Source organism: Akebia trifoliata, chromosome 4, assembly GCF_017979445.1.
Source record: "Akebia trifoliata isolate Shusen 1 chromosome 4, ASM1797944v1, whole genome shotgun sequence".
In the NCBI taxonomy this organism is placed as follows: domain Eukaryota; kingdom Viridiplantae; phylum Streptophyta; class Magnoliopsida; order Ranunculales; family Lardizabalaceae; genus Akebia; species Akebia trifoliata.
Genome location: NC_141378.1, coordinates 40990995 through 41105955, shown reverse-complemented (window position 1 = coordinate 41105955; position 114961 = coordinate 40990995). Strand labels below are relative to the sequence as shown.

Below are 114961 nucleotides of genomic sequence, written 5' to 3'. Positions count from 1 at the left end.
TGTATGTGCGTGTGCGTGATAGAAATGATTAAGAATTAACGTGTTCTTGAAGTTACACAAATATCAAAGTAAAGAAGATAATTGTAATCGTCCAATCGTATGATTTTAACTTTAATTGTGATGCAAAATTTACACCACCTTGAGATTCACAGTGCCCTTCAATCCAAATCTGTAAGAAAACCTTGTCTAAGCACTGGTGTGGTTCCTATAAACCTTTATTTACCTTTAAGTTGACTTGTGTTTTTGGCATCATTCTGACCTGTTATTTTGATTTCTTCGTGATTGCAATCACAATGTTTGCTGAAGAACTTGTTACGGACTTAGGGCTTGAAACATCCTAATAATTTCTATTCTACATAAAACTAAAGTTGGATGTGAGCGTCACATGGTATAGTAAGCTTAGCAGCGATAGGTGGAAGCCAGTAAGGATGTACATTTTACTTAGAACCTGAAACCTGAATCGAACCCAAAAAAAAAATCAGTCCGAATCTGGTTTTAGCGCTCTTAGACCGGACTGAAATCGAACTGAACCTGGATCGATAAACTCGAAATTTTGACCAAATTAAAAAGAAAAATTGAATTTTTTTAATTCCTTCCCCCCCCCCCCCCCCCCCCCCCCCTTATATATGGGAACAGATCAAGGGACATGAAAAAATAATTTAACATTAATAAATTTTCAAAATATGAGTTAGAAATTTCAGATTGAGCTGATTATTTGTGAGAATGATCTCTATGATGGGAAAGATCATCTGAAAAAAAAATCAGTCCAATCTGAAACCTTTAACCCCATTAAAAGTGATTTAGAATGTGGACCATCAACTTTTTTGCCAATAATTTGTAAATCACTTTTGATGGATTTAGAAGTTTTAGATTGAACTGATTTTTTGTGAGGATGATCTTCTCATCATAGTGACCATCCTCACAAAAAATCAGCTCAATCCAAAACCTCAAACCCATATTTTTGAAAAATCATTGTTTTGACATATATCCCATGAACCGCCCCATGGTAGGGTGTCGAACATTTCCCATGGGGACATATGTAAAAGCAATGTAATAATAAAAAAAATTCAAAATATGAGTTAGAAGTTTTGCATTGATCTGATTTTTTGTGAGGATGATCTTTATGATAAGATCATCCTAAAAAAAAAAATCAGTCCAATCTGAAACTTTTAACCCCATCAAAAGTGATTTGGAATGTGGACTGTCGATTTTTTATCAATAATTTGTAAATCACTTTTGATGGACTTACAAGTTTCAGATTGAGATGATTTTTTGTGAGGAGGATCTCATCATAAAGAAAATCCTCACAAAAAATCAACTCAAGCCAAAACCTTTAATCCATATTTTGAACAACCATTGTTTTTACACGTCCCTTGATCCGCCTCTATATATATCTATATGGGAAATGTTCGGCACCCTATGCTTTAACCCTACATGTTTTTTCCTACATAGGTTAGAAGTTTTGTAATGGGTTGATTTTTGGTGAGAATGATCTTTACGGTTAGAAGATCCTCCTCACCAAAAATCAGCCCATTCCAAAATTTCTAGTCCCATGTTTACAAGTTGAAAAATCGTGGACCGTTCATATTTTGTAAACCATTTTTGATGGGGTTAGAGTTTTGGAATGGGCTGATTTTTGGTGAGAATGATCTTTACGGTTAGAAGATCCTCCTCACCAAAAATCAGCCCATTCCAAAATTTCTAATCCCATGTTTACAAGTTGAAAAATCGTGGACCGTTCATATTTTGTAAACCATTTTTTATGGGGTTAGAAGTTTTGGAATGGGCTAGTTTTTTGTGAGGATCATCCTCAACAAAAATAAGTCTATTCCAAAACTTAACCTACGTAGGACAAAACACGTAGGGTAAAGCGTAGGGTGCCGAATGGGACCTTTTATATATATATATATATATATATATATATATATATATATATAACCCACCCCTAATGGATTTGTGACTGTTTTAAATTTGTTGGGAGGGGGTAAGAGGAAAATTTCAATTTTTTATTATTTATAAATACCCTAAACCATTTTACATAATTTACTATAAAAAATCACTCAAGTCTCTCTAATTTCTTTTCATAATTTTTAAGTAAATTCTCTTAGGTCTCTATTAAATTGACATTTGTTCTCAATTAATTTGATTATTAGGTGATCAATATTCTTCTACGTGGCAACATCAATATCAAGTCATTATCAAAGTGATCAAGATCAAATTCTCATCAAGTGATCAAGATCCAAGTCATCAAGAATTTTTTCTATGTGACAAGATCAATTAATAAAATCGACACGTGACACAATCAACCAATTAAAATAAAAAATTTTAACATTAAGGTGTAGTTATTCTAATTTTTTTTTTTTTTTTTTCATATTATTAGTAATATCTTCTTCTCCCTTTTTTTATTTTAAAATTGTCATAATCTTTCAAAAAGATTTTGACCCGACACATTGTAACATTAATAGATGTTGTAAAATTGGACGGAACTAAAACGGAAAGGGTAAATGCAATTATTGTAGTAAAATGTTAGCTTATTATAGTACATCTACTATAACGAGTATAATGAATAAATATATATATAAAAAAAAAATACGTGTTCAAGAAAAGAACAACTTGATATTACTCAAAATTTATTTAGTCAATCAACCATTGGCAAAATGAGCATATGGTCATATGATGCTGAAAGAGCGTGATGGAAAATCGTTAATTTTTTTATTATAGCAGAAATACCATTTTTAGTAATTGAACATATATATTATAAATAATTTATTTAAAAAATTTATTTTCCTAATTTTGAAAGTATTTCTAGAAATACATTAAAAAGAGATATAATAATAATGTTTTAAAAAATAGAATTATGAATTTATTACAAAATACACCTAACTTTTGCCTAACTTCCGATTTATAGACTTCAAATTAAGGTATGTCATATATGTGTGTTACGTCATATTTTATAAATGAAAAATGGAATTTACATAAAAAAATTATATCTTTTTATTTATTAAATGCAAAACATATTGGCTTAATAATTTGTGAAGTTTTACAAAATATTTTATTAGATTATGAAATTATTAATAAAATATTTACAGTTACATTAGATAATGTTAATAGTAACAACAGCGTCGTAACTTATCTTTAAGATGTTTTATTTGACATACAAATTTTAAAAGAATTATTACATTTTCGTTGTGTGACACAAATTTTAAATTTAATAGTGTAATATGATATTCAATGTATAAATAATGTTTTTGAAACTATTAGAAAAATTATTAGTATTACAAGAGTATCACATATTAAACAAAAATGTTTTGATGAATATTATGTATTATTTGACTTATCACCCACTAGATTATCATTGGATGTACCACATTGATGGAATTCTATCTATTATATGTTACAACATGCGGTTCGTTATAAAAATTCAATAAAAAGATTTTTAGAAAGCACACGTAGTGTGACACAACTAGAATAAATGATTGGAATAATGCATCTAATATTTGTGATTATTTTATAAATTTTGTTGAAATTACAAAAACTTTTTTGAAACAAAAATATGTTACAATCACCAATTTTTTTGTGTAATTAACTCAAATTAAAGAACTTTAAAATTTGAATTTGAATAATAATAATGTTACACAAATAAATTACAAACGTAATAAATATTGAAAAATTATTTCACATAACTTAGCATTTTCTTTAATTATGGATCCTCTATTTAAAACTAAGGTTTTAGTTTAAGTAGTGATCTTGATATTTGTATTAAAATGCAAAATTTAAAAAAAATATTTAAACTTTTTAACATTTATGAAATTAAATATAGTTTAAATAATACTACTAATAATAAGTCTCATAATGTAACATCATCATCTTCTGGTTCCAAAATTATTTTTCTTGGACTTTTATCAAAAATACCTACAAACTTTTAACAATAATAATTCAACATCCGAATTATAGAGTTATTTAGATTCTAATCTCATAGAAATTCGGGATGTGAGTCATTATAATATTTTGGAATTGTGAGAAAGTTATAGTATACAATATCGTGTGCTATTTATAATGGCTCGTGATCTATTAACGATTCATGTCTATTGTGATTTCAGAATCATCATTTAGTACAGATAAAAAAATCTTATCTCAATATAAAAGTCATTTAATTTCGGATACATTAGAAACTTTTATTTGTTTGAAGGATTATTGGTTAGGTGAAAGAGGATAACAACAACAACAAGAAATACGATTAAAACAATCATTAGATGAATTGAAAATTTTATTTTATTTTTTGTTATTTATTTAGTTTGAGTTATGCATAGGATAGATAGAATAAGTGAGTACCAACCTAATTAGGATGTATTCAAACTATTGTGATGCAATGCTTTCCCATTTTTGTAATCGTAAGAAGTTGAATTTTACAATTTACTTTTAAATTCAATGTAATGCACTCAATGTTTAAATGTAATTTTAGAATTTCATCAATAAAAGAGTTATGTTTCATTTTTAATTTATTTAATTTATAATATATTTATAAGTGTAAGTTATCTAATTATTTATAAGTAATATAATTGATATAATTGCAAAAAGTATTTATATAAGTATATACTATAAAATTATTTGTAGCTTATAAATTATGTAATTTATATTTTATATAATTACCAGAATAAAGTATTTATATAAATATATATTATTTAGTTATTTGTAGCTTATAAGTTATGTAGGTGTATATTTATAAGTTATATAGTTTATATTTTATAAAATTATAAAAATAAATTATTTATATAAATATATCTAAGCTATATAAATATATGTTATATAATTATTTGTAACTTATAAGTTATGTAGGTGTGTATTTATAACTTATATAGTTTATATTTTATGGTTGACGTTCGGAGGCCTTAAAGAGAGAAACATTTTTTCAATGTATGGTTTAGATGTTTCAGAATGAGCTGACTTTTTGTGAGGATGATCTTTATGACGAGGAGATCATCCTCACTAAAAATCATCTCATTCCAAAATTTCTAATCCCAACAAAAGTGGTTTACAAAAGTTGGATTATCCACGATTCTTCAACTTGTAAACTAGGGTTAGAAGTTTTGGAATGAGCTGATTTTTGGTGAGGATGATCTCTTCACATAGAGATCATCCTTACGAAAAATAAGCCTATTCTGAAACTTCTAACCCCTATTTTGAAAATGTTTGGCACAATGTTTGGTTCTCTTTAGGACCTCTGAACGCTTCCCATATTTTATATAATTACAAAAATAAAATATTCATATAAATGTATCCAAGTCATATAAATAGATGAGTTGGGGTGCCTAACATTTTCCCCGAGTCATAATTGAACCCCTGAAGTTGAATTTTTTTATTCGTAGATTATTCCCAGAGGCAACTCACCAAAAAACAAAATAATTTAAATAAAAAATCAAACCAAGTGCCCATTCACACCCAACTCAATGAATAATGGTCACTCTGTATCAAGTGGCAATCGATTCCATCATCGAGAATTCGGTCACTACATATGGTATCCCTTAGATACAGTGTATATAGGTTTAAAATCTTGTGTGAGCCCTATAGTTGTGTTTTATTTAAAATCCCACATTCCTCTATGAGTTAGTAAAAATATGGGGTATCTCAAATATCCAGTAAAACTTAAGGGGAAATCCTTCCATTGTTTTCTTCACCTCCTTTCTTTCTCTCCTCAACAATGAAGAGAAAAAAAAAAAAAAAAAACTTACTACTTGACGAAGAGGAGAGTGAGCACTACAAGAAAATTGCCATTTAGGAACGACAGATTAAAACGATAATTGGTCGTTTTTGAATAAATACGATTTTAAGCCGTTTTATATCAAAAATAATTTCTAAAAGACTATTTTACATGAACTTTGATAGGAAAGATTCAAGTCTCATGTTATGATGGGGAGAACGAAATCATACATTGAAACGAAAAGCTCGACAACTATGTGTAGATTTCTGCAACTCCTTTTCTTTTTTCTTTTTTCTTTTCTCACTCAAAACTCTAACTCTATTTCAACCAATTCGAATCTTTTACGATCGAATTTCAAACCCTACCTATTCTACCTAGAAATTAGCTAAGGTCTAGATTTCGAATGTAATTTATTTCAATCTCTGATCTTAGGTAATTTGTTTTATTTGCATTTTCTCTTTGTTTTTGTTTATATTCTGTTAAGAGAGCCCTCGATTTCAAGTTTTTTTTTACTCCCTTTATTTCCAAACCTATATTTGAATTATTAGATTTTATTGATTTTTTCTTGAATTTCGTAACTCAGAGGTTTTTTCGATGAGAAACAATTTTTAATCTTCGACAACAGAGTGAAGAAACGGTTTCTCATCATCAAACCCTAAAAATCGAAGGTTGTTCACTTATCATCTCTATCTGTCATTGATTCTGGATCTAAGTACATCTTCAATCACTTACTCCATTCCATTAATGGTGTTTGCAAGTTCGTTCTTCGATCTCTGAAATTGTCGTTTTGTTTATTTTTTTTGCTTTTTCAACCCATTGAAGGTAAATTGCTTTTGGAATTTTTTTTTTTGAATGTTGAACTTGTTTTTCTTTAGCCATTTGTATTTCAATGCATTTTATTCTCGATTCTTTATTATAGATTGGCATGATATCACTATAGCTCATCTAATTGTTTCCAACTGCTAAAGAACTTTTTTTTTTTTTACAAGAACACATTTGGTTACATTTATTATTCTAAATTGTAAACGACTTGTCCTGTAGGCACGAGCATCCACTAGTATTATTACAAAACACGGATGAACCACCCGCTCTCGATCGAATTATTAAAACATTGATCGATTTCATGAATGGGCTACACTTTTGTGATCGTTGAGGTACTGAACAAAATCATCCATGTATCGATCGTGTCGGTTTGTGTCCCCAAAGATCTCTTTCATTTCCTTTGCTTTCAACCTAAATGACTCACCTTCGTCCTTCACCATAACAAATATCAAGGACTCAACCACTGAGTCTCTACTAAACGATCCGTCTTGCTCGTTCCTCAATATCTCCAAACCAATTTTCTTCCATTCTAAAACCCTAGCATTCAATGCTTGGGGTGGTGAGAGGGGCAACATGACCAAACTGAGTCCAAATGTGAGTCCCTCCACAATCGAACTCCAACCACAATGAGTCAAGAAACCTCCAACCGATTCATGTGCTAAGATTCGAAGTTGTGGGGCCCAACTCATACAAACCACACCACGATCCTTGACTCGATCCTCGAACCCGGTTGGCAAACATATCGAGCCATCGGCAGGCATTCTTAGCACCCAAAAGAAGGGCAACTCGGATAACTCTAACCCAAGTGCCAACTCAGTAAATCCGTCTTGACTCAGATTTGACTCACTACCGAGTGCAATGTACACTACAGATCCTTTCTTCTGTTTATCTAACCAATCTCTGATTGGGACCCACTTCTCGTCTTCTCCTCCGCTATCTTGCGCCGTTGGAGGAGGAAGAAGGCCTACCGGAACAACCGGTTTCAAGCAAAGCTCCTCACGTAGGAGATTCAACCACTCTGATTCAAACTCGGGACAACTTCGCACAGCCACGAAATCGCAACCTTGGATCGCGGATCCCAACCGGTAAACGTTTGACTTTGAGTCACTAGATCCGTCGCCACGTGGCGCTTCGTGGAAACGAAGTGCTAGATTTGAAGGAAAAGGGATCCATTTGGGAGGAACCATGAAATCCTCTCGTTTCAGTCTGGATCCTCCATCTTCCCTCAACATCTCATCAAACGGTCCATAAAACGCCACCATCGAAGCATTAAAGATGTCGAAGTAAGCGCAGGGAAGACCAAGTTTAGCAGCGATGGGTGGAAGCCAGTAAGGGGCAAAATCGTAAATAAGCCAATCAAGATGAGGAGATTGTTCTAGAAAGATCGTCAAAGGGTCTTTGAGACCATCGTAGGCCTTCTTCAAGAACTTGAATTGGTTGGGTGAAATGTCGACAGTGGCCTCGGCGTGTTGGGGTAAGTTGTTATTGGGGTCTTGAGGTAAAGGAAGGGAAATTAAATTTATGAGAGGGGCTAAATCGGAAGGAATTTGTGGGAGTCTTTGTAGGTTTCTTGGGGTGGAGATGAAGGAGATGCGATGACCTCTTTGAGCTAAGGATTTGGAAAGATCGAGAAAAGGTAGAATGTGACCGAAAGCTAACCATGGAAACATTACTATGTGAAGGGTATTTTCTTCGGCCATTAATGGAAGACTTCAACTTCAAGATCTGTAAGTATGTCTGTGTGTGTCAGACTCTGTAGTTGTATTAGTCTCTCTAAGACAGAGAGAGGAGAGAGAGAGAGAGGGATTTAAAAAGAGAGATTTATTACAAAAACTCCCTTGGAGTTTCAAAACTCCAAGGTACCCTTGCTTTATGAAGTTTGTCTCTCCTTTATACTCTCTTACCTCATGACATCCCCACTCGTAAAATCTAGAGAGTGGCTATTGGCACTCCAACTATTACTTATCACACGCACATTTATTAAATTATTTATCCCACTCCAATGAACTCTTAAAAATACACCAATCAAACATTACAAAAGTTTGGTTCTTATTATTATTTCAAAATTACACATTATATATAACACATTGAAACAAATTTAACATTTGTTTACAATTAGGATCAAGCCCATATAAAATTCTAAATTTAAGTCATAGAAGTCCTAAAAAAAATATATAGAGAGTTTTTATTGGCACCCCAACTTTTACTTATTCTCAATCATTGAATTTTTATTTATTTTAATTGGGGTGCAATAAGTAGTAGTTGGGTACTCTATTTCAACACAAATGATAAGACATGAAAGGAAGTCTAAAATCAGAAATTGGAAGTACACATAAAATTACTTAAAGCCTTCATAAGCATTAATCATTAGATGTAAATAGAAATTTGAACAAAAAAACCATTTAGGAAAAGTACATCTTCCCCATTTTTTTACACCCAAAAAATGCATCTTTCCCCATCTATATTTATCAAGAAAAAAACATCCTTCTCCATTTGTCTACCAAAAAAAAAAAAATTACAAAACAAAAGAAGGATAAATCTCCATCATATCCATGTACTAGCACAAGACCTATTTGTATGCCCCGACTCTTTGCAAATCGAACAATGCAAAACTTGCTTGTCCTTTGATGCCTCAGATCACTTTCTCTTCACTTTAGGACGAGCAAGTCTGCGTCTTTTCTTGGATGGAATTATGTCATTTGAAATGACAAAGTCCAAAGGAGAACATGGCAACACAGATTCAATATAATCTTGATAAGTGAGATGATAAAGATGTGCACTATAATAAAAGTCGCAAAACTCATGTATTTTCCCTCCTTGAGCTTTCTAATTAACAGTAAAAGCATGAGAACAAGGAAGATGAATCACTTGCCAACCTAAGCAACTACAAGTCTTGATTGAAATATCTACTCGAAATCCCAAGTTGTTATTATCTTTGACCTCGTAAACAACTTCACTCGTAGGGGTTACATTATAATATTGGGTAGCTTTCGCAACATCCTCAAGAAGCTTCTTAGCATGTGGCATGAATAAATCAGTTAAACTTGATGTAACACATTTTCTATCATAAAAAAGAACCATCAACTGCATTTGTAATTCCTCTAGCATTGCAAAAATGGGTAAATGTTGGTGACATAAGTTTTAAAATTTTAGTCTACTAACATTAAATTTAACTATTTTTAACAATAAAGATAAGTGTAGTATTTCATTTGTTACCTCGCTGATTTAATCCATTTGTTAAAAATCTCAGCCATATTCGAAGTTGTGAGGTCATATGTATCACCTTTGAACTATGAAGAAGCCCAATTTTCAGGTTGATTATCCTTTATCCATTTTTCTGGTGGCCATATTCATCTCTAGTAAACGCCCTTGCAATAAGCCAAAAATAGGATTGCACTGACTTTTGCCCAAATTTCTCCTGCATATTTTGTGCCAAATGGATGCACCAACTTTTACTAGAATTTCTTCTGCATATTTTGTGCCAAATGCCAAGTACAACGTCCATGCACAACCTCTGGAAAGTAATTTTTAACCGCATTAGGTAATCCACGTAATCGATCTAATATTATTATTTATCAATTATAACCTGGATGATGAAGAATACAACCTCTTAGTTGATGAAAGAACCATTCCCATGTAGTTCTCGACTCAATCTCCACACTAGGAAATGCAATAGGAAACATGCCATTGTTTTTGTCCACCCCTATGGCCGAAGGGATTATGCCCCAAAACCCTTGTTTTATTTGTTGCTAACAGCATGCCTTCTTCCTCTTGTTCTTTTTTTTAAATTTTTTAAATTTTTTAAATTTTTTTAATTTTACTACCAGAGGACGGCTGCACGTACCAAAATATATATATATATATGTAAGGAAATGTTCAGCACCAAACATTTTAGCAAAACATTTTTCAAAACATGGGTTAAAAGTTTTGGAATGGGCTGATTTTTGGTGAGGATGATCTCTACAGTGAGGAGATCATCATCACCAAAAATCAGCCCATTCCAAAACTTCTAACCCCATCAAAAATGGTTTACAAAAATTGGATGGTCCACGATTTTTCAACTTGTAAACATGGGGATAGAAGTTTTGGAATTGGCTGATTTTTGGTGAGGATGATCTCTATGGTGAGGAGATCATCCTCACCAAAAACCAGCCCATTCCAAAACTTCTAACCCATGTAGGACAAAAATGATTGGCTAAAATGTTGGCCAAAATGTTTGGTGCTGAACGGGATATATATATATATATATATATATATATATATATGGGTCCCGTTCCCCACCCTAAGCTTTACCCTACACTTTAACAAACGTGTTTTGTCTTACATGGGTTAGAAGTTTTGGAATGGACTGATTTTTGGTGAGGATGATCTCTATGGTGAGGAGATCATCCTCACCAAAAATCAGCTCATTCCAAAACTTCTAACCCCGTCAAAAATGGTTTACAAAAAATGGACGGTCCACGATTTTTCAACTTGTAAACATGGGGCTAAAAAATTTCGGAATGGGCTAATTTTTTGTGAGGATGATCTTCTAATCATAGAGATCATCCTCACCAAAAATCAGCTCATTCCAAAACTTCTAACGAATGTAAGATAAAATACGTTTGTTAAAGTGTAGAGTAAAGCTTAGGGTGTTGAACATTTCCTATATATATATATATATATATAATATATATATATATATTCAACAACAGTCATTCCATTTTCAATGAAATCCTAAAAGTTTGTTTGAAAATTTGAAATTATTATGGGTCACCAAACGTGACTTTGATTAAGACCCTAGAAAAATCATTGAAAAAGGAAATTTCTACAAACAAAAGCAATCAAATAATTTACAACTATGCAAAAGAATTAAAAAAAAATTAAAAAAACAAAATAAAATACAAAGAAAAGAAGAATTATATGGGTCATCAAACATGACCACGTGACCCTTGATTAAGACCCTAGAAAAATCATTGAAAAAAAATGTCTACAAACAAAAAGTATCAAATAATTTACAACTATGTCAAAAGAATTAAAAAATAAATAAATAAATAAAATAAAATACAAAGAAAATAAAAATTAGGCCAATTTTTCAATGCACCCATATTTGAGATTTTTTAAGTTTGATACTCAAATATTCCCCAGTTGAAAGCGCTCTCGATCCGTGCGAGTGTAGATCCGTTTTTTATTTTTTGAGTCACCACCTAGTTTTACAGTTTAGGAACCGAAACATTGACTCTAAACGGATATGTGGTACTAAATCACAAAAAAAAAAAAACTATGGACCCGGGGATCACGCTGCGGGATCGAAAGGTGTTAGGCACCAATCTTGCCCGACGAACACTGGTGTCTCTACTTTTTTCAAAAATTTTACATTACAAAAAAAATAGCCTAAAAAATGAAATAAAAAATTACCTTCTTTACCTAGGTAATTGCAACTGTCGATTCACTCAGAATTGACGGATAACGTTCATCGCGTGAATCTTCCCGCTTTTGTCTTCATCGTTAGATCTGCTTCTGATTTTCGAGATTAGATTTTCTCTTCCTAGATCTGAATATTTCTTACTTTTTCAAGGTATTTTGAGAATTTCTAGGTGTTTTTTAGGTAAAAAAAAATGGGATTTGGGTGTTAGGTATGGACTTGGGACTTCAAATTTAGGGTTTTGAGAAGTTTTAGGAGAGTTTTTGGCATCTCTTTCTTAGGATTTTTCTTGACCTATGAATTTAGATGATGGAGGCTCTTTTTTATAGAGTTTTTTAGGAGATTAAGGTTTTGATTAGATTTCTTAAAGATAAAGTTAAGTTGTTTTAATTAAGGTTTAATTAGGGTTTTGAATTTTGACTTACATAGAATAAAGATTTTTTAATTTTTGGAGAACCCCCCCTCCAATAAAGGATTCTTTATTAAATTATATTTTTAATATTTTGGAACCCCCGGTGAAGGGTCTTTTCCATAAACGAGAGTCACTATAATGCTATAAAAAATGATTTTCCTGAAAAATTAATACAAGTGTTCATTCACACTCATTTTCAAAAAAGAATGGTGACTATTCCAAACAATGTAGCATTGAGGTTTAATGATGAACATCTCATATCTACAAGTATGTTATTATCGAGTTTTGCGAACAGCGCAATCTTAGTGTCAGTAGAGTAAACATCCATCATTGCGCAATTTGGATTTCCAAAGATGTATTAGCATAATAATTAATGTGTACGTGCAAATAAGAAAAAGCAACGTTCTATCAATGGGGTTTTAATTCTCACATAAAAGTATTGTTTATAGTGAGATAAGGATTTTCTTCCAATAAATCGATATTCGAAATTCCTTGTAGATTATAAGAAATTTTCATTTATCAAGATACTTCAGATTTTTCATAATGATTATATGTGGAGAAGAACATTTTACATTCTAACTGTACTCCAACTCTCCCTTCAAGAACGATAAAGAACCAAAGTTGCCAACTATGGTAGTTAGTATTCATGAATTTAATTGTCAATCGAAGCATTAAGACCATCATTGTTTGATTAGTTGCAACTTACCATATCCGTGTATTTCAATTGATGCTTGTGATAATTTCTAAACAAAAACAAATCTTTGAAAAATATTGCTCCCATCGTTCTCGTCTTATATCATACCAAAGAAAAATGGAGCATTGCCAATCAATAAATGTTTGATTTAATAAAAAAATATCTCTATTATTTTTCGAAATGTAATAATTAGAAGAGCTACTGATAATAATGATCACACGGATAATCCCTTTGACATATTGCACCATGTGTTGCTCAGGACTGATGATTTGATAAGGGTCGTCTCTTTTTTTTTTTTTTTTAATAAAAATTAAATAAAAGAAAATTTTAAAATCCTATGAAAAACAAAAATTCGAAGGACAAAAACATATTAATAAAGACATGATAGAACTTTCTTAAAATTTTACATTTTTTTTTTTAATTTTATTCAAAAAAATAGATCCGACATGGTCCCAACATGAAATCTTACTTAGGGTAGGTTGTGGGTCAGGTCAACCCGATTTACACTCCTAAAATGCCAAAAAGAGAGACAAGACCTCAAAAAACAAAAACAAAATTGTTTTAGTGTCTTGTTTTATTGATGTTTGTTTTTTTAACTGGTGTTTTGTAATAATATATTATTACCAAAACTAAAAAAATAGGAACGACAAATATGAAATAACACGGCATCAAAGCTCAGTTCTTAGTCACAAAGCCACATTAAAAAAAAAAAAAGCGTAAACGAGCCGCACGTGCATGGTAAATAATTTAAAAACATTCCAATCAAAATATAAGGGTTCTACCACAATTTGGCCAACATTTAGCCACCATTTTTGTCCCGTTCAGCACCAAACATTTTGGCCAACATTTTAGCCAACCATTTTTGTCCTACATGGGTTAGAAGTTTTGGAATTGGCTGATTTTTGGTGAGGATGATCTCTACGGTGAGGAGATCATCCTCACCAAAAATCAGCCCATTCCAAAACTTCTAGCCACATGTTTACAAGTTGAAAATCGTGAACCGTCTATTTTTTTAAAACCATTTTTGACGGGGTTAGAAGTTTTGGAATGGACTGATTTTTGGTGATGATGATCTCCTCACCGTAGAGATCATCCTCACCAAAAATCAGCCCATTCCAAAACCTCTAACCCATGTTTTGAAAAATGTTTTGCCAAAATGTTTGTTGCTGAACATTTCCCATATATATATTTACATATAGGGTCCCGTTCAATGGCTAACTTTTTGGCAAAACATTTTTCAAACACATGAGTTAAAGGTTTTGGAATTGGCTGATTTTTGGTGAGGAGATCATCATCATCAAAAATCAGCTCATTCCAAAACTTCTAACCCCATCAAAAATAGTTTACAAAAACTGGACGGTCCACGATTTTTCAACTTGTAAACATGGGTTAGAAGTTTTGGAATGGGCTGATTTTTAGTGAAGATGATCTCCTCACCGTAGATATCATCCTCATCAAAAATCAGCCCATTCCAAAACTTCTAACTCATGTTTTGAAAAATGTTTTGCCAAAAAGTTAGCCATTGAACGCTACCCATATCCATATATATATGGGTAGGGGACGGTTCAGCAGCCTTAAAGTTTGCCAAGTTTGGTGCCAAACATTTTTCAAAATATGGGTTAGAAGCTTTGGAATGAGCTGATTTTTTGTGAGGATGATCTCTATGATGAGGAGATCATCCTCACCAAAACTCAGCCTATTCCAAAACTTCTAACCCCATCAAAAGTGATTTACAAAAATTGGACGGTCCACGATTCTTCAACTTGTAAACTAGGGTTAGAAGTTTCAAAATGAGCTGATTTTTTGTGATGATGATCTCTTCACCGTAGAGATCATCCTCACAAAAAATCAGTTTATTCCAAAACTTCTAGCCCCATCAAAAGTGATTTACAAAAAAAGTTTGGCATCAAACTTGGCAAACTTTAGGGCTGCCGAACCGCTCCCATATATATATATATATATGAGAAATGTTCAACACCCTAAGCTTTACCCTACACTTTAACAAACATGTTTTGTCCTACATGGGTTAGAAGTTTTGGAATGGGCTGATTTTTGGTGAGGATGATCTCTATGATTAGAAGATCATTTTAACCAAAAATCAGCTCATTCCAAAACTTTTAGCCCCATGTTTACAAGTTGAAAAATCGTGGACTGTCCTTTTTTTGTAAACCATTTTTGATGTGTTTAAAATTTTGGAATGAGCTGATTTTTGGTGAGGATGATCTCCTCACCATAGAGATCATCCTCACCAAAAATCAGCCCATTCCAAAACTTCTAACCCATGTAGGACAAAACACATTTGTTAAAGTGTAGGGTAAAGCTTAGGGTGGGGAACGAGACCCTATATATATATATATATATATATATATATATATATATATTATATATATATATATATGGAAATGTTCAGCACCAAACATTTTGGCAAAACATTTTTCAAAATATGGGTTAGAAGTTTTGGAATGGGCTGATTTTTGGTGAGGAAGATCTCTACGGTGAGGAGATCATCATCACCAAAAATCAGTCCATTCCAAAACTTCTAACCCCATCAAAAATGGTTTACAATAAATGGACGGTCCACCATTTTTCAACTTGTAAACATGGGGCTAGAAGTTTTGGAATGGGCTGATTTTTGGTGAGGATGATCTCTACGGTGAGGAGATCATCCTCACCAAAAATAAGCCCATTCCAAAACTTCTAGCCCATGTTTACAAGTTGAAAAATCGTGGACCGTCCATTTATTGTAAACCATTTTTGATGGGGTTAGAAGTTTTGGAATGGGCTGATTTTTGGTGATGATGATCTCCTCACCGTAGAGATCATCCTCACCAAAAATCAGCCCATTCCAAAATTTCTAACCCATGTTTTGCCAAAATGTTTGGTGCTAAACATTTCCTTATAAATATATATATATATATATATATATATATATATATATATATATATATAGGAACAGTTCAACAGCCCTAAAGTTTGCCAAACATTGTGCCAACATTTTTCAAAACATGAGTTAGAAGTTTTGGAATGAGCTGATTTTTTGTGAGGATGATCTCTATGATGAGGAGATTATCCTCGCCAAAAATCAGCCTATTCCAAAACTTCAAACCCCATCAAAAGTGATATATATATATATATATGGGGAAGGTCAACCCTATAGTTTGCCAAGTTTGGTGGCAAACATTTTTCAAAATATGGGAGAAGCTTGGGAATGAGCTGATTTTTTGTGAGGATGATCTCTATGATGAGGAGATCATCCTCACCAAAAGTCAGCCTATTCCAAAACTTCTAATTCCATCAAAAGTGATTTACAAAAATTGGACGGTCCACGATTCTTCAACTTGTAAACTCGGGTTAGAAGTTTCAAAATGAGTTGATTTTTTGTGAGGATGATCTATACGGTGAAGAGATCATCCTCACAAAAAATTAGCTTATTCCAAAACTTCTAACCTCATCAAAAGTGATTTACAAAAAATGTTTGGCACAAAACTTGGCAAACTTTAGGGTTGCCGAACCGTTCCCTATATATATATAGGGAAAATTATGAAAAAAATTATTTATAAAAAACAATCTAATTTTTTAAAAAATTAGAAAAAAGATACAAATTCGGTCATTCAAAGACCGATTTTTCTCTCTCTCTTCACTTTTCTATCATCTTTCTCTCTCCTCAAGATTTAAAAAAAATTGAATTTTTTTTAAATACTGGTTTTTCTCTCTCTTCACTTTTCTATCATCTTTCTCTCTCCTCAACATTTAAAAAAAATCAATTTTTTTTTAAATACCGGTCATTCAAAGACCGGTTTTTCTCTTTTTTCACTTTTCTATCCTCTTTCTCTCTCTTCAACATTTAAAAAAAATCGAATTTTTTTTAAATACCGGTCATTCAAAGACCGGTTTTTCTCTCTCTTCACTTTTCTATCTTCTTTCTCTCTCCTCAACATTTAAAAAAAATCAAATTTTTTTTAAATACCGATTATTCAAAGACTGATTTTTCTCTCTTTTCACTTCTCTCTTCCTCCTCGATTTCAATAATGAAATTTACTTCATTTCAACAACAAAATTTACTCCATTTCAACAACACAAATGTATTCTCTCATCTAATTTTTACTCTATTTCAACAACTCTATTTACTCCCTCATCCACTTTTTACCCTTCATTTCTCTCTCTTCTCTTCTCTCCAAAAGAATAATTTTTTTTTTACTTCTTCATCTTCATCTTCTTCTTCAACTTCTTCATTTACTAAGGTAAATCAAATTTTTTTATTTATTATTTAACATCTCAAGATAAGATCAAGATCATCTTGATCTTATTGGGTCCACATGAATGTCATGTTTGATGATCCTATGTTAGAATAAATCTTCTTATCATCACTCATAAAAAAATATTAATGCATCATTGTAATATTAACCTCGCATAGTTTAGTAATTTTGGCAAAACACATAGTTTTTTGTAATTTCTTGTACATGTAGTGTTGAGTTATAAAATTAATTGATTGTGTTTGCATGTTTGTGGACTTTAATCATATAATCTTGATCTCATGATAAGATGATCTTGATCTTATTGGGTCCACATGAATGTCATTTTTGATGATCATATGTTAGAATAAATCCTCCTATCATCACCCACAAAAAAATATTAATGCATCATTGTAATATTAACCTCACTTAGTTAGTAATTTTGGTAAAATACATAGTTTTTTGTAATTTCTTGCATATGTAGTGTTGAGTTATAAAATTAATTGATTGAGTTATAAAATATATTATAGATAATTAGATATATTATTAATGTTTATATACAAATGTGATTAGAGAAGTTAATGAAATCAATATAGAGCTAATTTTAGGTAAGGCATATGCAAATTATGAATTGAAGTGTTTGAGTCTTTATATGGAAGTTTTAAAACAGACAAAAAGAAAAGAAAGAAAGATAATCCAAGCACTCTTGTAATCATCTAATGTGAGACTATATTTTCAAAATCTTTCTTTAAAAAAAAAAACAGGATACTTTTTAAACCAATTAGTGGTGTAAAAAAATTATGTTGAGATTACAACACCACAAAAGTCAAGAGCAATAATAGCAAATTTGTCCTTAGAAAAGTATAGAAGTTTGGAAATATTTATGTATTATTTCATTTTCCTATCCCCCTTTGTACTCGTTGTTGGGTCCACATGAATTTCATGTTTGATGATCCTATGTTGGAATAAATCTTCTTATCATCACTCACAAAAAAATATTAATGCATCATTGTAATATTAACCTCACATAATTTAATAATTTTGGCAAAACACATAGTTTTTTGTAATTTCTTGCACATGTAGTGTTGAGTTATAAAATTAATTGATTGTGTTTGCATGTTGTGGACTTTGAAATGAAAATAGAATTTGAGTATAAATTTAATTTAAAAATTAACCTAAAAAATTTAACTAATTTGGAAAAAGAATATTAAAATTATTTTTTTTCTACAAAATTTAAATAAAAAAAAAACATTCTGAAAATATATGTGCAAACACATTTAAGTCATATTTTATTTTTCTTTTAAGTTAATTTCCTAGGTTAGAAACTATAAAAGGTAACTAAAATATTTACAAATTCAGTACTCTTAATTTAAATGTATCACGTGACCTTAATATCAATATCTTATAATCTTAACTTATTGTAATAGATGACAGTCAATGATGGACGTATTCCTCGAGGTCTGACTACAGATGTTGTTTTAACCGATTGGTAGGGTCATATATCGAGTGATATATGGATGAGACAGGTTAGAATTTTTATTTAAAAATTAATGATGTAAATTGGTTACAATTATATAATTATTTAATAATTAATTTTATAATTATATAGATTGATTACGACTCTCATTTACAATTGCGACATCATGGACAATTTTTTAGAAATTGGGACATTAGTTGTCCACGAGAGGCTGTTGCTGCAGCTGCTGATTTTGAGCATTACCAGCGCATCCGATGACTGCATCATGATGCTTGCCTTTGCTATGCATTAGCTGAGAGATTTTGACCAAAGACTTGCACGTTTCACCTTCCACTCGGAGAGATGACCATCACATTAGATGACACTTTTCATTGTTTGGGACTGAAGATCGATGGGTCCCCTATTGTTGTACTACGTATAAAGAGAGATGAGTATCCCAATCTTATCTATGAGTGTCTTGGAAGACTACCTCCTGCTGATGGAAGCTCTTCTTACAATTTTATTAGCCTTACATGGCTACGCGATACATTTGGGAGATTGCCAAATAGAGATATGTCAATAAATGAAGTAAATTTTAATTTTTTATTATTATAAAAATATTAAATTAAAATCAATATATTTGAATTATTTATTAATATTTTTCTTTATATTAGGTAAATAATTATACTCGTGAATATCTATTGGCACTATGTGGAGCCACACTATTTCCAGATACATCGAGTAATGTTGTCGATAGTAGTCTACTTTATTTATTTAGAGATCTATCTATTACGTCAAGTTATGCTTGGGGTGTCGTCGTTCTTGCATTTTTATATTATTCTCTTAGCAAATTTGTAAGAACCGAGGGGAAGAGACCATCGAGACTCATGGGATGTACACCATTATTACAAGTATGGGCATATGAACGATTATCAGTAGGTAGGCCCATACTTACGACTTACGATCTTTCATTCCTCGAGCGTGCAGATGGATGACGCAAAATAGGACATATATTGGTAATCCACATCATAGTGTCTTATCATATCGGACCGAGTTGGATTTTCTTCTTCCCTCTATGATAAATATAAACATTTTTAATTTATATGTCTAATTAAATTGTTATTATGATATTTCTTCTTATTTATTTATTTATTCTTTTTTAAGTTGTATGGACCCCATATCTTCATATTGCAGGTGGAGATATGGAGATTATACGTACAACTCGTGATCTGAGCTTGCACCGATCTTCTGTAATATTTTTACACACTGCATTCTATCATCCTGCGAACATATGTATGCGACAATTCGATTTACAACAGCTTATCCCGGGTCTTGTCCAACGATGGGCTACAGTTGGGAGGAGGGGAATAATAAATACCACATTAATGATAGACTGGGAACAAAAATTTATCAGATTTTTTGTACATGGTCAATTATGCAAGAACTTGCAAGGTAATTTTAAAGTGAAGTTCACTTGCAAGGTTTATGTCAATTATGTTAATTATGTTGAGACTTACATGATAATTTTAAAATATTTAGATAATTGAGTATCCGAAGAATTTCGGAGATGGTATGTTTGTCCTCGGATGCATAATCCGGTACTACATTTTCTTGAACCGCGATATATGCCTCGTGATTATACGGATGACTTGTGCGCATTATACAAAGACAGATGTTATAACGTGGTAAGTTATAACATTTATTTTAATAATTTAATTTTTTTTAATAAAAATTTATATATAACATAGTGTATTATTTTTCAGGCCGGTGTTCTTAATTCTTTGATTCCGCAGATCCGTGAAATGGATGTCTATGGACGAGTCATAAATCAGTTGGAAACTGCTATCTCAACTTTGACATTACTACCGCCTTTGCATCTTCAGATACCTAAATTGGGTGAGCCAATCTATACAGTTTCGCAACGTCGACGTTGTTGACCTGATCCTGAACCAGAGCCTGAGCCTGAACTTGAGCCTGAGCCTGAGAATGACATGCGCGATAAGAATGAGGAGGAGGAGGAGGAGGAGGGTGGTGATGAGGAGTCTCAAGAGCAACAATATGAGGAGTCTCGAGAACAGCAGGATGATGGGATTGGATATTACACGCAGATGAGTCAGGATGATTATATTCTAGTACATGCTGATCAGGATGAGGAAATGATGCGTGCAAATCTCGGGACATGTTATTTTTCATCTTTGTTGGATTCCCCTTATGACATGCATTCATCATTTTCTCCTTTAGAGCCATATCATACACAATACTCACAAACTCCAGAGGATGCACATCTTCAGTCATCTCAGCCTGCATATGAAAACTTGATGCAATACCCACAGACTCCACAAAGTACACAAGCTCTACATCTTCAGTCATCTCAGCCCCCATCTACTGAAGAATTAGGTATTATTTTACCTAGACGTAATCCATAAAGAAATGTATCTAAAAAATCTGCTCGAGAGTTATTAAAAGGTGATTGTAGTCGAGGCAAACACTGTCGCTATTAGTCATTTATTATGTTTGTTTACCACGTATTAAGTTTATATTTGATATTTATCTTTTAAGAATGTACCATCTAATCCTACAATTGGTAAACATCCATTTTTAAAACCATCTATACATGCTTTAAAAAATATAAAAATACGTTGAAAATGACTATTTGAACTAATTTTAAGAAAATAAAAGTTTTTTGGATTTGTTTCTAAAATAGCTTGACAATAATATTCAATATTTTTATATGCTTCAACTTCACAACCATGTATTTCACGATTAGCTTTTTCCCTTATTTTCCAAGCTTTTATATATGTGATAGATACATTATATTCATCTCTAATATCAGCCATTATAAATTGGGGAGAATTAAATTGATTATTTCTTACTCGATTTAATATTTTATCCTTTATCCAGTTACTACTGGCTTGAGGATGAGGTCGTGAGTCCATTGTACCCATACATATGTGGGTTGTGTTAAATTTACGTATAATAAATAAATCACCATTTATAATTTTTTTTGCATATATGCGTCAATTACAATTTGGAACATCGCATTTAATTATAACTTTTTCTTTATTATTAATAACATATTTTATTCTAAAATTATGAGTAATAGTTAAAGAAATTATATGTTTTCTTAATTCAATTACATTATTAAAAATTTTACCAATATAAATATCTAATATATTTTCATCATTGTCGGATGACGAACTCAAATTGTTATCAACAAATTCATCTACATCACTCCCAAAATCATTTTGTATTACAACATTACGTTGAATTGTATTGTATGTAATATTATGGTCAATATCAATATTTTGATACTGATTTGAAGAACTAGGCTCACCTTAACCATAATTTGATTTATACATTACAAAATTTTCATGTTGTATCACAAAAATAATTGTACTTTGGGAATTTTAATCATAATTTAATATATATTCCCAAGTTCCTTGATCAAAAATATCAATTAAAAAATTTTCATTATCTAAATTGATAATTGACCTTATTGAAAATTGTCGTTGAATATTGTAGATTGAAATAATAAGAGCTATTAACTCCGCATATGTAATTTCTGATGAAGTTGATAAAAGTCATGTATTTCCACCAATATACGTGATACCTTCAATAGAACCGTCATATTGACAAATAATTGCTCTTGAATTTCTATTCGATATAAATTATAAGAAAATAAAAATAAGGAGAATTATTAGATAATCAAAATAGTAAGAATTATGAGAGGATCAAAATAGCGAGAATTGTGAAAAAAAAAGTGTGTGAGATATATATATATATATATACATATAGTATAACGGTAAAAAAACGACTAAAAAACGGCTATATAACGGTCAAATTTGAAAAAGAGAGAGAGAAAAAAATTCGATTTTTTTTAAATATTAAGAAAAATCGATCTTTGAATGACCGGTATTTAAAAAAAATTCGATTTTTTTTTAAATGTTGAGGAGAGAGAAGTGAAGAGAGAGAAAAATCGGTCTTTGAATGACCGATATTTTAAAAAAATTCGATTTTTTTTTTAAATGTTGAGGAGAGAGAAAGAGGATAGAAAAGTGAAGAGAGAGAAAAATTGGTCTTTGAATGATCGGTATTTAAAAAAAATTCGATTTTTATTTTTAAATGGTGAGGAGATAGAAAGATGATAGAAAAGTGAAGTGAGAGAAAAATCGGTCTTTGAATGATCGGATTTGTATCTTTTTTCTAATTTTTTAAAAATTAGATTGTTTTTTATAAATAATTTTTTTTTTTATTTTTTTCATAATTTTCCCATATATATATATTGGGAGCGATTCAGCGGCCCTAAAGTTTGCCAAACATTATGCCAAACAATTTTCAAAACATGGGTTAGAAGCTTTGGAATGAGCTGATTTTTTGTGAGGATGATCTCTACGGTGAAGAGATCATCCTCTCCAAAAATCAGCTCATTTTGAAATTTCTAATCCTAGTTTACAAATTGAAGAATCGTGGACCGTCCAATTTTTGTAAATCAATTTTGATGGGGTTAGAAGTTTTGGAATAGGCGATTTTTGGTGAGGATGATCTCCTCATCATAGAGATCATCCTCACAAAAAATCAGCCCATTCCAAATCTTCAAACCCATGTTTTGAAAAATGTTTAGCACAATGTTTGGCAAACTTTAGGGCCAATGAACCGCTCCCATATATATATATATATATATATATATTGAAACGAAACCAAGAAATGATGATCACTCCTTAATCTTAAGAACCGAGTTTGTTTTACAGTGGCAAATAGGAAACTTGAATTAGAATCAAACGAACTAAGTAACTTAGGCTCAAGCTCACTGAGCCAAGTGTACTTGATCAAAATTGATGAGCACATTACGTGGAATCTCATGGTATATCCAAAGTTAGATATGCTCATTCACGTTTTAATCAATATTAGAGTGCCTTCTTGACCTAGATGTCTTCATCAAAACTTGTAGCCAAAACCTCTTAATTTTCTAAAAAAAAAATTGTGTCATCTCTTATCTTATAGCGTAAATAATTTTTAAGGGGCATATCATAAAATTTAAAACATAAGGGTATAAAACATGGATGACCATTTTGAGAAAAAGTCTTTAAAGGTGTTTTGTGTCAAAGGGCAATTTTGAAATTTCATTAAAGTAGTATTTAAAAATGTTCAATGAAGAGAATTTGACGTAATAGTGGTCATCATACCACCATTTTAAGTTTTCCGTTAAGATTTGTTTTTGCGATATATATTTTGGAGTTCAAATTTTATATAAAATGCAAATTTGAATTATTTATTGTATTAGAATAGACTTTCATTGATGTCAGACAAATAACATACAGACTAGTTCCATGTCAGCATTAATGTCTGACAAACAACATTGAAGTTTATCTATCGCTAAGTTTACTATAACAAGATTAAGGAAAATCCAATCCAAGATATATAAACTGAATTTTACAACCAAACAAGCCCTACAAGTTGTTAATCTCTATGACAAAGAATTTTTAATGTATCCAATCTTGTTTTCAATGTCTCGTAAAAATCCTTAATTTTTTGGTCCAGAAGTTTTCCATTTTTCTACAAAAATCCTATCTTTGTTATTAAGATTTGAAAATTTGAGTACATCAAAATAGATTCGTACCAGTGTCAAACAAACAATATGAATAGTAAACACATATCAAGATTAGTTTCAGACAAAAAAACATAAAAGCTAATCTGGCGCAAGATTTACCACCACAAGGTCAGAGAAAATCCAATTCAGGATATGTAAAATAATTTTTGTCGTGATCAATCAGGACCTAAAGAAACGGGGTTAGACTAGCCTTATACCCTTATCGGGCTTAAGTTGATTAAGTCCTAGCCCGATCCTAATGGGTTCGGGCTTTTCATGGGTTCGATTTAGGTTCAAAAATTAAATATTTTTAATGAAAAATGTATTTTTCAAATTATTATTTTTGTATGTTTGAAAATGCGAACAACTATTTGCACCCTAACTTTTACTTATTACACCCAATTAAAAATAAAGAAAATAAAAGAATGGTTGAGGATAATTAAAAGTTGGGATGTCATTTGAAGTGCTCTCTCCCTCTCTCTCTAAAGATTTCTATTTCTATTTATTGGGTTTATGATTGTATGTGAGTCCTAATCATAATAATTGTAAGCAACCACTTAAATTGTTTGACCCATTGTTATAATGTTTTATAATGTTGAGATTAGACTTTAAACGAAACCTTTGTAATGTTTGAAGAGTGTATTTTAATCTTTAATCGGGGCGGGATAAATAATTTAACAAATTGGGGTGTAATAAGTAAAAGTTGGGATACCAAAAATAGCTCTATTGAAGATTATCCAATCAAATTTAAAATTAATGTTTTATTAACCTATAATTATTATAAATTAAAGTTAAATTATAATTATACATTACATTTTACTTTAATTTATGTTTTATTATTATAAAAAAATTCATAAAAATATATATATTATTAATATTTCTATAAGATACAGTAGCGGACCAGGCTGGCTGGGTAATATAAGGTCCTAGCCCAACCCAGATTTGACAGGCTGAAAATTATGAGCCTGACTCTACCTTTGCAGGCTCTGAAGGCCCTATAACTGTCATTTTGTTGGGCGGGCTGGATAAGTGGGCTTGATGGGTATCTGGACGGCCCAACTTTGCAGGCTCAGTCGTATCTATTCGATGTAAGAGTCCGTTCGAAAAACAACTCGTTATTAATAACTCAGACTCACTGAGGCAACCCGTGAAACCCCGTCTTTCTTTTCCCGAGTCATCTCACTCGCCCAAAAGCAGTGGAGAAAGAGAAAAAAAGGGCTGGCTTTTCAGTTCTCGTCACTCTCCCTTCTCCCTCAGTGAACCAGTAGAGAGAGAAGACGAAGAACAAGGAAGAGAGAGATAGTTTGAGAGAGAGAGAGAGTCCAATGGAGGGTCCGTTTCTCTCTCCACCAGGAAAACGTCGGTTTCACAATCTCTCTACAATACAAGACATCAACACCACCACCACCACAACAGCCATTAATGGGGCATCGAAGCGTCGCAGCAAACCACCACCACCACCCATTGTTCTCTCCCCAGGACAAGTGTCATTCCGTCTCCTTTGCCACGTGTCAACCATAGGTGGCGTAATCGGTAAGTCAGGCAGCATAATCAAACTATTCCAACAAGAAACTGGTGCTAAAATACGCATAGAGGAACCAATCACCGCTTGTGAAGAAAGAATTGTTCTCATCGTGGCTTCTGAGAATCCCAAGAAGAAGATTAGATTAAAGGGTTTTAATGATGAGAGCGAAGAAGAGAGTAGTGGAGAAGAATACGAGGTTTCGCCTGCTCAAGAAACCCTAATTAGGGTTTTCGAGAGGGTTTTAGAGGTTGAAGCTGAGAGTGAAGGGGTTTTTCCTCCACTAAGTGGAATGGTTTCTTGTAGATTGCTTGCTGAGAGTAGTCAGGTTGGTTCGGTGATGGGGAAAGGAGGGAAGAAAATTGAAAAAATTAGGAAGGATAGTGGAGCTAAAATTAGGGTTTTGTCGGCGGAGCAACTCCCATCGTGTGCAGGTCCCGCTGATGAAGTTATACAGGTAAGAAATCTGAATATGTTTCGAATTATTGGCTGTTTATTATGAAGTTTTATTGGTTTTGAATTCTTAGTTTTGTATGGTTCAATTTGGTTATATTGTTTATGATGCTTGCCCATATCTATTGGTCTCTTAGACAATTTGTTTTTTATGGATGGGTCTTTTGTGGATGCTAAGAAAATCATTTGGTCCTGATGTAGCGGAAGTGTATGAATCAATAGATTCGATAGATTGTGTTTGATGGAACATTCAAAATCAATTTGAATTAATAGATTCAATTGATAAACAAGCAATAACTTGAAAGAAAATAAAGCATAAAGCTAAAAAGTAATAAAAGAGAAAAGTTAATTAAATTGATTGATTTATTCATTGATTTTCGGATTTGGAACTCCTTATATAAATAATTCCATTATAACAACTTATAATCCTATTAAAATATAAAAAATTAACATTCCTAACCTATTTATAACATAGTACTAACTTTCTAATCCTATTAGAACTCAAATTGGAGACTTCTAAGCACTTCTAATTATAGTCTAAATAATAAAAATGAATTTACAACAAATTAGAAACTAACAATGAATTAAACTCCTAACCTAACTATGAAATAGAAATCCTAGTAGAAGTAGAAATAGATATCCTACTAGAAGTAGAAATAGAAATAGAAATAAAACTTAATAGAATTAGAAAATTACTTAGAGTTGTAGATGTCTTACATCAGGTCCTAAGTCCCCTTAGCAACTAGCTGGGGTATCTGGAAGGAAAGAAACTCGTGGATCTTTGAAAATCAAGAGCATTTGAGCAGTAATATTGTTATTTCAGTTCTTGGGTTGATCACTATTTTTGGTGTAAAATCTTTAAAGAATTTAGGAGTGTGTTCTTTGAAGGTTTCATGAGCATGGTTTCAAAACTCGTTCGAGACCAAGATGTATCACTCGAGTCGTTTTGGTATTGAGCATGGACGAGACGGATGGACAAGTCAATTTTTCGAACGAACTTTAAAACCCCACATTCATTTTTCAAATTTTTGAACGAGAGGTCTTAAACGTATCGGAAAACTCGTTTGAGACGACTCGATATCTGGCATGGATGAGACAAGATGCGAAATCGAGTTTTAAAACCATGTTCATGAGTCGTTGGGATTGGATTTGTAATATTTCCAAGGATTAGTTTTTATGGTAGTTGTGGCTTTGTGGTTTGTATCATTGTTCTTGGTTTGTCTCCTTGACGGCGTCATAATGAAATTTTACTTATTTAAACAATAAGGGAAGGAAAATGATGACTAAAATTAATTGATTTCCTGAATTACAAGGTTGAAGTCCAATATTTCATGAAAGAGATTAATTTTGTCTATAAATTTAAAACAAACTCATTCTAGAGTGCACAACATATTTATGTTCATCATGTCAGCTGGTATTAAAAACATTGATGATTTTTTATTTGTTTAAGTTTTTTAGTTTGATGAGTAATGGTTCAACATTCAAATATTTATTACATATGATATTGTACTAATACTTGGCGTCCTTATCAAAACCTTCTTTGGTTGGATTTTCCTTTAGATGCTTGAGCCTATTGCTTTGTAAACTCCTTTAACATTAATGACTCCTGATAGTGAGCACTAATATTTTTTGATAAGTAGAATTTCATTAAAAAAAGGCAAGGTCGGACGAGATGACCAACTAAGCAAAAATAGTTACTCTTTTACAATACGTCAAACCCCCTCCCAATTGTTCACAAGGTCTTCAAACAAGACCCCCCTTAGCTCTTTAAAGACTTTAGATCACAAAAAAATCAAACCCAAAATGGAAAAGATAAAAGATCAGGATTCGAAACTTTTGTTCTCAAAAATCCTATTGTTATGCTCCCTCCAAATACCCCAACAAACCGCAAAATGGGTAATGCTTCAAAGTAACCTCTTTATGCTGTAGAAGGAATTCCCAAGCACGACCCAAGATTCAAACAACGATAGCACCAAGCTCGGGAGGCAAGAAGACACACCAAACAAGGAGAAAAAATGGATCCAAACCTCTAACGCAACTCTGCAATGTGGCAAAGCTGATTCCTCGTCTCTAAAGTACTACATACAACAATTAGCCCCGCAAAAACCTCTACGCATCAATAAATCCATCATTTGGAGCCAACCCAACATTGTAGTCTAACTAAAGAATGCCACTTTTGACGGTGCTTTTGAATCCCACACGGCCACCTTCAGGAACGAGGCTGGTCCTTCAGAGCTCAAAGATTGATAAAAGATACTAACCGAGAATAGCCCATCTTTGTTCACTCTCCAGATAAACAAATCCTCTTTCCTGGCATTAAGAGTAATAGAGTTTATAGAGCAGACCGACCTTCCAATTTCTTCCATCTCTCAATCATTAAAGCCCCATTGAAATCCAAAATCCCTTCTTAGTTGACACCAAATACAACAAGGGAAACTCTTCCATAAGTGGGCCATGCCCACGCCAACTATCCTCCCAAAATCTCACACTATTATCACGCCCCACCCTGAAAGAAGACCTCATCTTGAATGCCGGGAGCACCCTCATAATCCCTTTCCATAAACCACACCCTTGGGCTGCCCCTAGTCATCCCACTCTCCCAACCAAACTCGTATGTCCTGAATTTAGCTGCAATAACTCGCCATAAAAAAATATCAACCTGTAAACTGAAATGCCAATTCCATTTGCCTAAGAGAGCTAAATTAACCAACTCAAGCCTTCTAAACCCAAGCCCACCCTTGTCCCTTGCTTTACACACACATCTCCAACTCACTTGATGGTGCTTCCAATTCCCATCCTTATCATGCCAAAGAAAATCCCGAATCATCTTATCCAATCTCAACTCTACCATTCTAGGCATCGGAAACAAGGAAATGAGATAAACTAGAATACTATACAGAACACTCTTTATCAATGTCGGCTTGCCCCCTTTCGATAGATAGTTTGCTTGCCATGAACAATGAACACTGATATAAATGCATTTAACATACCCTTTAGTACTGTGATAGTCCATAGGCTAGACATTGAAGTGTAATAATGTTATTTCATAATATGTTAGAATGTGTTGTTAAAATGTTTTATAAACATTTCATTTCTGAAGAATTTTTGTTTGGTCCAAAACCCTTTGTCAAGAAACTTGAAATCCCTCAACTGGTATGACACATACCTTTTGTTCTGAACACACCCCTCTTCACTTTAACACGTGTTCCAAAAATGTTATAACTTATTTGAATGTGCTACAATACACAACTAAACACACCCTTTATTGTAGTGGTTTCTATAAGGTATTTTTCTTAACTCCATGAAGATGATGCTACCGAACTGGCCAACATACATATATATTTTTGTTGATACCTTGGGTATTCGGGTCTCTTAGAGCACTCAACTGGTCCCACATAGCACACATGTCTCCCTTTCCACATGTACTAGGTTTTGACTTAGAATGTCATTACTTTTCTATGAAGTTCAGCAAGCCATGAGTGACGCAAGGGAAGTCTATATGTGTACTAGAGTTTGCCCATGCTTACGGCATGAGCGTCTTCTTTGGGGTTAAAGGGGTAAAAAAGGAAAGATAGTAAAGTTAGAGGGATATTATTGGAAAAGGGAGGGAGGAGAGGAAAGACAATAAAATTGAAGGGGGGAGAAGAGGTAAGGCAATAAAGTGAGGTTGTGTGGACTCCACTCATTTGTCTCAATCTTTATACCCCACAAAATGGTAGCTAAGTGGGGTCCACCATTGTGTTTTATTATATAGATTCTGGTATCGAAACTTGATTACAACTTGAGATTACTTGCAACATTATTTACTTTCTTATGGACATATTCACAGATTTAAGAGCTGCTTGCACTTACAAGAGGTCACTCATAATCGTTTTGAACATGAACTCACCCCCCACTCCACAAATTAAGTGCCCCCCTCCCCTCCTCCTTGACTACTTATGATAAAGAGGACAAGTTGAAGTCAAAACATTCCTATTGTGTGTTTCAATCTTTTCACTACGCGGGTAAAGTGAATAGATATGCACAAAAGTCATGTGGATGCTGATATGCACTTAAACAAGTACTTATTTATGGAAATTATGTGTTGTATTTAATCCATTTGAAAATTGGTCAATATTGTCACAGGTAATGGGAGATATTTTGGCTGTAAAGAAAGCAGCTCTCGCAATTTCACAGTGCCTCCAAGATTGTCCACCATTAGACAAAGCACAGATGGTTGGAAGCAGGCCTGTCATGACAGTTCCCCATGTCAACTTCACTGATCCACGCGTTGAGCATTTGCCACCTCGAAATTCCTTGCTACCACCTACACAACTGCCTACTCTGGGAAGCTCTTTTGATTATGCTCCAAGAGGTCATCCCGTGTCATCAGAGATTGACAGGATTTCAACGCTAGATCCAAAGAAGACACAGCAAGAAGTTTCATTCAGATTGCTATGCTCCAATGACAAGATTGGTGGTGTAATTGGAAAGGGAGGGAGCATTGTTAGGGCACTACAGACTGAAACTGGTGCTTCTATAAGCGTTGGAGCCTCCGTAGCTGAGTCAGATGAGCGCGTAATTACTGTTTCTGCGTTGGAGGTTTTTCTTTTGCCACCACTTTTTGTTGCATTGATAGTGATATTTTCATACTTCAGCCCTGCTTGTTATGCTGCAAATCATTTGCAAATGCAAATAATTTTCCAAATCAATTTTATTGGTGCTTGGTTACACAACGCAAATGATTTGCATTGCAAAAGATTTGCATGAATCACCTAAATTCTTAAGAAATTTCAGCAAATGATTTGCGGTAGAAAAAGTACCACAAATCATTTGCAAAATTATTTGATTACAAGCATATCAAAATTACTAAAATACACATTGTCAAGGAAATTAATTAAATTATTAAAATACCCTTGATACTTGGTACAACAATATACCCATAAATTTATGAAAATACTTCTCCTCCAAAATATATTAAATTGTATATTGAAATTTCGAAGTCATCAAAGAAAATTTTAAATTATAAAATAGCCCTCAATACTAGGGGTCTCAATGGTAGAACCGGACCCATACTTTAACATCTGTTTTGTTCCAATCGATTTCGGTTTCGAGTACCTTGGAACCAGAACCGACGCAACAAATACCCAATACCCCACCCATTAAGATAATTTTTTATTTATTTAATTACTAAGGGTCTTTTGCTCAAATGGATTACCACATTAGCAATCCAACACCACAGCCCTCTAAATTTCATTAAAAAACTCAAATTAAAAATAAATTCAAAAAACATTTGTTTTTTGGGTTTGATCCAAGGTTTTGAGGATGGACGGCCATCGAACTTCCACCTAACTTTTTAAAAATTCACCGGTGAAAATAACTTCTTTTGAATGTTTTTTTTTCAAAGTTCATAGAGTTTTGTCCTCTACAACCCTGAATCATTGGATCGTGAGCCCAAGGATGAAATCCTTACTAACTTAGTAAGGCTAGTCGATCTCTTCTATTTGTTTGTACTATTTGAACTTTGAATGGTGTATTTTAATCTTTAAAAGGATTAAGACTTGAGAATTAAGTTACTTGTTTGAGAAGGTATTGAATATTGAAATCTCTCTCCATAATTAGTAATTACTATTAATTAATTATACTACTAAATAATAAATATAAATATCCTCTTAAATAATTTAAAAAATTAAAATACCCTATTTACCTGTTTACTTGAAATTCTTAATGGTCCTTAATTTTTTTTTTTTTTTGATAGGTAATGGGTCCTTAAAATGACTACCCATAACCGATCCGAAAATTAATCAGGCCTCTCATAGTGGACCCAAAACCAATTAATTGGTTTGGGGTACATCAGGTAATTGGGTACCCATTGACACCCCAATTCAATACTCACTACAATAACATCAGTATGAATTCTCACATCTCATCAAAACATTTACTTGCATATGAAAATTACTAAAATACCCCTTGTCAAATTTATTACGCAAATATTTCTCATCATGGAAGTTCTTTTGTAAATTCATATGTATGTATTGTAGCAAGTATTGGGGTCTTTTTGTAATTTGAATAATTACTTTGTGAGGTTGAATAAATTAAAATTGTTTTCACATTTTATTTTGCAAGCACTTGTAACAATTTTTTTTTATATTGCAAATACCGACCAACCACAAAAAAGGATTCGCAAGACATTTCCCAATGGTTACCAAGCAAGAGTAAATCTCTCCTTGCAAATCATTTGCAAATGGAAATGGTTTGGAGTGTACCAAGCAGGGCCTTAGAGTTGTTGTACATGATTTAATTATTTGTTATTGGTCTTTTTTTTTTTTGGATTATTATTGTCTAGAACCCAGAATCACAGTACTCCCCAGCGCAAAATGCCGTTGTTCATGTTTTCACTAGGTCCGTAGAGGCTGGTATTGAGAAGGGGCTAGAATCAGGCTCAAATACAGGTTCATCTGTTTCTGCACGTCTTTTAGTACCATCAAACCAAGTTGGTTGCTTGATTGGTAAAGGAGGCACAATAGTTTCAGAAATGAGGAAGGCTACTGGTGCTGGTATCCGGATAGTTGGTGGTGACCAGGTTCCCAAGTGTTCCTCAGAGAATGAAGATGTCGTTCAGGTGCGTGGTGCTTTGGTTTTTATTTGAAATACAAACAAGCAAATGATTTCAGGGATACTTATTATTCTTCAGCAAAGAATGGCCTTTAGAAGTTTCTCTAGTTATCCTGATAGTAATCTTGATTTTCAAACCTAACTTACTCTCTCAAACTAGCCCATTATATGTATATATGTATATTAGGAAAAATAAAATTAAAAATTGTCAATTATCTAACTCCCAAATTCATCAGAAAACTCTCTCTCTCTCTCTCTCTCTCACACACACACACACACACACACACACACCCCCCCTCACACACACACCCTCCAGTTATCTCTCTGGCAACCAGCGGAACTCCCCCGCTGTTGATTCCTCTGCACCGGAACCGAGCATGCATTCATAATGACGTAAATAGGCATCGCCACCTATTGGAACCAGGGCCACCGATCCATGTTTTGTTATCCCAGCCAATAAGGCGAATGAAATCAGTTCCCACCGAACCCTCATCACCTCCGTATTCGAATCTATCTCCGGGCCCGGAACCTATTAGAGTTTGTTTTCAGTGATTCCTCGGAGTCAGCACAGTCAGACACACACACACGTGCGTGCGCGTGCGCAAACACACACACAAACACGTGCGGAAATTTCTCCTGTCGTTTAACAAATCTCGACCTAATTCTTCTCCAATCTCCTTTCATAACTACCACATAGACAGTTGAGGAAATGAAATGTTGTTCCTCAATGGCTTTGGAGTTGCTCTAGATAGCTTTGAATGGAGAAATAAGATCCATGTTACCGATTCTAGTATTGAGGATAAAGCGTCTATAATAATGACAATTGGCTTTAGAGTTGCTGGAGTGAGTTGCGTTAGAAGAAATAAAAAAGAACAATTTTTTTCATAAAACAACTGTAGCAGCAGTGGGAGGGAGAAGTGTGAGACCTCTAGGAGTCCCAAAGAGCACTAGAAACCAAAGGCATCATCTTCTACTTGGTTGTACTAGGCAAACCACTAGAAGTTCATCTCCTAAGACGAGAAGAGAGATTTTTCATCATAAATTAAAGTTTGAAGAACCAAAGAACAGGACGGGAATAGTAAGAGACATAACATGGAGGAAAATTCTTTGTATGGTGTTTTCGGTTTTGGTTAAAAACAATGGTTTTTAATTGTTTCTGTTATTCATAAAGCTAGGGTTTCTATGTCTGGGGGGTGCTCAATAATTTAATTAGTTGTCAAGGACTGCTGACTTTTCTCTAATACCATATACACCCCTGTTTGGGGCATCTGTAAAGTTTTGCTGCAAATTCATGCAAGGTGAAACTTCACAAAGTTTTGCATTTTCTTCTCTGTCTAGCAAAATTCTTTGGGAATTCTTAAGGAAAAATGTGTGTGCACGAAAAAATATACGGCACTTTTTCTGTCTATTGAAGGAAACCACCAACCATTGACAAAAAATTATGGCAATTTGTGGAAAGGCAATCAAGAACTTAATGACTGCAATATTTGTTTTACCCTGATTTAAATTGATTATGATGTGTACCAAACAAGGTCTTCTATTGGTGTCCGGTTGTTACCAGTCCTAGTTTATTCCTCTTTGATTATGCACTTGAAATTGTGGGTATTTTGGACATGTTGGAGTAAAAAAGCCGTTTAAAAAAAAAAAATTAATACGAAAAGTTTTGGAAGCAGCAAAGTAGCAAAATTTATACTAAGAGGATTGGTTGTTTGCAGATTGTTGGTAAGGTTGGAAATGTTCAAGATGCTTTGTTTCATGTTACTTCTAGACTGCGGGATGCTCTTTTCCCAAGTAAGACGCTGAATGGTGCTGGAGCCGGGAGCTACTCTTCCTCCACAATCCCAGGGGTAAATCCCCAAGGAAGAGTGAGAGAACCAACCTCTCCTGGCTTGTACCCATCGGTAAGCCTTTCTCATAGTCTCGATCGACGGACTAGTCTAATGCATGGTATGGATCATTATGGATTTCCTCAGAGCTTAGATCGTCCACCTTCACCAAGGCTATGGCCATCACAGGTATCTTTCTTTCCTACTCTTATTATAGTGTCTAATGTGGGGTGTTCTCTTGATAGGTCTTTGGTTTTTGTACTCTTTTGGGTGGTCGTGTCGACCCCTTTTTTTAAAATGAAATTATCTTGATCTTTACCCATTAAAAAAAGAAAAAAAGAAAAAAAAAAAAACTAACTTTCGTTTTTTCATGAGTATGCATCAGTACTTATAGATGGTTTTGGATGCAGACGATGGGTGGGGGGAATTCGAGAGGCATCTCAGACATTGGAAGAGGATTGACAACTCTTAAAGGCGGCCTAGAACTTGGCAGGTTAGTGTAGAGTATGAAACAAAAATATGTTCTTTGCTTTAGTTATGGAATATCTGTTTAAAGAAAGATGAACACTTTGCATGAACATGGAAAGTTTGTTTACACCTCTCAACAAGTCAATGAGGCAGTAGTGCCATGCTACAGTATTTTCGGTTCAATAAACAAGCCAAAGTATATGGCAGGGGAAGCCCATTAAAACCTAGCCAATTCTAGGCCATATTTATGGGATTTTTGTGCAGTTCATACCACACAAAAAAATGGGGTTTATATGCTGGTTGTACAGTTCATTAGAGGGCCCCATTTAATGTTTGGTTGGGCAACTCAAATGTGATTCCCATATTAGGAAATTGTTTAGTATTTTAGAGAACTATTAGTTGTGGTTTCTATTTTATTCAAGTATCCAGATTTTAGAGTTTTAATAGTAGAGGGTTCTATTAACCAGGGGTCTTCCTTTATTTCAGTGGGTTGTTAATAGTAGGGACATCCCATGCCCCTCTATAAATATGATAACCTCTTGGTTTATGACATTCAATCGAATGCAGAATTTACTTTGGTCTTTCTAGATCCCTTCAAATATGAGAGTCCTTTCTCTTTGTGTGGTAAAGACTCCATACGAGTGCCCAAATTAAGTGGTGAGACTCTACTTAATATCTTCATCCCATCCCCTTATTTTCTCTACCAACCCAACCATCAAAACTTTTTTTATTTATTGGTAAAGATGATTTATTGATAAGAAACAGGAGGTCGAGGTGACCAACCGAAAACAAGAAGACCAACCAAATGATAAAAGAAAAGAAAAGCGAAACAAATAGAGCTCGACCAACGAGTTAGACTCGTTATAATGAGCACACCCTGTCCCAACGCACACCAAAGTCTTCAAAAAAGACCCCCTTGAATTCCTTAAAGAGTTTACTCCAAGAAAACATGATCTCCAAAACAGAAAGAATAATTCCTTCCATCGTGGAAACTTTCCCCTCAAAGATGCAACGATTACGAACTTTCCAGATACCCCAACAAATTGCGGATGTTGTCAAGAACCATCAAAACTTTAATAACCAAAATTCGTGCTGCCCCAAAAAAGCAATCCCCTAATTTATATCCTATGATCATCGTATTGTTAACATTCATCTCCCATAAAACTCTATTTCTGAGCCCTAATTTACGGTCCATAAAACCATAAAACCTTAATTTCAAGCAATCTAGACCTTTTAAATTGATGCAATTTCATCCTTGTCTCTTTTCAGTATACCATAGTTAAAATCTTAGGATGTCCTGCATCAATTTTGGTATTAGGGCAAGTTTTCAGACCTAGGGAAGACTGTCAACTCATAGTTGTCTATCTTGAGTCAACTCATTCAAGTACGTTAGAAATAATTGGAATTTGTTGGAGGGATAAATTCCATACTACAGAGTGTCCATCTCCACCTACTATTTGACCTTGAAGGATGCCGACTCAATCAAATCCTCATATTGAAGTCCAGATCTTATTAGAAGGTGACAGTGGAACTCGAGAATCGCCAAGGTAATCCTACTCGAATTTATATTTTCAAGTCAAAAGAAGAGTTACAAGGAATTGAATCAGGTTTAGGAGATCATTAAAATATATGATTACATTAGATGTACATGTTCAAGATCTGATTGCCGATCAATGATCCATAGAGAAACCTAGAGGTGAAAGTTCAATGGCACTTCCAATTGATCCATTAATCAAGGAAAAACCTGAATTTCAACATCAACCGCTGTTTCTTGAAAATGTCATCTAAAATGGACAGTACTAAGGCCAGTGCATCACCTTCTGAAGATAGTCAAGTAAAAGCTGTAGACATGCCTGAAGTTACGTCAGACAAGGACAAGCCATTCTTTTTCTGTACCTGAAATTATGCTGCAGTATAGCATACCCAACAAGAGTTATTTACTAAAGTATGTGCACTTATTTGTGAAGTATTAATTTAAATGATGTTCCTCTTCCAATAGCAAATGAATGGGGTGCTTGTTTATTTCAACAAATTGAGAATAATCTTGAACTGATGGCATATATCTTTGTAAATAGCTGATCTATTTATTATTTTCTGGAGAAAACATTGTTTTTTTTGTAATTGTCAAATTAGCCCTCCTTCCCTTTTTTCTTGAATTGGCTTCGCATTAGTTCTTGTTCTGTTTGCCGGTTTTGAAAGACTGCTGTTCTTGACATATGGATGCATTGGTACCATGGCTTATGTTAACAATTTTACTCTTATCAATCGTGTTTGCAGTGGAAGCAAAACTGCTATTGTGACGAATACAACTGTGGAGATTGTAGTTCCTGAGCATGTAATTGAATTTGTCTATGGAGAGAATGGAAGCAATCTTAGCCGTCTAAGACAGGTTGGTCCCTCCTTTGAGTAATTAGGCTATGCTCTTTTTCTTTTCTTTTTCAAACAAAGTTAGATTTGTGGGGTACAGGATCAGATGAGTAAAAATTTCTGACTTAGCATAGCTTCTCTAGTTTCTATTGAGCTCCCTAAAATCAAAAGTCTTTACTGTTAAGGGCCCTCGATGAAATTATATCAAATGAGTGTCAAAGAGGCCATTCGAACTAAATCGACTGAAAACACATTGATGAGCAGGCGATGAAAACCATTTTTACTTCAAAGTTGCCACTATTCCAGGGTTGTGTGAATGACACCAATTACAATGCACAAAGTATCCTAACACATGCATTTGGCACAAATTGAACGGGGGAAATGCCATTTGAATTTTGTGCTTCGTTCTTGTGGACGCAAGAGTATGCCTGGCCCCTTTAGAAGTACTGATAAAAAATAATCCACTGTTTTAGTAAGAGTAATGCATAAATTGTTGGCAGAAAAAAAGCTCAGATCACTTTGTGAGGTGGCTTGCTAGTTCAAGAACACCTGAAACCTATGATTAGCAGTGTTCCATACATGTTCATATTATCTCCTAAAGGTGGGGTATGATGTTAAACTGAACACAGTTAAAATGCCTTCGATGACCATGCATAATCAATTGGGTTTGGACTTCAGACCCAATTGGTCATTCAATCTCTGCTCCTAAAAGTAAGAAAAGGAGCCTGAGCCTGTTGCATATACGTGCGTCTATTGAGTTGGGATAGGTTGGCACATCTTTGACCCATGCTCATAGGGCCCACATGGAGTAGGGTCAAGGGCTTATATTTTTGTGAGAGATTATCCTTTTGAGAGAGAAAAAACTTTGAAACATAACATATCGATTAAAAAAAAAAAATTGAAACATTGAAGTGAGTGCCTTCCCATATCTTTCGGGGAAAAAACATGCAAGGATATCTCAACCTTATATATACACATCGGGATATTTGAAATCCATGAACAAATTATGTTTGTGAATCTGTGGGTTTCTATGGGTGAGTCGAAGGGCTAATATTTTATTGTTTTGATCAATTTTGAAACTTCTAAGCCTATCAAAGGTGGATTACAAGTTCGTATTCCAGGTATCCATTTTATAACTTTTGTGGTTTTTACATAAGGTTAATAGTTTCGAATGGGTTGATTTTTGTGAGGATGAAAATCGCACAAGCACACACATGATAGGTCTCTTACTAACTTTTCATGATGATGATTATATTGGAGATCGTATTGATAAAAAATTATATTGGAGATCGTCTCGGTTAATTTTTGAGACTTATAACCTATTAGATATATTGGTATTTTCTATGTGTGCTATAAGGGCATATGTGTAATTTCATTTGTTTTCTAGTTATATATATATCACGGTTCATAGTGAGAGACTCAAGTTCGATTCCTCCCACTTTTTCCATTCTTTTCTTCTCTAAACCTTAATCTGATCTTCTACATAGTATCAGAGCTTTTCTAGTGATCAAATTTTGGTTCTTTTTTACAATTTTTTTTTCTTCTTCTTTTCTCTCTTGGTATGAACTGGATTTTTTTAATTTGATTTGTACCTATTATTTTTGTGGTGGTTAAAATCCTCCAAACGGAGGATTTTATTTGTGTTTAGAAAATATCTCTAATGTGACTATAGATCAAGGGATTTTCGTTAGTTATTAGTGGTTGATTGTGATGCGGTGTGGTGGTTAGGTTTTAGATTGTTTTTCTAACCTTCAAGATACTCCGCGACTTCATCTTGAGGGCCATTGGAGATCAGTGATTTTATCTGGAAAGGATTTTGGAGTCTTGCAATTTTTTCTGGAGGAGTTTTAGAACCTTGCGACTTCACTAGGATAGATTTCTCTCTGTTTTTTTTATTATAGATTTTTCACAAATATTGGATATAAGGAATTCGTGTCGAGGAGATTTTTCGGCAGTAGAAAATTGTAGAGCAATTTTATTGATTATTGGAAAATTGTAGACTACTATCTTTGATATATCTACTGATTTGGTTCAAACTCAAATGACTTCTATTCGATTAAATGGAAGTAACTACATACAGTGATCGAAGGCCGTGGAGATTGTTTGAAGGTCAAGGGTTAGAAATCTCATCTAACTAAAGCGAAGTCTGATTCTCTTGATAATAAAGTCATGGAGGTAGTCAACAAGAAGATGCTTAGATTATTACTTGGTTGTGGAACAATATGGAGTCGCAGATCAATGTTAACGTTATGTTTTTGGATATTGCGAAGTAGATTTGGGAATGTGTGAGGCACATGTATTCAGTATCCAACAATATAACCCGAATTTATGAGATCACTCAGCAGTATTTCTCCTTACAGTGGGATGATAAAACTCTGAATTAGACATTCGCTTCATAAATGCGTATGCATGAGGAACTGAATCAATATCAACCTATTTCCAGTGATATCCTTCAAATACATAAGCAAAGAAACGATATTGACGTTATTCGTCTTCTTTCATTTCTTTGATCAGAGTATGATGCAATAAAGTCTCAGATTTTAGGAAGTTCTTATCTTCCTTCCTTGACAGATGTTTTCTCCAAGTTAAAGAGAGCCACTCTATCAGATAGTGGTCAATTACGAGTGATCGCTCTGCGTTAACTACTTTTGGAGATCGTGGTGGTTGTGATCACAGAGGTAGTCGTGGGGGGTGTGGTGGTGGTCGTGGAGGTAGAGGTGGTAGTAGAGATTCAAGGGGAGGCCGTGGAATCCGAAAGTGTACCCATTGTGGTAAGGCTTGGTATACCATTGACTTTTGTTGGGATCTTCATGGGAAACTAGTTCTCCTTTAACCAATCATTACCTTCAGCTTAGGATGTTGTGTAACCTACTATTTCATCTAATCACAATATTGAGAAGGAACCCATTGTCCTTTCTTGAGATGAGTACGACAAGGTAGTCTCTAACTCATCAGCTACTGTTACTTTAGCCCAGACAGGTAAGGTATCCATTTGTTTATTACCATCTACGAGTCCCTGGATCATTGATTCTAGTGCATAAAATCATATGACAGGTAATTCTCACCTATTATCATCTTTTTCTCCATCTTGTCAAAACGTTAAATTAGCTGATGGATCATTTTCAAAAGTTGTTTGGTTAGGAACTTCACAACCCAATCCTAGTCTTTCTTTGTCCTCGGTATTTTATATTCCTAAATTTCATTTAGTCTTCTTTTTATGAGTCAATTTACAAAGAAATTGGGTTCAGTGCCATTTTCCCCTTCTCATTGTGTGTTTCAAGATCTAAAGACGAAGAAGATGATTGGTGGCGGTTGTGAAGTAGATGGTTAGTATCTTCTTGACAGTGCTCTAATTGCAGCAACACTTCATTCATCTTCTAGTACCTTTTAGTGGTATTGTCGGTTTGGTCATCTTTCTCCTCAAGTTTTACGAAGGCTAGTTCATGCTTTAAATAGAGGTTTTACACTTAATTGTGAAGTGTGTTAGTTTAGCAAACACCATCGAATGTCTTTTCCACTTAGTGTGAGTCGTAGAGAGTAGTCTTTTTCGTTTAGTGCATTCTGATGTATGGGGTCCTTTTCCCACTATTTCTTATTTAGGTTTTAAATATTTTATTATTTTTGTAGATGATTATTCAAGGATGACTTGGTTATTTTTTATGAAGAATCGTTCTGAATTGTTTAATATATTTCAGCAGTTTCATATGGAAATTTGAACCCAATTTGGTATTTTATACATTTTATGTTTTGATAATGCGAAAGAATTTTTTCTTGGTCGTTATACTACTTATTTGTAGTCTTATGGTATCATTCATTAATCATTTGAACGTAAAAATCATCACCTTCTTGAGGTTGCTCGTGCCTTAATGGTTCAGATGAAGGTTCCCAAATATTATTGGATTGAGGTCCTGCTTACTGTTTGTTATCTCATCAACCGTATGCCTACTGTTGTCCTTGATAATATTTTTCCACATCAAATCTTATTTCCTTATCATTCTATTTTTCATCTTCTTCCTCGTGTTTTTGGGTGTGTCTGTTTTATTCATTATTTGGGTCTTGGTTGTGAGAAGTTCGATCCCAATAATTTGAAATGTGTGTTTATTGGGTACTCTCATACCCAAAAGGGTTATCGGTGTAATAGTCCCACATTATGCAAACTCTTTGTTTGTTTTGATGTTACATTTTTCGAGTCTACGCCATACTTCTTTACAGGGTCATATGTTGATGTTACATTAGAGAGTATTCCTTTACTTATTCTTATTTTTGAACCCAATTTTGCTCTACAACTTTGAGTTTATCATAGGGGGACCACTACTGCATTGTCAACACCAACTTCTTTGCCGTCTGTAGATCCATTTCCATCTCCATCTCTTGTACTTGTACCTCATTCCGTTCAGGTAATGGATGTTGCTTCATCTTCTAGTGAATTACTTATCACTATTTGTAAAGGTACCTATTCTTGTGTTACTAGATCCTATCTCTAATTTTGTTTCTTATTCTTCATTGTCTTCTTTTATCTCCACTGTCTCTTCTGTTTCTATTCGTAAGAGAATCTTCAGGATGCTTATCTCACCTGGGATGAAGGACAACTATGATTGATGAGATGCATGCTCTACATTATAATGATACTTGGTTTCTAGTTTCTCTTTCTTCTGGGAAGCATGTTGTTGGTTGGAGGTGAGTCTATGTTGTTAAATTTCATCCGGATGACACAACTGATAGATTGAAAGCTCGGTTAGTTTGTAAGGGATACACACAGACTTATGTAGTTGATTATGCAGTGAATTTCTCTCCAATTGCGAAACTTACTTCGGTTCGAGTGTTGATTGCATTAACCGTTATGTCTGACTGGTTTTTGTATCAGTTAGATGTTAAAAATGCCTTCCTCCATAGTAATTTAAATGAGGAAGTATATATGGAGCAATCACCTGGGTAAATTGCTTAGGAGGAGACAGGGAAAGTGTGTTAAGTTTCGTAAAACACTTTATGGTTTGTATCAATCTCTACGAGCATGGTTTGGTAATTTCAGTGATGTGGTTCTTACATTTAAGATGATTCGATATCAGACAAATCATTCAATTTTTCATCAGAAAATTGAAAAAATGGGTATGTGTTGTTGATAGTCTATGTTAATGAGATTGTTTTGACTGGTAGTGATGTTGATGCGATACAAAGGTTGAAGTCTTATTTTTAACAACAATTTCATACGAAAGACTTGGAAAAGTTGAGGAATTTTCTTGGTATTGAGGTGGTTCGTTCAAGTTGTGGTATTAATCTTTCTTAGAGGAAGTCTGTGTGTTAGATTTGTTAGAAGAGATATGTTTACTTGGGTCCAAACCAGTGAGTACCCCCATGGACTAGGTTGAAACTTACAATTGAATATGGAGATGTGTTTGATGATCCCAGGAGATACAAGAGGTTAGTTGGAAAGTTGAATTACCTCACCATCACAAGACCAGACATCTCATATGCTGTTAGCATTGTGAGTCAGTTTATGGAAGTACCTCGGATGTCAACGTATTACGAGGTACCTAAATGGATCTCTTGGACGTGGTTTGTTGTATAAGCCTAATGGTCATACTTTGATTGAGGGATATATTGATGTAAATTGGGTTGGTTCTGCCTCAGACAAGAGGTCTACCACAGGTTATTGTACCTTCATAGGAGGTAATATTGTATCATGGAAAACCAAGAAGCGAACAGTGGTGGCCAGATCAAGTGCAAAAGGTGAATATAGAGCTATGTCTCATAATTCTTGTGAACTTATTTGGTCAAGTCATTTTCTTTAGGAGATTGGTTTCATAGTAGAGACATCTGTGATAACCAAGCAACCATGCATATAGCTTTCAATCCGGTGTTTCATGAGTGGACGAAGCATATCTTGGTGGACTATCATTTTATTTGTGAGAAGTTTCTGAGTAGTGAAATAACCATAACGTATGTCAAGTCTGAAGTTTAACTTGCTGATTTGTTTAGTAAGTCGTTGGAAAGTAATAGGATTACTTTTCTGTGTAACAAGCTAAGATTATATAATATATATTCTTCAGTTTGAGGGGGAGTGTTAGATATATCAATATTTTATATGTATGCCATAAGGGCATATGTGTAATTTCATTTATTTTCTAGTTTTATATATGTACCACGATTCATAGTGAGAGAGTCAAGTTCTACTCCTCTCACTTTCTTGATTCATTTCTTCTCTAAACCCTAATATGATCTTCTACATAACCCTATGGAAGTTTGAGAATTGACAAACTTTTCATAGTTTTAAAAGACTCAGAATGGGTTGATTTTTGTTAGAATGAAGAGTAATGGATACCAATCACACCAAACACAGCTAATTTTGAAACTTTTCAAAAGTTGATTACATATAACTATTCTAGTTCATCCAACTGACTTTACATTTTGGGCCCATGGACGAATCATAGGGATGATTTTTGGCGATGAGTCATAGGGCTTATGTTTTGTAACGTTGATAGTGGATACATCAATACCAAACTTGACCAATTTTCATATTTCTAACCATCAAAATTGGATTACCAGTTCTTATTCTTATTTGTCCAATTGACCATAAACTTTGGGTTCATTTTATCATATAATTAAAAGTTTCAACATGGATTGATTTTTGGGTAATGTTTGTGAGATTCTTTATCATTGCAACTAACATCTATCCCGGGGCTCTTGCATCAGATTTCGGGTGCAAAAGTCATCGTGCATGAACCTCGTCCTGGCACAAGTGAGAGAATGGTCATCATATCTGGGACACCTGATCAGACACAAGCCGCTCAGAGCCTCCTCCATGCTTTCATCCTTAGTGGACAATCGTGACCATCAATCATCATTCTTGGTAGCTATGATCACAAATTGGGAGGAAGACATCTAGGATTCAATGAGCCATTTTCCTATTTTAACTGCCCCTGAGTTAAAAGGGAAGTCTTTGGGGTGGGGTTTTTTTTTTCTCCTAACATTGTGCAGAGATATTTAACAATATTTCTTTGAGTCTTCAACTTGTCGAATGCATCTTTGGAGCTCCTTTGGTAAATCAGTTTCTAATGGAGCATGTTTGCAAAATTGACACTTCTGAGTTAAGCACCATCTGCATTTATTATTTAGTTTTTGGATTAAAAAGGAGTAAAATGAGTCAAGTATTTATCCCATTATTGTACCAAGGTCTTATGTGCCACACCTTCTATCCAAAACCAATGGTTACTCATGGGTAATATAGGGGTGTGGGTTAATTGTAACCTATCATACTTGGGCATCATCGAACTGGTATGATCGGTTCCAATTCTAGTCGGAGCATGCACTGCAAGTTGGTAGGAAATTGTTAAATTTACAAAAAAAAAAAAAAAAAAAAAAAAAAAATCCAATGTTTGGTGTTCTATTGGGGTTTAAGGAGAGAAAATGTCTGCTTGTTGCGACGGGGGATCATGCAGCTTTCATTTATAGATTATAACCTGTAAGCTTATGTAAGCATGCAACATTAGAAAGAATTATTTGAACAGATCCTTTAAGTTAATTTTTAGTTTTGATAGATTAAGAGTAACAATTTTATTAATAGAAAAATGGCAACCTAAACCACCAAACAAAACAACATAAAAGAATATTTACAGAAGTTCCTGATAAAGTAGGGCAGGTACCCTACACTACTCTCGCATGCCCCGACACCATGGAAAAATTTTCAAATTTGTGAATTGGGGGCCTCGAGGTGAGGAGTTACAAACCAGAAGAGCGCAATCCGAAGGGCAACAAATTGGAGCTAAAACCACAAGAGGTGGAGCTTCATCTCCCTCCATTTCCATCTTTTAGATAGATCATAGGTTCGTATAGACCCAGAAAGATGATGTTTATGTCCACATAAGGCCATTAGGCCCATATAAAGACCACCCAATTGAATGTGACCTAAAGTAATAGTGAAAATGGATTGTTCTTAATTATTCTAACTTGTACATACGTTTTGTTTTTTTGTTTTTTTAAAATACCGTTTTAGTGTAAGAATGGGAATTGAATCAGTTCCATGGGGAATTTTGCCCGCTTGAACTAAATTTTTTTTATTTTGCTTTGTTTTAATTTTTTTTTTCTTTGAAAAACCCTTTTTTAATGAGATCTATAATTAAATGATGGCAAGAATTGAATTCAGGCCTATAATATCATCACTAGCATCTAAGATAATTGACATCTTCCCTCACTTAAAGAGTTCTCCTAAGCAATGGTAGTATAAAGGGCGGGCTCTATTTGCACACATCGAGATAGCTAATTATATCCACTTTAAGTGAAACATGTAAAAACATAATTTTTATTTTTTTAAACATTTTTACCCTTTGTGTTTATCTATTGCACCCATCACAACTTATCGAACAAAAACTCTACATTTTTCTTCTTCTTCTTCTTCTTCTCTCTCTTCACATTCATCTCCTTTTAAGTTTTGTGAGAGGTTGAATCAAATTATCTTTATTTATTTGTATTTAATCATTAAGGAAGATAGAAAAATCATTGCTAAAATCTCAAAAATGATAATTTTGAATTAAAGAACTTGAAGATTTTTTGACAAATTTAATTTAGTAGGTTTAGATTTAATTTGTTTTAACAAATTCGATAGATATATACTAAATATTATCAAACAGATTCGATAGATAGTTAGATACTTAACTAACATTACAAAATAGATTTGTTGGATATTTATCGGACAAAATTTTCTCATGTGAATGACTTTGATTCGATTGAAGATGTTGGGGAAAGAAAAACAAGTAAGATCAAAGTTTAAAACTTTCGTTGAAACCTTCTAAATGCAAGAAGAAGAAGAAAAAATGAGTTCGATATCTTTTAATGGGTGCAATGAGCAATACATGTAGGGACATTTATTAGGTGCGTGCAATGAGGCATTTTTACTTTTTGATGGGTAAAAAATGAAAGTGGGTACAATTAACCATCTGGGTGTTTAAATATAGCGACCCTACTACATAGTCTCCTGGTCCTAGATTTGCTTCTCACGCAATTACATGGTGACACGTCATAAATAAAAACATATACTCTACGTGTCGATATATAGTTGGATGAGAAGCAAGTGCAGCAACTAATGGAGGAAGCAAAACTTTTCTCAGCTCAATAGCACATTTACTGTACTACGTTGTAACCCAGGGGCATAATAAGTAAATTTCACTTCATTTGGGGTTATTTTCTGAACCCCTGTCGTCGTCTCCATATTAGGAAAGAAATCGATTATACCCCAATCCCAGTCAATCTAGGGTTTATTTTCTGTTCTCACAGGCGAGATTTTTATTTTGCAAAAATTAAATTACGATTGGGACTAGGTTTTGTGTTAGGGTTTCGGTTTTTTCTACGAAGATTGCTCCTTAAATGCTACGAAGATGCCTGAATCGAACCTCCAAACTCCGAATGCTAGGCGACCAAATCAATCGTACGGCCCTGGAAACAACAGCATTTTTGTAAACAACATCTCGAGGCAGATCGACGAAGAAGAAGAAGAAGAAGGAGTAGAAGCTGAGTTCGAAGACGAGGTAATGGATGGTGTTCAAGATGGTACTTCAGATTCTGCTTACGTGGCTGGTGCTAGTACAACGTTAGCGTTGCGAGAGGGTTCAGATCAGCTCACCCTTTCGTTTCATGGCCAAGTTTACGTGTTTGATTCTGTTTCAGCCGAAAAGGTCTGGCTTTGATGTTAATTTATTGGTTCATTCAGGGTTTTGTATTTGGTATTTTGGAAGATTTTGTTTTTAGGGTTAGGGTTTCTTGTTGTTGTTCATGGCCAACTTTATGTGTTTGATGTTATTTTAGTGGTTAATTAGGGTTTCGTATTTGGTATTTTGGGAAATTTTGTTTTTAGGGCTAGGGTTTCTTTTTTGTTGATCAAAGCAGGTTCAAGCGGTGCTTTTATTGTTGGGTGGATACGAAATTCCTTCTCCTGCGCCTGGTGTGGCGGTAACCTCTCAGAATCAAAGGGTATTGTTTCTTGAATCTTGATTTTTTGTCTTATATTCAGGTTGTGTGTGTGCTAATGGGTTGTTCTACATTTCATCTAGGGTTCAAGTGAATTGCCCGGTCGATTGAGTCTTCCACAGAGAGCCGCTTCTTTGAGTCGGTTTCGAGAAAAGCGAAAAGAACGTTGCTTTGACAAGAAAATCCGATATGCTGTTCGTAAAGAAGTTGCGCTCAGGTGTGCTAATGGGGTTTCTGTATTTCAATTAAATTTCATATTTATTGCAAAAACCCATATCACAAGGCATCATATATTTCCTTATTAAAGTTAGAACTTTGAACTGCTAACGCCCTTGAGGCAATTGTGTAAACTTTCCTAGGTTGTCACTTTTTTAAATATATTTATTACGTGCGTTATATTGTGGCTCTGAAGTCTAAAAGTCAAACCATGGTTTTTTATCTCGTTGTGCCACCCATTCTGAGATGATTCATTTTGGATGAGATATTTTTTTTGTTGGACATTGAATACCCTAAACTTATAAAATCTGAACTCAGAGTGAGGGAGAAAGAATGTAATAAATTCCATTCCCAATCAAGAAATATCTCATTTCCTCATCTAATCTCACTTATCTTTTTTGGTGACAGAGATTCGTAATGATTAGACATAACTTTATGGCAGGGTAGTTTTGGGTTTTATTTATTTATTTTAGGACTGAGATATTTGATTTAAATGATAGCCCCTTGAATTCTCCTTGACGAAGTTCGATTGGAACGAGATGTTGAGGTTCTTCAAGCATGCTGAACTGTAACTCCACCTTCAACAAGAAACTTGTAAGTTGGGGTTGCAACAGAAAAATACTTCTCGTGAACAAAAGAGTTGAAGCTGGTACCATCTGCGAGCTTCGTGAGGTGCAGATAAAAAATTGTTGCGTGACTCTAAGGTCCTGGTTTGCCAATGTAAATAGGTTGCATTCAAATTGGAGGGTTTTTGATATGTGGATAATGGTGATGGGGTTGCCGTTCCAAGGATTTTGCATTTTAGATGATTGGAAAACAATTGAGAAGGCTTTTATATGTTGATCCAAAAATAAGATGGTGGGGAGATTTTTCTTATGCTAGGTTAAAGGTGGTGTACCCACTGTGGAAGATTCGTAGGGACATGTAGTTGTTTTGTGGAGGGTTTCGTTTTAGAGTGGGAGTCAAACTCCATCCTCAATGCTTATCTATCTGAAATGTTTATCTGATAGAATTGGCAAGCTAAAGCTTATAGGAAAATCAATGTTACACTAACATCTTTGCATACAAATAAAAAGAAGTATATTATATTCTACTGTCAGGTATTCAAGCTATCTAGAATGATCAAATGCATGCAATGATAGCCAATTTACCCACCGGCTTGGCCACAATCATTATCATCAATTTTTCCAATAGTTCGGTCAAACTCTCTCTTCCAAAGTGTTGAAGGTTTTTGGGTTTTTCATTTAAGGACCTACATCTTGACTTGCTCATTTCATCATACCTAAACATGTATATGACCATGAAATATCACATCCCACACATAGAGTTGATCCCATGACCTAGGTTTAAATCCTGTTAAACCCTTCTTTACCTCCATTAACCACTAATCAAGCAAAAAAAAGAAAAAAAAGAATCAACATTCCATACATATTCAACTGAAACATCATCTTGCCAAAATGTTTTGACCAAAAACTATCAAATCTTCATTATCATGCACCATTTATAGATTGTCACATGTACAAATATATAGTCGTGTTATATACATAATTTTCTTTACTCGTAAATATGCATAGATATGTAGTTGAACCTGCCTTAATTAATACTGGAATCAACTAATGAAATCTAGTTTGTTCCTCTAGTTTCCCGTCTTTTAATTACTCAAAAAAGGCTTACGATACCTCTAATGGTGTCAAGCCACCTTAATTTTACCTTAGTCTCTCGTTCCTAACACAGATTTTTTTAAAGATAACAAAATTGGAAAAGAATACGATTCAGGAAACATTGGAAATCTGACGGGACAGTTTTGCATTGCAAACTGATTTCGATGTACAAAATTATTTTATTTCATTTTTCTGATATTTTCCAAGATAGAAGATTTTTAGGGCTTCCCAACTATATGGAGTGCCGCTAACGAACAAGTAATGAAATTTTGATGGATTTTACAATTCAGCACTGTTGTGCTGTCTCGAAAAACAAGAATCAATAGAACCATTGTGCATTGCAAGATTATTTTGCCACATACAAATATTTTACAATATTTGTGTATAGGGACTTCCTAGGATTTTTGACGATACATGGAACGTTGAAAATGGACTAGTAACGAGTCTTCGGTGAATTTTACAAGTTAGCCATATTGATTTGCCTCGACTGATGAGAGAATTATATTCTTCCTAAAAGTTGAGGTTTTCCTAGTACTATTTTCTCAAGATAAAATCTATCATTTTTATCATATAAAATAATGACTTAAAGCTACTAAATATTGAAACCAAAACTATTACATAATTAAAAAAAACTACGATTATAAACACGAATTAGGAGTATCTGAATAATTGATTTTTCTTGGGCTTTCTACCAAAATTGAAACCTATTTGAGAACAATTAAAAATAGCAATTGCTCTGAAACTTGATATTTAATCAAGGTATTTCAATAAGAAAAGGGTAAAATATTAAATCCCTAGATGTTGCTGTGGATCGATTTGACCTAGATCGATCCACCAAAATTGATTCTTGACTAAAAGAAAAGTTAATTGAAAGGGATCGATTTAATCAATTGTTTAAATAAAAAATCAATTTGGTTTGATCGATCCAAGGTGCAACATACCTAGATCTACCTTAAATGGATTCGAGAAAAATAATAGAAATAACAAAACAAGCTTAGGCCGATCAAGGAAGAAGAAAAAAACAGGGAATTTTTTTTTTGCTGGGTTCTATCGATCAAACATCTTACGGGTGAAATCTAAACTCGTTGAAATTTTCACAGTTTTACGTTTTCTCTTCTAAATCAGAAATCCCGGCTTTAGATAAAGTTCTTAGAAATCCAAGATATCTATACTCTTTTTCTCTTGTTGATACATACATACAGGTTTTTATTTTTTATTTTTTTCAAATTGTATTTTTTACTTAAGTACTAAAATTTAAGTGGGAGATTTTGTTAATCACGTTTTACTTTTCCCCCAAAATCTCCCATGTATCCCAACTCTCCTTTATATGGAGCTGGGATCTCTGATTTAGGAGAGAGAAAACGTAGAATTGTGAAAATGTTCAACGAGTTAAGACTTCTCCTATAGTAAATTTTCTTTCTTCTTTTTATCGACCTAAAGATAAGATTGTTTTGTTGTTATTATTTTTTTCTCTCTTTTCTTTTTCTTTGATCCATTTAAGCTCGACCTAGGCATGTTTCACCTTGGATCGATCAAATCACATCAGTGTTTTTTTAAGATTACATTGTTCCCTTTTAATTAAATTTTCTTTTATTCAAGAATCAATTTGGGTAGATCCAAATCCAGTGTTGTTAAATAGCATATGCGACCTATATAGGCTGTGCTCATATGCAAGTTCCTATTGGTCAGCAATTGTTTTTTAAAAAATTAGAAAAAAATCATAATAAATTATGTAAGAGTCATAAACATGAAATTTTATGAGTAATTTTATGAAATTCAAGTAAAAACTTTCAAATCTTTATTAAAATTTAAAAATTACTAAGTAGTCTTTAATATTAATAATTTGCTCATATTCCACAAAACTATCCCTAATTTTTGGGGAACAACATCTTCATTAGGACCTCCACCTTTGCCATCATCACGTCCATTCCCATCATCATCTGAATCGTCACCTTTTTCTACATACATTTCTTCCTCTTTTGTTTCATCACCACCTGTATCGTCACATTTTTTATAGACATAGCTCTCATATTTCATGGTTTGAAGGTGGTTTGAGGTTAGGTCCAAATTGACCAATCGCTTCCACCATTACTTTGAAGTTTTTTAGTTGAACGGTTTTGAAAGTTATACCGGCCTGGTATAACCATTTGTTTATGTATTGAATGGTAGTTTTCCTATCTTTAGTACTACATTCTATGGTTGTTTGAACTGGACCTTTACCGTTTACTCTTTGATCGACCACATCCTCTGGATGTGGTCTACACTACTTATCAAGTAGACCACGTACTCAAGATCTTTTCGTGGGGGAGGAATTGGTGTTCGACTACGTTTAGGCGACGTAGGAGTATCATGTGCGACGATGTAATCGTCATCCTCATCAAGCCCATCACCTTGCATGTAACTTTTTAAGTTTATTGCATCATCTTGTTTTTTCTTAGACATCTTATCCACGATTCCATGATTTCCCTTTGGATCTCGGGTGTAACCTCATCACATGCCCTTGCATTTGATCCCAGCATATGCATTAGACATTGTTTGTGGCGTGCAATTCCACCTTGGCTTATGTACCCATATAATTAAAACACAACTTGATTTTTTTTCCGGTTGCACTACTATATTGCTTGTATTTCCAAGCGGGATCATTAGACTTTGGCCTTAGGAAAGAGGTGGCTGACGAGGAAGACATGATGGTAGTAGTGATAGTGAATGTGTGAACGATAAAAAAAAAAAAAATAGTGAATGTGTGATGTTCTTCTAAATTCTAATGTAGTGATTAGTGAGGTGTTCTAACTTCTAACTTCTAACTAAGTGTAAGTGACAATGTGAGTATGTTAATTCGTTCTAACTTCTAAGCTCTAGGTAATCCAAATATGAGTATGTGACGTGTCTATATTTGTGTATTCAATCAAAGTCAAATTATTTTCTAAGTTTCTAACTTCTTAGTTCTAAGTTCTAACTTACAACTAGTTAACTAACTAACAATATCAAATTGACAATTAAAAAAAAAATGTATAAATACCTCAAGAGTTGAGATGAGATTTGATTTTGGAATGAAAAATAATGAGAAATAAAGCTGATGGTGAATTGATTTGAGACTTGAGACTTCAGACTTGAGAGTGACTTGAATTTGATTGAGTGTAGTGTAGAAAGACTTGGATTCTTAGAGTGATGAGTGTAATGTAGGAAGACTTGGATTCTTGGAGTGATGAAGATTTAGAATCTTGAGTAGTTGATTCTTGATTTTTAAAATCAAAGCTTGAATCTTGATCTTGTCCTTAGGAGTTGAGAGTCTTGATCTTGAATCTTGATTCTCAAGTCACTTGTGTTGATACTTGAGAGTCTTGAACTCTTGTTCTTGTCTCAAGAGTAGACAAAGAAGTAAAATAAAATGAAAGATAGAAGAATCGAAGAGGTATTGAGTGAAATTAAATAAAAAATGTGTTTGAATGCTAGAAAAGAGAGATCACAATGTGTTTGTTTTGTAAGGTGAGGGTAGAAGAGAGCATATGCCATCGCATATTGGACAAACAAGTAGATTTTCTCATATGCTGTGATAGCATACGCGAAAGTTTTTTGGGGACTCACATATGCGATCACATACACGCATATGCGGTCACATTTAACAACACTAGGTAGATCGATCTAGGTCAAATTGACCCACAACATATTTTAGGGCTTTATTGTTTTTCCCTTTTCATAATGAAATTCCTTGACTAAAGATCAATCATTATTTTTTAGTTCTCAAACTGGTTTCGATTTGATATGTAGGAGATCCTAGAAAAATCGATTTTTTCGAATGTTCCTAATTCGTGTTTATAATCATAGTTTATTTTGATTTTGATATTTAGTGGCCTTAAGTCCTTATTTTATATGATTTTATGTTGTGTAAATCGAAATAGGAAAACCCCAATTTTCAGGAATAATCTAATTTTCTTGTCTGTTGAAGCAAGGTCAATAGGGGCTTACTTGTAAAATCTTCCAAGGGACTCGCTAGTCCATTTTAGATGATCCATATATAGTCTAAAAGCCTTAGAATTCCTTTATACATGTAAAATATTTTTTGTGATGAAGTAGTCTTGCAATAAACAACTATTTTGTTGATTCTTGTTTTCAAGGCTGTTCAACAGTGTTGACTTGTAAAGTTCGCTAGAGTTTCATTAGTAGTCCGTTTGCGGCGATCCATACATGTTGGAAAGACCTAAAATCTTCCATCTTTAAAAATTATCAGAAAAATCAAATATATTTTAGAGAGTTTGTTTTGAAGGTCTTTTAACTTGGTTTTACCAAACTTAAATTGAGTGGACCGAGTCTTTCGAGAAGCTTCCTTTTTATTCAATTTTTTGAAAGTTAATCTTTTGGAAGGTTTTGAATGTTTTTGTGGGTTATATGTTGTAAGAAATGGGTTTAGGGTTGATTTTGTGAAATTTGAGGGTTTGTCTAAGAGTTAACTATTTTTTGAGGGATATTATCGTTTTTCCCTAAATGGGAATTTTCATCTGGAAAGTGTCTTCCTAATGTTTTAATGTCTTCTGGATTCAATTTTTTTTCATGATTTTCATTAAAAAATAAATTTTTTGGTTATTCTGGGAAAGTTGGCTCTTCAAATGAGGTGTGAGCCCACCGGGGGCACTTAAGTAATTTTTTGGAAAATGTGCAAAGAAATGTCAGAATTAACCATTTCTATGTCTACGATGTTTTGTATCTGGGAAGTGTTATTTAATTTTTATTATAAATTAAAGAAAGCAGTAAAATTCAATTTGTTTTGAATCTTCAGCATGATCCTTAGATTCAAAATAGGGCAAGAATTCAGTTGAATATATGTGTTTAGTGAGTATTCACTTTGAAGCGCGTATTTCTCTAGATAGATATGTCATGGTATCTTATTTCACGATTGATTTGATTTAAAAAAGACCTAGAGTTAAAAAATTTATAAATACGTAATGTTGCTCTAATACCCAACCAAATCATTACTATGGTACCAATCTGAAAGACAATTGTAGTTACTGGACGACGAAATGGGTTTTGGAATTTGTTAACATCAGTTTTGTCAAATGCATCGCATATGCGATTTCCAAGCATGTTTTCGCATATGCAACACTTGCATATATGAAAATATGTTGTTTGTTCAGTTTGCGATGGCATGCTTTTTTGCACAATAGAATATGTGATCGGATAATGTAGTAAGCGATGGCGTAATGTCCAATGGTAAAAAATATGACCGTTGGACACATAATTTTTTGTTTTTTGTTTTTTTGTTGTTGTTTTAAACTCTACTTTTCCTATAAATACCCCCTACCCCCCAATACTTGTACTTCAACATGGTATCTACTCTTCTCTCTAGTCTCAACTCTCTAATACTCTCTAGTCTCTACTCTACATTTTTAATAAAGATTTGGGGTTTTTTTTACTTGAATTTCATAAAGTTTTGTTGATTTTTTATATTATATACATGTTTATGAGTCTTATATAATTTATTAAGATTTTTTATAATTTTTTTCTTGATTTATTTCTTTTTTCTTATTTATTTCTAATTTTTCAAAAAAAAAAAAAATGGTGACCAATATGCGACTGCATATGTGCACAGCCTATGCTGGTCGCATATGGTATTTAACAACATTGGTTAACATTCTCCAAAAAGGGTACTAATAATTGCATTGGTATTGAATCCATTAAAAGAAACCCCCATTAACTTATTGGGTTATGCATAGTGCATTTGAAATACGGGGAAAAGTGCCATTCCTATAATATTTTCAAAGGAGTTGCAAATGAAATCCGTTGGTTCAGCAATCATTGATGGTTTTAGAACCGCTAAACCTGCGCTATGTGCCATAGTACCTAGAATTACTATTGAAAAAATATATAAAAGATCCTTGGGTCATTTAAGTTCTCCGTAATAATTATAACCCATCCCTTTCGTCAATTTAGTCGCATTTCTTTGTTATTGGGATAGGTGAATTATTATGGATCCATTTCCCGAAAGAATCAGACATGATGATTTTCTGGCTTAAGCAAGAATTAAACAAATTACATGATTCGTCCTCGCCTACAAATCAGATAACATTTTTCACAAGTTTTTCGAATTGAGCCCTTAGGTGTGCATAGATTGGGGTGGTATATGAATAAGGCTCTCTTGGGAAAATGGTTTTGGAGTTTTGGTGTGGGGCCTAATAACTTGTGGAGGAAGGTTGTGAGGCAATGTCTGGTGTGCGAAATTTTGGGTGGGAAAGTGGGTGAAACGGGGGACTTATGGGGATGGTGTGTGGAAAGGGAGTCTTTTGAAGTTAAATTGCCTCGTCTGTTCAAGTTGTCTACGAAGAAAGGACTTCCTATCTCCATTTTCCTAGTGAGCATGGAAGTCGTGGTTGGCACCACATTGGGAGGTGGAGGAGTTGGCTACCCTTAGTGATTGGCACCATATTATCTACTGGGGAGAGTAATAGGTGGTTGTGGAAGGGGTCAAAGGAGGGGTTGTTTTTGGTGAATTCCTTTTATAGATTGTTGCAGATAGAGATTGGGGAAGATTTTCCAGCGGTGGCCATTTGGGGGCCTAAAGTTTTGTCGAAGAATTTGGTTAGCCATTTTGCATTGCCCGGTGGCGCAAGATATTTGGATGTTCTTTATGGATCTCTTCCATATCATTGATTGCTTTCCTCAGATGGTCAAAAGGCCTTTTTGAATCTCAAATGGGATTGGGTTCTTCCTTCATGAAAGAGAATTTATAGGTCTCTATTAACCTTTTGCTGTGTGTTGGAGTCTTTGGAAAGAATGGCATCAACAGATCTTTGAAGGAAAAGTGGGTTCGTTGATAACATCATTGGGTCTATTAAAGGTTTTTATTTAATTGGTGTAAAGCCTTCAATGAATTCAAAGGATTTTTTTTTTAAGATACCATGGGGAGATGGGATAGGATTTGTAGATTGTCGTAGTTGTGTTTGGTTGTTCATGTTCTCTTGTCTCTTGTACTTCTTTGTTGGTCATCTCAACCACTTTTAATATGATTTGCATTTACTTATAAATAAAAGAAGAATCGTAACAAACTTAAGTTCAATTGTTAATTCCTATGATTATCGTGGTTTCTAAATGGTTTGTCTGGGTCATGGTGCAAAATCATTTGGAACTGAAGGAGACTACTCCTAATGGATATATTGGCATATAATGTCTCCTCAGCTATCTAGAAGAGATCCAAAAATATATGCAGAGGCTTTTATAGCGTTGCTCATCATTGGGAATCTACTGCAACAGGTGGATGAGTTGATAGCTCTAGCAACTATAAGTGGAGTGTCTACATACGGCAATCACAATCCCACAATACTAGACCTTCAAGTGTTTGAAGGAAGGAATGTCAATTGAAGATTGGTCCACCAATAACTTAGGTCCAATTACTAACCCAAGTGGGATCCCTTCATCCAATTAAGGATTTCAAGCTCGGTTTAGTCTCAAATGTTTAGTTCTAAATGAATACAACTATAAACTGATTCAAATTGAAGTTCAATGTTAAACAATGAAATTCCAGCTGCAATATTCTAAGTCAATCAACAAGGCTAAGAGTTTGAATTAGGACTGAAGCTTTCTTGCTTTTGCCCAGTTAGGTAATGATGTCGTGGCATAGGGCAAACCTTTTCAATTTAGTATTGAAACTTATTTTGAGATTTTTTTTACAAATCTTGCTAATTATTAAAAAATGATAAAATTTTATTTATGAAAATGTTTGTTGCATGTAGTTCAGTCTTTCCAATTCTTACCGAATTAGGTAATTATGTTGTGGTGCAGTTCAAACCTGTATAAATTAGTGGGACGCTTCTTCTGTTTCTTTTTTTTTGCTTACTCTTGAATATTTTTGTTAGTCATTTTCAGCTTTATTCCATTTCACGTATGATTCATGTATTTATGATTTTCAGGATGCAGCGTAAAAAAGGTCAGTTCACATCGTCTAGACCTAATCCCGAGGAGTTGGCAGGCTGGAATGCTACTGACAATTCAAGACCAGATGATTCTCTGCATGAAAGCCTGTGAGTTCCAAGCCATCTATTATGAGTATCATTAATTTCTTGAGATCTTCCATATATGAAGAACTTTATCAAGTTGTGCATTTTTACCTTTTCCATTTTTAGAGAGCTGCTATTGTCACCCCAACTTTTACTTACTACACCCCAATTAAAAATAAAACTAATAAGTGAATGATTGCAAATAAATAGAAGTTGGGGTGCCAATAGAAGCTCTCTCATTTTTTTGTTGCTAGATTTCTATTTTTCGGGTTTAGGATTTTATATGAGCCTAATCATAATTATAATCAACTATTGAAATTGTTTGAACGAGTGTTATAATGTTGAGATTATAATTTGAGCCAAACCTTTGTAATGTTTGAAGAGTGTTATGATCTTTAATTGGGTGTGATAAATAATCTAAGAAATTGGGGTGTACTAAGTAAAAATTGGGGTGCCAAAGTAGTTCTCCATTATTATTCTTCTCCCTTCGCCTTTGCCCTTCCTATATTCTTACTTTCCTTTTCAGTTGATATTATTATACTTGATTTCAATGGTACTTATCAAAAAAAAAAAAAATACTTGATTTCATTGGCTTTGGTTTACTTATTTTTATCTTTGCATGATCATCCAGGTGTCAACACTGTCGCATTAGTTCAAAGTTAACTCCCATGATGCGGCGTGGACCTTCTGGTCCTAGGACTCTATGCAATGCCTGTGGGCTTATGTGGGCAAACAAGGTTAGTATATGTGAGGGCAACCACTTTGGTTATTATGTTGTCATTCTTAGTTCACCTACATATGAAAAATGTACAGTTTCAATTTGTAGCTGGTTTTGGTGACTGTTAAGTATATTGCTGGCAAGATTCTAGTTGGATTGGATTATGATTAGAGTAGATTGGTGTGTGCAGTTCTACCTATTTGTTTTTATTTCCCAAGTTCTGATAATGTCTTCTATTTGAAAATGAAAACCCGACTGGGATCCTTCATTGTTCTATCTAGCGGATTCTAGTTGGAGAAGCATTCTCAAGGGTATTGGTGAATTCAAAAGTGATGTTCGGTTTAAGGTGGGGAGGAAAAGGAGGGGGGGGGGGGGGGGGGGGGGGGGTAGGATCAGATTTTGGGAGGATGGTGATGCGAAAATTTACTGCTAAGGCTTCATTTCCATCTCCTTTGTTTTTTTGATAGATAACCGTCTCCTTTTTTGTTTATCAAAATAAAAAGAATCATGTCGTGCAAAGCATGGTTGGTGAATCATGATGCAGTTCTTGGGATATGGGCCTTAGAAGGAAATTAAATGATAGAGATGGACTTGATCGCTAGTTTGGTGAAGAGTATTTTGTGGCCATCTGTACCTCCCCAAGAATGGAAAATAAAAGGAGATGGTAGATTATCAGTTTAATAATTTTATTCCTTGCCCTCTCTACCTCTGAAAATCTGGTTTCCCTATAAGTTTCATTCGGAAAGCAAAAGTGCTGTCAAAAGTAACATTAAGAATCTTAAACATAGAATTTGCTTCCTACAGGGATAATCATAGTTAATTCCTGCTTTGTGTAAGAAAAATGCTGAGATGTCAGCCATTTTTTTCTTCATTATTCTTTCTTCACACTTCATTTGACCACACTTTTCCTCTTATTTTATATTTTTTGGACTATTCATTCGTATGTGCCAGGCCATTTTTCTAGTTGGCATTGTTGCATCTTTAATGCTTGAGATAGAGCCCTATGGAGTCTCTTGCAACTCGCAATTTAGTGGTGCATTTAGAAAGAAAGAAATGCTAAAACATCTGAGGGCAAGGAAAAATATGGGAATGCTATACTTCTAGAGATCGAAACAACTTTAGTCGACTCATGTAGGATTCAAGAAGACTTCACGGGAGTGTTTGTCGATGAAAAATTTTATGATTTACCGTGAGATGTGCAAAACAAGATGGCGAACAATTTAATGAGTTTAATGAAAAATGGTAATATAGATCTTAGTATGTGCTCAATGGTGTTATCTCCTTTGATTAACAGTCAAATTCAAAAAATGATGTGTAGCTATCTATTAAAAAAAATGATATGTAGTTTTCTTCTTTTCAAGCTTTGTGCTTGATTAATTTAGAAGAATTTATTGGTTTCTTGAGAACACTCTGTTGCTTAAGCTTATGTAGTGGCTTTATATGAATTTTCTTCTCTATTGAGTTTCGCACTTGATAGGTTGAGAAAGATTTTTCATCTTCTGGAGAATGGCTTTAAGCTTGATATTCTTTGGAACTGGAGTCCAAGTTTGTGTTCAAAAACTTTTCTCTAGAAGATGACTTGTGAGTTTCTTCTTTGAAGAGAAAGTTTGTGTCTTCTGAGAGAAAATGATCAAGGATTGTTAGGGATATTGACTTTAGATTTGATCTTCTTTGGATGATGATTTATCTTTGGAGAACGGTTTATGACCTTGATATTCTTTGGATGTTAGAGTCAAGTCTTCTTGGGAGAAATGATTTAGTGATTCTCACAAATGGCATAGGTTTTGGTATTTGTAGGCCTAGGGTAAGAGTAACTTTTCAACTATACCTCTGACTTGATGAGATTTAGTTAATTTATCTACAGGTTAAATTAGGCCAAATTCAATTTTGGTGATTTTATGGACTTTTGGTGGGCCTCACTCATCTATTTTGGTATATGGTCCATTATCAAGTTATTCGATTATTAGACCCATTTTGGTGGGTTTATTGGCTTGATCATGGGCTAATTTATTTTATTGGGGATGTGGGCCCAATAACTAGTATGAATCACATGGACTTGTTTGGATCACATAGTTATCTACAATAATCCAAGTCCATGTCATAGGAGGCCTATTTCTTGTCAGTGGGCCCAAATAGAATGTGTGGGTTTATTTATAACTTCAGGGAGCATTTTGCAATTTTGATGTCTATAATATTCTTTGAGTTTTTTGGGTGGAAATTCTTGTTGATGTACAAGGTTGGGTGTTTTCTTTGTTGGTGGGGCCTTTGTAGTTTTATCTTGTTTGCTTGTTGGCACTCATTAGTTTCCATCAACCTCTTCATCAGTCACATCTCTCTATATATGTTTCTTTTCATAAATGAACCTTTTATTTATCTAAAAAAGGAGTAAAGAGAAATAAATATAAAAATGGTTTAGATCTAATAGTAGATAGATATTTGAAGAATTGGGGGGTCTTGTGTTCAGGAATTTGGGAAGATTGAATGGAGCTTTGTTGGGAAAGTGACTTTGGAGGTTTAGGGTGGACCGGGAAGGATTGTTGCGGAAAGTGATAACAGATAAGTTTGGGGAAGATCCATTCAGTTGGTAAAGTGGAGAAGCTAAAAATACTTATGCATGCGGAGTGTGGAAATGCATTTTAAAGATAATTCCTCAGTTGCAGAGGATGAGAGAGTTTGGGCTCCTAATAGTAGAGGTTTGTTTTTGATAAGAGAGTTCTATAAAGACTTGGATAGTAGCGGAGATCATAACTTCCCTATTGTTGCTGTGTGGGGGCAAAGGTTTCTTCGAAGGTGGCTTTTTTGTTTGATCAGCTATGTGGGAGAGGATTCTAATTTATGATCAACTGGGGAGAAGGGGATTGTGTGGCCTGAATATTTGTTGCATGTGCTTGTCAAAAGAGGAAGCAAGTAATCATTTGCATATGCATTGCATGCTGACAAAGGAGGTGTGGAACCACTTTTTATTGTTGATCGGGGTGGTTGTTTTCTGGGTTCGGTGAGTTAAATCTTTGTGGGATGACTTCAACTAGGCATGCGCTTTCGTAATTCAAAAGGTTAATTTGGAACCTAACCCCATTTGCTGTTGCGTGGAGTATTTGGAAAGATAGAAACTCAATAATTTTTTAAGGAAGGTTTCAATCAATCCAAGAGTTAATTATTTCAACTCTAGGGTTGCTCTTTCATTGGTGAAAATTTTTCAAAGAGTTCGAAGGGGTGTTCTTTGAAGACTTCTTAGTTCAGTGGGATTTTATTTGTAATGTTACCGAGTTTTAACTCTTCGTTTCTTTTTTTGGGTTGGTCATCTCAACCTTACCTTTCATTTGTGTCTTTTTTTTTTTATACTTTTATCTATAGAAAAAATATATTTGAAGAATAAAGTTTTAGGTGGTACAAGAATTGGTCATCGACTATTAACTATGAAATTAGCAACAGGGAAAGAGATTATTAACATAATTAGTTGGTATAGACGCTAAGTTGGATTTTGATAAAATGTTAAAAGATAATTCAGGGAAACTTATCCAAATGATTCTGGATGGAGAGGATATTTATAAGAGGAGACTTAAATGGTTATGTAGGTGAGGAAAGTGGAGTTATGAGAGAGTTCATGAGTACGTGGTTTTGTGAAGGAAACAAGATGAGAAATATTATACATGAGTTTACGATAGCATATGATCTTGCAATAGCAAACACATATTTAGAAAAAAGGAATAACATTTAATTACTTCTAAAAGTAGAACCAATAAAAGCCAAATATATCTATTTATATTTTGGAGAAAACAACGATCACTTTGAGAAGACCGTAAGGTTATCCTTGGAGTGAGTGAGTGTAACTACACGACATAGGCTAGTGGTTTTAGATATTTATATTCACTGATGGAGATGGGGTAAAATGAGTGATGTTGAAGAATAAGATGGTAGAACCTAAAAGGAGAAAAGGCATTTGGCTTTTGCAAACAAATTGATAAATGAATAAATGTGGAGCTTAGATACATAGCTAAATACACGTATAGAGCAGCAAAAGAATACCTTGGAAGTTTATGGGAAAAAATTGCACACATGAAAAAACTTGATAATGGCATGTTCATGTCCAAAAGGTGTTACTAAGGGGAAAAAAAAGATCCATGTTTAGACACTTCATTTTGGCATTCGTTTGATTCATCAACTTTTCAACCTGATTGCGGCGGTTCTCGATGATGGATGGATATTCAAGAGGTTTTTATTTGTCACTACATATATTTCCAAAGTTCGGATGAAATATTCCATGCAAAAAACAAACCTTAGAAACCATATTACGCTAGGCAAATGTGATCTAAAACAGAGATATCTTCATTTTAGAACTAAAAGAAACTTTATGATAAAAATTGTCAAAAATTGACCAAATTACCAAAATACTCGATGCTAGAACACCTTTGGAGGCTATATAACGCTTAGTAAAACCCTTTTGAACACATAAAATGACAATTTGGAATCAAATAAACTATTTTGCAAATTTTCACAAAATTGGTCAAAATTACCAAATTGCTCCTCTTGGGGCCCGCAATTTCATACTAAAATCCATAAATGACACAAATTAACATTTCCATTGAATTTCTCATGAAAAATCGATTTCAAAACATCGCAAAATGTCAAGAAGTTACCTCCCAAAGCAAAAGCCCTCTTTGAGGGCAAAACGGTAAGTTTCTAACTTTAAAAGTTGAAAATCTGAACTCAATAATTAAAGATCTTAATAAAAATAAATTGAAATCTTATTAAAAAATTTATACAAATAAATGCAATTAATTAAGAACCTTCCACAAGGGCTCTCAAAGAATTTCATATTTAAAAAAAATCAATAACTAGATCTTCATCAATCAAGATCTTGATTTTTTTTAAACATGTATCTAGTTCTTACCACTTGAAGTTTCGTCGCCGGAGGAGGTGGAAGAGGAGGAGGATGAGGAAGAAGGAGGAGGAGGAGAAGAGAAGTGAAGAGAAGAAGAAGAAAAAAAAAAAAAGAGGGAGAAAATTCGTAGGAAAAGGACAAAACAATTTCAGCACTTGAAGTATCGAATGTTGTTTTTTTTTTTTGTTTTTTTTTTTAAATTGGCCCTTAAACTACCTTTTTTTTTTTTAATTAAAAAAATGAAATCGACAGTCTAAGTGTTGAAAATTTTATTTAAAAAAATACAATTCAACACTTAAAAAGTGTAGATTTAGGTTGGTTTTGACAAATATCAAAAAATTGTTATTTTTTTGATAATTAATTTTTTAAACAGGTTTTTATTTTTATTTTTATTTTTGATTTTTGATTTTTTATAGTTTCCTCTGAAGACAAGGATGAGAGTGTTAATAAGAAACCAGGATAATAGGGAAAGGTGGAGGGATTATTTTTAGAAATGATCAAATTAGGATCATCAAAGAGACTTGGGACTAGCAAGAGATACAGGTCAACCTAACATGATTTGGATAAAAATGGTATAAAATCTTTATTAATATATATATATATATATATAAAATCTTAAACTAAAAATGAAAACTATAAATTCAATGAGAATGGAACTATTTATATGGGAAAATTAAAAAAAAGAAAAATCAATTATGTCCCCTCAAACGGTTTTTAAAAGAATTAAAAAAAAAAACTCCAAATTTTTTGTTTAGAACACCTCCAATGGTCTCTCCTTCTACTGTGTTCATGTGGTTATCTGGTCTAGTTTATTTGCCATTAGAGCTGAGATCAAAGCCTTTTTTTTCCTTAGAAAACTGAAAATGTGGGTTGGGTTTGACTTCCAAGAAGAGTTTATAGAGATTAATTTGCTTGAGACTTAAGAGGAGGTGGCAGGGTGGGTTGAGTAGAAAGTTGGATGTTTTAAAAAAGTGAGTTAAATAGGTTGGTTGAGTTAGTGCTGGGTCATCGGGTTTAGGGTCAAGTTTTTGTCCAAGTCCACTATTCGGTCAACTCTTGACTTGCAACCTAAGACTAAATCAAAATATAACCGGTTGGTCCCAATCAAGGTTGGTATTTGGGTTTGGGTCTTTTTTTTTTTTGGACTGGATTAATACACCATAGTTGGTATCCTGATAGAAGTACGTAAATAAAACAAAAAATTTGGATTGTCCTACCTAATTAAGCAATTCAGTAGGTTTTAAAGATTGAAAATGTTCTAGGCAAATAGAAGAAAACCATTGTTGTACCTATTTATAAGAATAATGAAGACTCTAAGGGTGTGATTGGAAGCAATGGTTACTCGGAGTTGGAGTAGAAGTTGGTTGGAGTTGGAGTTGATGGAGTTGGTTGTAACTCTTCAAATAAACTTTAGTGTTTGGTTTCCTCCAGGAATCCAGTCAAGGAATTGTATAATATGAACTTGCCAGATATTTTCATTTTGTCAGAAACTTGAAAATATCTTCCTAGTCACTTAAACTCGGATGAGTCAATTACACTTTTTTGTGTTTAATAAAAAATAATTAACTTCTAGTAACTTAAATATTTATTATCTTAAATAAATTTGATTTTTTATTATAAATCTTCTAATTACCTTATTTTATTAAAAACATTATTTAAATATAAATTTAGATTAATAAACAATTATTAAGTGAGTGAAACGATTTAGATCTAACGATTTGGCACCCCAACTTTTACTTGTTACACCCCAATTTCATAAATTATTTATTACACCCTAATTAATGATTAAAACACATCATTCAAACATTACAAAAGTTTGGTTCAAGTTATTACTTGAACATTACAAAGTAATATAACACATTGAAACAACTTCAGCAGATGTTTACAATTAGGATTAGGTCCATATAAAATCCTAAATCTTACTAATAGAACCTTTAGAAAACGAGTTTCTCTTGGCACCCCCAACTTTTACTTATTCTCATCCATTGACTTATTTTTCTTTTAATTTTAATTGGCTAGTAATAATTAAAAGTTGGGGTGCCAATAACAGCTCTCAATTTAAAACCAGAGAGGGTAAGGAGGGAGAGGGTCGGATAGAGGAGATGGGGTGGTGGAAAACCATGGGAATGGGTAGGCGAAGGGAGAGGAGAGGAGAGGATGAGGCAGAGAACCAAGGGGGAGAGAGAGAGAGAGAGAGAGAGAGAGAGAGAGAGAACAAGGGTGACGGGAGAGAGAGAGATTAGGGTCCACTTCTGGTTTTGATTATATTTATAATAGAGAGATGGAGGGGTTGGGAGAGAGTAAAGAGAGAAGAAAGGGAAAGGATCAAAGATGTGTTGGAAGGGGACAACATGGAGAGAAAAAAAAATATGAGGCTCGTGATATTGTTGGTTGTGCGAGAGAATTTTTTTGGGTGGAGTTGTAATTTCGATCCATATAGCTTGGAGTTTGAACTCCCTTAAAAATGAGTGTTGTGGAGTCGCAACTCCGTGTAATTTGTGAACCAAACAATCGATTAAGATTTTAAGTTACGAGTTGTAACTCCAACTTCTACCAACTATAGTTTCCAAACACAACCTTAGAAAATTTGAGTTATCAGGTTCTATAAGTGGATCCCACACGATCTTTCAATATTTTACATCATATTGGCAACTCCCACTCCCTAGACTTGCCGAGTTCTCTTTGAATATAGGAATAAAGGAATTAAATTGAAGAATAATTTAATCTTAGGGTGTGTTCGGAAAACATAGTTCCTAAGCATTGGAGTTACAACTCCAGTTAAAACTTCTAATGGATTTTTTGGTCCGCTAGTAACATGGAATTGCAACTCCGTGAGTGTCCTCGGCACTCATTTTTAAGAGAGTTATGACTCCCCACCTATGTGGGTTGGATTTACAGCTCCACGCAAATCTCTCTCCAGCTGTTTGTCAAACTTCCACAATGTCTCTCCTCTCCCACTTTCTTCTATTTGCCTCCCTTTACCCTCTGTTTCATACCACACCCTCTCTCTCTCTAGTTTCAAGAGAAGTATAACAAGATAGTCTTTGTCTCTCTAACCCATTTCTCTTTCTATTTGTTTCTATGTACCCTCTACAAGAACTATGAACTAAAATAATCAAAAGGGCTTTTGGGCAAATTTCCTATAATGGTTGTCTTCTCTCTTATATGAGAGCGATATAGAATAGTGAATCAAAATTTTCTTATGGGTTTATAAAGTAGTAGAGTTACTTTGGTGGTCAAAAGAAGTGACAAAAAACCTTCAAACTATTGTTTGTTCTCTGCTTTATACACAAACCCCAACCCTCCCTCTCTCTTTCGTGTAATTTCTATCTTTTTCTACTCTCTCTCTATTCCTTGCCCTTGCTCGTGGTTCTCTGCCTGCTTTCTCTTTCTCTCTCCAATGGTTTTCCATCTCCCATCTTCTCTTATCTCCCTTTGCCCTCCCTCCAGCCCTCTTGTTTTAAAGTGTTCTCCGCCTCCTCATCCTCTCTCTCTCTCCTATCTTTTGGTTTAAAACCCTAGTATTCTTTTCATCCCCAAAAAACCAAGTTGACTCCACCCAAGTCATCTCGTCTCATCAATCAAACCATTTAACTCACTTTATCGTTCTTTATTGAGCTATATTTATATTTATATAATTACTATAATTTTTTGATAAAATGAATGATTAGAAGATGATTAATAAAAAATCATATCTATTTAACACAATAAGTATTTAAATTACTAAAAGTTTATCATTTTTATTAAAATAAAAAAAAAACCTAATTGACTCAGTTGAGTTTTGTTGACTAGGATGATATTTTTAGAGTCTTAGATGAGTCATATCAAATCTCAGCCAAATCCAGCAGAATTGGAGTTGTATACAACTAATCATTTAAATTCCTAGAGGAAACCAAATGCTGGATTGAGTTGGAATTATTTCAGCAATTGCTTCCAAACACACCCAAGAGTTGTACCAATTGTTGGGCATTAAATTTATGAGCCACACTAAGAAACTGTCAGAAAAAATGATTGAATCAAGGTTAAGAAAAAAAAACAAATATATTAGAAAACCAAGTTGGTTTTGTCTGGTAAATCAACCATCGAGGCAATGTATTTTTACTTTGACAAATGATAAGAGAAAAGAGAATGAATCTTCATATGATTTTTATTGAGTTGGAGAGTGTCGCATTTAAGAAGATAATTTGGTTGGTGCTGGGAAAGAAAGGAGTCCATTATGGACATATTGATGTATATGCGTGGGACATGACTAGTGTGATGGCAAATTGATAGGAGACAGACGAGTTCCCTATAACAATTAGCCTGTATTAGGGATTGGTTGAGTCGTATTCAGTGTTGTCAAATGCGATTGTATATGCAATTTAGTGATTCTGGATCATTATGCCATCACATACAAAGTATGCGATGGCATACATGATCGCATTTTGTAATATGTGACCAATGGTAAAAAAATTGACTATTGGAGCATTAAATGTAAGTTTTTTTAATCTTTCTTCTCCTACAAATACCCTATTCCCACCCGTTATTCTTGCATCATTATAAGTTATTTCTTTTACTCTTTCACTCATATATACTCTCTTTAAATCTTTGTTTTACTATTGTTTTTCAAAATATTGAGTTTATTCATTCTAACATAAGATCGTGGTATCCAATGATTAAACTATTAAACTGGATTCCATTTTAAGTATCCAAAACTAGAACTTGATGATTAAAGTAGTGCCACATTTGTATCATGAAATAGTATATACATTATTGACTATTTACCTTGTTGACTTCTTTTATTCTTATTGCTAAATGACTAAACGAAATCAATTTGATTCAATTTTGAAAATGAAAGTTATCCAAATGTACTGTTCTAGGGGCTTTGTTTTATTTTATTTTTCCTATATTTTTTCTGGTTTTTTAAAACATTTTTCTTAATTATGTTTTTGAAATGGAACAAATTAGATTGTGCTATATGCTACCGCATATGCCATATTATGCGCACAGCATATGCTATTTGATAACATTGGTTGTATTTGTTTGCTCTAGTTATAGATGAAGTAAATGCTCATATTTAAAAGTATGTAACTTGGAGATCTTAATTGTGGATGATGTATTGGTTTATAAGACTAGAAAAGGAATAAACACAACACTAGAATTATGGAGAGAGGTGTTAGAGTCCAGGGGTTTTAGAATAAGTAGAACCAAACTGTGAAGGGTAAATTTAATACTAGCACCTAAGAGGAGGAATGTCTAGTGAAAATCAATTGTCTAGAAATACCCTTAAGTGACCACTTTCGTTATTTTGGTCTATTACTGGAGATATTGAGGAACATGGCCACAAAATCAGAAATAGATGATTAAAATGGGGTGTGTGCTTCTAGAATGATGTGGCAAATGCATTCCAATAAAATTAAATGGAAAATTTTATAAGAGGTAGTAAAATCAGCTATGTTTTGTGGCAGCAGGGATGGAGCTAGTAAGGAGCGATGGGGGGCACTTGCCCCCACAGAACTTTGAGATACCCCTTATTTTCAACTAATTACATAACTTATTTGCCCCCACTCACTCATCTCCCTCCCTCCCTCCCTCCTCCCTCAATTTTTTAAAGATGAAATTGCCTATTGACTTGGCCTTCTCTCATAGACTAATTGGAAATTACCTAAATATCCTTTTCTTCAACTTCTAACATAGAAACCTCTGAATTACTCCTCAAAACTAAACTATTCATCTTCAACTGTACCATTAATTATAGTTTGCTCCCCACCACACAATATCCTGGCTCCGCCTCTGCTTTGTAGAGTTGAATGGTGGTGATCAAGAGGCATCATATGAAAGAATTGAGCATAGCGAAGTTGAGATGCATGAAGGGAAAAACTAGGAAAGATGAATGAATTCCATTTGGAAAAAAATATGAGTAGTTTCAATTATCAATAAACTAAGAAAGTTGAGTTGACACGTGGTTTGGGCCTCTTTCACGAAGATCGATTACGGCCCAGTTAGAAGAAATATTCAAGTGGAGGCCCTAAAAGAACGAGGAAGTCCCGAAGGATGGTGATAGTGTAAATAGATATGAACTCACTTTCAATAATAGAAGGCTTGGCTCCAGACATAGTAGAATGGATGGAAGGATGAACAGGATTTCCTGAGCCAACCTCAAAGCTTTGAGATAAGGCTTTGTTGTAGCTGTAGAGATATTACACTTTACTAAATTTCGTCCACATTTAGTTGATTACTACCAAAATATATTCAAATGTTACGTCATTTAGATAATGTAGCTTTTATGTATTTTGTAGGTCAATTTGGAATGGAAATATTTCAGATCAAATGTCGGAAATATGTTGAAAACTTTAGCTTCTTAGGTGTCTTGTAAATCTGCTGTAATATCGAGTTCTTTAGCAATTTTTGAGTTTTATATGCATCCATACATTTGTAGATCTAGAATACGTAAACTTTTTGTTTGTGAAGTGTAGAGATCCTCCCAAATGTGGTTACACACTCGTTATAAGGATAAAACTCTTTTATATTATGGTGCCGATATTCCCATTTCTCTCATTGTTATTAATGATATGTGCAGGGAACTTTAAAGGATCTTTCCAGAGTTTCAACTGTGGGGAACCAGAATCCTTCGGTTAACCAAACCTTGCAGGCACCTGAAGAGGTAGTCTCCTAACAAATGCTGCTGATTGGGTTTGTGATTTTCTAATAAAAACACTTCCCTTAGTAAGGTTCGTTTTGTCCATATGGATTACTAGATTGGCAATCAAGACAACCACCCTCTAGGTTTCAATAAAAAAAAACTCAGATTCAATATATATATATATATATTGAGCTTGATCCAAGGTGTTAAAAATGAACAGCTACCGAACGCCCAAAATTAAAAACTTAAAATTAAAATTCAACGGTGAAAAATAACGACTTTTGGGAGGAATTTTTTTTTTCAAAGTTAGAATTTCTTCCTCTACAACCTGTGGTATCGGATCATGTATTTGGATGCCAAGAGGTGTGCTCATGACCGGTAGTAAGATTTGAAATCTTACCAAGTTAGTCATGCTAGTCAAACTCTTCTATAATCTTCACTAATATTGCTCAACTTTTTTTTTTTTGCTCTACAGGATGTGGCTAATGACCAACAGCTGGCTGTTATTCCTTCTTCAAATGAAGATGATGATAACTTGGCTCCAACATTGGCTCCAACATCTGATAACTTGGCTCCAGCATCTGAACAGTAAGTGTGCCCAAAACAAACCAAGATGGGACTGATGGCTAGTGACCTCAAACTTCGAACAAATGGAAGGTTTTTGATTTCTATTTTCTTTAGCTTAATTGAAATTTAATGTACAGATCATTCCAGAGCCTTTGATCAATACATGAGATCATTTCGTGTAAGTCTGTTTTAATAGCCGTGCTTGTATGGCCAAAACGATGGGCCCATCAATGACCAATGCAGTATTGTTTGTGTGGTCACAAGGTAGAAACAAAAGGATTTTCGAGTCAAGGGATTGAATTAGAGTAGACTTACATAATGTTGATCCTCTCCTCCCTCTTACCCTAGTTGCTGAGGAACCTAGTGACAGTCTTGGAGAAAATTTGGTAAGGGAAAAGGGCCTAAAAAGCTGGACAAGAATAAAAATACACTATTAGTTGACATAATATAAAAAATATAATATAAGCAATGTAATTTTGAAAGCTTGGATAATAATTTGGCGTAAAATTATTGATTGAAAGAATAGTCAAGTAATAACGACTTTAAAAAAAATGGAGAATTTTGTCATTAGCTGAGGAGGAAATAAGGAGTGAGGGACACCTTTAAGAATCCAGACATCTATTTCATTGGATCCACAACTGTTGTGTTAGGCGTATTAATGAAGTTTGGATTCAGTAATTATTTGGTGATGGTGTATTTCCTAGGTAAGTTAGGAATTTTTTTTTTTTGAGATACATGAAAATGTTGTTGGATTTTTTACGGCAATTCCCCATCTTCAGCCTGCCTAAGAACCATCTTTTGTTCTCCAGATTTGAATGTCAAAATAAGTAAATAATATTTTGAGGGTGAAGGGTAGAAATGTTATCATATTCTGTGATTAATTTGTTGATTCACCCATGTAATGGGTTAGTCCTAATTTGATATATTTTCGGAAAATTTTGGAGTACCATTGACTAAGGTGACTGGTGGTAATGCCCTACAACAATAAATATGTTCCTAACTTTAATGTCAAAAATAAATAATAATCATAATCAGTGAAGGAGATAATAATCGTCATCATTAAAGTTTCATTCAAAAGACTAAGCAAATGCTAAACAAATCATGTTCTTATCAATTTTATCTAGAGCCGTGTCTTTTATCGAAGAAAAAGTGTATTGTGAAAGACCCACATTCTTTTGGGTCTTACTCGCATTCTTTTTTCATTTTTATTTTTATTATATATATATATATGGGAAATGTTCAGCAACAAACATTTTGGCAAAACATTTTTCAAAACATGGGTTAGAGGTTTTGGAATGGGCTGATTTTTGGTGAGGATGATCTCTACGGTGAGGAGATCATCATCACCAAAAATCAGCCCATTCCAAAACTTCTAACCTCATCAAAAATGGTTTACAAAAAATGGACGGTCCACGATTTTTCAACTTATAAACTGGGGCTAGAAGTTTTGGAATGGGCTGATTTTTGGTGAGAATGATCTCCTCACCGTAGAGATCATCCTCACCAAAAATCAGCCCATTCCAAGACCTCTAACTCATGTTTTGAAAAATGTTTTGCCAAAATGTTTTGCCAAAATGTTTGTTGCTGAACGGGACCCTCTATATATATATATATATATATATATATATATAGAGGGTGAGGATCAAGGTCCATATGAAAAAACATATGTAAAAATAATGCAACATTAATAAAATTTTAAAATATTAGTTAGAAGTTTCGGATTGAGCTGATTTTTTGTGAGGATGATTTCTATGATGGGAAGATTATCTGAAAGAAAAATCAGTCCAATCTGAAACTTCTAACCCCATTAAAAGTGATTTTGAATGTGGACCATCAATTTTTTGCCAATTTTTGTCAATAATTTGTAAATCACTTTTGATAGATTTAGAAGTTTCTGATCCAGCTGATTTTTTGTGGGGATGATATTCTCATCATAGTGACCATCCTCGCAAAAAATCAGCTCAACCCAAAACCGCTAACCCATATTTTGAAAAACCATTGTTTTTTCATATGTTTTTACACATGACCCTTGAACCGCCCCCATATATATATATATATATACACGATTGTCGTTTGAATTTGGATTGAGCCTTTACATTGAATTAGGGATTAAATATTTGCTTTGAATTTGGATTTAGTCTCCTAATAGGATTTGTTAGGTTGTAAGAATTTCTTTAATTCCTTTGTGGAACAGGTGGACACGCCTCACCCTCGAACTAAACACTACCTGAATGGCTTCATCATCAAACTCGAACAAAAAAGTCTAGATTGATTTTTTTTTTTTTTTCTTTCCAAAACCAGTTACTTTCAAGTTCTTCAATCTCTATCATAAATCATTTTTAAAATAATTTATTCTAAATATAATTAGCCTATTTTTATCATCTAAATTAAAAATCATATTGTACCTATATCTTTATTTTTAAATTTTAATTCTCTTGCTTGCTTAGCGAAAATACCAGCTAACATTTTTTTCCCAAAGATCCTTTTCTAGTGATTAACATTTTCTCGACAATCATACACATTCTTATAAAAGTTCAAATAAAAATATATATACCAGCCCATTATTATTTCAAAAGACAACAAATAAAAGGGAATTACATAATCATACAAATAGACCACAAACAAAGAAAAGCTAGGCAATAAATTTACATAGATAAATTTAACTAAATTGAAAATCAATACCAAAGAAACCAGAAAAAATAGGTAAAAGGCCCTCCAATATGGACTGATAATGATTTACATGCATCTAGTACTGTCATCATCAATATATTATAAGCACCTCTCCAAGAACATTTCTATGGGCTAGTGGTTGAAGGGGGAGGGGAGAGGAAAGGGATTGAAGGAATTGTGGTTGGGATGGTTGGAATTGTGGGGAATGTTGTCGGTATGGTGGGCAAAGGATTTGCGGGCAGTGGAGGCAATGAGACCTTTGGAATGGTGGGCATTGTAGGCAATGTGGGGAGTGGAGGTAATGCAGAGTTAGGCAAAGAAGGTACTTGGGTGCTTGGCAAAGGTGGCAAGGTTGGCTTAGGCAAGGTCGGAATAGTTGGCAAAGGTGGTAATGTGGGGTTAGGGAGTGTGGGTATAACAGGCATGGTTGGTGTGGGGGGTGGCGCTGCTGCCTCAGGAGTGTCCAAGAGATGGCGGGTTGCCATGTTTAAATTTATGCATGATAATGACAAAGTAACAAACAAAGCTAAGATGAAGCGATCATAAGAAGCCATGATTAGCTGGGAATCGATGATTTTTCAGTGTTTCAATGAAGGAAAGTAAAGAATGCAAGTTATGTTGGGGTGGAGGAGTATGGCAGTTTCTTGGGATTTTATAGATGGAGGTTTAGGAAGGGATATGGGATTTAAGTGGTAAGGTTGGTGAATTAGTCTTCATATGCAGTTGGTGCTGGCAAGAAAGATCTTAAAGTTCAGGGTTTTGTTAGTTCACCATCCCAACAATATTCTTTCCTAAATTGTCAAATAGTTGTGTTTAGGTAACTAGTTGAGTTGCGTAAGTGGGTGAGACATATCTAAACAATAAGGGAGATAACCTATATTTTGAGTTTGCTAACATTGTTTTCCCATAACAATAAGACCATCCCAAGATGTGTTTTAATTCCTTATTGGTGCCATACAAATTGGGAAGTTCTAAGAAAATATTGGTGTGGCAAAAGATGCTCTCTTGTTTTAAGTTTTTAATAATAAGTCAAGACCATTACACATGTTTGTTTTCAATAATTGTGGCTATTGTTTACCATTAATATGAGTTGCAATCTGGTGTTTTTTCATAGATCATTTTCATAAGTCATTCAAAGTCTAACCATTTAAATATTTATTATTATTATTATCAATGATAGGGTGTCCAGACCATAAGCCCGACTAAGGGGCAAGGCAATTGGCCACTTGGAGCACCATGTCTAGCTAAAATCTCCAAGGTAAATGCAATACTCTACAAACCACACATGCTAGAAAAGCTAGGAAAATTCCCCGTGACCAACACATGCAATACTCAAGACTACTCCCTTTTTAGAGGTATTCACTGGCCATTGTGGCCAACGCTCATTGGTTGAAATGTGTAGGGTAAAAGTTGAATTGGATTCAAACTCTACACGTGTCTAAATCCAAGAGTAGTTTAGCGGCTAACTAATGTAGGACCTGACACTACCCAGATGTGTGGTATCTAAGGAGTTTATTAGGTTTGCTCAGCATAGCATAGTTGAGTCAAGCTGAGTGTCTACTCATCCCTAGGTAGGTAGGGGCGTACCAAGACAGGATAATAGGAGGAGCAGTCATATTATCTTTGAATTTAAACTAGGAGGATATCTCGAGAATCTTGAAGGGATTGATTGCGTCAATAGTGATATTTTTTTAAGGGATATTTTCCTATTATATAGGTGCTTTCTGTTAATAGGCCCCATGGATCCAAAAGAAAGATAAATTCGAATACCCTTTAATAAGGAAAGAGGGTGATGTGGCGAAGGGGGCTTCTAAGGAAAGAGAAGGAGACCACTAGAGAAAGAACTTTCGGAAGAGAACATAACTGTTATCTATTACTTTTAGCAATTTCAATTCTAACTTCACCATCAGAGAGTGTTTGACAAATATTTCACCGGTGCCACCGTGCCACAACTATTCATGGAGGAAGAAAGCTTATCACGAAAGAAATTTGAGTTGTCCAAGTAAAGCCAAGAAATTTACCCATACAATTATTATAATTAATACTTTTTTATTTGGCTCAATTGTTCAACTCCAATGAATTTGAAAAGCTCCATTTCAAAATGTGCTTAGTAAGGGCATTTCTAAATCAGAACTTCAAAACTTGACTACACTCAGTTAGATTTTGAGGTGACTCGCCCTGCAAAACTCGATGGTACTAGTTCACCTAATCAACTTCGTGAATGTTGAGTCAGCTCATTAAACTTAGTTGAGTTAGTTCAAAAATGCATCAAGTCCAATTAGAAACTTGACCAAGTTATTTTGTTATATATATTATTTTGTGTGTATAAAATAATAATTATTTTTATTTATTTTTCCATATTTATAAATTTACACAGGAATGGAAAAATAAACAGAAAATCAAACAATTATACAATATATGCCTTATGCTTATGTAACCCGTAGGGATTATTCAAGGATCATGTTTACACAAGAAGACAATAACGGTAAATAGGACACTACCTCCGCTAAAGCTAACTTACAAAAAGTAAAGATATTAGAAAGAGATTTGTTGGTATGGCCAACAAAGATGGGCCCTGGTACACCCCATCAATGGCCAATGCAGTTTTGTTTATGTGATCGTAAGGTAGAAACGAAAGGATTTTCTAGTCAAGGGATTGAATTGGAGAGAGAGAGAGAGAGAGAGGTTGGACATCTACTTTATTGCCTCCCCCACTGTTTGATTGATAAGTTCGGGGGTCCAACTCAAAACCAATTGGCAATGAGTGGGGAGGCTCAGTTGCCCAGGAACTTATAAGAAGAGAAAATGAGTTTTCGATGTGGAACTAAACTCAACACGCCCCCGCATGTGTGGGTCAAACTAGGCCAATGCACGTGGAGATATGAATTGGGTGACATGGAGGAGTGAAAGGCCTGCTCTGATGCCATGATAAGTTTGGGGGTCCATCTAAAAATCAATTGGCAATGAGTGGAGAGGCCCAAGAGCTTATAAAGAGAGATATTCGTCTTACCACATAAAATAAACAGGGACCAAAATAATTACACCTTGGCAAATAAGGGGTCGATCCAATGAGACAACGTTGATGCGAAACATTGACTGAAAACAATTAAGATAGAAATAGGAAAAACAGAAATCACAATGTAAGAAGATTTAGATCGGTTAAATCCACCAAGAAAAATAACCATAGATAAGATTAATTGTGTTTATTCTTTTTTATCTCAATCTAATAAACAATCTAATGTTGTTAGATTGGAAGATTAATCCAAAGAAGAACTCAAGAAATAAAAAAGACTCATAATTGATTTTTAGAAAGATAAAATTATGAAAACAATCTTTAACTGACAATAGTTGACCATGATTTAACTTTATCTAATCTAAGTATAAATCATCAAACTTAGAGTAACCAAAGATGGTTTTTACTGATCACCTACTAAAAATTAAATCATCCATAAAACGTTTAAAGCGTAAATGGCATAAACACATATCATTTTCATATATGATTATCTTGCTTTGACTTCATTGACCTCTCTAATGGACGTTTAGCCACAGATCATCGCAAGAACAAATAAAAACATAATAAAATATATAAAAAAGTTGAGAGAGAAGAAGTATTTTGCTTTATTGATCTTGAACTAAAAGGTTATTACACCTATGGTTCCAATGCTTAAACAGAAAGTAAAACCTAAAAGCTGAAAATAATAGAGAGGTGATAGGAGATATTAGATATGTCTCTAGATCTGATTTGGTATCTATTTATAGAGTCAGATTAGGATTTCTTCAAATTGGAAATCTCCGTGTAAGCAAAAAAGTCCAACCCCTAATATGTCACGTGTCATTATGAAATTAACGCATAACACGAATCTCGAGGTGAGGTCCACTGACTTCACCGCTCCGTCTTGCCCCATTACCATGTCTGTGGTGGGCTTGGTTCTTGGACTGCGTCTTGATTACAGGTTCTAGATTGCAATGGGCTTTCTCGTTATTTCCATATTTGTCCTTTTACTTATCATGTTTTAGACTTGTCAAATAAACAACCAAAATTAAGTCAAATTAATTCTAAAATAATAAATAACATGAACTATGAGTACATTATATCTAATTAAGGGAATTAACATATGATTCATCCTTAAATCTCTGTAAATAGGACCACATAATAGACTTTCTAGGCCTTGATCAAGAAACAAGGCAATGAGTGTTCGAAGTGGGACTAAACTCAATAGTGATAGGCATAGTAACAAAGTTTGGATTAGGTAATTTTTAAGCAGGGTTTTATTGTGGATAGTCAGGAAAGTTTTATAATATTATATAAAATTATTTTTGGAAATTTTTACCAAAATCCCCCCATCTACAACCTCTGTAAGACGTTATCTTGTTCTTGAGATTTGAAGGCCAAAAATAATAAATAAATAAAATTTTGAGGGTGAAGAGTAGAAAATTTATCATATCATGTTATTAATTCGTTAATCATCTATTAATTCATTAAGTTGACAGTTTAATCAGTTAGCCCTTAATTCAAAGAATTTTACAAGTATTTGATAAATTTCAGCTTTGTTGACTACGGAGACAGATGGTCATGCCATACTAAATATGTTCCTATCCTTGATGTTCCGAATGGGAGACTGTACGTACCACCTACCTTTGCCCGGGAGATAATAATCATGATCATTAAATCTTTATCCAAAATACTTTGGGTATGCCAACAAATCATGTTCCTCCTATCAATTTTATCCAGAGTCGCGTCTCGTCTTTTATCGTTGAAAGGGTGTATGATGCAAGACCCACATTCTTTTGCGTCTTCCTCGCGCTCTTTTGGTACTTGTAAATTAAATGATATATATCTTCGTCGGGTTGATTTGGGACTTTGGACTTATAAATGGATGAATGTACTAGGTTTAGAAACAACTTTTTGATTAAAAAATTTCTGTTCTCAGTGAATTTTCTTTCTAGTTTTCAATTGCTTAGTCTTCTATAGGAATCTTATAGTTTTTGATGTGCAATTATTCCATATTCTTTTGACACTCAACGAATCAATTGAAAGATTATTCTTTGCCTAGCATCAGGAGGCCTTGATATGAACATTGAGAACGAGGTTTTTCTAAAGGGGGTGGAGAGAGGTGGCATAATCCATATTGCAATTGTAAAGTCCTTGGGCTTATTTTTTGTGGGGATGATCTCCTCCCACAAAGAGTTTTCAAATTCCATGGATTAATGTGCTATTACGACAGATTTTAGTGGGAGATAAAGAAATTTACCACTATTGCCCCCACGACTATTTTTTCACTCTTACTTGTCTCCACAATTTTTTTTTCTACTCTTGGTTGCCCCCACATGAGCAAAATCCTGGCTCCGCCCCTGTCCTCACCATAGAGTCTCATTCGGTAAACAACGTTAGGGAGACAAGACGGAGCCAAAGCCTTTATCCTTTATGGGTTGGAAGTTTTGGAATGGGCTTTAAGCGACTTCTTTTGAGACTATCCACCTAGCGATTGACTGGAGCGACACGGGAACTACTCAAATCAAAGAGACACGCAGGGTTCAAACTTACAAAGAGCCTTTGTGATTTTTTGTGAGTATGATATCTATGGTCTAGAGATCATCCTCACAAAAAATGAGCCCAATCTGAACCTTCTAACCCCATCAAAAGTTATTTAGAAATGTCGACCGTCAATTTTTTACTATTAATTTGTAAACCACTTTTGATCAGAGTTAGAAGTTTCAAACTGGGCTGATTTTTTATGAGGATGATCTCTTCACCATAGATCATTCTCACAAAAAATCAGTTTAATAGAAAACTTTTCTCTCAACATTGTCTTGCTAACGTTATCTGCCGAACAAGCATCCATTCTTTGTATCTGTAAGGGTATGCCCTGTATCATAACTATATCTTTATTCTTACATCTTAATTCTCTGCTTGCTTAGAGAAAATAGCAGCTAACATTTTTTTTGGCTGAAGATCCTTTTTCTAGTGAACAACATTTTCTCGACAATCATAAACATTCTTATTAAATTAAAAAAAAAAAAAAAAAAGGAATATACCAGTCCATTATTATTTCAAGAGATAGACAGTGAATACAAGTGAATTACAAAATCATACAAATAGACCACAAAAAAAGAATAACTATCCAATAAAACTCACATAGATAAATTTAACTAAAATGAAAATCAACACCAAAGAAACCAGAATACATAGGTAAAAGGCCTTCTAATATGGACTACTGGCGTTATCAATGTATTCTAACCATCTATAACTTGAACATTTTATGGGCTAGTGGTTGAAGGGGGAGGGGAGAGGAAAGGGATTGAGGGAATTGTGGTTGGGATGGTTGGAATTGTGGGGAATGTCGTGGGTATGGTGGACAATGGATTTACAGGCAGTGGAGGCAATGCGACCTTTGGAATGGTGGGCATGGTAGGCGAGGTAGGGAGTGGAGGTAGTGCAGAGTTAGGCAATTGGGTGCTTGGCAATGGTGGCAAGGTCGGCTTAGGCAATGTTGGAATAGTAGGTAAAGGTGGTAATGTGGGCTTAGGGATAGTGGGCACAACAGGCATGGTTGGTGTGGCGGGTGGTGCTGCTGCTTCAGGAGTGTCCAAGAGATGGCGGATTGCCATGCTTAAATCGATGCATGACAACGATAAAGTAATGAACAAAGCTAAGATGAAGCGATCACAAGAAGCCATGGTTAGATGGGAATTGGTTTTTTTGAGTGTTTCAAGGATGGGAAGTAAAGAATGCAAGTTATGTTGGGGTGAAGGACAAATGGCAGCTTCTTGGGATTTTATAGATGGAGGTTTTGGAAGGGATATGGGGTTTTAGGTAATAAGAATTGCTCTTTATATGTAGTTGGTGCCAGCACGAAAGGTCTTAAAGTTAAGGGGTTTAGTTAGTCCACCATCCCAACAATATTCTTACCCTTAATTGTCAAAGAGTTGTGTTTAGGTAACTAGCTGAGTTGCGTAAGTGAGTGAAACATATCTAAACAATAAGGGAGATAACCTATATTTTGAGTTTGTTAACATTGTTTTCCATGACAATAAGACCATCCCAAGATGTGTTTTAATTACTTATTGGTGTCATACAAATTGGATAGTTCTAAGAAAATATTGGTGTGGCAGTAGAAGCTCCCTTGTTTTCAATAATTGTGGCTATTGCTTATAATTATTATGAGTATTGCAGATGCAAATCTAATGTAGAATTTCGTATTTACACGGTTGCAATCTTGTGTTTTTTCATAGATCATTTTCATAAGTCATTCAAGGTCTGTAACCAATTCCCTTTTAAATATTTATTATTATTATTATTAATGACAGGATGTTCGGATTGTAGGCCTGACTAGGGCGCAAGACGATTGACCTCTTAGAACACCACATCTTTCTAAAATCCCCAGGGTACATGCAATACTCTACAAACCACGCATACTAGGAAAGCCAGGGAAATTCCTTATGGGTGGCCAATAAAGGGGATTGAACTCAAGACTTCTCCCGTTTAAGAGGGAGGTGCTAGTCACTATGTCCAAGACTCGTTGGTTGAATTGTATAGGGTAAAAGTCGAATTGGATTCATACTCTACACGTGTCTAAATCCAAGAGTAGTTTAGCGGCTAAGTAATGCTAGACCTGATGCTACCCAGATGTGTGGTACCTAAGGAGTTTATCAGGTCTGCTTAGCATAGCATAGTCGAGTCGAGTTGAGTGTCTACCCATCCCTAGGTAGGTAGGGGCATACCAGGGCAGGATAATAGGATGAGTAGTCATATTATCTTTGAGTTCAAATTGGGAGCATATTTCGAGAATCTTGAAGGGATTGACCGCGTCAATAACTTTCTTTTTTAAAGGTATATTTTTCTTTTTCATTGGTGGTTTCTATTAATATACCCATGGATCAAGAAAAGGACAAATTTGAATCCCCTTTAATAAGGAAAGAGGGTGATGTGGCAAAGGGGGTTGTTAAGGAAAGAGGCGGCCCTATAAATAGAAAAGGAGACCACGAGAGAAAGAACTTTTGAAAGGGAACATAACTCTTATCTATTACTTTCAGCAATTTCAATTCAAATTTGAGCGTCAGAGAGTATTTGGCAAGTTCCACACCGGTGCCGCATCATATTCATGGAGGAAGAAAGCTTATCACGAAAGAGATTTGTGTTGTCCGAGCTAAGCAAAGAAATTTACCCATACAATTATTATTATTATTATTATTACTTTTTATCTCGCTCAATTGTTCAATTCCAATGATTTAGAAAAGTTTCATTTCAAAATTTGCTTACTAAGGGCATTGCTAAATCATAACTTTAAAACTTGACTAGACTCAATTAGATTTTGAGGTGACTCATCCCCCCAAAACTTGATGGAACTAGTTCACCTAGTCAACTTCGTGAATGTTGAGTCAGTTCATTAAACTCAATTGACTTAGTTAAAAAATGCATACAAGTCTAATTAGAAACTTGACCATGTTATTTTGTGGGTACCAAATAATAAATATTTTTATTATTTTTAAATATTTATAAGTTTACACATGGGAAGGGAAAAAATTAATAGAAAATCGAACAATTATACAATATATGCCTTTGGTACCCCATAGGGATTATTGAATGATCATGTTTACACTAGACAATAATGGTAAATATGACACTACCTCCGCTAAGGCTAACTTATAAAAAGTAAGGATATTAGAGATAGACTTGCTTGTATGGCCAACAAAAATAGGCCCTAGTACACCCCATCGATAGGCAAGGAGTGGAGAGGCCCAACCGCCCAAGAGTTTCTAAGGAGAGAGATAAGGCAATGAGTGTCTGATGTGGGACTAAACTCAACATGTCCCGGGCGTGTGGGCTAGATTGTGCCAAAACACGTGGAGATATGAATTGGGTTAAATGGAAGAGGGAAAAGCCTTCTCTGATACCTTGATAAGTTTGGAGGTCCAACTCAAAACCAATTGGCAATGAGTGGAGAGGCCCAAGAGTTTATAAGGAGAGAGAAATGGTCATTGCAGATTACCACATAAAATGAATAGAGAACAAAATAGTGACACCTTGGCAAACAAGGGGTCGATCCACAAAGATAGCGTTGATTCGAAACTTTAATTGAAAACGATTAAGATTCAAAGTAACCAATAAAACCTAATTTGATAAAAGATTAAACTAGATGAAAGAGCAATAGAAATAGGAGAAACAAAAATTACAATGTAAAAAGATTTAGATCGGCCAAATCCACCAAGGAAAATAACAATAGACAAGATTAACTATGCTTATTCTTTTTGTAGACATCCTAATTTGAACGGAACCCACTCGAAAAAGACTAAAAAAAGACGTATTTTTATTAAAAACACAATCAACGGGCTTAAGGGCCCAAACCCTCAATATTGCTTGTTTTATTTTAAATAATGGCCTGGGGCCTCTTGGCTCATGGGCTAAAGATGGATCACCTCTCACCATAAACCTACACCCTCACCACTTCACCTCTCAACCCAATCCAACCCTATACATACTCTAACCTAATCAAACTCAACGCAAATCATAAGCCCATTAAACCTAAAACCCAACCCAAAACCATTATCTTAAGACGAAACCCCTACTCTAGCCCAAATCCATACTCATGTCATGAATCATGATTAGTTTTTTGAAAGATAAAATTATGAAAATAATCTTTAATTGACAATAGTTGAACATGATGTAACTTGATTTAATCTAAGTACAAATCATCAAACCTAGAGTAACCAAAGATGGTTTTACTGATCACCTACTAAAAATTAAATCATTCATAAAATATTTAAAGTGTAAATGACATAAACACAAATCTTCATTTATGATTATCTTGTTCTTACTTCATTGGCCTCTCTTATGGTGGTCTAGCCACAGATCATCGCTAGAACACATAAAAACATAATATAAAAAAAAGAGAAGTTGCGAGAGAAGAAGTATTTTGCTTTATTGATCTTGAACTGAAAGAGTAGTTCCTCGTCTGGTTACATTGCTTGAACAGAGAGTAAAACCAAAAAACTGAAAATAAATAGAGAAAAGGGAGGAAGAAGATAGGTGATAAGAGAGATGAGATAAATATTTAGATCTGGTCCAGTCTCTATTTATAGAGCTAGATTAGGGTTTCTTCAAATAAAAAATCTTCGTGTAAGCAAAAGAGTCCAACCCTAATCTATCACGTCTATCATTAAGAAATTAATGCGTAGCACGAATCTCAAGGTGAGGTCCACCTACTTCACTGTGCCGCCGTTCCCCATTACTTGCTGCGGCTATGGTGAGCCTGGTTTTTGGACTGCGTCTTATTACATGCTATGGATTGTAGTGGGCTCTCTTGTTATTTTCAGATTTGTCCTTTTACTTATCATGTTTTAGACCTGTCAAATAAACAATCAAAATTAAGCCAAAATAATTCGAAAATAATAAATAACATGGACTATGAGTGTATTATATCTAATTAGGAGATTTAGCATATGATTTACCATTAAAGTCTCTCTAAATAGGGCCTTAGAATCGACTTTATAGGCCCTGATCAAGAGACAAGGCAATAAGTGTCCGATGCAGGACTAAACTCAACAGTGATAGGCATAGTAACAAAGTTTGGATTAGGTAATTTTTTAGAAGCATTTTATTTTGGATAGTCAAGAAAGTTTTATAACATTATATAAAATTATTTAAGGATTTTTTTTTTATCAAAATCCCCACATCTTCAAACTCCGTAAAATCTTATCTTGTTCTTGAGATTTGAATGCCAAAACAATACATAAATAAAATTTGATGGTAAAGGGTAGAAATTTTATCCTATCATGTTATTAATTGGTTAATCATCTATTAATTCATTAATTTGACAATTTAATCAGTTAGCCCTTGATTCAAAGAAGTTTACAAATGTTTGGTAAATTTCTGTTTTATTGACTATGGTGACAGATGGTGATGCCATAATAAATATGTTCCTATCTTTGATGTTCTGATTGGGAGACTGTAGGTACCACCTACGTTTGCCTGGGAGATAATAATCATGATCATCAAATCTTTATCCCAAAGACTTGGGGTATGCCAACAAATCATGTTCTTCCTCTCAATTTTATCAAGAGTCACGTCGCATCTTTTATCGTTGAAAGTGTGTATGTTGGAAGACCCAAATTCTTTTGGGTCTTCCTCATGCTCTATTGGTACATTTAAATTAAATTATGTATATTCATTGGGTTGATTTGGGACTTTGGACTTATAAACTGGTGAATGTACTAGGTTTAAAAACAACTTTGATTAAAAAACTCGTTCTTAGTCAATTTTCTTTCTATTTTTCAATTGCTTACTATTCTGTAAGAGTCATCTACTTTTTTTTGTCCAATTATTTGGTATTCTTTTGAGACTCAACGAATCAATTGAGAGATAGTTCTTTGCCATGTATCATCAGGAGGCCTTGGTATAAACCTTGAGAACAAGTTTTTTCTAAGGGGGTTGAGTGATATGCTCATGCCATGTCATAATCCATGTCGCAATTGTCGAATCCTTGGGCTGTTTTTTGTGGGGATGATCTCCTCACCGTAGAGTCCTATTTGGCAGACAACGTTAGGGAGACAAGACAGAGCCAACGCCTTTGTCCTTTTTGGGTTCGAAGTTTTGAAATGGGCTGATTTTTTGTGAGGGCGATCTCTATGGTGGGGAGATCATCCGCAAAAAAAAAAAAAATCCACCGTCGATTTTTTGTTAACCACTTTTGATAGGGTTAGAAGATTTAGACTCGGCTGATTTTTTTTTGTGAGGATGATCTCCTCACCATAGAGATCATCCTCAAAAAAAAAAAAAAAAAAAATCAGCCCAATATGAAACTTCTAAGCCTTATTGGACAAATTTTGTCTCCAAACATTGTCATGCCAATGTTGTTCGCCGAACAAGCATCCAATCTTTGTATCTGTAGGGGGTATGCCCTGTATATTAACTATTTCTTTATTTTTACATTTTAATTCTCTTGTTTGCTTAGCGAAAATACCAGCAAACATTTTTTTTTCGAAGATCATTTTGTAGTGAATAACATTTTCTTGACAATCATACACATTCTTATTTAAAAGAAAATTTTAAAAAGGAATAAAGCAATCCATTATTATTTCAAAAGATAGACAACAAATAAAAGGGAATTACAAAATTATACAAATAAACCACAAACAAAGAAAAACGATCCAATCAAACTCACATAGATAAATTTAGCTAAACTGCAAATCAAAACCAAAAAAACCAGAATACATAGGTAAAAGGCCTTCCAATATGGACTATTGGCATCATCAATGTATTCTAACCATATATAACTTGAACATTTTATGGGCTAGTGGTTGAAGGGGGAGGGGAGAGGAAAGGGATTGAAGGAATTGTGGTTGGGATGGTTGGAATTGTGGGGAATGTCGTCGGTATGGTGGGCAAAGGATTTGCGGGTAGTGGAGGCAATGTGACCTTTGGAATGGTGGGCATGGTAGGCAAGGTAGGGAGTGGAGGTAATGCAGAGTTAGGCAAAGAAGGCAATTGGGTGCTTGGCAATGGTGGCAAGGTCGGCTTAGGCAATGTTGGAATAGTAGGCAAAGGTGGTAACGTGGGCTTAGGGAGAGTGGGCACAACAGGTATGGTTGGCAAGGGGGGTGGCGTTGCTGCCTCAGGAGTGTCCAAGAGATGGCGGGCTGCCATGTTTAAATTGATGCATGACAGTGACAAAGCAACAGACAAAACTAAGATGAAGCGGTCACAAGAAGCCATGATTAGATGGGAATCGGTGATTTTTTGGTGTTTCGTTGAAGGAAAGTAAAGAATGCAAGTTATGTTGGGGTGGAGGACTATGGCAGTTTCTTGGGATTTTATAGATGGAGGTTTCGGAAGGGATATGGGATTTAGGTAGTTGGGTTGGTGAATTAGTCTTCATATGCAGTTGGTTCTAGCAAGAAAGGTCTTAAAGTTATGGGGTTTTGTTAGTTCACCATCCCAACAATATTGTTTCCCAAAATTGTCAAATAGTTGTGTTTAGGTAACTAGTTGAGTTGCGTTAAGTGGGTGAGACATATCTAAACAATAAGGGAGATAACCTATATTTTGAGTTTGCTAACATTGTTTTCCCATAACAATAAGACCATCCCAAGATGGTTTTAATTCCTTATTGGTGCCATACAAATTGGGAAGTTCTAAAAAAATATTGGTGTGGCAATAGAAGCTCTCTTGTTTTAAACTTTTAAGAATAATTCAAGACCATTGCACATGTTTGTTTTCAATAATTGTGGCTATTTTTTACTATTAATATGAGTTTTGCTGATGAAAATCTAATGTAGAATTTCATGTATACACGTTGCAATATTGTGTTTTTTCATAGATCATTTTCACAAGTCATTCAAAGTCTGTAACCAATTCCCTTTTAAATATTTATTATTATTATTTTCGATGATAGGGTGTCCGAACCGTAGGCCCAACTAGGGGGCAAGGCAATTGGCCTCTTAGAGCACCATATCTGCCTAAATCCACAGGGTACATGCAATACTCTACAAACCACACATACTAGGACAGCCAGGAAAAATCCATGTGGCCAACATGGGTGTTTGAACTCAAAACTTCTCCCTTTTTGGAGGGAGGCCTTGGCCATTATGCTCAATACTCATTAGCTGAATTGTATAGGTAGAAGTTGAATTGGATCGAGACTTTACATATGTTTGAATCCAAGAGTAGTATAGAGCCTAAGTAATGTAGTATTTGACAAGTAGTTTATCAGCTCTAATCAACAACGCATAGTTGAGTGTCTACCCATCCTTAGGCAGGGAAGGGCAGACCAGGGCAGGATTATAGGATAAATAGTCATATTATAAATTGAGAGTATATCTCAAGAATCTTGGAGTGATTGACCATGTCAATAACATTCTTTCTTAAAGGGATAATTTCTTATTATATAGGTATTTTCTGTTAATAGACCCATGGATCAAGAAGAAGGATAAATCTAAACCCTCTGTAATAAGAAAAAAGGGTGATGTGACTACGGGGTCGTTAAGGAAAGAGGTGGACTTATAAATTGAAAAAAGAGATCTCAAGAGAATGAACTTTGGGAAGGAATTAACATAACTCTTATCTATTACTTCTATTACTTCTATTACTTTCAATAATTTCAATTATAACTTGAGCGTCAAAGGGTGTTTGGCAAGTACCACACTGCTACCGCAGTATATTCATTAAGTAAGAGAGCTTATAACCAAAGAGATTTGAGTTGTCCAAGCTAAGCCAAGAAATTTACCCATAGAATTATTATTATAACTTTTTATTTGGCTCAATTGTTCAACTCTATTGAATTCGAAAAGCTTCATGTCAAAATTTGCTTTCTAATGGCATTTCCAAACAATAACTTTAAAACTTGACTTGACTCAATTAGATTTCGAGGTGACTCATCTCCGAAAACTTGATGGAACTAATTCAGCTTGTCAACTTCATGAATGTTGAGTCAATTCATTAAACTCAGTTGTTAGTTCAAAAGTGCATCAAGTCGGAATAGAAACTTGACCAAGTTATTTTGATATTTATTATATTTTGTGGGTATAAAATAATAAATATTTTTATTTATTTTAAAATGTTTATAAATTTACACATAGGAATGGAAAAATTAACAAAAAAATCGAACAATTATGTAATATATGTGCCTTATGTATCCCGAAGGGATTTTCGAGTCAAGGGATTGAATTAGAGGAGAGAGAGATAGGTTGGACGTCTACTTTCCACTGTCGTAATTTTTTGGCAGGGTTTTATTTTGGATAGTCAGGAAGGTTTTATAAAATTGTATAAAACTATTTTTGGAATTTTTAACCAAAATAACCTATCTTCAACCTCCTTAAAACCTTATCTTATGTCTTGAGATTTGAATTCCAATAAACAAATAAATAAAATTTTGAGGGTGAAGGGTAGAAATTTTATTATATCATGTTATTAATTCGTTAATCATCGATTGATTCATTAATTTGATAGTTTAATCGGTTAACCCTTAATTCAAAGAATTTTACAAATATTTGGTAAATTTCAGTTTTGTTTACTATGGTGGCAGATGGTGATGCCATAATAAATGTTGTTCCCATCTTTTCATTTTTTGTTGTTGGGGGGATACAGTGGTATTCCTGTAGACAGCGGGCCCTAGTACTGTATATGGTCTTGTTCCCAGTACATAGACCATTAGGCCTTATCCGACATACTAGTCCACTGGGTGATTGGGAGATTGTCCGCGCCAACTACCTTTGCTAGGGTGATAATAATCATGATCATTAAATCTTTATCCCAAAGACTTGGGGTATGTCGACAAATCATGTTCTTCCTATCAATTTTATCCAAAGTCATGTCTTGTCTTTTATCGTTGAAAGTGTGTATCTTGGAAGAATGTGGGTCTTCCTCGCGCTCTTTCAGTACATTTAAATTAAATTATGAGTCTTGAGGAAAAATCTACGGTTCGTACACATGCCACATCGTTGAGTTATTTTGTTAGAGTTGGGTTAGAAAATCATTAACACTTAAATTATATACATCTTCATCGGATTGATTTGGGACTTTAGACTTATAAATTAATGAATGTACTAGGTTTAAGAAGAACTTTTGATTAAAAAATTCCTTTCTTAGTGAATTTTCTTTCTATTTTTCAATTGCTTGGTATTCTGTATGAATCATCTAGTTTTTTAGACTCAACGAATCAATTGAGAGGTTGTTCTTCACCCTGCATCATCAGGAGGCCTTGGTATAAACCTTGAGAACAAGGTTTTTCTAAGGGGTGGTATGATCATGCCACATCGCAATCCATGTCACAATTGTAGAGTCCTTGGGCTGTTTTTTGTGGGGATGATCACCTCACTATTAGAGTCCTGTTTGGCAGACAATGTTAGGGAGACGACACGGAGCCAACACACGGAATGGGCTGATTTTTGTGAGGAGATCGTACTCACCAAAATTCAGCCCAATCTGAAACTTCTAACCCCATCAAAAGTGGTTTAGAAATATGGACCATCAATTTTTTACAATTAATTTGTAAACCACTTTTGATAGAGTTAGAAGTTTCAAAATGCGCTGATTTTTTGTAAGGATGATCTCCTCATGATAGAAATCATCATAACCAAAAATCAGCCTAATCTGAAACTTTTAAACCATATAGGACAAATTTTGTCTCCCAACATTGTCTTACTAACATTATCTGCCGAACTAGCATCCAACCTTTTTTATCTGTAGGGGGTATGCCCTGTACCTTAACTATTTCTTTATTTTAACATTTTAATTCTCTTGTTTGTTTAGCAAAAATACCAGCAAACATTTTTTTTTTCCAAAGATCCTTTGTAGTGAATAACATTTTCTTGACAATCATACACATTCTTATTTAAAAAGGAATATAGCAATCTATTATTATTTCAAAAGATAGACAACAAATAAAAGAGAATTACATAATTATACAAATAGATCACAAACAAAGAAAAACTATCCAATCAAACTCACATAGACAAATTTAGTTAAACTGAAAATCAAAACCAAAGAAACCAGAATACATAGGTAAAAGGCCTTCCAATATGGACTACTGGCATCATCAATGTATTCTAACCATATATAACTTGAACATTTTATGGGCTAGTGGTTGAAGGGGGAGGGGAGAGGAAAGGGATTGAAGGAATTGTGGTTGGGATGGTTGGAATTGTGGGGAATGTCGTGGGTATGGTGGGCAAAGGATTTGCTGGCAATGGAGGCAATGTGACCTTTGGAATGGTGGGCATGGTAGGCAAGGTAGGGAGTGGAGGTAATGCAGAGTTAGGCAAAGAAGGCAATTGGGTGCTTGGCAATGGTGGCAAGGTCGGCTTAGGCAATGTCGGAATAGTAGGCAAAGGTGGTAATGTGGGGTTAGGGAGAGTGGGTACAACAGGCATGGTTGGTGTGGGGGGTGGCGCTGCTGCCTCAGGAGTGTCCAAGAGATGGCGGGCTGCCATGTTTAAATTGATGCATGACAATGACAAAGTAATGAACAAAGCTAAGATGAAGCGATCACAAGAAGCCATGATTAGATGGGAATCGGTGATTTTTTGGTGTTTCGATGAAGGAAAGTAAAGAATGGAAGTTATGTTGGGGTGGAGGACTATGGCAGTTTCTTGGGAATTTATAGATGGAGGTTTCGGAAGGGATATGGGATTTAGGTAGTAAGGTTGGTGAATTAGTCTTTATATGCAGTTGGTGCTTGCAAGAAAGGTCTTAAAGTTATAGGGTTTCGTTAGTTCACCATCCCAACAATATTCTTTCCCTAAATTGTCAAATAGTTGTATTGAGGTAGCTAGTTGAGTAGAGTAAGTGGGAGAGCCATATCTAAACAATAAGGGAGATAAGCTATTTCACCAAGGTGTTTCATCTCTAACAAACTCATGGACACCTTATTTTATTATATGGAGCTACTAATATGCCACACCATGCAACTTTTATTTAGAATAATAATGAACTGATTATAAATTATATAAAAAAAAAAAAAAGTCACTCAACTACATAGAACCATGGATACTTTTCCTTGTGTAGTCCTAGGAAAAAAAATGGTTCTGTGCAGATGCCATGTCAGTTAAGTGATTTTTGAGTGTCATTTTTGGGGTCAGTTTTATCACGACTCTTTTATTTAAGAGCATCATGGCCAAGATGTGTTTTAATTCCTTATCGCTTCCATAAGAATTGGGAAGTACAAAGAAAATTTTGGTGTGGCAATAGAAGTTTTATTGTTTTAACAATAGAATCAAGATCTAAAAAAGTGTCCCATTCCTATAAAATAGGAACGGTATCTACATGATAAGTTTTGGTTGGTGTTTAAAAAAACATCGGGCTCTTAAACAAGCCGTGGACTTAGCCCTATGTGTTTTAAATCCTATCAAAACGTACCATGTAGACACCTATAATCGGTGCATCATTCTACGGCTCTTAACAATAATCCATGATGGTTACACCTGAGGACCAACTAGTTGCACACCAACCTTGAAAATAACTTTTTTGGTAACCTATATTTTAACTACTAATTGCACTACATTATTGGTAACGGTAAGATTTTACATGGTTGCGATCTTGTGTTTTTTCATGAATCATTGAAAGTCTGTAACCAATTCCCTTTTAAATTATTATTATTATTATTATTATTATTATTATATTAGGTAAAAGTCGAATAGGATCCGGACCCTACATGTGTCTAAATCCGAGAGTGATTTGACGGCTAAGTAAGGTAGGATTCGAAGCTACCCAAATGTGTAGTTCCTAAGGAGTTCATCAGCATAGCATAGCTGAGTTGATCTGAGTGTCTACCCATCCCTATGCAGGGAGAGGCAAACCAGGGTGGGATATATCTTTAAATTCAAATTGGGAGAATATTTTGAGAATCTTGGAATGATTGACAGCATCAATCACACTGTTTCTTAAAGGGATAATTCCCTATTGTATAGGTGCTTTTCATTAACAAGTTAGGGATCCAGAAGAAAGACAAATCTAAATCCCCTTTAATAAGGAAAGAAGGTGACATGACAAAGGGGGAAATTAAGAAAAGAGGTGGACCTATAAATAGAAATGGAGACCTCGAGAGAAAGGACTTTGGGAATGGAACATAAGTCTTAGTTATTATTTTCTGTAACTTCAATTCTAACTTTAGTGTCAAAGAGTGTTCGGAAGGTATCACACTGGTGCCCCAACGTATTTGTGGAGGAAAAGAGCTCTTCATAGAAGAGATTTGAATTGTCCGAGCTAAGCCAAGAAATTTACTCGTATACAATTATTTAGTATTGATCACTTTTTATTTGGCTCAATTGTTCAACTCTAGGGAATTTGAAAAGCTTGATTTCAAAATCAACTTACTAATGGCTTGTAATCATAGATTTAAAACTTGACTTGACTCAATTGGATTTTGAGTGACTCGGCCACCAAAACTAGATGGAACCAATTTGCCTAGTCAACTTCGCAAATATAATAGCCAATCCATTAAACTCGGTTTAGTTAGTTCAAAAATGCATCAAGCCTGATTGGAAACTTAACCAAGTTATTTTATTATATATTTTATCTTGCAAAGATCAAATAATAAATATTTGTATTTATTTTTAAATATTTTAAATTTACACATATACGACTGGAAAATTTGCAGAAAATCAAACAATTATACAATATAGCCTTATGTGGCCTGTTGGGATTATTCAATGATCATGTTTACACAGACAATAACGATAAATACGACACTACCTTCACAAAATCTAACTTACAAGAAGTAAGGATTTTAGAGAGAGGCAAGTGATTTAAAATCTCTTCCTTGGGGCATCTGCCCAACCACCAACTTTTTCCAGTGGATCATCGGCATGGCGGAGGTCAGGGATACTGAAAGATGGTAGACTTCCAATGGAACCTTGGGGGTAAGCTCACCAAAACTAGATTTTGAGTGGGGGTGGAACACAAAAATTAGTTCATATCACGACGATCTATATTACACGATCAGTTTTATTAACACATTGATGTTGAGAATGAAGAAGAGAAAAGATCTCATCAATAACAAAAAAAAAAATTGTCATGTAGATCTTCTATTTCACCAGGATTCATTAATTACTCTTTACAAATTTACAATGGAATAACTCGCGTTCGTTGTAAGATCATTGAATGAAAAGTTGGCAATAAATTTGGAGAGTTTGCTTTTACATGGAAACGAAGACCTTTGATACCTAATAATGGTTTGAAAAAAACGAAGGTGAAAAAGTAAAATCTAAGCGCATTTGGCACAAAATGGAAAATCGATTTTGATTCTGAATTGTAGTTTAGGTCCAACTTGATTTAATGAGGGCAACCACAAAAGTTACTGAGTGGGTCATTCCTTTAGTTTGTCCCATAAAACAAGAGCATCGGAAGAACTTGACTACACTGCACACTACGATACTAAACTATCTAACAGTAGTGCTCTTAATAACGAACTTAGACTCGAATAGAAAGCATGTGAAACAACTGCATAAACAAACCAAGCTTGACTCGAAAGCTTGGTTTCTCTTTAACAAATTGTTGTTCTAGCCACGAGCGATGTGTTAGGGTGAAAGTCATAGTGAACGTTAACGAACAGAGATGCACATGTAGAAAAGCCTTATGTGTCACTTGGGAGATTTGCAGCGTAGGAGTCAATCCAAAGAACGAGATGAGATGCCACCTTTGAACCATCTACTTGGCTCAACCTCTCAACCTAAGTTGTGATTCAATTATCTTTGACCTGGTAAAATGAGTTTCTAGTGGGCCTTCCCATGTATTAATTAAGCATTGATACAAACATTTAAGAGTTCAATTTTTATCGACGAATTTGAGGGAAAAAATATGCATTTCCTATGAAAATGTCTGGGGTCATCTACCAAATCCATCTGATCATCAATTACCCAAACTTCGACATAGTGAAGCAGCTAAGATGCATTATCAAATAATTTGGTTCATCATGCCCTACAATTATTATTGCTTACTCAACAACTTACTAGGTTATTGCCTAATTGATTTTAGGCCCCCATGTTAGACTCACGTTTAGGATTACCCAATAGGCCTACACGTTTTTAAGTATTTTAAAATAATTGGATTCTTAATTAAAGTTGTCAATAATTAAGAAAACACCCAAGTTGTTGGAATTGGAAAGGAATCCTCATCATGATTTAATAGGAAACCTCAATGGTAAGGAATCCTCCTAATTAAAAGAGGAACTCTAGGCCCTCTACTCTTTTCTATATTACCATGGATCAACACCTCTATTAGGCATGTTCAACAAGCCAAATCTTGGATATACACTCTAAGGTTGTTGGCACTAAATCAATTAAGAAAAGTAAACAATTGGTCAATCCAAGTGATAGAGAAAGAAAAGAAGGTGAGTCTAGTAATCAAAAAGTGAAGAACCACAAAAGGGGATTTCATATTATTGCATAGTTCAATATCACGTTGATCACGGCTTCAATGGCACAACGTAGGCTTCCAAAACTTATGTGATTAATTGAACAAACATGATAATTAGGATCTTGAGATATATGTTTTTATTCAAAACAATTGGATTATTGAATGTTGAATGAATTTTTTTTTGTGAATAAAGAAAGGGTGAATTACTATTTCCTGAGCTGAAAATGAGTTCTTTACGATTTCGGCTCACTGTTCATTTTAATTGCCAAAATGTGAACAATCACGTTTTCATCACACACAAAAATCAAGACAAAGTGACAATTTCGCAGGTTTAAAGTGAAATTGTCACTTTAAACCTGCGAAATAGTCACTTTAAAAACCTTTGAGATCGTTATCGTTCACATTTTGGTAATTAAAATGAATAATGAGCCAAAATCATAAATTCGTCAAAAGTTGATCTCTCTTTCATAAATATCTCATAATGAAATATATAACATGTGATACCAGAGCGTAGGTTATAGAATCAATATATCTTGGAATTTATGGTTAAAACATTATGTCCTCTTGCTTGTTTTGATATTGATAGTTATGCATAACGATTTGATCAATTTTAAATTTGCTAAATTCGCCTTAAAATTACCAATTTCATTTTCAAGTTAATCCCATAATTGTTCATCAATTGTTATAACCCCAACCTAAAATTTTCAAAATTTTGAATCAAAAACCTAACTCGTGATTTTCAGATTTCTTGGGTATAAATCCCAACTCGCATTTTTAGTTCTTGTTAATAAAACCCAATTCAATATTTCAGATTTTTCGAATGAAAACCCAACTCACAATTTCAGATTTTTGGATCGAAAACCCAACGTGCAATTTTCAGATTTTTGGATTGAAAACCTAAATCATGATTTCAGATTTCTTGAATGAAAACCCAACTCACGGTTTTGGATATTTAGATCAAAACCCCAACTCAAGATTTTCAGAATTCTTGGGCATAATCAAACTGCATGTTTCAAGTTCTTTTGGTAAGATCACAATTTATAATTCCTTAAGTAATAAATTAATAAAGGTTCTTGTTAAATCCTTGATCAATTGTCAAATGAATATAATAATTATGTTTTGACCATATATCTTGTTCACAATCATTGTTGATATAATATGTTTTGATCATGTTTAGAACATCAATAACAAGAAATTTCTTGACTTTGGGTTAACACACAGTTGTTTAGAACTAAATTGGGTTGATACATTAAGGCATGTTTTGTATGATATTGTTAAACCACTTTTATGAAATAAAATGGTTGAAATTTCAAATGAAAGATTAGTGAATATTATTGGTTAATTAATATGCATAATCTTTTATTGATTTGGCAAGCGTCAAAGTGTCCTAGATTAGTAGAATACTATGTGATATCAGATTACATTAAAAACTAATTATGAAGGTGACATTAATAACGATGATATCCAATGCAAAGATATCCACATTGGCATATTCAATTAGGAGAATGGGGCTAGCCCAAGAGAGAGTCACATTCAAATAATTGAAATATGGGTGAGGTAATAAATTTACATGACTTTAATAGATTTAGGATTAGATACTCAAAGGTAACAAAATTAACTGAATAAACTGTAGACACCTCAATTTGATCGAATAAGCTCGAGAGATCACTCAAATCCAGTGGAGAGGACCAAATTAAAAGGATTTTGATCAATCAAGTGGGACCCACTTAAGCCACCAAAACCAATCAAGGAAAGATAATATATATGTTTTTGCCTAGCCATTTTTCACCAAACAGCCAAGCCAATGTTGCTCTGACTTTTTTGTGTGTAATGCACATGGTTAAATTACACTATCCCTTCTTCAAGCACATCCAAGGTTAATTTCTTCTGGCTGTTTCTTGCATAAAGTCAAGTCAGTTAGATAGTTATTTAGTTCATGTGTGCACGAGATCTTTATCAGCAAATGACCTCACAAGCCCACTTAAGTTGGATTTTCCCTTAACTAACTCCCTCTTAAATTCTCTAAGTACCCATGCCTTAACCCTCATAATTTTTTCTCACCAAGGCCTTTTAGTAATCTCCATGTTCTCCTAATCTTGACCCAAGACCTTTCTTGATCTCAATTTAAGGTGAATTACCCCATCTAACCATAATTTGTTGAGACTCATTAGAGGTGATTCACCTTTATACCCTTCTAACATTTTTTAAGAATCAAAGAAATTCCTTGGCATTCAAAATAAAATGACCCAAGCCTAGATCCTATGACCATCCTATCCAACCTAGAGAATTATATAGAACTTGTGCTTAATGAACCATCTAGGTTAAATGATCAAATTATTCAAGAATCCATCATCTATTTACTTGCCACTTAGCCTAATTCACTTTAAGTTGACTCAAAATCAAGGCCTTAAAACTCTATTGACCCTCCCTTAAGAATTTTTTAAAACTTGTTGTCTTTTACAATCCTTCCCTTTGATCATCATGATTGCTAGGACTCATAAAAGTGTACTTGAAAATAAGAGAATAGTAAAAGTAATTGATTACTAAGCCCTAATTAGGCTTTAAAGGTGATTACATAATCTAATAAATGAAAAGACTAAAAAAGATAAAAAGACCTATAAAACTAATAAAATAGAGTTATTCAACACCTCCCTTCAAGTTGGTGCATGGATGTCAACAACGCCCAACCTAGACAAGACACCTTCAAAGGCGATTTTGCCAACACCTTTAGTAAGAATATCAACAAGTTACTAAGATACAAGAACAAAGGGGGTATAAATATACCCAAAAACAATCTTCTCTCTAATAAAATGTCGATCAATTTCGATATGTTTTATTCTGTCATGTTGAATCGGATTTGCTACTATATTAATAGTTGATTTATTATCACAATATAACGAAAAATGGGTTATCATGAGAAGATACTAATCAACTAGTAAGACCTTGATCCACAACAACTCACACACTCCAAATGTCATAGCTCTGTACTCTAACTCAGTACTTGATCGAAAAGTCATATCATGTTTCTTATTGCGCCAAATTATCAAGTTGTCACCAACTTTACTACAGTACCCAGAAGTGGACCGTTTATTAGTAATTGAACCAACATAATTTGCATCTGTCCATGCCTCAACGCAAAAATGACCATGATTACTAAATAAAATATCTCGATCAAAATATCCCTTAAGATATCTAAGAATATAGAGACAAGTAGTAATATGAAATGTGTGAGGAGAGTGCATAAATTGACTTACAACACTAACAACATAGGCAATGTAGGGACGAGTCATAGACAAGTATATCAATTTTCCACAAGACACTGATACTGACTAATATCCGTCAAACACTCCCCCTTAAAATTAGTCAACCCGTGATTCTACTCAATAAGAGTATCGGTGGTACGAGAACCAAGCAAACCAGAATCACTGAGTAAATGAATGACATATTTGTGTTGAGAGAAAAAAATACCAAAATGAAACCACACAACCTCAATGCCCAAAAAATAGTAAAGATGCCTAAGGTCCTTAATCTCAAATTGACGTCCTAAGTAGGATTTTACCTTGGTAATGCTGTCACAATCATCTCTAGTAAGGATAATATTATCCACATAAACAATCAAAGTGAGAATTTTGCCCTAGGAGTGACGCAAGAAAATGGTATGATCAACAAAACGCTTATGAGAACTATGGTAACAGATGGTGATGACATAATAAATATGTTCATATCTTTGATGTTCGGATTGGGAGACTGTAGGTACCACCTACCTTTACCTGGGAGATAATAATCATGATTATTAAATCTTTATTCCAAAAACTTAGGGTATGCCAAAAAATCATGTTCCTCCTAAAAACAAATAAAAATTTGACTAAGGATCTAAATGATTTCATAGATATGAGTGTTTTGATATGATTAGATCTGAATTTTTTTCACCATTTTTTTTCTTTCTCCTTGGATTCAAGTAGATATTCTACGGTGAGATTTTGAGAAGTTATGGTTTGTTTAATCTGATTATAAAAATGAGGGAAAATTTTGACTGAATTTTTAAACAAAATGGAAACTATTCTGACCGAATTTGAAAAAGTCTCTAGCAAGAAAAGGAAGAGATTTGCAAATGATGAGACTCCGTGGTCAAAAAAGTCAATATTCTTTGACTTACCATATTGGAAAGAACTTCCTATTCGCCATAATATAGATGTGATGCATGTTGAAAGAATGTGGTAGAAAACCTCCTTGCAATAATAATGAAAACTAAAGATAAGACTAAGGATGGTTGTAAAGCCCGGTTAGATTTGAAAGAAATGAAGATAAAGAAAAATTTATGGTGTGTGAACATCAATGGCAAAGAGGAATTACTCAAAGCTTTGTACGATTTGTCCTATCAGAAAAAAGATTTAATCTGTAAAACTCTGTATAATTTGAAAGTTCCTGCAGGTATAGTTCAAATTGGAAACACAATGTGAACTTACAAGAGCTTCAGTTGAAAAATCTAAAGTCACATGATTATCACATCCTTATGCAACAACTACTTCCGGTGTTGTTAATGCATGCATTCAAAACACAGAAGCCGAAACCATTACGTGCTGCTATTCTACAATTATCATTATTTTTCAACGTCTTGTGCTTGAAAAAAGTCAATTGTATGGAGTTGCAGAGTATTAAAGAAGGTGTTGTAGAAACCATTTGTGTGTTTGAAAAATACTTTTCCCCTGCATTTTTTGTTTCTATGATACACGTTGTTGTGCACTTAGCAGAAGAAGCTCTAATGTGTGGACCTGTCAGATACCGATGGATGTATCCTTTTGAACGGTAATTCGATAATATAATTTATGATTTATTTTAATTTATTTATTTAAAAAAAATACTTCCTGATATGTGACACATGTATCAGGATGATGAGGAGTTTTAAACGGTATGTTGTTAATCATACATATCCAAAAGGCTCTATTTCAAAATGTTATCTCCTAGAAGAAGCAATGATATATTCTATGCATAATATGCCGAAAAGTATAAGTATTTTAGAAAGTCATAAGAAAGGACGTGGAAGATTCATGGATAATGATAGTGAGCGTGCCTACCTTATCGATAAAAATGGAAAGATGTATTCTATGCAATATGTCACAGAATGGGTCTCGTGATTCAAACTCTGATGCTTCCGAGTTACATGATTCATTGCATGGCCGTTTAACTTCTCGACCTGAATTATAGGGACATAGGCCTACATCTTCCCAATCGATAGATGCATCATCTTCTTCGACACTAACCACAATCGCGTTTCTTCTTCATCTTCTTGTCTACGACGTCATTTGAGCTTCAATGGGCATGGACAATGCATCGGTGAGAATTCAGTTGCATTAGCTAGACTTATAGGTCGTTTTGCATTTGATCTCATTTGGCATTTGATCTAGGTAATTGTTATTTATTTATAATATTTTTATTAATGTTGACTTTTATTTACTATATCTTTGTTGTTTAATTTGATCAATTTGTTTATTCTCTTAAATAGGATCACTTTGAAATCACTGATGATCATCGGGATTTCTGTTTGCAAAAAGCTGGTAATGCTTGGAGGAATTGGAAGTGCCGATTAGGAAAGAAATATCGTACATCTGGTACTACAAATGCTGAGTGCAAGATGAATAACCCTAAAAGATGGGTGAAACAAGAGGATTAGGAGATGTTTGTTGACTTAAAGTCATCACCCGAGGAAAAGGAAAAGAGCTTGAAATATGTAAATCTACGTGGCAAAATGAAAGCCCCACACAATACTGGTAGAAAGGGTATAGCGAATAGGGCTGAGGAGTTGATAAGTTTTACATTATAATTAAATGTGGGTAGATACTTGATTATTTTTTATAGATATTTCATATATGATTTCTATTTTATAGAGAAAAACAAGATCAGATGGTAGCCAACCGAGCAGAACAGAGTTGTACATCTCTAGTCATACTGGGCCTGGTGGTACTGCTTTGACACCCGAATTGAGCAATACCATTGTGAGTGGTCACGAATTTATTTTATTTTTTATTAAACAAAAGATTAATTTTTAATAAGTTTTTTATTTTATAATTTTTAATTAAGGAATTGATTAGTTTGGATCCCACATTTGGAACAAACGATTTAGATAATGATGCAGTTGCAAAGGTATATTCATGTTATTTCGTTCATTTTTATTTTTATTTTACATACATGATCTTATTCTAATAAGATTAATATTTATTTCATAGGTATGTGGGAAAGATAGAAAAGGGCGAGTGAGAGGCTTGGGTGGGGGAATATCAAAAACAGTTATGCAGTACATGGTTCCAAAACAAATTGAGATACAAAAGTTGGAAGGTCATGTATTCAATATGAGTCAGCAACTTCAGAATTTGACAGAGAAGTTAAACTCAGTGCCGTAGTCATCTACCAAGTTCTCTTCACAGTATGACGTTGGAAGTTCTTTTGAGGTATTGATCTACATTTTGTTAAAATTATATTTTTCTAATTATCTTGTATAGAATATTAATACTCTTAATTGTTTGTAGGGGATAACATCATCACACTTTCCTGCCCCACGTGGTCAGAGGTGCAATTTGTACAACCTCCATTTAACTAAAATCTATGCCCATGGGATACTTGTTCGTGTAGAGGTATTGTCCCTGGATTACTATCATGTCCTTATTGATGAGATTTTTAACATGTCTGCACAACTATAGGATAAGGATGTGGTTGAGGGGATGACGTTTGCGAACATTGACATAGGCTCCATCATAAGGTGGCCTTGTATGATGACAGACATCATATCATGATTCCTTTATGTCTTTTGGGCTTCTATTGTCTTTTGATTTGTCTTTGGATTTGTACTACATATTCTAGTGGTGATTTACTTGATACTATAGCTCTTATTGATTCATTTGGCATAGGCTCCATCATTAGGTGGTCTCGTATGATGACATATATCATATCATGATCCACTCCTGTCTTTTGGACTTGTATTACATTTCTATTGTCTTTGGATATGTACTACATATGCATTTCTATATTACATATTACAATGGTAAACTTACTTGATACTAGTTTTTATTGACTCATTTATTGTCTTCTAGGACTTTCACATTATTTAAAATTATTTAATTAGTAACTAATAGTTTTTTCCTTTGAGGTAAACTTTTTTAACTCCGCCAATGAAAAAATTAAACCTTTTACATTGCTGGTCCCAAGCCCGGTAAAGGAGGAGGGAAAAGGATGATCCTCAAACACTTAAGCCAGTGGTTGCTTGAGTTAGCGGAACTTGTGCACGGCTCTGCAAGTCAGAAGTGCAATTTGATCATGCTGTGAGTTATTACCCTAATACCTAGGACTATTCCCTTTAAATCGACCACTCTTTTAATCGTAGCATTGTTTAAACCAGGGTGCCAAAAGTGGTGGTGAGATGGAGTCTGCACAAGCAAAGAATGAAGCATTAAGAGAAGCAGGAGTTGTTGTTCCCACATCATTTGAAGCATTTGAGGCCACTGATGTTCCCACATCATTTGATCATTTGAGCCCCTTAAGTGGATGTGGTGAGTAATTATTAACTTAAGTGGATGAGGTGAGTAATTATTAACTTTAATATTCACGATTAGACAGCCTCGATATCTTTGGATCTAATCTAATGGTCAAAGGGTGAGAAGATACCATTTCTACCATTTTGGAATATTGTGGAATCTCTAATAATATATTTTTTGGGATTATTAATGTGGTTGTCATTTATTATTAGTTGAAGAAGGTGGGACATTGGCCCCATTCACTTGTTTCTCAAATAATGTGATTGCTTAAGTTGTTTTTACAAGTTAAATAAAGATTTTAAGCAATGGAATTGTCACCCAAGAATGTTAAAATACCTACTTGCAATTTTCAGTATAATAACATGTAGTGTTGCTTTATTTACATTTGAATTTCATTCAAATATGAATGATATTTTTTTGGTAACTTATTTTAGATTTTATTCAGAATTAAGGGATTGCAAGTAATTGAAATCCATTTAGTTAGCAATCAGGGTGTATTTTTTTTTATGTGAAATATATATATTTTTAATAACATTTTCATTTCAATCTTATAGACATTGATGTACCTTTTATGGACGATTTTTATTGATGATTTTGATATGCTTCTTTTTTACTTCTTAAAACAATTGAAGAATAGGATTATACTGCTTCAATGGTTAAGGAAACATGTTTCTCCTATTTTGTAAAGATTTTGCTATGTGCATGGTGTTATTTATTAAGATGCGCCTAAATCCTAATATTTGCTTGACCTGAAAACTAATACCCTCATTGATTAGAAACAAAACATAGATAGGAATAATGGAATAAAAAAACACTCCACACTATTAAATTTAGCTTTAATGGTGTAGTTGCTGGTGCACCTCTGGATTGAAAATTGTATATTGAGATTGTATGTATGTATTTGTTTTCGTTCAAGATAACAGAGATCGTTATACCAGAGATGCACGAGATGCGCACTACTCATATTGTTTCAATTGGTTATTAATCAATGTGTACACTGAACCCATATTGTCAGGAAGGGTAAGTTTCCTTGATTCCTAGACTCCAACTGTGGTTAGGAACTGTGCATCTTGTAACTAATGAGAGTCCTCACTTTATGATTTTGTGAAGTTAAAATGATACTATTAATTTGAGGGTTACAATCTTGCTTTATATTGATATGTTTTTCTTTTTTATTTCCTATTGTAGAAGAGGTGCTCATTTAACACCTAATACTCGCACAAATTTGGCACTATTTAAGTCATTCTCTGCATTTGACTATGTTGCAACCCAATGTCTTAGGTGAGGCAGAACCCAAATAGAAATTTGGATCATTATTTTGTTCTTATGTCATATGTTAGTGGCTTGTAAATAGATTTACAGATCATGCTTTTAGTTGAAGCTTCTGAATCCATGTTCAGAAATGAAGCATTTGGTGACTTGTGCTGATTTGGTACAGGAAAAGGATTATGCATTATTGACTAAATCCAAATCTGGTTGCATATTTGGTTATAGTTTCCCATTGAAAGTAAAACGTGGAGATGGTGGCAATGATGAAGGCCAAGCTGTTGAAATTACCATTTATGATTATTTTTCTCAACACCGTAAGATAGAATTGACAACTTCTGCATGCATGCCATGTCTTCGGAGGATTCGGAGGTTGCGTGGATAGATGGAGAAGTAACAGAAATCAAAGGAAACAATGCCACCATAGTTACCCAATATAGAAAAACAGTAAGATATATACATCATATACTGCTTTATTGTAAGTTATTTGTAGCTTCGACAGAATTTTCGATCTTAATAAGGAGGTTTACATGTATCTTAATTTTGGGTTATTTAGTTTAATTTGGGGCTTGTTTTTGATTTTTCTTTTGTTTTTTTCTTCTCTCTGATTTTTTTAATTATTATTTCGTTCATTGTAATTGGTGAATTAGAGGACCATGCTATTGTTGTTAAACCTCCAAATTTGACAGTCATACTCTATGGATTTTCTTTTGTTTTTTTTTTAAGTCCATTCTCCATAATTTGATAGTCCAGGGCCGTCTAGAAAAAAAAATTCTACAAGAGAATATTTGACGGGAGGATCCATCAAATTTCTCAAAATTTGACGGGCTAAGACCGTCAAATATGGGCCTTTTTCACATAGTGATCCTTTTCTAGTGAATAACATTTTCTCGACAATCATAAACATTCTTATTAAAAAAAAAAGGAATATAGCAGTCCATTATTATTTCAAAGATAGACAACAAATCAAAGGGAATTACATAATAATACAAATAGACCACAAACAAAGAAAAACTGTCCAATCAAACTCACATAGATAAATTTAACTAAACTGAAAATCAAAACCAAAGAAACCAGAATACATAGGTAAAAGGCCTTCTAATATGGACTAACTGGCATCATCAATGTATTCTAACCATATAAAACTAGAACATTTTATGGGCTAGTGGTTGAAGGGGGAGGGGAGAGGAAAGGGATTGAAGGAATCGTGGTTGGGATGGTTGGAATTGTGGGGAATGTCGTGGGTATGGTGGGAAAAGGATTTGCAGGCAGCGGAGGCAATGTGACCTTTGGAATGGTGGTCATTGTAGGCAATGTAGGGAGTGGAGGTAATGCAGATTTTGGCAAAGAAGGCAATTGGGAGCTTGGCAATGGTGGCAAGGTCGGCTTAGGCAATGTTGGAATAGTAGGCAAAGGTGGTAGTGCGGGCTTAGGGAGAGTGGGCACAACAGGCATGGTTGGCATGGCAGGTGGCACTGCTGCTTCAGAAGTGTCCAAGAGATGGCGGGCTGCCATGCTTAAATCGATGCATGACAACGTTAGGCATGATCTCCTCACCGTAAGTCCTATTTGGCAGTCAACGTTAGGGAGATAAGACAGAGCCAACGCCTTTGTCCTTTTTGGGTTTGAAGTTTTGAAATGGGCTGATTTTTTGTGAGGGCGATATCTATGGTGGGGAGATCATCCTCAAAAAAAAGAAAAATCCACCGTTGATTTTTTATTGTTAATTTGTTAACCACTTTTGATAGGGTTAGAAGATTTAGACTCGGCTGATTTTTTTTGTGGAGGATCCTCCTCACCACAGAGATCATCCTCAAAAAAAAAAAAAAAAAAATCAGCCCAATATGAAACTTCTAAGCCTTATTGGACAAATTTTGTCTCCGAACATTGTCTTGCCAATGTTGTTCGCCAAACAAGCATCCAATCTTTGTATCTGTAGGGGGTATGCCCTGTATATTAAACTATTTCTTATTTTTACATTTTAATTCTCTTGTTTGCTTAACGAAAATACAAGCGAACATTTTTTTTTCGAAGATCCTTTTGTAGTGAATAACATTTTCTTGACAATCATACACATTCTTATTTAGAAGAAAATTTTAAAAAGGAATATAGCAATCCATTATTATTTCAAAAGATAGACAACAAATAAAAGGGAATTACAAAATTATACAAATAAACCACAAACAAAGAAAAACTATCCAATCAAACTCACATAGATAAATTTAACTAAACTGAAAATCAAAACCAAAGAAACCAGAATACATAGGTAAAAGGCTTTCCAATATGAACTACTGGCACATCAATGTATTCTAACCATATATAACTTGAACATTTTATGGGCTAGTGGTTGAAGGGGGAGGGGAGAGGAAAGGGATTGAAGGATTTGTGGTTGGGATGGTTGGAATTGTGGGGAATGTCGTTGGTATGGTGGGCAAAGGATTTGCGGGCAGTGGAGGCAATGTGACCTTTGGAATGGTGGGCATGGTAGGCAAGGTAGGGAGTGGAGGTAATGCAGAGTTAGGCAAAGAAGGCAATTGGGTGCTTGGCAATGGTGGCAAGGTCGGCTTAGGCAATGTTGGAATGGTAGGCAAAGGTGGTAACGTGGGCTTAGGGAGAGTGGGCACAACAGGTATGGTTGGTGTGGGGGGTGGCGCTGCTGCCTCAGGAGTGTCCAAGAGATGGCGGGCTGCCATGTTTAAATTAATGCATGACAATGACAAAGTAACGAACAAAACTAAGATGACGCGATCACAAGAAGCCATGATTAGATGGAATCGATGATTTTTCTGTGTTTCGATGAAGGAAAGTAAAGAATGCAAGTTATGTTGGGGTGGAGGACTATGGCAGTTTCTTGGGATTTTATAGATGGAGGTTTTGGACGGGATATAGGATTTAGTTAGTAAGGTTGGTGAATTAGTCTTCATATGCAGTTGGTGCTAGCGAGAAAGGTCTTAAAGTGATAGTGTTTTGTTAGTTCACCATCCCAACAATATTCTTTCCCTAAATTGTCAAATAGTTGTGTTTGGGTAACTAGTTGAGTTGCCTAAGTGGGTGAGACCTTTCTAAACAATAAGGGAGATAACCTATATTTTGAGTTTGCACTGTTTTCCCATAACAATAACACCTTCCCAAGATGTGTTTTAATTCCTTATTGGTGCCATACAAATTGGGAAGTTCTAAGAAAATATTGGTGTGGCAATAGAAGCTCTCTTGTTTTAAAGTTTTAATAATAATTCAAGATGGTTACACATCTTTGATTTCAAAAGTTGTGGCTATTGTTTACCATTAATATGAGTATTGCTGATGAAAATCTAATGCAGAATTTCGTGTTTACACAGTTGCAATCTTGTGTTTTTTCATAGATCTTTCATAAGTCATTCAAAGTCTGTAAACAATTCCCTTTTAAATATTTATTATTTTTAGTATTATTATTAATGATAGGGTGTCCATATCATAGGCCCGACTAGGGGGCAAGGCAATTGGCCTCTTAGAGCATCATATCTTGTCTAAATCCCCTGGGTACATGCAATACTCTACAAATCACATATACCAAGAAACACAATGTGAAAAAGCCCAAATTTGATGGCTTTGGGCCGTCAAATTTCATAAAATTCAATGGATCAAGAGGTCAAATTGGTGTCAAAATTTTCATTGTCAAATTGTTTTTGACGGATTGAAATTGTTAAATTAATGAAGGATGGGAGAAATTCGATAGCTCTAAGCCGTCAAATCTAGGAACATCAAGAATTTCGACGGTCCTAGATTATCAAAATTCAGTTTCTAAAATTCGTGGGCCTTGACCTGTCAAAATTTCCAATTTTCACGTAGTGAAAGCTAGGAAAAATCCCTGTGTGTAGCCAACATGGAGGCTTGAACTCAAGACTTCTCCCTTTTTGGAAGGAGGCCTTAACCATTATGCCCAACACTCGTTGGCCGAATTGTATAGGTAGAAGTCGAATTGGATCCAGACTTTACATATGTTTGAATCCAAAAGTAGTATAGCGCCTAAGTAATGTAGTATCTGACACTACCTAGCTGTGTGGTACCTAGGTGTTTATCAACTCTACTCAACATAGCATAGTTAAATGTCTACCCGTCCTTAGGTAAGGAGGGGCAAACCAGTGTAGAATAATAGGATAAATAGTCATATTATAAATTGGGAGGATATCTCGAGAATCTTGAAGTGATTGACCGCGTCAATAGCATTCTTTCTTAAAAGGATAATTTCCTATTAATATATGCCCATGGGGCTGTTAAAGAAAGAGGTGGACCTATAAATAGAAAGGAGACTTGAGAGAATGAACTTTGAGAAGGAATTAACATAACTCTTATCTATTACTTTCAACAATTTCAAAATTGCTTTCTAATGGTATTTCCAAACAATAACTTTCAAAATTTGTGTTATAAAAATAATATATTTTTATTTATTTAAAATATTTACAAATTTCCACATAGGAATGGAAAAATTAACAAAAAAAATCGTACAATTATATAATATATGTGCCTTATGTTAAGGGATTGAATTAGAGAGAGAGGTTGTAATTTTTTCAGCAGGTTTTAATCGGTTAACCATTAATTCAAAGAATTTTACAAATATTTGGTAAATTTCAATTTTGCTTACTATGGTTTCAGATGGTGATGCCATAATAAATATTGTTCCTATCTATCTTATTTATTTATTTATTTATTTATTTTTTAATTTTTTCTGATACAGTGGTATTCCTGTGGACAGCGGGCCTTGGAACTGTATATGGGCTCGTGCTCAGTACATAGACCATTAGGCCTTATCCGACATACTAGTCCTCTAGATGATTGGGTGATAACAATCATTATCATGAAATCTTTATCCCAAAGACTTGGGGTATGCCAACAAATCATGTTCCTCCTATCAATTTTATCCAGAGTCGTGTCTCGTCTTTTATCGTTGAAAGTGTGTATGTTGGAAGACCTACATTCTTTTGGGTCTTCCTAGCACTCTTTTTGTACATTTAAATTAAATTATGAGTGTTGATTTTCTAACTCGATATGACATAATAACTCAAAAACTCACTGATGTGGCATTGCAAGAATTGTAGATTTTTCCCTTAGGATACACAACTACAGTTGTGTATGCAATTGTCTATCTGGAGAGGAAAATCTACCGTTCTTGCACATGCCATGTTGTTGAGTTATTCTGTTAGAGTTGAGTTAGAAAATCATTAAACTTAAATTATATATCTTCATTGAGTTGATTTCGGACTTTGGACTTATAAATTGATGAATATACTAGATTTAGAAAGAACTTTTGATTAAAAAAAATTCCATTCTTAGTGAATTTTCTTTCTATTTTTCAATTACTTGGTATTCTGTATGAATCATCTAGTTTTTTATGTGCAATTATTCGGTATTCTTTTGAGACTCAACAAATCAATTGAGAGATTTTTCTTTGCGTTGCATCATTAGGAGGCCTTGGTATAAACCTTGAGAACAAGGTATTTCTAAGGGGGTGGGGTGATATGATCATACGACGTTGCAATCCATGTCACAATTGTAGAGTCCTTGGGCTGTTTTTTGTGGGGATGATCTACTCACTATAGAGTCCCATTTGGCAGACAATGTTAAGGAGACGACACGGTGCCAAAACGAAGAACGGGCTGATTTTTGTGAGGATGGTCTCTGTGGTGAGGAGATTATACTCACAAAAATTTAGCCCAATCTGAAACTTCTAACCCTATCAAAAGTGGTTTAGAAATGTGTCAATTTTTTACAGTTAATTTGTAAACCACTTTTGATAGAGTTAGAAGTTTCAGAATGTGCTGCTTTTTTGTGAGAATGATCTCCTCGTCATAGAAATCATCCCCACAAAAAATCAGTCCAATCTGAAACTTTTAAGTCATATAGGACAAATTTTGTCTCCCAACATTGTCTCGCTAACGTTGTCTGCCAAACAAGCATCCAATCTTTGTATCTGTAGGGGGGTATGCACTGTATCTTAACTATTTCTTTATTTTTACATTTTAATTCTCTTGTTTGCTTAGCAAAAATACCAGTAAACATTTTTCTTCTGAAGATCCTTTTGTAGTGAATAACATTTTCTTGACAATCATAAACATTCTTATTTAGAAGAAAATTTTAAATAGGAATATAACAGTCCATTATTATTTCAAAAGATAGACAACAAATCAAAGGGAATTACATAATCATACAAATAGACCACAAACAAAGAAAAACTATCCAATCAAACTCACATAGATAAATTTAACTAAACTGAAATCAAAACCAAAGAAACCAGAATACATAGGTAAAAGGCCTTCCAATATGAACTACTGGCACATCAATGTATTCTAACCATATGTAACTTGAACATTTTATGGGCTAGTGGTTGAAGGGGGAGGGGAGAGGAAAGGGATTGAAGGAATTGTGGTTGGGATGGTTGGAATTGTGGGGAATGTCGTCGGTATGGTGGGCAAAGGATTTACGGGCAGTGGAGGCAATGTGACCTTTGGAATGGTGGGCATGGTAGGCAAGGTAGGGAGTGGAGGTAATGCAGAGTTAGGCAAAGAAGGCAATTGGGTGCTTGGCAATGGTGGCAAGGTCGGCTTAGGCAATGTTGGAATGGTAGGCAAAGGTGGTAACGTGGGCTTAGGGAGAGTGGGCACAACAGGTATGGTTGGTGTGGGAGGTGGCGCTGCTGCTTCAGGAGTTTCCAAGAGATGGCGGGCTGCCATGTTTAAATTGATGCATGACAATGACAAAGTAACGAGCAAAACTAAGATGACGCGATCACAAGAAGCCATGATTAGATGGAATCGGTGATTTTTCTGTGTTTCGATGAACGAAAGTAAAGAATGCAAGTTATGTTGGGGTGGAGGACTATGGCAGTTTCTTGGGATTTTATAGATGGAGGTTTTGGAATGGATATGGGATTTAGGTACTAAGGTTGGTGAATTAGTCTTCATATGCAGTTGGTGCTAGCAAAAAAGGCCTTAAAGTGATAGGGTTTTGTTAGTTCACCATCCCAACAATATTCTCCCCCTAAATTGTCAAATAGTTGTGTTTGGGTAACTAGTTGAGTTGCGTAAGTGGGTGAAACATATCTAAACAGTAAGGGAGATAACCTATATTTTGAGTTTGTTAACATTGTTTTCCCATATCAATAATTAAGACCATCCCAAGACGTGTTTTAATTCCTTATTGGTGCCATACAAATTGGGAAGTTCTAAGAAAATATTGAGTTGCGTAAGTGGGTGAGACATATCTAAACAATAAGGGTGATAACCTATATTTTGAGTTTGCTAACATCTTTTTCCCATAACAATAAGACCATCGCAAGATGTGTTTTAATTCCTTATTGGTGCCATACAAATTGGGAAGTTCTAAGAAAATATTGGTGTGGTGTGGCAATAGAAGCTCTCTTTTTTAAACTTTTAATAATAATTCAAGACCATTGCACATGTTTGTTTTCAATAATTGTGGCTATTGTTTACCATTAATATGAGTATTGCTGATGAAAATCTAATGCAGAATTTCGTGTTTACATGGTTGCAATGTTGTGTTTTTTCATAGATCATTTTCATAACTCATTAAAAGTGTGTAACCAATTCCCTTTTAAATATGTATTATTATTATTAATGATACGGTGTCAGAACCGTAGGCCTGACTGGGGGGCAAGGCAATTGTCCTCTTAGAGCACCAATTCTTACCTAAATCCCAAGGGTACATGCAATACTCTACAAACCACACATACCATGAAAGTCAGGAAAAATATGTGTTTGTGGCTAACATGGGTTCTTGTACTCAAGACTTCTCCCTTTTTTGAGGGAAGCCTTGGCCATTATGCCCAACACTCGTTGGTTGAATTGTATAGGTAATGGTCGAATTGGATCCCGATTTTACATATGTTTGAATCCAAGAGTAGTATAGCGGCTAAGTAATGTAGTATCTGGCACTAGCCAGATTTGTGGTACTTAAGTAGTTCATCAACTTTGCTCAACATAGCATAGTTGAGTGTCTGCCCATCCTTAGGTCGGGAGGGATAGACCAGGGGAGGATAATAAGATAAAACAGTCATATTATAAATTGGGAGGATATCTCGAGAATATTGGAGTGATAGACCGCGTCAATAACATTCTTTCTTAAAGGGATAATTTCCTATTATGTAGGTATTTTCTGTTAATGAACCCATGGATCCAGAAGAAGGATAAATCTAAAATCCTCTTAATAAGAAAAAAGGGTGACGTGACAATGGGGGCTGTTTGGGAAAGAGGAGGACCTATAAATAGAAAGGAGACTTCGAGAGAATGAGCTTTGGGAAGGAATTAACATAACTCTTATCTATTGTTTTCAACAATTTGAAATCTAATTATGCGTCAGAGGGTGTTTGGCAAGTTTCACACTGGTGCCGCAACGTATTCATGGAGGTATAGAGCTTATCACCAAAGAGATTTGAGTTGTCCACACCAAGCCAAGAAATTTACCCGTACAATTATTATTATTATTATTACTTTTTTATTAGGCTTAATTGTTCAACCCAATTGAATTCGAAAAGCTTCATTTCAAAATTTGCTTTCTAATGGCATTTCTAAACAATAACTTTAAAACTTGACTTGACTCAATTATATTTTGAGGTGACTCGTTCTCGAAAACTTGATGGAACTAAGTCACCTAGTCAACTTCGTGAATGTTGAGTCAATTCATTAAACCCAGTCATGTTAGTTCAAAAATGCATCAAGTCCGAATAGAAACTTGACCAAGTTATTTTGTTATATATATTATTTGTGGGTATAAAATAAAATATTTTTATTTATTTTTAAATGTTTATAAATTTACGCATAGGAATGGAAAAATAAACAAAAAAAAAAAATCAAACAATTATATAATATATGTGCCTTATGTAACCCGAAGGGATTTTCGAGTCAAAGGATTGAATTAGAGGAGAGAGAGAGAGGTTGGACATCTACTTTGTTGCATCCAAATAAATAAATAAAATTTTGAGGGTGAGGGTAGGGTAGAAATTTAGAATTTTATCATATCATGTTATTAATTCGTTAATCATCGCTTGAATCGTTAATTTGACAGTTTAATCGGTTAACCCTTAAGTCAAAGAATTTTACAAATATTTGGTAAATTTCAGTTATGTTTACTATGGTGACAGATAGTGATGCCATAATAAATATTGTTCCTATCATTCTTTCTTTTCTTTTTCTTTTTTTCTTTATGGATACAGTGGTATTCCTGTAGAGAGCGGGCCCTGGTACTGTATATGGGCTTGTGCCCAATACCAAGACCATTAGGCCTTATCCGACGTACTAGTCCACTGGGTGATTGGGAGACTGTCGGCGCCAATTACCTTTGCTAGGGTGATAATAATTATGATCATTAAGTCTTTATCCCAAAGACTTGGGGTATGCCAACAAATCATGTTCCTCCTATCAATTTTATCCAAGGTCATGTCTCGTCTTTTATCGTTGGTAGTGTGTATGTTGGAAGACCCACATTCTTTTGGGTCTTCCTCGCACTCTTTTAGGACATTTAAATTAAATTATGAGTGTTGATTTTCTAACTCAATCAGACAGAATAACTCAAAAACTCATTGATGTGGCATTGCAAGAATTGTAGATTTTTCCCTCAAGATATACAACTACAGTTGTGTATCCCCACAATGTGAAAAAAAAAAAAAAAAAAAAACCCAAATTTGATGGTTTTGGGCCGTCAAATTTCATAAAATTCGACGGACCAAGAGGTTGAATTTTTCATTGTCAATTTTTTTTTTTCGACGGATCGAAACTGTCAAATTAATGAAGGATGGGAGAAATTCGACAGCTCTAAGCCATCAAATCTAAGAACATCAAGAATTTCGACGGTCCTAGGCAGTCAAAATTCAGTTTCTAAAATTCGTGGGCCTTGGCCCGTCAATTTTTTCTGTCGAATTTTACAGTTTTCACGTAGTGCCCGAGGGGGAAAATCTATTGTTCTTGCACATGCCACGTCGTTGAGTTATTCTGTTATAGTAGTTGTGTATCCCGAGGGGAAAAATCTACTGTTCTTGCACATGCAACTTCATTGAGTTATTCTATTAGAGTTGAGTTAGAAAATCATTACACTTAAATTATATATATCTTCATCGGGTTGTTGATTTGGGACTTTGAATTTAAAAATTGGTGAATATACTAAGTTTAGAAAGAACTTTTGATTAAAAAAAATTCATTCTTAGTGAATTATCTTTCTATTTTTCAATTGCTTGGTATTCTGTATGAATCATCTAATTTTTATGTGCAATTATTCGGTATTCTTTTGAGACTCAACGAATCAATTGAGATATTGTTCTTTGCCTTGCATCATTAGGAGACCTTGGCATAAACCTTAAGAATAAGGTTTTTCTAAGAAGGTGGAGTGATATGATCATGCCACGTCACAATTGTAGAGTCCTTCGGCTGTTTTTTGTGAGGATGATCTCCTCTTTATAGAGTCCCAATTGGTAGACAATGTTAAGGAGACAACACGGAGCCAACACACGGAATGGGCTGATTTTTGTGAGGATAATCTCTATGGTGAGGAGATCATACTCACAAAGAGATCATCCTCACAAAAATTTAGCCCAATATGAAATTCTAATCCCATCAAAAGTGGTTTGGAAATGTGGACCATCAATTTTTTACAGTTAATTTGTAAACCACTTTGATAGGGTTAAAAGTCTCAGAATGTGCTTATTTTTTGTGAGGAGGATCTCCTCACCATAGAAATCATCCTCACAAAAAATCAGTCCAATCTGAAACTTTTAAGCCATATAGAACAAATTTTGTCTCCCACCATTGTTTCACTAATGTTGTTTGTCGAACAAGCATCCAATCTTTGTATCTGTAGGGGGTATGCCCTGTATCTTAACGATTTCTTTATTTTTACATTTTAATTCTCTTGTTTGCTTAGCGAAAATACCAGCAAACATTTTTTTTCCCGAAGATCCTTTTGTAGTGAATAACATTTTCTTGACAATCATAAACATTTTTTTAGAAGAAAAATTTTAAAAAGGAATATAGCAGTCCATTATTATTTCAAAAGATAGACAACAAATCAAAGGGAATTACATAATCATAAAAATAGACCACAAACAAAGAAAAACTATCCAATCAAACTCACATAGATAAATTTAACTAAACTGAAAATCAAAACCAAAGAAACCAGAATACATAGGTAAAAGGCCTTCCAATATGGACTACTGGCATCATCAATGTATTCTAACCATATAAAACTTGAACATTTTATGGGCTAGTGGTTGAAGGGGGAGGGGGGAGAGGAAAGGGATCGAAGGAATTGTGGTTGGGATGGTTGGAATTGTGGGGAATGTCGTCGGTATGGTGGGCAAAGGATTTGCGGGCAGTGGAGGCAATGTGATCTTTGGAATGGCGGGGGGCATTGTAGGCAAGGTAGGGAGTGGAGGTAATGCAGAATTAGGCAAAGAAGGCAATTGGGTGCTTGCAATGGTGGCAAGGTCGGCTTAGGCAATGTTGGAATAGTAGGCAAAGGTGGTGGTAACGTGGGCTTAGGGAGAGTGGGCACAACAGGCATGGTTGGTGCGGGGGGTGGCGCTGCTGCCTCGGGAGTGTCCAAGAGATGGCGGGCTGCCATGTTTAAATTGATGCATGACAATGACAAAGTAACAAACAAAGCTAAGAGATGAAGTGATCACAAGAAGCCATGATTAGATGGGATTTAATAGGTGATCTTTCGGTGTTTCGATGAAGGAAAGTAAAGAATGGAATGTTGTGTGGGGTGGAGGACTATGGCAGTTTCTTGGGATTTTATAGATGGAGGTTTCGGAAGGGATATGGGATTTAGATAGTAAGGTTGGTGAATTAGTCTTCATATGCAGTTGGTGCTAGCAAGAAAGGTCTTAAAGTCATGGGGTTTTGTTAGTTCACCATCCCAACAATATTCTTTCCCTAAATTGTCAAATAGTTGTATTTAGGTAACTAGTTCAGTAGCGTAAGTGGGTGAGCCATATCCAAACAATTAGGGAGATAAGACACGTGGACACCTTATTTCACTATAGGAATGGGACATTCTTTTTTTTTTTAAGGGCTACTATTATGCCACACCATGCAACTTTTATCTCCAATAATATTAAACTGATTTAAAAAATAAATTTAAAAATAGAAAAAAAAAAATCACTCAAAATTCACTCAACTACATAAAACCATAGATAGTTTTCCTCGTGTAGCCCTACGAAAAAAATGGTTATGTGCAGATGCCATGTCAGTTGAGTGATTTTTGAGTGTCATTTTTTGGGTTAGCTTACCACAACTCTTTTATTTAAGAGCACCTTGCCCAAGATGTGTTTTAATTCCTTATCGTTTTCATACAAATTGGAAAGTTCAAGGAAAATTTTCGTGTGGCAATAGAAGCTTTGTTGCTTTAACGATAGAATCAGGATCTAGAAAAGTGTCCCATTCCTATAGAATAGGAATGGTAATTTGATAAAATATTTCTGAAATATTTTATCAAATTACCAAAAGAAATAGTTAAAATAATT

The 114961-nt window shown here is 34.4% G+C and overlaps 3 protein-coding genes, 1 long non-coding RNA gene and 1 pseudogene across 4 annotated transcripts; 3 read left to right on the top strand and 2 right to left on the bottom strand.

Moving 5' to 3' along the window:
* Positions 1-6627: 6627 nt before the first annotated feature.
* LOC147404994 (putative UDP-rhamnose:rhamnosyltransferase 1 pseudogene) lies at positions 6628-8333 on the bottom strand (annotated as a pseudogene).
* Positions 8334-17167: 8834 nt separating this feature from the next.
* LOC147404993 (uncharacterized) lies at positions 17168-21270 on the top strand. Its single transcript, XR_015178031.1, has 3 exons — positions 17168-20170; positions 20258-20403; positions 20482-21270. It is a non-coding gene; the product is annotated as an uncharacterized LOC147404993 (long non-coding RNA).
* Positions 21271-25524: 4254 nt separating this feature from the next.
* LOC147404992 (KH domain-containing protein HEN4-like) lies at positions 25525-44606 on the top strand. Its single transcript, XM_086441117.1, has 7 exons — positions 25525-26284; positions 30406-30861; positions 32606-32881; positions 34590-34889; positions 35111-35193; positions 37446-37557; positions 44226-44606. The coding sequence occupies exons 1-7, from the start codon at positions 25631-25633 to the stop codon at positions 44361-44363; spliced, it is 2019 nt and encodes a 672-aa protein (XP_086297243.1). The 5' UTR covers positions 25525-25630; the 3' UTR covers positions 44364-44606.
* Positions 44607-46742: 2136 nt separating this feature from the next.
* LOC147404991 (GATA transcription factor 28-like) lies at positions 46743-70325 on the top strand. Its single transcript, XM_086441116.1, has 7 exons — positions 46743-47200; positions 47412-47495; positions 47576-47709; positions 57268-57378; positions 57986-58091; positions 69514-69597; positions 70052-70325. The coding sequence occupies exons 1-7, from the start codon at positions 46904-46906 to the stop codon at positions 70166-70168; spliced, it is 933 nt and encodes a 310-aa protein (XP_086297242.1). The 5' UTR covers positions 46743-46903; the 3' UTR covers positions 70169-70325.
* A 34263-nt stretch (positions 70326-104588) lies between these two features.
* LOC147404990 (hydroxyproline-rich glycoprotein family protein) lies at positions 104589-109285 on the bottom strand. Its single transcript, XM_086437790.1, has 2 exons — positions 109018-109285; positions 104589-105036 (listed from the first exon to the last, which is right to left on the bottom strand). The coding sequence occupies exons 1-2, from the start codon at positions 109227-109229 to the stop codon at positions 104787-104789; spliced, it is 462 nt and encodes a 153-aa protein (XP_086293916.1). The 5' UTR covers positions 109230-109285; the 3' UTR covers positions 104589-104786.
* Positions 109286-114961: the final 5676 nt, after the last annotated feature.

Excerpts from the sequence above, each read along its gene's own strand:
- LOC147404990 (XM_086437790.1), bottom strand. The coding sequence starts at position 109,229 with ATGGCTTCTTGTGATCGCGTCATCTTAGTTTTGCTCGTTACTTTGTCA. Across the intron at positions 105,037-109,017 it reads CCTAAGCCGACCTTGCCACC|CATTCCAACATTGCCTAAGC; the intron begins ATTGCCAAGCAC and ends ACCTTTGCCTAC.
- LOC147404992 (XM_086441117.1), top strand. The coding sequence starts at position 25,631 with ATGGAGGGTCCGTTTCTCTCTCCACCAGGAAAACGTCGGTTTCACAAT. Across the intron at positions 35,194-37,445 it reads GGCGGCCTAGAACTTGGCAG|TGGAAGCAAAACTGCTATTG; the intron begins GTTAGTGTAGAG and ends TCGTGTTTGCAG. Across the intron at positions 37,558-44,225 it reads ATCTTAGCCGTCTAAGACAG|ATTTCGGGTGCAAAAGTCAT; the intron begins GTTGGTCCCTCC and ends CTCTTGCATCAG.
- LOC147404991 (XM_086441116.1), top strand. The coding sequence starts at position 46,904 with ATGCCTGAATCGAACCTCCAAACTCCGAATGCTAGGCGACCAAATCAA. Across the intron at positions 47,201-47,411 it reads ATTCTGTTTCAGCCGAAAAG|GTTCAAGCGGTGCTTTTATT; the intron begins GTCTGGCTTTGA and ends TGATCAAAGCAG. Across the intron at positions 69,598-70,051 it reads CCTTGCAGGCACCTGAAGAG|GATGTGGCTAATGACCAACA; the intron begins GTAGTCTCCTAA and ends TTTGCTCTACAG.